Below are 139,094 nucleotides of genomic sequence, written 5' to 3'. Positions count from 1 at the left end.
AAGTAGGGGATAAAATATTTTAACCTTAAAGAAGTAATCAGAGTTACAATAAATTGTATACAAGGATGTTTATCATAGTGATACTTAGAATAGTGAAAAATTGGTAGCCATCTAATTGCCAGTGAGAATAAATGGATATGCTATGACAGCCATGTTTTAGAAGGCTACTTCAGCATGGTAGATGCCTGTGTTGCAAGTTAGAGAATGAAGCAGGGTATAGAAACTCATAATAGACGTAACGTATAAACTATGCAGATATTATCTGAGGTTCATTTTAAAAGAAATGATTTTTTACTTTTTTCTACTTTTATATGCTTTCCAGCCTTTCTAAAATAGATATCACTGTTTAAAAGTGGAAAAATATTATTTTACCTATTTATTTGTCTTTTTGGGGCCACAACCACGGCACATGGAGGCTCCCAGGCTAGTAGTCGAATTGGAGCTGTAGCCACTGTCCTACGCCACAGCCACAGCAATGCCAGATCCGAGCTGCATCTGTGACCTACACCATACCTCACGGCAACACTGGATCCTTAACCCACTGAGTGAGGCCAAGGATCGAACTTTGTCCTCATGGATACTAGTCAGATCTGTTTCCACTGAGCCACAATGGGAACTCCAGAAAAATGTTATTTTAAAAATAGCACCATTATCAAGACAGATTGGCAAGAATGGGGAAAAGAAGGCTTCATACCAGTTCTGCCAAAAAAAATCTTGAATTTTACTCCTTTCTTGAAATTTCCCATTTGTAATGAGAAGAAAGTGAAGATATTGTTTCTAATTTTGAAGTATCACCAACTACACTTTTAAAAATGGCAATACGGGAGTTCCCGTTGTGGCGCAGTGGTTAACGAATCCAACTAGGAACCATGAGGTTGCGGGTTTGATCCCTGGACTTGCTCAGTGGGTTAAGGACCTGGCATTGCTGTGAGCTGTGGTGAAGGTTGCAGACGCGGCTCAGATCCTGCATTGCTGTGGCTCTAGCGTAGGCTGGTGGCTACAGCTCCGATTCAACCCCTAGCCTGGGAACCTCCATATGCCGTGGGAGCGGCCCTAGAAGAGGCAAAAAGACCAAAAAAAAAAAAAGAAAAGAAAAGAAAATGGCAACACATACCAGATATTTGTGTTATATTTTTACAACTTCCAACACTGTTTAGCCTCCCAATAAACATTTTCCAAGACTCAGCCAATAGAAAGGAGAAAAGAGTTTATGAGTGGACATACAGATGGCCAGCAGGCACATGAAAAGATACTCAATATTGCTAATATTAGAGAAATGCAAATCAAAACTACAATGATGGGGTACCTCATACCAGTCAGAATGGCCATCATTAAAAAACCTACAAATAATTAATGCTGAAGAGGGTGTGGAGGAAAAGGAATCCTCCTACACTGTTGGTGGGAATGTAAATTGGTGCAGCCACTGTGCAGAACAGTAGGGAGTTCCTTAAAAAAAAACTAAAAATAGAGTTAGCATGTGATTCTGCAATCCCACTCCTGGGCATATATCTGGAGAAAACTAATTTGAAAAGATACATGCACCTCAGTTGTTCATACGATGTTTACAAATAGCCAAGACAAGGAAACAATCCAAATGTCCATCGACAGATTAAGATGTAGTACATACATGCAGTGGAATATTACTTAGCCATAAAAAATAAAATGCCATTTGCAGCAACATAGATGTACCTAGAGATAATCATATTAAGCGAAGTAAGTCAGAGAGAGAAAGACAAATATCAATGATACCATTAATATGTGGAATCTAAAAAAATGATACAAATGAATTTAGTCACAAAACAAAGGTAGACTCACATACATAGAAAACAAATACATGTTACTAAAGGGAGTAGTGGGGCATGGGGGAGACAAATTAGGAGTGTAGGATCAACACACTACTAATAAATAAAATAGGTAGACAACAAGGGCCTACTATGGCACAGGGAAGTATACTCAATGTTGTGTAATGACCTATAATGGAAAAGAATCTGAAAAAAATATATAAAATATATAAATATATATGTATCTGAATCACTTTGATGTAGGAAACTAACACAACATTGTAAATTAATTATACTTCAATTTTAAAATTGAAATCCAAGCTATGTATGTGTGGTGATGGATGTTAACTAGATTTATTGTCAGGATCATTTTGCAGTGTATACAAACATCTAATTATTATGTTGTATTCTCGAAATAATACAATGTATGCCAATTATTCCTCAATTAAAAAAAAATTCAAGGCCAAAAAAAAAAATCCCAAAAAGAGAGATTATGAATGGAAACGAAGAATCATTAGTGCACAAAGAATCATTGGTGCTCTTAGTAGGAATCTCTTTCAGTTACTTTACAAATAGTTTTGTTTTGTTTTGGCTTTTTGCCTTTTCTGGGGCTGGTCCCGCGGCATATGGACGTTCCAGGGGTTGAATTGGAGCCAGAGCCACAGCAACTTGGAATCCGAGCCGAATCTGCAACCTACACCACAGCTCACAGCAGCGCTGGATCCCCAACCCACTGAGCAAGGTCAGGGATCGAACCCGAAACCTCATGGTTCCTAGTCAGATTCGTTAACTACTGAGCCACGATGGGCACTCCTACAAATAGTTATCGAATACCCAGTATATGCAAATCTCTGTAAAGCACTGTGGGGAGATAACAAAGAAACAGGAATGTTTTTTGCCATCACTTTAATGGATGCATTAATTTAATAAATATGTTTTGAGTGTCTAGTTAAGATAGGCACCGTTTTAGGCACTGGGGATAAATCAGTGTGCCAACAGAAATACCTGCCCATCGAGAGTTTACTCTCTCTTGTTTTTATTGATTTATTTATTTGGTCTTTTTAGGGCTGCAATTGCGGCATGTGGAAGTTCCCAGGCTAGGGGATGAATTGCAGCTGTAGCTGCCAGCCTATGCCCCAGCCACAGCAATGAGGGATCTGAGGTGTGTCTGCGACCTACACCTTAGTTCATGAAGAGGCTGGATCCTTCCTTCACCCACGGAACAAGGCCAGGCATCAAACCCGAGTCCTCATGGAGCCTTGTCCGGTTCTGCTACCGCTGAGCCCTAATGGGAACTCCCAACTTTCTCTGGTTTTAAATGATAATATCTTATTTTCAGGGACTTCGCTGTACGTGGGAGTTAGATATAGGTTCTATTTCCTAGTAGTAAAGGAAAGTAATGGTAAATCCAAATGCCCAAGTTTATCATTTTCGTAGGAGTTATTTCCTGCCGTTTCCATGAGCCCAGAAACTCCCACATTTCCTAGTTCAGCAAATGTCTCTTCATTACCTTATTCAATGCATCTTTCAGCTCTTGGTTTCTCATGCTGTAGATCAAGGGATTCAAGACGGGGTGACAAAGGTGTAGACAACGGACACCACGCGGCCCATTTCTGGGTTGTAGCTGGAGCTGGGGCGTAAGTAGATGAGGCTACAGCAGCCATACTGGAGGAGAACCACAGTCAGGTGAGAGAGCAGGTGGAGAAGGCCTTGCGCCGTCCCTCCGCGGAGCGGATTTTCAGGATGGCGGCCACGATGAAGATGTACGAGATGGAGATCAGAGAGAAGGGGATGGTAAGGATGATGACGCTAACGATGAAGATCATGGCTTCTGGCGTTCGAGTATCTCCACACGCTAACCGCAAGATCGGGAGTACATCACAGTAGAAGTGAGGGATTCTGTTGTGGGCGCAAAACGGCAGATGGAAAATAAGAACGGTCAGTTGTAGGGCTAGAATGAAACCAAGGACTGGGGCTCCCACAGCCAGCTGGGCGCACAGCTGCCATCTCATGATGAGATTGTAGCGCAGGGGATCCCTGATAGCTACAAACCGATCATAAGCCATGATCCCCAGGAGGATACAGTCAGCACTGCCCAGAAAGACAAAGAAGAACATCTGTGTGCCACAGCCAGTGACAGAGATGGGTATTCTCCCCATGGTCAGGAGGTTGACCAAAGCCAGGGGGGCAACAGTGGAAGAGTAGAAGATCTCCAGAGCCGCCAAATTGGCCAGAAAGAAATACATGGGAGTGTGGAGCGAACGCTCAGCCCAGACAGTGAGAAAGATCGTGGCATTACCAATGAGACTTCCAACATACATGAGCAGGAAAGCCACAAAAATCAGCATTTGTATCTCCAGAATGGGTGAAAATGGGTGAAAGTAGAACTGGATCTCTTTGGTTCGGTTTTCGTTCCCCATAAAAGAGGCACATTGGCTTTTCTAGAACAAAAGAAAGAAACATACTAGGAAAGAAAGTGCTGCTTTAGGAGGAAGCTGATGATACTATTTTAGCATCTAATGAGTGCTGTTTAGCATTTAATGATTTTGAAGATGAGTTTATGTTGGGCAGGCCACTCTCTGTTCTTGCCTGTATTCATCAGCTCACATTTTCAGGACAGTTGGCTGAGGTTAACTCTAAAGTCTATCACTATAAGTAAGAAAAAGAAAGACATATGATACCACTTATATGTGGAATCTAAAGTATGGCACAAATGAACCTAAATACAGAACAGAAGTAGACTCATGGACAAGGAGAACAGACTTGTGGTTGCCAAGGGAGGGGAAGGTAGTGGAGGGACAGGGAGTTTGGAGTTGTTAGATGCAAACTATTACATTTAGATGGATAGGCAATGAGGTCCTACTGTACAGCACAGCGAACTATATACAATCTCTTGGGATAGAAATGATGGAAGGTAGTATGAGAAAATATATATTATGACTGGGTCACTATGCTGTACAGCAGAAATTGACATGACACTGTAAATCAACTATACTCTAATTTAAAAAAATAAAGTCTATCACAGAGTTCCCGTCATGGCACAGTGGTTAACGAATCTGACTAGGAACCATGAGGTTGAGGGCTTGATCCCTGCCTTGCTCAGTGGGTTAAGGATCCGGTGTTGCTGTGAGCTGTCCTGTAGGTTGTAGACGCGGCTTGGATCTACGTTGCTATGACTCTGGCGTAGGCCGTGGGAAGCGGCCCTAGAAAAGACAAAAAAAAAAAAAAAAAAGTCACTATGAATAAGAGCCAAGGTAATTTTAATTTGCCCGTGTAGCAATTGAGCTCAGGATTTTGACTTCATTTTTGTTTTGCAAGAACAAGCTGGACTAAAACCCCTGAGCCTCTAAATGTATACATTGCCTAGCATTAATATACTGGCTATCAAATATAAAGTCATAATGATCTTGATTCTAAGATCTATAATATACATCAGTGTCATAATGTCCCATATAAAGGGTGCTTCGTTTTTCTCTGGAGGATTATCTTCTTAGAAAAAGAGGTGCCAAGTCAATAGCACTGAACATGATGACTTCATTACTGGCTTATTGTTGCAGAGAAAGTGCTGAGCCGCCTAGTACGTGACCTTTAACTGTAGGCACAACACTCCTGTACCGTTTATGAGCTTTCTCTGTTTCTAACAAACAGTAAAGCAAAGTACAGAGGAGTTCTAGCTTTGGGGGGTTTATAGAAATTCTTCTCATCACTATTGGACAATGCCCACATTCTTATAATGATAAATACAATATCTTGAATATCTTTAAAACAAACTTACTTCATTTTTATGATAATTTGTTTGATATGTTTGATTTCTCATAGATAATAATCTCTTGCACCATAAGGACTGTATCTTATTCTTCCTCCTCTGATGCCTACTATGCTCACCAATAAATGTTTGTTGAGTGTGTAAATAACTAATGTCTTTTCACAACCTGGGTAGGTTTTCATTTAGGCAGAGCATGTGGTTTTGTAAAATGTGACTTAGGGCTCCTGTATGGAAAACACTCCTCTTATAAGCCCAATCCAGCTTAATTCCTTTGTGTTTAGAAAACCTGGTCACTAAAAAATGTGCCCATCTTTATAAGCAGTCATTAGTTCGACCTTAAATAATTCAGTGCTCAAATCTCCAACTATTTTCCTGTCTATGGAAAATACATCCCCTCTCTCCATCTCCCTGATTCTCTGCTTGAAGGAGATCAGGCTGATGCGCATTTCTAGTCTGGGTCTCACCACTAAAAGGAATTGAACATTGAATGTTAAACTTTCTCTAGACTATTGGGAGTAGCTTAGTCTAGGCTAAACTCTCAAAGGGAAACTAGAGAATTTAAAACAAGGCTCTTGTTTCAGATGCTTTGTAGCTGTTGTCACACCCATAAACATTCCTTCTGCCCAGCAATCACCACGTGACAAGTCACCCACACTCTCGATGTGTTTGGTTCATTACTGCTTAGACTTAGGTCAGGCTCATCCTTAAGGGAAGGACGTTCAGACATTTACCTAAAGGGTAGTCTTTGAAGAGTCTTGTGAAGACTCTCATTCATAAAATTATTTTTTTCCCCAATAAGAAAATGTAGCCAGCTAAAATGAAAATGTGAGCTAAGATGAAGGGGAGGTGAGTGTATGAATTAAGAGGGTCTGGTGTAATACCTTTTTATCTTTCAGTAGCATCTTACCTGATTTTACTTGCCAGAATCAGTTCAGCTTCTTTTTCAGGCCCTGGAAAGAGAGAACATTGTAGAGCACTGTGCCCTGGGGAGGAGGGAGTGCCGTAAACTGGAGACTTAAACTTGGAGAATGACTAGATATCTTCCAGCCACTCAGGGGCGATTTGTTAAAGGCCACTTTATACTTTTTCAATGTACCTTTGTTCCACTAGCTTATTAAATTTTGTCAAAATGTTCAGCAGGTAGGATAGCTATCAATCCATCTTGTGGCTAGGGCACAGAAAGCATTACCTTGACATTATCTTGCTGGAATTTAAAGGTGGAAGAGATCCCAGCATTTAGATCTCCTTGTATGTATCAACAATTACACAAATCTTGGCTTGATTCTTGTCACAGGACCCTGAACCATGTGTGATCTTGTCACTGAAAACTCCCAGGGAACACAGGACAAACTGGCAAATGGCTTTCCCCCAGGTCATGACCTTAGTGATACTAGAGGAAAAGATAGAGAATCCCACGCAGAATTTCTAGCTAATTCCCAGTGTCTATAAGGGGTCTATGGTTGGGGCTACTCTAAAAATACTACGGTTTCAAATAAAGATGACATAGCAAGAATTGGCTTAGCCTATAAGGGGTTCAGATCCAAAGCTGTGGTTACAGGCACTGAAAGCCACCAATCTCTGGTTCTTGAAAACATGATCATACTAACTGGTCTGCAGAATCGACCGGAAAGTCTAGCAGGGTGAAGACCTTGATTACTGGAGTCAAGCAGACCTGGGACCATCACCTGGCTCTGCTATTTTCCAGCTGTGTGAACTTGACAACTTTATCGCTGCACCTCAGTTTCTTCAAAGTACAAATAATTAACATCTATCCCATATAGTCGTCATAAAGAGTAAATGAAGTAATGGTTATGGAGTAATTTGTATAGTGTCTGGTGTTGTCATGACTGGCTAGCTCTTATCATAACTCATTTTTCAAAAGCTGTACTAGTGGCCCTTTGGGAGTCTGGCCGTAGACAACATGAGTGCTTTTTCTGGTGTAATAGTGTATAAAAACCCAATGTGGGAGTTCCCTTGTGGTGCAGCAGTTTAAGAATTGGTGGCATGGATTTGATCCCAGTCTACTCCTGACTTCCACATGCAAAAAAAAAAAAAAAAGAAGAAAACAACCCCAATGATTCCCACCCCCACACAGCCAGGCTTTCAATTCTCTATGTGCAATAATATATCTTCCTGCATCTGATTATCTGCACAGGACAAAGTATAAGTATGTTGGTGTGGCATTGTTATAACTCCAGTTTGAACAAGTACAATCTAGTCCCATGAAGGAATCCAGCAGCCGTAAACATATTCCTGACCCTGAAAGTTCCTTTGTGGCACACAGTGGGTTAAGAATCCAGCGTTGCTGCAGCTATGGCACAGGTTGCAACCGTGGTGTGAGTTCAGTCCCTGGCCCAGGAACTTCCACATGCCGCCAGTGCCAGGAAGAGGGGGGAGATATTCCTGACTCTGTCAAAAATTCCCAGTGTCTTTACCTTTTCAGATTTAATTCCTGACCTAGACTGTTTGGAAATTATATTTTCTCTTATTTCACATTCTCCAAGGAGGGGCTCACGGCTCTCATAATCTTATGCGTATCATTGTACACTTACCACTGAGTACCAGACTACGGGAGATGATGTAAGAATGAACACATGAATGAGTGAATAAATGAATGATTTCTTATTTCCATCTGCTAGGAAGAGAGAATATGTAGCATAGTCTGGGAGATTTTGAGGTTCTGGTAAGGACTAGTTCAAGTAGGGTCTTTATTTGTTTCTCCGTAAGAAACAAAAGATAGTAGGGAACTTCTGTAGACCATCCTGAATCTTGGAACCAGAGCCAAAAGCATTTTCACCCGGACCACACAGATTTGTGTTGAATAATGGGATCTTAAGGAGTTGGCTTGTTTACTCATGAAATGATCATTGCCATTCTTGTGACTAGATGCATAGCCTTTCAGCTCACTTTATTTTGAAATTATCAGATGTTTTTCTGCTCTGAACCCAAACTGAGGATTGTCCAATGTGCAGTTACACTTTTCTTTCCTTTTTCTTTTTCTTTTTTCTTTTCATCTTTTTGTCTTTTAGGGCCACACCTGCAGCATATGGCGTTTCCCAGGCTAGGGGGTGAATCGGAACTGTAGCCGCCAGCTTACACCACAGCTACAGCAACACAAGATCTGAGCGGCGTCTGTGACCTACACCACAGCTCAGACAATACTGGATCCTTAACCCACTGAGCGAGGCCAGGGATTGAACCTGGATCCTCATAGATGCTAGTTGAGTTCGCTAACCTCTGAGCCAGGATAGGAACTCCCAGTTACGCTTTTCTTTTCTTTTTTTCTGAGGCTGCACCTGCAGCATATAGAAGTTCCCAGGCTAAGGAGAATTGGACCTACAGCTGTTGGCCTACGCCACAGCAACAGCAACGCAGAATCCAAATCCACGCTGTGTCTTCGACCTACACTACAGCTCACAGCAACGCTGGATCCCTGATCCACTGAGCGAGGTGAGGGATCGAACCCAAATCCTCATGGATACTACTTGGGTTCATTTCTGCTGCGCCACAGTGGGAACTCCCATTACACTTTTCTGATCCTCTTTGTCTATCTTCAGATTGTGAGAACAAAGTCTCATGATAAATGGCAGGTCCATAGTTCACTGATTATCTGGATAGAAAGTAAAAACTTAGATCAAAACTCTGTGGTGCTGCTGGTCTTCCAGATTTTTGCAGATGTTACAAAAACTAAAGATTGGACATAATTTTTATTTTTCTAAGGGATAATTGGGATAATTTTGTTATTATGAAGAACTCTGAATGATAGAATCTGTGTCATTACTATTATCTCTGTTATCATAGTTGGTTCTTGAGCACAGAGGTAAGGAATCTGACACCTAAAAGGCAGCTAAGAGAGATGCTGGGTTTGGCTGAGAACTTACCTTCCTCTAGAAGAATGAACCCATCTTCTAATCCAAGTGTAATTTCTGAAGATTTCTTTTGGTCCTCAAGCCTTTACAACTCCTGCAGGGATCTTGGGGACTAATCTCTTGGGTGTCCCTAGATCCCTGCCAGGTTGTGGCATACACCTTATCACCACTGTTCCTTCTCAGAAGTCAGATTCGGCTTCAGGAATTTCTGCTAAGTCAAACACCTCTTCAGCAATTCTGCATCTTGCTCTGTTTTAGTTGGAATGAAGCATTCTCTTTTTGGAGCCTGGTCACTAGAAGTGTTTCCCAATCCACGTGCAAATTTACCTCTTCAACCTCAATTCATAGCCCTTAGGAATTCAAAGCAGGAAGAGCTAAGAGGAACTCATTAGCCACTGATTTGTAGCTTTTAATGAGTAGATGTCATTGGTACTCTGCCTTGGTGATGTCATCCCCGTTCTTAGAGTGTTATGTGGGTGTTAGAGTCTATAAGAGTGTCACTAAACCAGAAAATAACAACCAGAATAGCCTAAGTTCTAAAGTAAGAGCACTACTGTCTTTTGTTTGTTTGGCTATGGCTGGCATGCAGAAGTTCCTGGGCTAGGGATAGAATCCATGCCACAGCCGTAACCAGAGCCACAGCAGTGACAATGCCAGATCCTTAACCCCATGAGTCATGAGGGAACTCCACTAATACCATGTTTATAAATAAAAAAACATATTAAATAATATGACATCTAATTACCTAAAGAGTTGAGAAATTGGCTCAAACATCTGATTATTTTGATGCAAGCACCTTGAAATTTTATGTGACAAAGGCAAAATTTTGGATTAACAGAATTATCACTTTTCAGATGTTCTGAAGTTATGTGGACACAACTACAGGGTGTGTCTTTTAACTTCTGAAATCATTATTTTTTTCTATAAAAAGTTGGTTTGATATCACTACCACCATGGGGGATGCCACCATTATTTTCAAGGGACTTGAAATTTTCCTTTATTATAGAAGGGGTAAGTCAGAGGAAAAAATAATTAACAAATTCTTATGGATTAAAAAAAAAATGTTTGGAGTTCCCATTGTGGTTCAGTGGTTAACGAACCCAACTAGCATCCATGAAGACGCAGATTCCATCCCTGACCTCACTCAGTGAGTTAAGGATCCACTGTTGCCATGAGCTGTGGTGTAGGTTGCAGACGCGGCTGGGATCCCATGTTGCTGTGACTCTGGTGTAGGCCGGCAGCTACAGCTCCGACTGGACCCCCTAGCCTGGGAACTTCCCATAGGCCATGGGTGCGGCCCTAAAAAAAGACAAAAAAAAGACCAAAAAAAAAAAAAAAAAAGTTCATTTAGGACTACCCTGGTGGCTCATTGCATTAAGGATCAGGAATTGTCACTGCTGTGGCTCAGGTCACTGCTGTGGAGCAGGTTCGATCTGCATGGATGTGTGGACAAGACGAAAAAAATTCATTTAAAAATAATGTGGGAGTTCCCGTCATGGCAGAGCAGGAACAAATCTGACCAGGATCCATGAGTACCCAGGTCCCTTCCCTGGTATTGCTAGTGGGTTAAGGATCTGGTGTTACCGTGAGCTGTGGTGTAGGTTGCAGACTTGGCTCAGATCTGAGGTTGCTGTGCCTGTGGTGTAGGCTGGCAGCTACAGCTCCAGTTCGACCTCTAGCCTGGGAACCTCCATGTGGCCCTAAAAAGACAAAATAAATAAATAAATAAATAAATAAATAAAATAATGTAAAATATGTATATATCACAAAATTTTTCTAGGCGCTCTTACATTACTAACACTTTTATTCTAACACTATTCTGTGAAGTTCAGATTATCATTCTGTTTTACAGACGAATTAATAGAAGCCCACTCAGGCTACATAAGGTGCAGTACTTGAGACAGGACTGAAATCCAGATTTAATAACTTGAAGTCCTTTTTCTTTTATTATATTAAGCTGCCTGTAATTTGTATTATTATGGCTATAATGATTGTTCCTACTTGTTATTGATATTAAGTCCTATAGGTTTAATTTTATTAAAATTTCTTTCAAGTAACACTTCTTTTTATTACGTGTTTCTCTTGGTTATACAACCCCTAGAAAAGGATTATGTCCAAAGTCACTTGGATTATAAAGAATCTTTGAATTAGAAAAAGATGCTTCTGGCCAGAATGGCCATCATCCAAAAGTCTACAAACAGTAAGTGCTGGAGAGGGTGTGGAGAAAAAGAAACCCTAGTACACTGTTGGTGGGAATGTAAATTGGTGCAACCACTGTGGAAAACAGTATGGAGAGGCCTCAGAAAACTAAAAATAGAATTACCATTTGATCCAACAATTCCACTCCTGGGCATCTATCCAGAGAAAAGCATGACTCGCAAAGGCACATGTACTCCAATGTTCACTGCAGCACTATTTGCAATAGCCAAGACATGGAAACAACCTAAATGTCCATCGACAGAGGAGTGGATTAAGAAGATGTGGTATATATACACGATGGAATATGACTCAGCCATTAAAAGGAAAGAAATACCGGCATTTTTAGCAACATGGATGGACCTAGAAATTATCATGCTAAGTGAAGTTAGCCAGACAATGAGATACCGACATCAAGTGCTTTCACTGACATGTGAAATCTGAAAAAAGGACAGAATGATCTTTGCAGAACAGATACTGACTCACAGACTTTGAAAAACTTAGGTTTTCCAAAGGAGACCGTTTGGGAGGTGGGGGGATGCACTGGGGTTGTGGGACGGAAATGCTATAAAATTTGGTTGTGATGATCATTGTACAACCATAAATGTAATCAAATTCACTGAGTAATAAAAAAAGAAAAAAGATGCTTCTTCTTCAAGTTAAAAAATAAACCAGAAAATTCTTTGTTTTTCAATTCACTTAGAACAAATATAAATTCTTTCCATATACAGATCACAATTATTGAATGTAAATAATAGAAACATTGAATTTTTAATTACAATAAATATGTACTCAAAGTTAATAGGATATAATAATTTTCTGTAAAATATCTACACATCTTGCTTTCTTGGAAATGAAAATTTTATTTTTTCAATGCTTACTAGTTCTAATATCTCATTTTTTATAGATGTTGTTGCTAGATTTGACAGCCTTCTTCCTTATGCCATTGTAGACCTCAAGTTTTTAAACAAATATTAAATTTGAGAAGCCATGCTCTCCACTAGCAACTGACATTGGTAAAGTTAAACCTGAGTTAAAAAATCCTGAGAACTACATAGCATTTGAAAATGTATCTAGTAAATTATTACTGTAAACATATCATGCTATTAAAACAAAACTTTTTTTTCTCTTTATGGTTGAACCTGAGGCATATGGAAGCTCCCAGGCCAGGGGTCAAATCAGAGCTTCAGCTGCTGGCCACAGACACAGCCACAGCAATGTCCAGATCTGAGCTGCACCTGCAACCTACGTCTTAGCTTGTGATAATACTGATCCTTAACCCACTGAGCAAGGCCTGGGGTCAAACCGGAATCCTCATGGATACTAGTCATATTCTTTTTTGTCATTTTTTTTTTTTTTTAGGGTTGAATCAGAACTGCCAGCCTATGCCACAGTCACAGCAACACCGGATCCTTAACCCAATGAGTGAGGCCAGGGATTGAATCCGACCACCTCATGGTTCCTAGTTGGATTCGTTTCTGCTGCGCCATGATGGGAACTCCCAGATTCTTTTTTTTAAATTTCTCAATGAATTTTATTACATTTATAGTTGTACAACGATCATCGCAACCCAAACTAATCAGATTCTTAACCTGATGAGCCACAATGGGAACTCCCTAAAACAAAAATTTTATACTAGAGTTTAGAAAAGTATTTAAGGTTCTAATTCCTCATGTACTGAATTTACTTCAGCATCACGTTCTTTATTACTTTCATCACTTAATTTCAATCATGAATTTTTATTTATGTCTATAGTGGTTCACTCTTTTATGTAATTCTTTAACTTACACATGTCAGATAGGATTTTGAAAAGACCACAAAGTTCTCTTAGTAGTATAAACTTTTCTTTGAAAGATAATATTGCTGTATCTACTAGAGAAAAACAGTAAATTGATTTGAAACTATATTTTAGGCGTTCCCATCATGGTGCAGTAGAAACGAATCTGACCAGGACCCCTGAGGTTCCGGGTCTGATCCCTGGCCTCGCTCAGTTGGTTAAGGATCCGGTGTTGCCCTGAGCTGTGGTATAGGTTGCAGACGTGGCTTGGATCTGGCATTGCTGTGGCTGTGGTGTAGGCCAGCAGCTGTAGCTCCAACTAGATCCTTAGAAACTACATTTTTAGATAAGAGATGAACTGATTGTGGGAGTCACAGTTTACAGTTGAAATGAATTTGCTCCTTTTTTTTTTTTCTTTTACCTTTCTAGTATGGCAAAGTTGCCATAAGGTTCAGAGGCTCTGAGAAATTTAACATCGCTGGTTTGTTTTGAAAGAAGTTATTTGTTCTTGCTTTATGTATAATGCATTTTAATAGTGCCTGCCTCATCTCATATTGCCTAAAAGATTAATATACATGAAATATGCCAAATTATGTTGGAAAAGTGAATTTAAAAGACCATTTCTAAAGTATATCTTATCCAGCATTGCTGCAGCTGCAGCATAGGTGGCAGCTGAGGCTCAGATTTAGTCTCTGGCCTGGGAACTTCCATGTGCCATGGGTGCAGTCATTTAAAAAAAAAAAGTCTATTATTGGCTTGTGTTCTAGAAACTGTATTCTCTTGACATCGTCAATCATCTTCTAAAAGCATTGCTTATTGCCTTTTCTGTGTTTTTAGAGGTGCGGAAGCAAGATTACCTTTTCTATTACATATTTGACAGTAGTTCTGAATTTGCATTTGGTAAATGTGCCTTCAATATGTTCTAGGATTTTGTCGGAATTGAAAAATGTTTGTTTTGTCTCCTGGCTGATGTAAAAGTTCAGTGGTAAAAAAGAGAGTTTTACTACAATGTTCACTATAAAATGGTCTAGAATATTGTAGGGATCTTCTCTTTCAATCTATTATGTATTCCATTCAAATTTATACAATTGCCATAGATTGCATCCACTCAAATTACTTTTATCTGGAGTAAGCTCTTTTTAGCCGACAAAAAAAGAAAAAATAGCTTACTTATGCATCTAGTACGAATGTTTATTACATTGTATGCCATCAACAAATGGTATCTTCTACGATCCAATTGTAAAATCTCTCCATATTCTGACACATATATTAAATATTAATCGTTTACGTTATTTTTCTGCTTTGTGGCTCACTGTTATCCCTGTTGTTTAAAAACAAAAATCCCTACTTGCCATTCAAGACCCTTTGTAAATTCTTTTCTTGCTTCTTATATTCCATTTGATTTTGCGGTAGAATTCCAATTTTGTTCTGTATTCTAGTCAAGCGGTTTCTTAAATAGTCCTATTCTTTCCCATTTCCATGCCTTTGCTCATCTCATTCCATCCTACTAGAACATGTCCCCTGGGCACTTCCTGTCAAACTCCTATCCTAAAGTTCTTATTTAAAGAGGTACTTTCTCCAGAAAGTCTCTCCTAATAGCATAATTAGGAACAGGTTTTTCTTCAACTTCCATCAACCTTTCTTATTGGCATTCTATCTTATAGGTAATTACATACCTAAAAAATTTATTATACTACATAGCTGATTAAAGTCAAACACAATGTTGAGCTTTTTTTTTTTTTAATCTGCGTATGTGGTTAATAGATATTTGTTAACTTAAATCCATCTTCTTGGGCGTATAAATACCGAGACATCAAAGAGGGTCTGACAATATGGGAAGAGCTACTTTAGACTGGAAAGTCTTGATCATTCCTGAGAATCACAGTAGATTTTTGTTCAACAAATACTGGCTTTGAGTGTTTTCATTGTGCTAGATATTATGTTAGCATTAGAGTTTGCAACTGACCTGAAAAGTGGAGACAACAAACAGGAACCTAGAGGAACTGTCACTCAAAGGAGCAGAACTTTGAAAAAGAAAAAACTGGGGACTGCTTTTAGTGAGAGGAGAGATTTTAAAAGAAATAAACTTCATGGGAAAATGGCCTCAGTTAATGAGAGCATATGGAATGATAAGGAAAACCTGGGGAGATTAGGTAGAGGTGCTGCTGAAGAGCCAAAGATGAACACATCACATTACAGTTAAGAATTATGGAGTTCCCTGGTGGCTCTTCAGGTTAAAGATACAGCATTGTCACTGAAGAGGCTTGGGCCACTGCTGTGGCACAGGTTCTATCCCTGGCCTGGGGCCACTGCTGTGGCACAGGTTCTATCCCTGGCCTGGGAACTACCATATACCATGGGTGTGGCCAAAAAAATTATAATATGAATTAGATCAAAAACTATTAGTACACATGTTTCAGGCAAATTGAACAAATCAGAGTTCAGAATTGGATATCCAGGAGCTCAGAGCCACTGAAGCTTCCAGTAGGCATAAAAGTCAATATAAGGTCAATATAGAGTTGCCAAAAGCCATAAAGATTGCAAACTACCTTTTTCTCTAGGAGACCAGGAACCAGAAACTGGAACTGCTGCAGAACTTATGTGGAGAAAGACTGAGACCATGTTGGATGTTCTTGGGTTTCTTCTCTAAACCAAAGTAAGAAGCAGATTTTGGGGTATGGGGGGGACAATGATTATCTCCAGATATAGGGGTTCTGCCAATCCTGGTATTATCTCATGATGGAAAACAGATTTTGTGCGATGTCCACTTTTCAAATTCAAAGGAGAGCAACACAACTAAAGTTGGATACCCTACTAATTGTACCTACAACGTCAATCTGTGATTGGACTTCATTTACCATAAAATAAGAAATATAAGTTTTATAAAACTACGGCACTTTCAATTTAGCTTTGATAACAGGAAACTTGAAGATCCAGGGACTTTCAGGAGGAAGAATAATAATCATTGTGTGAGACCCCAGGATGTAAAACAAAAACTGAAAAGAAATTATGGATAGAGAGCTTTTCAGTAAAAGAGGAACATCTAGATTTGTTCTGGTTCTGGGTAAAATAAAGTAAGCATCATTTACCCTGTCCCTCCCATTGAATGTTGCAATCAACCCTGGACAAAAAGCAAGGACAGCCACCTGAGGACTCTGGAAAGCAAATAGCAGCAGGCAGTTTGGGGAAGAAGACCAGAATTAAGCACAACTGAACTGGTGGTGGGTTTACCCCATTTTGTTCCCTCTCCAGTATTCCTTGGCCTGGACCCAAGGCAGCTTGAAATCCAGAAGTGGGTGTCACCATGGAGAGACTGGGCTCCAAGAGAAACTAGCCCAGACCTGAGCAGTGAGACAGGAGCTGCGGGTGGTGGTGATGGCAGCGATGGGACCCACAGGCATCTAAACTCCAAGGGAGCGGATGTTCTTCAGTCGAAGGACTTGTCCCTAGAAGGTAGGGTGAACCCCTGTGGATTTTTTTCCCTTTGTCCCTGTGTTCCAGCTGCTTGGACTGAGAGGGTGCTGTCAAGGGAAATTCCCCTCCGTGTAGAGTAAATAAAGCCTGAGTCTTCGGACCAAATAGAAGAACATCAGGGACCTGGAAAGGACCAGGGAGATTTCAGAGAGGGAGGAGCTTGGGAAAATGAGCTGATAAGATTGTTTACGAACTCCTGGGCTTCCTTCCTGAGCCACTAATGAGTGGAAATGAATCCACACAGTGTACTAAAGACTTTGAGAACTGAACTCAGAGATAAATCACTTGTCAGACTGGTCACTGGGTAGAGCACATGTGGAATGATCTGAATCTCACATCAAAGGCTTTGAAAAGTTCCTGTGTGGCTCAGTGGGTTAAGTATCCGATGTTGTCACTACAGTGGCTCTGGTCACTGCTATTGTGAAGGTTCAATCCCTGACCCAGGAACTTCTGCATGCTGCAGGTGTGGTGAAAAAACAAAAAAGAGAGAGAGAATAAAAAGAGGGAGTTCCTGTTGTGGCTTAGTGGGTTAAGGACCTGATATTGTCTCTGTGAGGATTCGGGTTTGATCCCTGGCCTCACTCAGTGGGTTAAGTCTTTGGCGTTGCCGTGAGCTGTGGTGTAGGTTGCATATGTGGCTTGGATCCAGTGTTACCATGGCTGTGGCTTAGGCCGCAGCTTCAGCTCTGATTAGATCCCTAGCCTGGGAACTTCCATATGCCACGGGTGCAGCCCTAAAAAGAAAAAGAAAAAAAAAACAAAAAATAGAGAACCAAAGGCTTGAAAAGTGGAACTGACGTTAAACCATGACATAAAGGGGTGGTGGTAGTAAGAAAACTTTCTATCCTTTAAATCTAATGACAAGAGAAATTATTGAGACTTGTGATAGTAACCATGCCAGCTCCAATCTCCTGGAAGAGAGTGAGGATGGGAAACAGGTGGTAAAGAGCTGGGGAGAGTTGTGAAAGCTGATCACACCCCAGCTGGACCACTTTCTAGAGCAGTGGATCTTAAAACTTTATTGTGTTTCAGAATCACAAGGAAGGCTTGTTAAAACTCAGGTTGCTGGACCCCACCTTCTCCTGTCTCTGATTAAGTAGCTCTGGGGTTGTGGGGGGGTGGAGCTTGAGAATTTTCATTTGTAAAGGTTTCCAGGTCTGCTCCTGGCCTTGGGAATTGTACTTTGAGGATCACTGCTGTAATCTGCGGAGGAACCCACCTGGTTCTAGGTGCATATATATCACTAATTAGAATAAGTGAGAAGCCGGGCAGAAACCTCTATGAGGTACCATTTTTGTCTAGCAATTATGTGTTAGATAGTGTTGCCCACGCGTGCACACATGCACGCAGACACACACACACACACACACACACACACACACACACACACACACACACACACACACACACACACAGAGTTGGCCCCTAACCCTAACCCTAACCTCCAGGAACAGCTCCTTCAATTTTCCCTTCTTTTTCTTCATCTCCTCCTCCACCCTCTTATCCTCTCTCTTTGTTCTCTTTCTTCTACTTCTTCCCTAGCAAAGATTGTATTCAGTGTTGAAAGAATATGTATAATTTCCCTGACCTCCAGAAAAAACAACTCCACCTTCTCTCATTTCCCCTCCCTCTTCCTCTTTCCCTGCCCTGGTCTCCTTCCCCTCCTCTACGTCTTCCTTATTTTAGATACAATAACAAAACATAGCTGGAATTTTCATAAGAACAAGAAGAATTCTCACCAGAGTGATGACTCAGAGGAGGTCACAGAGTTTTTCTTCAAATAATTATTCACAAGTTGTTGCAACATTGGGCACTGGATTCTTTTGCCCATAGATCCCATAATACCTTTTGGCTCATTTAACAATTAGCCACACATTCCTGAATGTTCCAGATGAATAATGCATCTAGTTGGGATTCACCAATTCAGTTCCAGTTTTTATAAACTGAACATACAACACCCATCCATCAATCCATCAGTCTCTGGAAATCCCTGGTGGTTCAGTGGGTTAAGGATCTAGTATTGTCACTGCTGTGCCTCTGGTTACCCTGTCCAGGGTTTGATCCCTGGTCCTGGAACTTCCACATGCCTCAAGTGAGGCCAAAAAAAAAGGTGACTACCTGGAAAATCAAACTAGAGAGCCCTTTTGTTTGCCCACCCACCCTTGTATTGCTACAACTACACAGTCAGGCCTCTTTTGTTCTTGGGATTTGGAGAGGAAAGAGACAGAATTTGAGAAAAATAGCAGATGAGCTAGTTTTAGCAAGTTCCGTGAGAAACAGGAAAGAGTCTTTTCAAATGTCAAGAAAGAAAACAAAAAACTATATTTACAATCTTTTTCATTCTTTGCATAATTTTCCTGTTTAGAAAAATATCCAGGGATAGAACTTTCTTAACCTACCTATAAAAACAGCATCATCACATCGTATCTGAACTTAATGAGCAGAAATAGTAGAGAAGTTTTATGTACAAAAACATGTTCATTATTTGTATTACTAAAAAAATTGGAAATACCTAAAATATTTAGTTTGGAGAGAATGGTTGGACTCTGTATTAATCCACTATTGCTGCAAAGATGTTGTACAGCAAATTGACCCCAAACCTAGTGACTTATGAGCATGTTTTTATTTATTTACTTATTTTAAAACATTGTTTGTGCACGTGATTCTGTGCCAGCCTGGAGAGCTCTGCTTCAGGCTGCAGAATGGATAGACTTGGCTTCAGACTTCAGATTGTGTTCAGATCTGCAGCACATGTCTTGTTTTGGGACCAAACTGAAGAGTCATGCTTCCTGGAGCATAGTTTTCTCATTGTGATACAGAAAGGTAAGGGGCTTAGTCAAACTAAGCAAGCATGTCTGAACTCTGTGCTCCATAATGTCTGCTAACATTCCAGTGGTCAGAGAATCACATAACTAAGACCACTGTCAATGAATTGGGCCAGTTTAATCTGCCAGGTTCCCACTGAGGGAGAGAGTAAAGAATTGTGAACAGCAATCCAAATCTGGGACACACTTTTACAATCACATGATGAGATCTTTTTCTTTTCTTTCTTCTTCCGCTTCTTCTTCTTTCTCTTCTTCTTTTTCTTCTCCTTCTCCTCCTCCCCCTCCTCCCTCTCCTTCTCCTCTTCCTTCTCCTCCTTCTTCTTCTTCTGCCACACTCTCAGCATATGGCACTTCCCAGGCTAGGGACTGAATCTGACCATAGCTGTGACCTATGCCACAGCTGTAGCAACACTGGATCCTTAAGCCACTGCACGATGCCAGGGATTAAACCCATGCCTCGGCAGCGACCTGAGCCACTGCAGAGACTATGCAGGATCCTTAATGCTCTGTGCTACAGTGGGAACGCCTTAATGTTAAAATACCCAAATATCAAGAATTCAGTGAACCTCCAGGCGCCTATCACTCAGCTTCAACAAGCATCAAGTCTGGCTACCTTTCTTTTACCTATCTTTCCATTCACTCCCCTCGTTGGGTTATTTTAACCTCTAGATATTACACACTTTAGGATCTATCTCTAAGAAATATTTAAAACAGGAGTTCCCATTGTGGCTCAGCAGTTAACGCACCCGACTAGCATCCATGAGGATGCAGGTTTGATCCCTGGCCTTGCTCAGTGGGTTAAGGATCTGGCATTGCTGAGAGCTGTAGTGTAGGCCAGCGGCTACAGCTCCGATTCGACCCCTAGCCTGGAAACCTCCATATGCCGTGGGTATGGCCCTAAAAAAGACAAAAATAAAAACAAACACCAAAACTATGCCATCCACAGTTTTGTAATTACATAGCAAATGAATGTAACTCTGCGTTAAAAAAAAGGATATTATTACAAGGTTTTAACAAACATGCTATCCAAGAGAACAAATGGAAATTTAACAAAAGGTTAATAACATTTGTTCTTTAACAGTGGGAATAAGTGTGATTTTTAAGAACTTTTAATTTATATCATTTAAACACTCTAATAATTATGAATTACTTTTGTAATGAAACTAATGATGTCAAATTTAAATTTAAACAAAGACTTAAATTCTGCGGCAAGGCAGTTTACCTATTTGGATATGCAATCTTCCCTACTATTCCTAATGCTAGTTTACTGAAAAGTAAACATGAAAATTAGAAAGAGCAATATACTTGCCATCAGAGGACCTTGGGCAAATCACTCAAACTCACAGTGTACTCCTCATTTGAGAAATGAAGATAATATAATAGAAACTAGGAACATTTTGGTCTTGAGGGTCAAGTGCATAGGAAAACATTTTGTAAATGGAAACTTGCTATACAATAGCAAAATATTCCTAATATTTCTGGAACCACATTCCTAGCTGGAAGCTGAAGGTCGGTAGCCATGATAGCATGTTCTAGACAGCAGGCTGTGGGAAATTTTCTTGCTCTTTTGTTTCATGTGGTCAGTTGCAAAGGATAATGGGCTGATGACCAGGTGGACTTGGGTTTTAGGTCTGGTGTTGCCACTAACTAGCCTTGTAACCTTCTGAGAGTCCTTCTCGCTCTTTTTTTTTTTTTTTGGTAAAAATTTGAAGGTTGGGTTAGGTGATCTTCAAGGGTCCTCTATGTATGATGAACAGTTGATGGCAAAATGCCAGCATTTGCTTATAGTTTTTAGGTTGATTTGTTTCCTGGCTCCTGGGTTGAAATTCATGCAAACCTCTGCAAATCTATTGAGAGGAAATGGACCAGTTAAAATGTGGAATCCAAGTTTTCATAAAGCAGATGAGAGAGTAGGTCATGGAGCTTCATATTTAGAACCACATAACATTCCAAAGCGTCATTTGGGGAACTTGCTACCTTCAGTGTGCGGTGGACTTAGTCAGAACATTTAAGTAGAAGTTCTGCTCCTGTCCCTTACTAGCAGGGTGACCTTGGGCAAATCCCTTAAGTGTCTTGATGCTCCATTTCTCAATTTGAGGGATATGTATTTTTTTTTTTTTTTTTTGGCCAATGTGTTAAAACAATTTTAAAAATTGGAGTTCCCATCGTGGCACAGTGGAAACGAATCCAACTAGAAACCATGAGGTTGTGGGTTCAATCCTTGGCCCTGCTCAGTCGGTTAAGGATCCAGTGTTGCCCTGAGCTGTGGTGTAGGTTGCAGGTGTGGCTTGGATCTGGTGTTGCTGTGGCTGTGGCTGTGGCCAGCAGCTGTAGCTCTGATTAGACCCCTAGCCTGGGAACCTCCATATGCCACGGGTGCAGCCCCAAAAAGAAAAAAAAAAAATTGAAGTCTAGTTTATTTACAATGTGTTGGTTTCAGGTGTACAGAAAAGTGATCCAGTTATGTGCATATATACACATAAATACACATATGCATACGTATTTATATATATTCTTTTTCAGGTTCTTTTCCCTTTATAGATATTACAAAATGCTGAGTATAATTTCCTATGCTATACAGTGGGCCCTTGTTGGTTATCTATTTCATATATAGTAGTGTGTATCTGTTAATTCCAAACTTCTAATTTATCCCTCTCCCCTTTTCCCCTTTGGTAGCCATGCATTTGTTTTCTGTGTCTGTGGGTCTGTATTGTTTTGCATATAAATTCATTTGTATCCCCCTTTTTTTTTTTAAGATTCCACATATAAGCGATATCATGTGATACTTGTCAAATGTGTATTATAATGTCCATTTAATATAAGTTCTGTTAAAAGGGTAAAAATGATAGGAAGAGCTTTGCATATACAAAAGTCCTGTGTGCATACAAAGTCTCTACTTGGACGGTCAAAGAGGTGAGTCATCTGGAAGCTTTGCCTGTTTTTACTTATCCTCATGAGTGAAGCTGGTAAAGGGAATAACCAAAGGCCATGGGTAATTTTTTTTTTTTAAGTAAACAAAAGAAATAATTAGTTTCAAAACCTGGACAAGAACCAGAAACAAAGGCTGGAGGTTTGAAGGTTGACACTGGTGCGGGAGATTTGTCAGGAGACCAGGGCCTCAGCTCGGTAATTATTCACTCCCTGGATTCATTACCCTGAGCCTTAGTCAATGAAGTTAGAACCTTTAGGGACATATATGTGGGCATGTTTTAATAATTCTCAAATGACACTGTGTGACCTTCAGGCACAATCATCAGTCTCAAGAATAAAGCTGAATTTGTACTGAATTAACTCCAACAAAGAGACCTCAGACAGTAACTAGAAACAAAGATTCAGCACACATCTAAATAAGGGATGCCAGTTCTCAAATATGGGGGTTACTAGTTCAGAGATATTTTCTTTTTTTTTTTTTAGAGATATTTTCTTGTTTCTTGCATTGGCACAACTCATTTTTAAGACTGCACAACTTATATTCTTTTCCCTCTCTCTCCTGTCTTACAAAGCCCCAGTATCTTGGTTATTTTATTTCATATATATATATATATATTTTTTTTTTGTCTTTTCTAGGACCACACCCGTGGCATAGGGAGGTTCCCAGGCTAGGGGTCTAATCAGAGCTGTAGCCGCCAACCTACGCCAGAGCCACAGCAACTTGGGATCTGAGCCGCTTCTTCGACCTACACCTTCAAGCTCACAGCAACGCCGGATCCTTAACCCACTGAGCGAGGCCAGGGATCGAACCTGCAGTCTTATGGTTCCTAGTCAGATTCGTTAACCACTGAGCCATGATGGGAACTCCTATTTCTTATAATCTTGATGCCTGAGAAAATAAATATACTTTTCTCCCCTGTTTATGGTGAAATAAACAACTCTATTAATTCTTCACAGCATCCAAATGTCAATCTCTCTCTCTGGAGTGCTCCCGTCTCCAGTTCTTTTTCTGGGAAACACCACCTTGTCCTTCCTCAAATGCTTCTATGTCGCATCATCTGTGAAGGTTTGCTTGGCTACCCAGACTGAAATTCACCCCCACCATGCTTCTCACAGCATTTCATGCATATTTTAGTTTAGCTTTCCTTGCATCAAATCTTGGCAGTTTTTTTTTAATTAAAAAATTTTTTATTACAGTTGATTTACAGTGTTCTGTCAATTTCTGCTGTATAGCAAAGTAACCCAGTTTTATTTTATAGATATAAAATACATACACATTCCTTTTTTTCACATTATCCTCCATCATGTTCCATCACAAGTGATCAGGTACAGTTTCTTGGGCTATACACCAGCATCTCATTACATATCCATTCCATATGCAATAGTTTGCATCTACTAACCCCAAACTCCCAGTCCCTTCCAGGCCCTCCCCCTCCCTCTTGGCAACCATAAGTCTGTTCTCTATGTCTGTCAGTTTATTTCTTTTCTGTAGATAGGTTCATTTGTGCCGTATCTTAGATTCCAGATATAAGTGATATCATATGGTATTTGTCTTTCTCCTTATGACTTACTTCACTTAGTATGAGAGTCTCTAGTTCCATCCATGTTGCTTCAAATGGCATTATTCTTTTTAATGACTGAGTAGTATTCCATTGTGTATATGTACCACATCTTCTTAATCCATTCATCTGTCATTGGTCATTTACATTATTTCCATGTCTTGGCTATTGTGAATAGTGCTGCAATAAACATAGGGATTCATGTATCTTTTTCTTTTTTATGATTTTTATTTTTTTCATTATAGCTGGTTTACAGTGTTCTGTCAGTTTTCTACTGTACAGCATGGTAACCCAGTTACACATACAAGTGTACATTTTTTTTCTCACATTACCATGCTCCATCATAAATGACTAGACATAGTTCCCTGTGCTACACAGCAGGATCTCAGTGCCTGTCCATTCCAAAGGCAATAGTCTGCATCTATTAACTCCAAGTTCCTAATCCATTCCATTCCCTCCCCCTCCCTTTTGGCAAGAGAAAGACAAATACCATATGATATCACTTATATCTGGAATCTAATATATGGCACAAATAAACCTTTCCACAGAAAAGAAAATCATGGACTTGAAGAATAGACTTGTGGTTGCCAAATCTTGGTGGTTTGTTATTATATTTGTTATCCCCACCAGACTGTAAGCTCCTTAAAGAAAGGAGCAGGTCTTTTTCCATCCTTAGTGCTCAAGGTCTCATATAATAGCTGATGTTGGGTATGGGATGAAATCAGAAGAGAGATGGGAGGAACTCAGTGCCCGAAAACTTGGTTTAATTTTTGACCTGTATATCTTCTCTGAAATGGACGTATGGAGCCTAGAAAAGGAAGTCTCTTAATTATTATTCATCTCTTTTTTTTTTGCTTCCTACTGTTTCCCATTGTCCCATTCCTTTCTTTTATCTTCCCTTTCTTCTTACCTGTAATAAAAAAATATTCACGGTGTAAAGAAATAAACAGGGATTTCCCACTGTGGCGAAGTGGGTTAATGATCCAGCTTGTCTCTGTGATGGTGCCAGTTCAATCCCAGGCCAGTGTGGTGGGTTAAAGGATCCAGTGTTGCCACAGCTATGACACTGGTCTTAGCTTCAGTTCAGATCTCAGCTGCAGCTCAGATTCAACCCCTGCCCCAGGAACTTCCATATGTCTCAGGTGCAGCCATTAAAAAAGAAGGAAAGAAAGGAAGGAAGGAAGGAAGGAAAGAAAGAAGGAAGGATAGAAGGAAGGAAGGAAGGAAAAAAGAAAGGAAGGAGGAAAGAAAGAAAGAAAGAAAGAAAGAAAGAAAGAAAGAAAGAAAGAAATGGATTATGACCTAAAGGACAAAATAAATATTCATGGTTAGATGCTGTTATAAGCACAGTATTGAATAAAATTAAAGGAGGAAAACAGGAATTCTCCCATACAGTAGAATTCCATATAGCAGATACTTCCCCCGCAATCTTGGAGAGAATAGCTCCTTACTCCTTAAGTATAAACTGAATATGGCAACTTTCTTCCAAAGATACAGAATGGAAAGGGAAGAAAGAGAATGAAGTTTACACTGGCAAAACCTGACAAGCACCACCTCTGACAGGTGATCAAAACCAACATCAGTAGTGAAGTCATGTCACCAGTATGTTCGCTTGACATGATGTGTGGAAAATGATGCTTTACTTCCATCACCCCTTGTCTAAATGTCAGACAAATTCACTCTGAAGGACATTCTACAAAATACCTGACCAGGACATTCCCATTGTGGCTCAGTGTTACTGAACCCAACTAGTATCAGTGAAGATGCGCATTTGATCTTTGGCCTCGCTCAGTGGGTTAAGGATCCGGCATTACTATGGGTTATGGTATAGATCACAGATGTGGCTCAGATCCTGCATTGCGGTGGCTGTGGTGTAGGCTGGCAGCTCTAGCTCCAATTTGACCCCTAGTCTGGGAACTTCCATGTGCCTCAGGTGCTGCCCTAAAAAGCAAAAAACAAACAAACAAAAAAACCCAAAAAACCGAAAACCTGACCAGGACGTCTCAAAGCTGTCAAGGTTATCAAAAACAAGTCTAAGAATTTCACAGCCAAGAGGAACTTAAAGAGACATGACAACAAAATGTTATGTGGTATACTGGAGTAGATTCTTGAACAGAAAAATGATATTAGGTTAAAAATAATATGAATACAGTGTGAACTTTAGTTCATAATAATGTGTCAGTATTTGTTAATTAGTTCTGACAAATGTTAAGAACGGGGGAAACTGAGTGCCATTTATATACTATCCTATCTAAAGCAGATATTCCCTGGTCAATTACTTTCTATTGTATTACCATGTCGATTGCTTTTACAGAAATTATCAGTCTATAATCATCTCCTTTGTTTATGCTAGTCTCTCCCATTAGATTGTAAACTCCCTGAGGGCAAAGATCTTCTCTGTTCATTCACTGATGCATACCCAGTATTTTTTTTTAACATAAATGTTTTTTACTAAAAGTAACTATTTTTCAGGATGTGGCTCAGTGGAAACTACTCCCACTGGAATCCATGACAATGAGAGTTCGATCCCTGGCCTCGCTCAGTGGGTTAAGTTCCCATGAGCTGTGGTGTAGGTGGAAGATGCAGCTTGAATCCCCCGTTTCTGTTGTGGTGGTGGTATAGGCTGGCAGCTGTAGCTCTGATTTGACCCCTAGCCTGGAAACTTCCATATGCTTCGGATGTGGTCCTAAAAAGCAAAAAAAAAAAAAAAAAAAAAAAAGCTATTTTTCTTCAAAACAAAAAATTAGAAGAGTTTTACATTTTTGCCAATCTCTTTTGTATCTGACTTAATAGAAGAACCTGGATTCTTACCTCTGCTTCTTCAATACGTTGCTTTGGTGAAAGGACGTAAAGAAAAGCTGGCCTCACACAGTTGTGCAATTGGAAAAGGCACTTCATAAACTTTCTGAAAGGGTTTCCAATACCACCCCCCACCCCAGAAGTCCTCTTTGAGAACCACTTCAGTAAACTATACTGCCTCTCAGTTAAAGACAGCCATGGATCCATAAGGATGCAGGTTCCTCGCTCGGTGGATTAAGGATCCATCGTTGCCATGAGCTGTGGTGTAGGTCACAGATGTGGCTCGGATCTGGCGTTGCTGTGGCTGTGGTGTAGGCCAATGGCTACAGCTCTGATTTGACCCCTAGTCTCGGAACCTCCATATGCCGAGGGTGCAGCCCTAAACAGCATCTCCCCCCCCCACAAAAAAGCCATTGAATAAGTATTAGAACTGGCCATTCCTTCCATGGACAAGGCATTTTAAACAATTTGCAAAGGTTGATGCTGGGGAAGGAAACTTGAATTTTCCTGCTAACTCAATTTTAAAAGACATCGATTTCCAACTTGAGTTCATAGGTTACTCTTCTGCTAGCCAAGATTTCATGTTCGATTTTTTTCAAGCTTACTTTTCTAAACTAAGAAGAGAAAGCACCATGCCATCACATAGTTAACTTTGGGATAGTGTTCTTATAATTTACAAAGTCTCTTTATGTGCCCACATGACACCATTTAGTCCTTAGCAGCCACTTTATAGAGGAGGAATGCTCAGAAAAGGGGACTTGCCCAAGGTTGCCATCGGTAACCAGACTGGGGCCAGGCTTCCTTGCCCCCAAGTGACTATGCTCACAGGAGGACTTGCTCTGGCTCTAACAAACAGACACCTCACTTTTGAAAGCTGGCTTTCCAACCTAGAAGGAGGGGACTCTTTATTTACGTTCACTTTTTTCACACAAACACGAGACAGCATCTTTTCTCGAATCCAGGTGGATTTTATTTGACACAGAATACACTATGGCTATAGGAACAGCAAGCTGAAGAGACAAAGCAGCAAAGACATGATTCTAATTTATAGTTAAGTGACAGGACAGCAAGTCGTTAAATGAATAACAAAACACTTGTGCTTGTTGGAAGACTTCTCTTTTTCTAGGGCTCATATTTTTGGAATTCCTACTCTCTGTGGTCCAGTGGACACAGCCTGCCCTGTTGGGAGCCACTGGGAAGAACAGTGAGAGTGAAAATAGTGGCTGCAGACTCCCAGTGCAATGCTGCACTCTTCAGAAATAGCTGATGCCTGGTTAGCTTGACTTCCTTCCTTCCTCCTTCTCTCCCTCCCTTCCTTTTGTTGCGCCAAGGGCATGTGGAAGGTCCTGCCACAGCAGTGACAACACTGGATCCTTAACCTGCTGAGCCACCACGGAACTCCTTGGTTAGCTTGACAATCTATGCAAAGATCCATAAAGTGGTTTCTGAAGATGGCACATTATCAACCACAATATCCCAAGCCCAGAGGGCTACTACATTCCACTTTTTCACTTCAAAGCTCTTCTTTCTGGCCTTTGTTGCCCCTGGGAGTATCCATATCCATTGGTGCCATTATTTCAGAAACACATGGTCTGTTGTTTGGCTATTACTTCCAGTATATTCCAGGTTGCCACATGTAGTAGATGCTCAATAAATAACCATTGAATGAACATATGAAGGAATTACTGATGGTTGTAACAAGACTTATAGCATCATTGTAAGTGGAGCAGAAGTAACTCATTATATCACATTATACGCAGAATACGCTTTATGCCTCCTCTGAAGAGCAGGGCTAGAGAAAGTGTCTTCCACTCAGGCTCCATTTCATCTTCCCTCCCTCCCTCTCTCCCACTTTTCTTTCTCTCTTTCTTTTCTTTCCTTCCTTCCTCCCTCTCTCCCTTCCTTCCTTCCATCTTTCCCTCCTTCCCTCTTTCCTTCCTTTCAGTCTTTTTTTCTTTCTCTCTTTCAGTAATTAATAGTATTCCCTAAGCATCCTGTGAAGTGTGAATAACATGATATTGGAATTTCATCTTGGAAGATATGTAAATGGGGTGCCAGGAAATTTATTTCTAGGAGACTCAGACTTTGTTGAGAGCTGGTCACTGAAATCAAAAACTCCTTGCTACTAAGGATAAAGAAAGTCTCTGTGCACATCCATCCTGAGGTCACTGAAAGCAAGGATGACAGAGGCTGGGAATGCTGAAAGATAGTTACAAAAGAAGAGTTGAATGTTAGGCCTTGGGCACAGTGCATCTTCCTGAGTGGGTTTTTTTTTTTTTGTCTTTTTAGAGCTGCACCCATGGCATATGGAAGTCCCCAGGCTAGGGGTCGAAATGGAGCTACAGCTGCCAGCCTATGCCACAGCCACAGCAACTTGGGATCCGAGCTGCATCTGCAACCTACACCACAGCTCACGGCAACTCCAGATCCTTAACCTACTGAGTGAGGCCAGGGACTGAACCTGAATTCTCATAGATGGTAGCCGGGTTTGTTTCCACTGCACCATGAAGGGAACTCCCTGTTCTGTTTTTTTAATTAAAGTATAGTTGATTTACAATGTTGCGCCAATTTCTGCTATACAGCAAAGTGACTCAGTCATACATATACATGTAATTCTTTTTCTCATACTTTCTTTCATCATGTTCTACAGGTTACTCAGTTTTTTTTTTTTGTTTTTTTTGTTTTTTTTTTTGTCTTTTGTCTTTTGTTGTTGTTGCTGCTATTTCTTGGGCCGCTCCCGCGGCATATGGAGGTTCCCAGGCTAGGGGTCGAATCGGAGCTGTAGCCACCGGCCTATGCCAGAGCCACAGCAACGCGGGATCCGAGCCGTGTCTGCAACCTACACCACAGCTCACGGCAACGCCGGATCGTTAACCCACTGAGCAAGGGCAGGGACCGAACCCGCAACCTCATGGTTCCTAGTCGGATTCGTTAACCACTGTGCCATGACGGGAACTCCAGGTTACTCAGTTTTAATTCATATCTTGAGGGATTGCCTCTGATTGGTGGAAACTAAATAGCACCCCAAGTAGCTATGGAGTCTGGACATTTTTTGGTTTATTTACTTATTTATTTTTTTGGCTACGTGCAGAAGACCCCAGGCCATGGAGCAAACCCACGCCCAGCAGCAGTGACCCAAGCCACAGCAGTGAAGACACTAGATCCTTTAACTGCTAGGCCACCAGGGAACTCCACTTTTTTAGGTTCCGAAATGTTTGAAGACTCACCAGATTGTGGTTGGAACATATTATGTACAGCCCAAGTTGCCATCTCCTCTACAAATTGTACACTGGCCACAAAAGGCAAAGACCATCTAGTGCCATCCAGTACTAGAGGTAGGCTGTCTAACTGGACTGGCAAATTCCAGACTAGAAAATTGTCTCATACCAGTCAAACACATGGAGAATATTAATTTTGTAGTTTATAAGTAACACACACACACACACACAAACACACACACACACACACAAACGCACACACACACACCAGCTGGTTATCTGCTGTCCTTACTGCTATCCTGCTCATTTCTTTTAGTTTTAAAATTTTCTTAATTTTTTAATTGACATATAATTGACATATAACATTGTATTAGTTTCAGGTATAAACATAATAATTCGATATTTGTATATCTTGTAAAATGATCATCACAAATCTAATTAACATCTGTCACCTCGCATAGTTACAAATTTCTTTCTTCATGATAGGAACTTTTTAAAAAAATTTATTTTTATGGCTGCACCTGTGGCATATGGATGTTCCCAGACCAGAAGCAGCTGTGGCAAAGCTGGATCCTTTAACCACTGCCCTGGTCCAAGGATTGATCTTGTGCCTCTACATGGACTCGCCCTGCTGCAGTCAGGTTCTTAACCCACTGCACCAGAGCAGACACTCCGACTTATTTTTCTAAGCATAATATTCCCTAGGTCCATCTCTGTTGTTGCAAATGGCAAAATTTCATTCTTTTCGTGGCTGAGTAGTATTCCATTGTGTATATATATATATACCACATCTTCTTTATCCACTCAACTGTTCATGAACATTTAGGTTGTTTCCATATCTTGTCCAATGTAAATAGTGCTGCTATGAATATTGAGTGCATATATCTTTTCAAATTAGTGATTTTGTTGTCTTTGTTTGTATACCCAGGAGCACTCATTTCTTTTCATTAATGAAGAGTTGCACGACACTGTCTTGACTTTCACAGATCTCAGAATGAAACCACTTTAGGGTGGAGGTGTTTCCCAGGTCAGATGCCCACAGAACCCAGCACTTGGTCTTTCTGTCCTACTTAGGAGGAGAGAGGGGTGACTACTCTCCCATTTGTTCATGGCCATGCTGTTCTCTAGTTCATTGCTAATGAAGAGCCAGCTAAGAAACCATCACCATCAGAGTTGGAGAGCACCACAGAAGCCTGTGCAATGTGAGGAGAAATGACCAGAGCACTGAGAGAAGTAAGCAGAATGTGGGAGACTTAATGAATCAAAGTGCTTGAAGAGAGCTTATATATTAACAAGTTTAATCCTCTTGTTTTCCAGCTACTGGGACTGAGGTTTGAAGGATGAAAATGACTTTTCTAGTTTAGAGCCTTAGAAACCCTGAATCTCACGAGGTTCCTTCCAGAGAAGTGATGGTGGATGCTCTGATGTCCAGTCCACTCCCTGCTGCCTGTCACAATAACCCACAGCCCCTCCCATATTTTCACAGTCTCAGAGATTCCTCAAATATCCTGGTTTCCTTTGTCAGCCTTATCCCCGTATCCTGGCTGGATGTGTTTTTTTCTGGTGTCTCCTGACTCTCACCTTTTCTTCACAATCCCTTTTCCACTCTGGATAATAGAACACCTCTTCCTTCTTCTTCTAAATGCTGCAATACCATAAAAGGATGACAAGAAAACTGAGCGTCTGTTTAGGAGTTTTTTCTGGGTATAATTGTAGAGTATGCCTGTCCATTTACCTCTCTAGAAGTATTGGAATAAAGTGGAGCCACGTTGATAACATCAACTCTGAAGCAAGTGAAAGTCACAAATTCTCTAAATTCTCTATGGTGGAAGTTTGAAAATATCCTTACTAATACCACAAGACCAAGCAATTCCACTCCTAGGTATGTAGCTGAAAAAAAGTGAAAACACTAATTCAAAAAGATTCAGGCACCCCCAAATTCATAGCAGCACTATTCACGATAGCCAAGATATGGAAGCAGTCTAAGTGTCCATCAACGGAGAAATAAAGAAGTGTGTGTGTGTGTGTGTGTGTGTGTGTGTGTGTATGCACAGTGGACTACTACCATATTTATGAGATTAAAATGACCAAGATGAATTAATACAAATATAGTTCACAGGTAAAAGTAACAGTCCCTCAGAACAGAACATCCCAATGTATTGTGTTTATTTCCGAGTGAATATTTGTAGGATATGAAGATAGAGAAAATCTAGACAATGACTTGTATGATGAGAGGGTTTGAATATAATCTCCTGAAGGAAAATTTGATGGAGTACTTGCTCTAGAGAGAAGAGGACTAAAGACTTACAGAAGATAAATAATCTGTCCAAATACATGTGAAGAACTGTCATGGAGAAGAAAGCACTAGAGGGTAAATACAGGATCAGTGGGAGGAAGTTGTAGATAGCCTTTAGTTCAAGAGAATACAGTACTTCAATAACTGGAGTTGCCCAATGAGGAATGAAGCATCTTAAAGTTAGTGATCTCTCTTGGAAACGCAAGCAGAATCTGGAACTCTCTGTGATGCTATGGAAAAGATTCTTGAGAAGCCCAAATCCAAATTCAGTGATGCCCACTTTCTTCCTCTCCTGTTTTTTCACTTATTAGATGAAGTAACATTTTCCTCCATTATTACTTCCTTTTCACTACTGGGGTGTTCTTTAAACATTATGGACAGAATCATGAGTTTTCATTTTGGTTAATAAAGGAGAAAATGTAAAAAAAAAAAGCCTGCTTTCCTTTGGTTAATTGCAAAGCCTCTTTCCCCCCACCCCCATTCAGGATCTACTTGGCCAGTATTTAGAACATAATGTTATCACCTTGGAAGGGACATGTGGTGTCTTCTATTTTAGCTCCGATGCTTCAGAAATAAAGAAAGCGAAGCCTTGAGAGATAGACTCACATGAGATTTCATATACTCCTACTGGCAGAGAGAGCCTGGAACAAGGAGATCGGCATTGTGTGAAGACAGCTTAGTCTTTCAATTTCTGAATACTTACTTGGGTTCTCATCCCGGATATATCTTGTTAGCCACTTTAGTTTTCTTTTCTAAAAAATGAAGGCAACGATCCTTATTATGGGCTGAGATAACCCAGCTAAAGTACCTAGTACATAATAGATGTCCAAAAAATAAATGCCGGTGCTCTTCCATCCACACTCAGGACATCACGGTGACCTACATGTTAAAGCTTTATTTCATTAGTGCATTCACTTCATCTGGTGCTCCTAGAATAATGGCTCATGTCTCAGTTTGTTGGGGACACTCCTGGTTCATGCACATCATCCCAACATAATTATTAATAGCATCCCACTTCACTCTCACAAGTGTCCTGATTTACATAAGTCCTAAAACCATCCTACCTAGAACTTTCTCAGTGCATTTCCTTAGGGCATCTTTCAATTCCTTGTTCCTCATACTGTAGATCAAAGGGTTTAAAATGGGAGTGATAAAAGTGTAGACCACAGACACCACCCGACCCATCTCAGGGGAGTAGCTGGACCTGGGGGACAAGTATATAAAGCTGGTGCAGCCATACTGCAGGAGGACCACTAAGATGTGGGAAGAGCAGGTGGAGAAGGCTCGGCGGCGCCCTTCTGCTGACCGGATCTGTAAAAGAGCTGTCCCAATGAAGATGTAGGAGATGGAGATCAGTGAAAGGGGGATGCTTAAGACGATGAAACTGATGATGTACAGAGCGGTCCTGTGAACGTGCGTGTCTGCACAAGCCAAGTGCAGGACTGCAGGCATGTCACAGTAGAAGTGGTAGATTTCATTGTCTTTGCAGAATGGGAGATGGAAGATTAAAATAGTCAGTGGCAGCGCCAGCAGGAACCCCAGCACCAGGGACCCGACCATCAACTCCACACACAAGGGCCAGCTCATGATGACGCTGTACCGCAGAGGGTAACAGATTGCTATAAACCGGTCATAAGCCATGACAGCAAGCAGGACACAATCAGCCCCACCCAAGAAGACAAAGAAAAACATCTGGGTGCCGCAGCCAGTGAGAGAAACAGGAGTTTTGCCCATTGAAAGGAGGTTTGCCAAGGCCAGTGGAGCAATGGAAGATGTATAGAAGATCTCCAGAACTGCCAGGTTGGCCAGGAAAAAGTACATGGGGGTGTGGAGGGAGTGGTTGATCTGGACAATTGTGGCAATTACGGCATTTCCACTGAGACTGGTCAGGTACATCAGCAGAAAGGCCACAAAAATCACCACCTGTACCTTAGGGTCCTCTGAGAATGGACGAAAGAAGAATTGTATCTTTGTGGTTTTATTTATTTCTTCCATGGGTACCGCATTGGACCTATGAAAAGGAATCTCTCATTGGATATGATGCTTTTCCAACTCTTCCATTCACTGAGATACTCCGGCAATTATGTGAACACTTTCATCTTATTTGAAAAAATTAATTATTTTTTTAATGGCTGCGCCCATGGCATATGGAAGTTCCTGGGCCAGGGATTGAATCTGATCTGCGGCTGAACCTATGCCACAGCTGTGGCAACGCTGGATACGTAGCCCGCTGCGCCACAGCGGGAAGTTCCACAATTTATTTTAGAGCAGATAATTTATACAATTGCCACCCCTCACCTTTCCGTCTTTACCCCCAAGTATTGAAGACTGAGAAACCCCCAATGGTGGGGATTTTTAGGATCTTTGTTTCAATTCTAGTGCCTAGCACAGTGTCTGATAGAGAAAAAGTTTGTGGATGAATTAATGAATAATCAACCTAAAGTTCGAAGTTACAAAATGGATAAAATAGGGTATTAACTCATTATGTGAAACTTGAAATAAAAAATTTTAGGAATGTATAAGTAGATGTATGTCATAATTTGAAGAAAATTGTGTTAGAGTTACCTCGTGATGTTGCATTACAAGCTCTATAATTTAGTTCAAAGTCTGGAGACTATTGATTTATTTTGCTTCCACTCCTTTAGTTTGTCGCTAAATACGGACCTCATCCTTCAGAAATTTCTCGCATTGATTACTTTGTTCCCTTCCCACTGCCCCATCAGTTCTATCCATTGTTATCTTCTTTTTTAAATTATAGTTGATTATCTGTTGTTATTTTACACCGTGATTCTTGTCATAGTTTCCCATTTAATCTCCCAATTCCCTTCTTTTCTTCCTATAATTTTTCCTGTTCTCCATGATCATATTATTCATCTGCTTAAAAATTTTTAATGTCTTCCAAATTTTTTTTTTCCTTTTTAGGGCTGTACCCCCAGCATATGGAGGTTGCCAGGCTAGGGGTCCAATCGGAGCTACAGCTGCCGGCCTACATCACAGCCACAGCAACATCAGATCCGAGCTGCGTCTGTGACCTACACCCATAGCTCATGGCAACGCCAGATCCTTAACCCATTGAGCAAGGCCAGGGATCAAACCTGCAACCTCATGGTTCCTAGTTGGATTTATTTCTGCTGCACCACAATGGAAACTCCTCAACATCTTCCTATTTATTAAATGACAACTTTCACACTCCTCTGTTGGTTGTTCCAGTCTCTCTGACTTGTTTAGGCTAATCCCACTATGGCCTTCAGTTATCCCCGTTACATACCTAATGGTCTACTCCTTAGCCTGTGAGCCATCATTCCTCTTTCTGCTTCATATAATTCTATCCTCCTTCAAGCTAGAAATCTCACCTTCTCTCTTTGGCTTAATCCCAATCCTGCACATTAAAAAATTTTAGGTTCTGCTCTTTGGTGAAGTCTTTCTAGGCCACTCCAGTTTATTTTTATTTTTATTTTTTTAATAATGATTTTTATTTTTTCCCTTATATCTGGTTTATAGTGTTCTGTCAATTTTATACTGCGCAGCAAGGTGACCCAGTTACACATACATATACACATTTTTTTTTACATTTTCATGCTTCATCATAAGTGACCACATATAGTTCCCAGTGCTATACAGCAGGATCTCATTGCTTATCCATTCCAAAGTAGGCCACTCCAGTTTAAATCTCTGTCTCCTTCCTCTGAAATTCTGTAGCTCATAGTGCTATACAAACAAATAACTAGGTGTTTTACTTACTTCATTCTTTATGTGTATCTGGAGGGAAGTAGGGGTTATTTGGATCTACATGTGCTTCTTAAACGAGAATGTATATGTTCTAGGATCTAGAGGATGCAAAGCTGTGTCCGGGACAAAGTCCTTGTATCAGTGTGGCACAGCTTTTTAAAGTCAATTTTAACATGGACATTTTTGGACATTTAAAGAAAAGTAAACATGGAGATAGTATATATAGAAAAAAGATCTGCATGAATTTGGGGGGATAAAAACATAAGATTTCCAAGAAATTTCTTGGTGGCTGATCACCAAGTCCTTAGGAATGTAGACTGCCTCTCATTCTAATTGAGCACCTAAGTAGAAAATATTTAGAAGTATTAATTTCGACCTGAGATTGGTTGTTACTCAGTGGAAAATATAATTCCCTGAACTTCCCAAATATAAAACCTTGACTTGGATCAGCTCCTCCCTTATTATTCCAAAGGACAAAATATTTTCTATTTCATTTCATTTGATTTCATTTCATTTCAGTCTTTTTAGGGCTGCACTGTGGCATATGGAGGTTCCCAGGCTAGGGGTTGAATCAGAGCTGCATACGCCACAACAGCGGGATCCAAGCCCCGTCTGTGACCTACAGCACAGCTCACAGCAACTCCAGGTCCTTAATGCACTGAATAAGGCCAGGGATCGAACCCACATCCTCATGGATCCTAGGGGATTCTAATTTGATGAGCCACAATAGGAAGACCCAAATCTAAGCTTCTATCATTAAAATAAAGTGTACCTCACTGAGCAGTGTGCTGTATTTATAAGGCTGTAAAATAGGTGTCCTAGAGAGACAAAATCCCTTCATTCTAATTGCGCTCTCTCAACAAAGTATTTCACTGTAAGGTGAAGCGCCACAAGAAGGTCAGTGCTCAGGGCCCTAATTTGTAATCTCTCCTTCCTTTTTATTCTTCTTCCTCTTTCACCAATTACTCATTTAATCCATATTTATTTAATAAATCATTTTTGAAAACATTTATTGAGTACACAATACTTTTAATAAGTACTACGTAGTACTATTTACATACATATGTATATACATACATGTGTATCTATATATAAGTAATATATAAGTATTACATAAGTTACATATGTAATGCTATTTACATAGCGTTTTTTTTTTTTTTTTTTTGTAGGGCCGCACCCTTGGCATATGGAAGTTCCCAGGCTGGGGGTCGAATTGGAGCTGCAGCTGCCAGCCTACACCACAGCAACAGCCATGTCAGATCTGAGCCACATCCACAATTTACACCACAGCTCACAGCAACGCCAGATCCTTAACCCATGAGCAAGGCCAGGGATCGAACCTGCATCCTCATGGATACTAGTTGGGTTCGTTTCTGCTGAGCCACAATGGGAACTCTATAATACTCTTAATAAGTACTATATACTAATTGCTATGCAAGGCATAGCTTTAGTTTCTGGGAGAAGAGGGAAATGTGTAGAGAATGAAACAGCGTGTCAATATTGAAAAAGCTCAAAACGGAATGAGAAATATAGTAATAAAAACACTACAGTTTAGGGAGTTCCTGTTGTAGCCCAGTGAAAACAAATCTGACTAGTATCCAAGAGGTTGGGTGTTCAATCCATGGCCTTGCTCAGTGTTTTGGGGATCCGGCATTACCATGAGCTGTGGTGTAGGTTCCAGACACGGCTCAGATCCTGAGTTGCTGTGGCTGTGGCGGAGGCTGGCAGATGCAGCACTGATTCAACCCCTAGCCTATGAACTTCCATATGCCACAAGTGTGGCCCGAAAAAGCAAAAAAAAAAAAAAAAAAAAAAAGAATACAAGTCAAGTTCAACTAAGGGCTGTCATAGAAGGACATTGTGTTAGGAAAGCACAGGCTTATCTCTCTTCTTTCAATAATGTGTTCTGAAAAATTGCATGTAATTAGAATAATTTTTTGACGCATAAGTTGGATTCTCAATAAGAAGGAACTTTCTATCCGTTCCTTTTGTGGCAGAGGTAGACATTTTATAATTCTTCAGCTTCTATAAGTTTGGCATTTGAGAAGATGGGTATTTTTTTAAACTGGAGAAGCCTTGAAAGTACTGACGTGTCTGTATTTCAAGACTAGTTACTGTCAACTCATTTAGTCTGATCTAGAGCATAATTCCTTGACCATTTTGGACAGAACTTCCTTCCTGCCATTCACCCATTGAAGAGTATGGATTTCACAGTGTATATTCTTGAATTCCCCTTAAACTGTCTAGTGCAGACACTGGTTCTGGATCAAAACTGAACTTTTGACTCTTTCTGTGGAAACTCCAGACTTAGCTTCTGTTCCCTGGCCAATGTCCATCAAAAGGCTTGGTCTGATTACAAGCGAGGAATTTTCCTAATATTCTAAACTCTGGAATCTGGAAGGAGATTCTTACCTTTTGCTCTGCTCATGTGGACTGCCAGCCATTGCAGATTTGCTTGGATCCTTTGCTAAACGCCTAGCACCCCAGCGGTCTGTCCTCCGAGGGTCCCTGGGCTGGTGTGCTGATCACTTCTAGATTTGAGGATCTCGCTGATTCAGGGCACCAGGTCAAAGCCACTTCTCAAACTAGATCTGAGAACTATCTGATCAACTCTCAGACTGACAGTATTTTCTATCCTGCCTCTTTCTTCTTCGTATGAGGTAACATCTGACTTTACTTATATCTCTGTAGCCTGGAAGTAACCTTTGAAGTTCCTTGATATTTGGACTTGAAATTATCATCAAAAAATCACATTCATAACAACTAAGCTGGCTAAGGTAACACTCTTGGTCCCTCGAAATGACTTAGGAAGGTCTGCTTGGGAAGCACAAAGGACCAAGATTAAATACAGTGTCCCTAAGAGTTAAAATTGCATCAGGATTATTCCATTGGTACATCTTCCCCAAGGACTGTTTTTTAGTAACTTGTTGACGAACTCAGTGATGAGGTCAATTGGGGGAAAGAAAATTATTTTCATTTGATTTCCTTGAAATCATATTCAAAAAAAGAGAAAAGTTCTGTGCACAGTATTATTCATTATTCTTTTCCACATTGCACAATATCCCCTGCTGTCTGCTTCTGGAAAGGTAATTCCTCCTGACTTTCCTCACACATCTCTGATATTCCTTCTTGGTCTACTTTGCTGCCTTCTGCACTTTCCCTAACTCCCACTCAGGCTAGGTCTTGGTCCCAGGTCCTTTTTTTCTATTTACATTTTTTTGGGGGGGGGATAGTTAATCCAGTTTAGTTGTTTGGCTTTAAATACAAACAACAGGCTGGTAATTCTCAAATGTGTTATTTCCAGCCTCACTTCATCGCTGAACTCCAGGCTAGTATATCTGACATCCCTGTTTGGTCCCTAGCATGTATCTCACATTTTTTTTTTTTTTTCTTAGCGGCCCCACGACATATGGGATTCCGGGGCCAGGGATCAGATCTCAGCCGAAGTCTCCACCTAAGCAGAAGCTGCAGCAACATTGGATCTTTAACCCTCTGTGCCAGGGTGGGGATTGAACCTGCGTCCCAGCGCTCCCAAGACACCGCAGATCCCACTGCGCCACATTGAGAACTCCTGTATCTCACATTTAACATAGCAAACCCAAAACTGGTTTCACCCACGTCTACTTGAGTTTATGTGTTGAACCATTGAAATCCTGACAGTAGTCTCTCAATGCTATTTGCTGAAGTTGAGGAAACTAATGATTCATTCATGTAAAACATCTGAAGAGATGGTTTTCTTTCAGTGCCCCTTGGACAAATGAGGGACCATCTAGAGCTTTTTATTTTTTTAAAAGGTCATTCGTGAAATCATAGAATTAGAAAGGATTTTAGAGGTCATCCAGTGGTTATCATCTTGGCTCCCAGTATCTCACAGGGCCTTCAAGGTTATTAGTGGAGTTTTCAAAGTAATTTTCAAATTTCAAAAGCCCCAACATGTTCTATATTTTCTTTTTTTGGCCCCACCCATGGCATGGGGAAGTTCCCAGGCCAAGGATCGAACATGCACCACAGCAGTGACAACACCAGATCCTTAATCCTTTGAGCCCCAGGGAACTCCTGTTTTTTTTCCTGGAATAATTGCTTTCTTTCTTTTTTTTTTTTTTTTTGGTCTTTTTAGGGCCACATCTGCAGCATATGGAGGTTCCCACGCTAGGGGTCAAAGCGGAGCTGTAGCTGCCAGCCTACAACACAGCCACAGCCACAACCATGCCATATCCGAGCCAAGTCTGTGACCTACACCACAACTCATGGCAATGCCAGATCCTTAACCCAGTGAGCCAGCCCAGGGATAGAACTGCGTCCTCATGGATACTAGTCAGATTTGTTTCCACTGAGCCACGACGGGAACTCCCTCCTGGAATAATTTCATACATGTATTATTATCGTTATTGTTATTTCTACTAGTCTTTGGTTTGTTTAAAAGATAGAGTTAGGCAGATAACAATTTTCCAGACTTTGAGGTTGGAGGCAATATATAAGAATGGTTGAGAATTCCCGTCGTTCAGTGGTTAACGAATCTGACTAGGAACCATGAGGTTTTGGGTTCAATCCCCAGCTCTAGCCAGTGGGTTAAGGATTCGGTGTTGCCATGGGCTGTGGTGTGGGTCGCTACAGCTCCGATTAGACCCCTAGCCTGGGAACCTACATATGCTGCTGGTGCAGCCCTAGAAAAGACAAAAAGACAAAAAAAAAAAAAAAAAAAAAAAAAAAGAATGGTTGAAAGAGTAGGTCTAATTCAGACAGACTTGGAATCAAACCTTAGCTCAGCCTCTGACTGTGTGTGTACCCTTGAGTAAGTTTTCACCTCCTAAGCCTTGGTTACCTCATCTGTGAAGTGGCAGTGATGATACCGTTCCCCCCTCATAGAGTGGTTGTGGAGGTGGAATGAGAAAATACATATGCTGGGTTTATTACATTGCTTAACCCTTTACTAGCTTTAAAATGTTTATTGTGGGGTTTATGGAGAAAATACTGTAAAATTCATATGGTTCAGAGAATGTTGAGGGCTCCTGATTTTATTCAACCTTACTTCCAATATGGATATTCATTCTCAGTAATATATTCTCCAGCTTTGTTGAGGCATAACTGACAAATTAAAGTTGTGTGTATTTAAGGTGTACAATGGGATGTTTTGTTACGTATTGTGAAATTATGGCTACGATCACCTAATTAATGTATCCTTCACCTCATATAGCTGTGTTTTTTTCTGTGTGTTGTGAATACTTAATATCTGCTCACTTAGAAACTTTCAAGTATACAGTACATTGTTATTAACTAGTCACCATTTGTACGTTAGGTCTCTGAAACTTATCCATCTTAAAACTGAAAGCTTGTACCCTTTGGTCAGCATCTCCCTATTTCCCCCACTCCCTGACCCTTGGTAACCACCCTTCTATTTTCTGTTTCTATGAGGTCAACATTTTTTAGATTCCATGTATAAGTGATATCACCATTTGTTTTTTTTCTTTCTAGCTTATTTTACTTGGCATAATCTCCAGATTCATCCATGTTGTCACAAATAGCAGGACTTTTCTATCTATCTATCTATCTATCTATCTATCTATCTATCTATCTATCTATCTATCATCTATCTATCCAGCTTTGGCCGCACAGTGGCATATGGAGTTCCTGGGCTAGGGATCAAATCTGAGCTGCAGCTGCAACTACACCTCAGCTTGTGACAGCACTGGATCTTTAACCCAGTGAGCAAGGCCAGGGATCAAACCCGTATCCTCATGGACACTGGTTCTTTACCTGCTGAGCCACAACGGGAACTCCCAAGTATTTTTTAAATGGTGGAATAACTAAACCTTGTTCATTAAATATCAAGTTCTAGACAGGATGCCCACTATCACCATGGTCAGTCAGTCGTTTTGGGAACTTCTAAATAAAGCAGTAAGACAAGAAAATGAAATAATTGGTCCCAAATGATATGATTTTACACCTTAAAAATGTACAGAATTTTAACTTAAAACTACAATATTTATTTAGATAATTAGGAAGGCCTGGGTGGGGCCTGAGACTCTGTACTTGTACCAAGCTTCCAACTGATGTGAATTCTGCTGGTCCCCTTGTGATACTTAGAAGAGCTAGTGTATTTACTATGAATTCAGTGGTCAAGAATGTAGCTTTGAAGTCCTTCAATTTGAAGGGGCTATATTCCCAGGTTTTCCTCTTTTAATATGCCTAATTTTGGTCAAATTACTTAACTCTGGAAGCTCCACCTTCATCATTTGTTAAATGGAGATAATCATGGGTAATAATGCAAGTTCCGTGCTTAGCGGAAAATCAGCTCTGTTAATTGTCGGCTCTATTCATACTTCTCACAGGTCAAACTACCTTTGGATCTCCACTTGATAACCAGTGGAAATGCAGAGGGATGTGGGAAATATCCCAAACTACTTATCTTTTACAAAGCCAGTCAGATAAAGTAACCTGTTGGATGGGAGAATCACTTTTCCCCCCACATCCACCCAGGTGTCCATAAACTGAGCTTTGAGGGGGAGAAGCTGTTGTAGAAGGAGCCAGGCAAGTCTGAGTCTGGGACCACCAGTCTTCCCATGGCAGATCCAGCCTCCTGACTGCTCCCCTGTTTCTTCTCTTCCCTCTACAGTCTGATCTCTGTATCAGAGTTGAGTGACTTCGTTACAACACAAGAGCCATCCTATAACTCTCCTTCTTAAATCCTCAGTGGTTTCCCATCACACTTATAATGGAATCCAAACTTCCAACCATGCCCCTCAAGGTCCTGCATGATTTGCTGCTACCTTCCTCCCCTCTGACGTCCTCTCTCCCCATCGCTCACTCCTCTCCATCCCTCCATCCACATGGCTCTTCCTGTGATTCTGTGAACCTGCCGAGTAGTCTCTGCCTCAGGACTCTTGCATGTGCTGACTGCCCCCACCCCCTACCCATACTCTTTCCCTTCTCTCTCTCTCTTTTTTTCTTGCACATTCTGGCAGCCTGGTAAAATTATTTACCTTTTATTTTTTATTGTGGTAAGAACACTTTACATGAGATCTACCTTCTTTTTCAAAAAAATTTTATTTGAGTATAGTTGACTTACAGAGGTGTGTTACTTTCAGGTGTACAGCAAAGTCAATCAGTTATACATATACATAGATATATTCTTTTTCAGATTCTTTTCCCATATAGGTTATTACAGAGCATTGAGTAGAATTCCTTGAGCTACACAGTAGGTGCCTGCTACTCATCCATTTTACAAATAGTAGTGTGTATATGCTAATCCCAACCTCCTATTTTATCCCTCCCCCAGTGTTTCCCTTTGGGTAACCATAACTTTGGCTTCCAAATCTTTGAGTCGTTCCTGTTGTGTGAATAAGTTCCCTGGTATCATTTTAAAAAATTAGATTCCATGTATTAGTGCATCTACCTTCTTAAAAAATTGTAAGTGTAGTTAACTTTAGGTATGATGTGGTATAGCAGATTTCTATAATATAATCATCTTGCACCTGCATTTTTTTAAATTTACATTTTTATGGCATCTGTTCAAAAGTCATTTTTACAGGAAGCTCATTCTCTGCTCCCTTAACGAAGGTTGCCCACCCTACCCTATGTTACTCTGCTTTATTTTCCACATGACATGTATCATTACCTAAAATTATTTATGTTTTAATTTGTTGTTTGTTCTTTCTCACTAAGACGGAAGGTCTAGGACTTCCCTAGGTCTAGGACTTTTTCTGTTTTGTTTACTGCTGTGTCTCCTCTCCCTACATCAGTGTCAGGAACACAGAGTAGGTGCTCAATAAACAGATGTTAAATGCATTTGACGGTGATTCCTGGAAAGGAAAGAGATGACGTGTTTAACATCAGGCTCCAGGGATCCCTCAGAGAGGAGAAATTTCAGGAGACTCCAGCAGCTCCGCCTCTCCCATCCCCAAATAACATGCAATGTTTTCATGCTCCGAGGGAAATAAATGCTTAAAGATCCCATTGCTAATTTAGCCTCCTTATGATTTTCGACAAGACTGAGGTAAGTTTTGGTTTTTGTTTAGAGAAAGACTCTCTGATGAGGCGTTTCCTTCTTTTTTTCTATTTTTAAAATTTAGGCAACTAAACAAATGCCCAAGAATTTTACAGAAACAGTGCAAAGATACTCACTTCTCCTAACAATACATATTTATAACCATCTATGGTCCCTTACAGCTTTGGTCTAGTTCTAAAGGCGTTTCACACCACTGTGATTGTGGTGGGTAGAGAATTAGCCTTCTTTGCTTATTTTTAAGCTGATATTCCTCTATTTACACTTCCCATATTTCATCACTTCTTCTGGATTCTTTTCTTGGTGAAGACCTTTTAATGCATTGCATTTATACACCATATTATTTTTTTAGATACAACTATGTAAAAGTGGTTATATTACTTTTTATAAGAAGATTATCGGGTTAATCCGACTAGGAACCATGAGGTTGAAGGTTCGATCCCTGCCCTTGCTCAGTGGGTTAACAATCCAGCATTGCCGTGAGTTGTGGTGTAGGTCACAGACGCGGCTTGGATCCTGCGTTGCTCTGGCTCTGGTGTAGGCTGGCAGCTACAGCTCCGATTAGACCCCTAGCCTTGGAACCTCCATATGCTGCGGGAGCAGCCCAAGAAATGGCAAAAAGACAAAAAAAAAAAAAAAAAAAAAAGATATCAGAATATTCCAAGACGTTCAGAAAATACAGGAAGAGATCATTCATAATCTTACTCTCCCCATACAATTATTTCCTATATCTCTGTATTCCTTCCTCTTTCTTTGTGTCATAGAAAATGGTGAATTTATTAAAGATATCATTTGTACACATAAGTGAGACAATATTGAGGAATGAACTTCTGATTTAGCAATGCAACAGAGTTGTTTATTATGTTAGTTCTACAGACTTTTACATTTCTTGTAAATACAAACTTTACCTCTGTTTCAAAATCAGTTGCCTAGATGTTACATATTAGGTGTTCAAGTAAATAAATGAGGAAATGCATAAACAATTGAAACTAAAACCAAGTAAATGATAAATAATTTAGATTGCATTTCACAAATTGTTCTTACTTTAATTGCACTTCGTATATAATAATTTACCAAAACAAGTTGGTATTTGACTTTTTAAAAAATAAGAATTAGGAGTTTCTGTCATGGCTCAGTGGTTCATGAACCCAACTAGTATCTGTGAGGACATGAGTTCAATCCCTGGCCTTGCTCAGTGGGTTAAGCATGCAGTGTTGTTGTGAGCTGTGGTGTAGGTCACAGACACAGCTCAGATCTGTTGTTGCTGTGGTGTAGGCCGGTGGCTACAGCTCTGTTTCAGCCCCTAGCCTGGGAACCTCCATATGCTGTGAGTGCAGCCCTAAAAAGACAAAAAAAAAAAAAAAAAAAGAATTAGACATAAATCTATATGACGATCTATAGCATTCTCTACTGACAGAATTGCTTTCCAATTTCTCTTATGCTGTAGTGATTCTATTTTTCTTCCTGGCTGGTGCTTGAGTACAGGGATAATTGTCATACATCATGTTCATCATGTTATTTAATTATTCTCTAACAATTGACATCTTAATATCCTGTGGGTTATCTGATTTGCATCTTTCTTTTAGACATGAAGAAAATAACACCAGTAATAACTTTATATGCATACTTTTTTTTAGTTCTTTTGGCTCCTTCTTTATAATTAATTCCCAGCAGTAGGATTTTTTTTTTTTTTTTTTTTTTTGGCTTTTTAGGCCCGCACCTGTGGAATATGGAAGTTCCCAAGCTAGGGGTCAAATCAGAGCTACAGCTGCCAGCCTATGCCACAGCTACAGCAATGGGGGATCTGACACTCATCTGCAACCTACACCATAGCTCATGGCAGCCCCAGATCCCTGACTCATTGAGTGAGGCCAGGGATTGAACCCGCATCCTCATGGACACTAGTTGGATTCGTTTCTGCTGTGCCACAATGGAAACTCCAGCAGTAGGAATATTAAACGGCTAAAAATTTTTTTGGCCGCACCCATGGCACGTGGAATTTCCCAGGCCAGGGATCAAACCCACACCACAGCAGTGACACAAGCCACAGTAAGGTCAATGCTGGATCCTTAACCACTAAACCAGGGAACTCCTAAATTTTTTTTTTTTTTTGTCTTTTGTCTTTTTAGGGCCATACCCACAGGCATATGGAGATTCCCGGGCCAGGGGTCCAGTCAGAGCTGTAGCCACCAGCCTATGCCACAGCCACAGCAACACCAGATGCAAGCCATGGCTGCGACCCACATCACAGCTCACGGCAACACCAGATCCTTAACCCACTGAGCAAGGCCAGGAATTGAACCTGCAACTTCATGGTTCCCAGTCGGATTCATTTCCACTGCACCATGATGGGAACTCCCTAAGTATTTTTTTAGGTTCTCATCTAGTAGATGATGCACTTGTCTCCTATAGATGGAATATAGCAAATCCTTATTCCCTCCCAAGTTTATATGTATGAAGCTTAAACATGCACAGGAGACAAGTACGGAGACATATTCATGGCACATCAATGCAGAGTAGTGGTTTCGTGTGTGCAATCTGCAGTCTTTTGGCCAAGATTAAAGTCTGTAAAATAAGGACAATAATGGCTCCTACCTCATAAGTTTCTTATGTGGCGTAAACTAGTTCCTTGGCATAAAGCGCTTGGAATCGTACTTGACACCCAGTGGATGTCAGTTATTCTTTGTAGTACAATGGGGATCAACAGGTGCTCAGTACAGGTTAGCTAGTATTTCAGTTTTATTCTTTTTTCCACTTTTCCCTGCTGTGACTGAGGGTACTTGGCTTTGTCAAGCAGGCTTAATTATTTTTAAACACGACTTGCATTTACTATATGCAAATTGTGTGCGAGTATGTGTGTAAAGACAAAGGAAATATAGAAGCTGCCCTCGAAGATGCTAAAACTGTACCGTGGAGCCAGGGAGACAGACAGATACACAAATAACTGGAGTGAACAGTGTAGCATGAAAGGAATGTGTTGACTACGTACTGAGTGTGAAAGGGCCAGTTTCCAGCTTCCAAATCAGCACTTTCCTTTGGGGTGCAAGGTGCTTTTGGCTGTGATGGCTTTGGTTCAGATGCTGGCATAGAAGATCTTGTGCACAAGGCTTGGGCTGCAGTAGGTGTTCAGGGAAAGAAGGCTGCCTAGATAAACTAACTTCCTTCGAATCCATTCCAGGCAGGATTCATGACAAGCTACCTGGGTGAAGGACTAACTGTGCCTTCATGGAATGACACTGTTCTTACTGAAAATATAGTGATCAATTGTGATTAGACAAATATTTTTCTTAAGAAAGGATTCTGTACAACTGTTTACTTGGCTTAAAAATTTGTGAAATAATTTTAAACAATTACATAGTATTTTATCAGGTGAATCTAGCATTCTGTATTAGGTGGTTTTCGTTATTTCCTGTTAAAATTATGCTGTGATTTTTTTTACCTCATGTATAAAGGTTTTTGATGTTGTTGCAATTCTAATTTCAGATTAATTTCTAATTTTAGAATCCTGAAGTGCAATAACTGAAGTCAAATGCTGATTTTTTTTTTATTTGGAAAATTTCAATCCTACACAAATTAAGAGGATAGGGTAATGAATGCTTCTGATCAATTGTGATTGGGCAAACCTTCTTAAGAAAGGATTCTGTATAAACTGTTTATTTTGTTGGAGTTGCTATTGTGGCTCAGTGGTTAACAAACCTGACTAGTTACCATGAGAATGCAGGTTCAATCCCTGGCCTCACTGAGCAGGTTAAGGATCCGGCGTTGCTGTGAGCTGTGGTGTAGCTTGCAGACATGGCTCAGATCCAGTGTTGCTGTGGCTCTGGTGTAGGCCAGCAGCTATATCTGCGATTCGACCCCTAGCCTGAGAACCTCCATATGCCATGATGGAGCCATAAAAAAAGACAAAAAGACCAAAAAACCAAAAAACCAATCCCCCCAAACCCAAAAACCTGTTTATTTTGCTTAAAAAATTTGTGAAATAATTGAGCTCCTCAGTTTGAGGAGAACACTGCTTGTTTCTCCTTTTATCATGTTATAAGTTTGTAATTCAAATGATAGAGTATTGGGGGTTATTAAAGAGTATTAGAAAATACAGGAAGGTAAAAATCTTCAGGTTCATCACTCAAAGATCACATTCTTTTTTTTTTTTTTTTTTTTTTTTTTTTTATGGTCACACCTATGGCTTATGGAAGTTCCTGGGCCAGGGACTGAATCTGAGCAGCTGTGATGTAGGCTGCAGCTGCTGCAATGCCAGGCTGGGGATTGAACTGGTGCCTCCACAGTGATCCAAGCCACAGCATCTGGATTCTTATCCCACTGTGCTACAGTGGAAACTCCCAAAGACTGCAGTTTTTCTACAGTGTGCTGATCATAGTTTTTTAAAACTTATTTTCTGTTTAGTATTATATCACAAGTATTTTCATGTTATTATATTGTCTTTTTAAATATAATTTTAAGCAATTACATAGCATTTCATCAATTGAATTTAGGATTCTGTCTTTGCTGGTTTTTATTTCCTATTAAGATTATGCTGTGATTTTTTTTTACCTCATGTATAAAGGTTTTTTGAAGTTGTTGCCAGTCTATTTCAAATTAATTGCTAATTTTAGACTCCTGAAGTATAGTAACTAAAGTCAAATGCTGATTTTTTTTTTAATTTGGAAAATTTCAAACCTACACAAGTTAAGAGATGGGTAATGAATGCTTCTGTATGCATGACTCAGCTTGGAAACTGTCAGTATTTTGACAAACTATGAAGTATTATTATCTCCTAAAGTATTGAGCCTTTCACCACTCCACCACCAGCAAGCTTGGCAACTCTCATTTCTCCATGACTTTGCCAGCACTGAGGATTATTGCTAAAAACTAAACCAAAAGAGGAGTTCCCGTCGTGGCTCAGTGGTTAGTGAACCTGACTAGCATCCATGAGGATGCGGGTTTGATCCCTGGCCTTGCTCAGTGGGTTAAGGATCTGGCATTGCTGTGAGCTGTGGTGTTGGTCGCAGATTTGGCTCTGATCCTGTGTTGCTGTGGCTGTGGTGTAGGCTGGCAGCCATAGCTCTGATTTGACCTCTAGCCTGGGAACCTCCATATGCTGTGGGTATGGCCCTAAAAAGACAAAAAGACCAAAACAAACAAACAAACAACCCCACAAAAAACAAACAAAAAAACTAAACCAAAAGAAAACATAGTGTTAAAACTTGGTTCATCTGCTACACCAAAAAACCAATGGCAGTTGTTTTAATTTGTGTGTTTTGGGGCCCCACCCTTCTATTTTAGCAGGAAAATGTTTTTGGCTTGGCCTCTCTGAGGATCCCCCAGAAGATCAATGCATCGACCCCTCTGTAGGCTGCTACCTTTGGCCATTTTTCTTTTTCTTTTTTTTTTTTAGGGCTACACCCGAGGCATATGGAAGTTCCCAGGCTAGGGGTCAAATCAGAGCTGCAGCTACTGGCCTTCACCACGCCACAGCAACGTGGGATCTGAGCCGCATCCATGATCTACACCACAGCTTATGACAACACTGCATCCCTGACCCGATGATTAAGGCCAGGTGTTCAACCTGCACCCTTATGGATACTAGTCGGATTCGTTTCTGCTGTGCCACAACAGGAACTCTCCTTTGGCCATTTTTATTTTTTTTTTCTTTTTATGGCATATGGATGTTCCCAGGCTAGGGGTTGAATAGGAGCTGCAGCTGCCAGTCTCTGCCACAGCCACATTCACACTGGATCTGAGCTGCATCTGCTACCCATGCCTAAGCTTTCAGCAACGTGGGATCCTTAACCCACTGGGCGAGGCCAGGGATAAAACCTACATCCTCACGAAGACTATGTCAGGTCCTTAACCCACTGAGCCACAACAGGAACTCTCCTTTGAGCATTTAAATATCATTGAAAATGTAATCCGTAAAACAGGACAATATTTGGGTGCATGTTCAAGTTTATCTTGCAGTAAATTAAAACTCAACACAACTTAAAGGGTCTTGGGTACAAGGACTGAGTGACTCAGGACAAAGGTGGGGTGGGTGAGAGGGGACAATGGATTTTGGTCATTGAAGAATCCCCTGAAGTTATACCCTAGGTAAGTTGTGCTAATTTTACTTATAAAAATCTTTATGATAATTGTATGTGATACAAGAATTTGGGGTTCCTTTGTTCTTGTTTTTCGTCAGCTTTATTGGGCTATAATGGACAAAACTGAGATTGCTTTGCATTTTTTTTTTTTTTTTGGTCTTTTTTAGGGCCACACTTGTAGCATATGGACGTTCCCAGGCTAGGGGTCAAATTGGAGCCGCAGCTGCTGGCCTACACCACAGCCACAGCAAGGCCAGATCTGAGCCACATTTGCCACCTATGCTGCAGCCTGTGGCAACACCAGATGGTTAACCCACTGGTCAAGGCCAGGGACTAAACCTGCATCCTCATGATACTGGTTCGGTTCTTAACCTGCTGAGTCACAAGGGAAACTCCAAGATTCCTTTGCTTTTTAAGTGTAGGGTCGGAGTAGAGTAACATCATTTAAAAAGTGTTTAAGAGGGGTTAATCTAAAAGTATGGTAAGTTGGGTTGGTGGGGGGGTGAGCCACTTATAAGGGGGTGAAAGCCCTATTTAGGGTGGACATCATCATAATGCAAATGAAGGTGAATAGGAGCAAGAAGGTGAAACAAGAGTAGGGTTAGTATTTGGTAAAACAAAACAAAACCAAATTGGATTGTTGAAGGTTTAAGGGGAAAAAGGCCAAAATTGTGAGCTCAGAGAGTTGGGGGGATAGCAGTGTGAGCTGCTTAACTTATCCTGGCTTCTCGGTTTCTACCGTCATAAAACAGGTAAAGGCAACACCTGGGTTGCTGGCCTTTTAGGCTCGATATGAGAAGCATATGCTCTTTGTACAACCATGTACTTTTGAAATTTTTATATATTTTTGTCTTTTTTAGGGCCACACCGCTCATATGGAAGTTCCCAGGCTAGGGGTCTAATTGGAGCTGTAGCTGCTGGCCTACACCTCAGCTCACAGCAACGCTGGATCCTTAACCCACTGAGCGAGGCCAGAGATCGAACCCGTGTCCTCATGGATACTAGTTGGATTCGTTACTGCTGAGCCACAATGGGAACTCTGAACTATGTACATTTAAGTGGTTCTTGGGTGATTGGACAATCATAGTAATGAATAGCCATGAGAATGGTCAGGAAGATTTTCTTTTTTAAGAAAATAGGAGGAATGGAATTACCCTTGTGGGGCAGCGGAAACCAGTCCACTAGGAACCATGAGGTTGCGGTTGACCCCTGGCCTCGCTCAGTTGGTTAAGGATCCGAGATGCCATGAGCTGTGGTGTAGGTCACAGACGTGGCTTGGATCTGCTGTTGCTGTGGCCGTGGCATAGGCTGGTGGCAATAGCTCTGCTTCAACCCCTAGCCTGGGAACCTCCATATGCTGCGGGTGTGGCCCTCAAAAGACACACACACACACACAGAAAAGTAAAGAAAAAAGAGGAATGGAGATCAAAGAAAAAATGAAATTGGGAAGAAACCCATTTGAGAACCTATTGCACTGGCCAGCATGGAAGTTGATCCTTTCAGACGCCACCTCTCCGAGGTGGGTGTCACACCCTTCCCGTTTAAAAGGAGAAAGCTGATGTCCTTAACTTCTCCAGGGTCAGCAGCAGGAGAGGCAGGTTCATCTTAAGTGAATTCCAAAGGCAGCAATGAGGGTAAGGACTCAGTGATTGTGGACAGTGTTTCTAACACAGCTGGACCTGCGCCAGGTTCAGGGACACAGGAGGGTCATCTTGCCCATGACTTCCTTCCTCGTACCAGGGCTCATGGAAGAGCAAAACCAAACGGGAGCAGTACACTTCCACTTCCACCCCTTCTCAACCGACCCAGCAGTGGCTTCCCTCATCTTCGTGGCTTTCTTGCTGCTGTACCTGGGAAGTCTCATTGGAAATATCACCATTGGCCTCATAGTCTGGCAAGACCACTCCCTCCATTCCCCAATGTACTTCTTCCTTTTTGCGCTGGCCATACTGGAGCTTGGCTACTCCACCAATATAGCTCCCCTGACTCTGGCTGGCATCCTTTCCATGGGGAGGATGCTTATCTCTCTCCCTGGCTGTGGGGCCCAGATGTTCTTCTTCATCCTTCTTGGGGGATCGGACTGTGTCTTGCTTGCTGCCATGGCCTATGACAGGTATGTGGCCATCTGTCATCCATTGCATTACAACCTCATCATGAGTGGCAGCTCTGTGGGCATATGACTTTAGGTTCTTTAGGGTTGGGATTCCTGTGGCACTGCCCTTGACTGTTCTGATCTGCCACCTCCCATTCTGTGGCCACAATGAAATCTACCACTTCTTCTGTGATATGCCTGCTGTTATGCGCCTGGCCTGTGCGGACACCCGCGTGCAGAGGCAGCTCTCTATGCCATCAGTGTGGCGGCCGTGGCCATCCCCTTCCTCCTCATCTGCCTCTCCTATGGCTGCATCATGACCGCTATCTCGAGGATGGATTCAGCCCAGGGAAAGTGCCGGGCCTTCTCCACCTGTTCCTCCCACCTCATGGTGGTTCTCCTGCAGTATGGGTGTTGCACCCTTATCTACCTTCGCCCCAGCTCCAGCTACTCCCCAGAAGAGGGCCGGGCATTGTCTGTTGTCTATACCTTTTTCTCGCCAGTGCTGAACCCCTTGATCTATACCATCAGGAATCAAGAGGTGACTCATGCAGTGAGGAGACTTATTGCAAGAATGTGCTGGTTCAGGGAGCCAGAAACATTCCTTCTTAGAAAAAATATCCCCTCGATCAGAAGTAGGGACAGGAGCTGAAGGACAGGAAGCTCAGAAGGAAAAAGGAGGGAGTGGAGAGATGACTGACCCAGGACTGTCTTGCCTGTGAAATGCTAATCAGTTCTCATTCATCCATTATTTACTAGCTTCCAATGATGAAACTCTGCATAAGCAGCCTCCTCTCTCATCTTAGTGCTTAGAATAAGGACAGCACAGGAGTGTCAGTGAAGAAAGGAATGAATGAAGGGATGGATAAGATGATGACAGCAGTTGACATAGTAGATGCCATCCTGTTACCTGTTTTAAGGGCCTGTATCCCTAAGGGCACGCAGACCCAACGTAGTTACGTATGCAGATGGCCAGGTAACAACATTAAGAAGTACAGGGGCATACAGAATTTGGAATAGTGCTAGGCCGGAGATTCAATCAATATTTTATTGCTAACAATGGTATTTATTGAAATTAATGTTATATCTCTATTTTTAATTTATTCTATTCCCAATATCCTTCCACAAAAGATGTGAAGTTGCTTAAAAATACATTGAATACAAAAGTTAAAAACACAAAAGAGTCTCAAAGATTTTGAAATCAAGTTTATGGTTACCAAAGGAGAGAAGTGGGGGTGGCGAGGGATAAATTAGAGGGTTGGGGCTGATGTCTACACACTACTATATATAAAACAGAGAGGTAACAACGACCTACTCTGTAGCACAGGGAAATATACTCAATACTGTGAACAACCTATGTAGGAAAAGAATATGAAAAGGAACGGGTATATGTACAACTGATTTACTTTGTTGTACACCTGAAACTAACATAACTTTACAAGTCAACCATACGCTAATAAAATCCATCTTATTTTATTTTATGTATGTATTTATTTTTTCTGTCTTTCTGTCTTTTTAGGCCTGCACCCACAGCACATGGGGGTTCCCAGGCTAAGGGTCCAATTCGAGCTGTAGCCGCCGGCCTATGCCAGAGCCACGGCAACGCCAGATCCGAGCCGCGTCTGTGACCCACAGCAATGCCAGAACCTTAACCCACTGAGTGAGGCCAGGGATCGAACCCACAACCTCATGGGTCCTAGTCATGTTCACTAACCTCTGAGCCATGATGGGAACTCCTAAAATCTATTATAAAAAAGTTAAAAACATATAGTCCAGAAGCTTTAAGTAAAGGAAAAATTCAGGCAGGATTTTAAAAAATACAGTAGTAAGATTTCTAGGCGTTCCCGTCGTGATACAGGGGAAACAAACCCGACTAGGAATCATGAAGTTGCTGGTTCAATCCCTGGCCTCGCTCCATGGGTGAAGGATCCGGCATTGCTGTGAGCTGTGGTATAGGTCGAAGATGCGGCTTTGATCTGGCATTGCTGTGGCTGTGGCATAGGACGGCGGCTACAGCTCCGATTTGACCCTTAGCCTGGGAACCTCCATATGCCTCGGGTGCAGCCCTGGAAAAGACAAAAAGACAATAAATAAATAAATAAAGTAATACGATTTCTATGCAGAAATGCAAACTATCTGCTTCTTAGCAGTATACGTGGCGTTCACCTACACGTGTCTGAGCTTCCTAATAGCCAAAGTAAAGAATAAAATATAGGATTTCCCGTCGTGGCGCAGTGGTTAATGAATCTGACTAGGAACCATGAGGTTGCAGGTTCGATCCCTGGCCTTGCTCAGTGGGTTAAGGATCCGGCATTGCCATGAGCTGTGGTGTAGGTTGCAGACGCGGCATGGATCCCACACTGCTGTGGCTCTGGTGTAGGCCAGCAGCTACAGCTCCCATTGGACCCCCTAGCCTGGGAGCCTCCATATGCCGTGAGAGTGGCCCTAGAAAAGGCAAAAAGACAAAAACAAACACAATTAAATTTCACAGGTAATGTAGTAATTTATACATACATGGAGAAGTTTAACACATTTTGGGGGGTTAAATCTCAGGTGTAAAGTAATCTTTTCTTACCACTTTTCAAAAGAGAATACAGCATATTTAACAACACACCAACACTTATAATAATAACAGTAGCTATCACTTATTGAGCACTGAAGTATGTGCCAGGCATTGTTTTAGGTGCTTAGTACAGGTTAACTCACTTGAGTCCCACAAAATCTTATGAGATAGGTACCATTATGATCCCTATTTTACACACAAAGAACTGAAGCTCAGAGAGGTTAAGTCATCTTCCCAAGATCACACAGCTAGTAAGTGCTGGCACAGTTTCACTCCAGAGCCTGTGATCTGTATAATATACTATACTGTATAATATACTGTATAATATATTATACAGTATAATATACTATAAATTTGAAATGAATTTTCGAGGACTAATTCTCCGGCTGATGGTGTGAGACTGATGTTCAAGTCACTTAAAGCAGTTCTGGAAAGGATGATCCTCTCTTTGGTAATGTTCTCTACATTCTAACTTGATTTTAGGGAATAAACCTAAACTATTAGAGCCTGATTGGCAAGTATGGTTTTTCAGGAAGTGCTTCACAATCACTATTTTACTCAACCAGGGTCTTGATGAAATGAGTCTATTGTAACAGAAACCAGGCTGTGAGAAAGTAAAACACGTGAGCAAATTGAAAATGCAGGTTGTTAGATCCACACCTGCTTCGAATTACCAAACACAAATCCATATATGTATATATATATTCCACACCCATGGCATGTGGAAGTTTTTGGGCCAGGGGCCGAACCCACACCACTGCAATAATCAGAGCCACAACAGTGACAGTTCTGGATCCTTAACTATCTGAGCCACAAGAGCACTCCCTTTTTAGATTTTTTTTTTTTTTTTTTTTTGCCTTTTTTTTAGGGCCGCGCCTGTGACATATGGAGATTCCTAGGCTAGGGGTCCAATCAGAGCTACAGCTGCTGGCCTACCCCACAGCCACAGCAAAGCCAGATCCTTAACCATTGAGTAAGGCCAGAGATCAAACCCGCAACCTTATGTTTCCTAGTCGGATTTGTTTCTGCTTCACCACAAAGAGAACTCCTAGATCTATTATGGGATTTGATTCTTACCCAGAAAAGTTTGACCTGGGAACTGAAAAAAAAAAAAAAAAAAAATCAAGAATAAATAGTAGGAGTTTCCGTCGTGGTTCAGAGGTTAACAAATCCGACTAGAAACCACGAGGTTGCAGGTTTGATCCCTGGCCTCACTCAGTGGGTTAAGGATCCGGTGTCGCTGTGAGCTGCAGTGCAGGTTGCAGATGCGGCTCGGATCCCGAGTTGCTGTGGCTCTGGCATAGGTCGGCGGCTGCAGCTCTGATTCGACCCCTAGCCTGGGAACCTCCATGCACCACGGGAGTGGCCCAAGAAATGGCAATAAGACAAAAAAAAAAAAAAAAAGAAAGAAAAAAAGAAAAAGAAAAAATAGTAAAACCCAAATGATTCGATGACTTTTTGTAGTGACATTCAGATCTCGCCACTGTTGGTCTTTCCTCTTAGCAAGGAAAATGGAGATTTGCTGGTGTGTGTCTCTGCTTACTCTTCCTGGAGAGGTAAGATATAGGTCAAGGCCTCATCTATCAACAGCAAGATTTGCTGGTCCCTTCAGCCCACAGAGACACTGTGCACACCTGCCTATTATGTCCCCTGTGGCTTGCGATTGCATTTGGGCGAACCAGGTTGAATGCTGGGGTCAGCTGTATAACTGAGCAGGACCCTAGGGGGCCTTCCTGAGGCAGACCTCCCCACCAAATCTTCTGTTTAGCTCCTCTCTGAAGAACTTAGATAACAGTATCTAATGCGCGTTTCCTGAGTTGTTTTACAGATGCTAAAATCCCCACCAAATGGAAGAAATTAGCTACTGGATGACCACGAGCAGGTGGCCTCAAGGCTAGTGGATTGATAACATTTGACCCCAGTGACATCACTCTGTGTCCTCACCATCAACCAATCAGAGAATTTAGCATGAGCTCATCACATGCCCTGGGAATCCCCTCCCTCACCTTGTACTTAAAATGGCTTTGCTGAAGCCCATTGACCAGTTCTGGCTTTTTGAGACAAACACTGCACTTTCCTTCAGCACATCCCAGCATCAGTAGGTTGGCTTTACTGCACGTGGCAAATGGACACAAATTTTGGTTTGGTACAGGGGGAAGGACTCAGTGAATCAGTTGGGGATGTGCAGAGAGCATCCTGGAAGAAAATGATGCACTGGTCACAGACATAGATCTATGGCCTCATGGGGTACAGTCACTTTCTCTTCCAAACTCCCTGGAGCCTGGTTCTAGAAGGAGGATCAGAAGATGATTAAAAGCTGGTGTCACTTGCTAAGGAGCTGTTACCATACCAGGTTGTTTGCTTGATGTATGGGAAGCCAAAACCCTGAGATGCTGAGTTTGCAGCAAAGAAAAGATTTATTTGCAAGAGAGCCAAGCGAGGAGACAAGATGGGAAAACCAGTCGGGAACCAAGGTAGGGAAAGGGGATTGGTGGTAGGGAAAAGGTGAGGTAATTGGTATTCAGTGCAGGCCTAGCTGAGTTACATGCTTTTTCATGGGATGTGTGTTCAAAAAATGGTGGCGCTTAGCATGATCTGAGGTTTTGGCACTCTGATGCTGAAAGGTTATTCATCAGATTTCCCATTGTGGGTCAGCGGAAATGAATCTGACTAGTATCCATGAAGATGCAGGTTTGATCGCTGGCCTCTCTCAGTGGGTCGAGAATCTGGAGAGCTCAGGTGTAGGTCACAGACATGGCTCAGATCATGATAGGGATAGAGTAGGCCTGGGTGGTTGTAGAAGTCCCAGTAGGGAAAGAAGGAAACCTGGGGGATGTTGGGAGAAAGCCATCAGAACAAGGCTGGCTGGTTAGACGGGTGGAGGTTCGAGAATTGCCTCAGGTCCTCGGGTGGGGGAAAGCGCTGAGGCCTGCATTCAGATTCAGATCAAGAGCGAGAGTTTGAGGACCGCCCTTCAGCTGATTTGAATACACACCTTATCAGATACTAAGGAGGAGATACTCCTCCCAGAAAGGAAGAGGCGGGCCTTCCCAATCCTACTTTCCCTGGATGATAAAACTGTGGCCCACAGTATCCTCCAGGGTGAAGCTTGCTCACCTGCCCACTTGCATCTCTCACAAGCGTCCTATCCTAATAAATCTGTTTCTTGCCTATTACTTTGTCTCTCACTGAATTCCTTCTGCGTGGAGGCATAAAGAACTTGAACCTTAGTGAGTCCAGACACAAGGTGAGTAATTCTAGTTTAAAACCGTGGTTTTAGGTCCCAGTCTGGCTTTGGGTTGGGTTTGAGTCCCAGCATGTGCGTTCAAGTTCCAGTCTGGGTTTTGTCTAAGTTCAAGTCCTGGCATGTGGGTTCAAGTTCTAAACTGTGTTCTGGCCAGGTTCAGGCCATTAGGGCTGTCAGTTTCAATCCTACATTGCTGCGACTGTAGCTCCGATTTGACCTGGGAACTTCCATATGCGGCTGGTGTGGCCCTAAAAAGAAAAAAAAAAATTTCATTCATTGGACATCTGCACAGGCCCAGTTTTAGGGTCCCAGTCTTAGCCAGTTCGAACTAAAGCTACACATAGCTGACTCCAAGTTCCTGGAAAACAACTCTTGTAAACATCTTACTGTTTAGGCTGTGTGAAGCTTGGAGGGTATGCAATTTGCAATAATTACTGTGAACTTGCTCAGTTAAGGAAGGCTACAAGCAGAGGTTTTTGTTTTGTGTTTTTTTTTTTTTTTTTTTTTTTTTTTAAGCAAACTTTAAGATAAGCTAAAGACTATCTGTTTGTCACCAGTTTCCGTTAATACTATGGGGCATGGTTTCTAAGTCAGTAGACTTTTCTCCCTGGAGCTTTTAAGAAATGAATATTTTCTTAGTACCTGTAAGGTTTGGGCATGTTAAATGCAGCAAAAAGAAAATCATAGTTATGGGAATAGGGGGAAAAAAAAAGGAGAGAAAGAGAGAGAAATGGAATTGGGAGGGAAATGGAGAACTTAAAGAAGAAAGGTTAAAAATATTTTGTGTGGGAGTTCCCTGGTGGCCCAGTGGTTAAGGACTTTGTGTGCTCACTGCTGAGGGGTGGGTTTGATCCCTGGCTGAGGAACTTCCCTATCCTGCAAGCGTGGCCAAAAAATATTTTGTATGGCTGGAATTAAAAAGTATATTGCCACAAATGGCCTTCAGCGTCACTCTGAGATGACCGTGGCTCTGGCTGCAGTGGCAAGGGTGTAGACTCCAAAGAAATGGAGTTCTTGCTCAAGCATGGTAGCTGCTCTGCTGTGTTGTGTTTTGAAGCGTTGAGCAGGATAATAAAGAGCTGAGCACAACCCATCTGAAAGCCATCCACTGCTTGTTTGTGGTCTGTGGGTCAGCAGCTTGCAACCTCTGCTCTGGAATGAGAGTGTGGTTTTGTTTGCTCTTCTCTGAGTGGAACACTGATACTTTTCTGAAGTATGTTCCAGCTTAGTATATACACAATTAGACTATCAAGTGGCTGGTGATTGTTTCTTCTGGAATTGTTTTGCATTTTTCTTTCCAGATTGCTCTGAGAAATTCCTGCCAAGCTCGCTCTTGCTCTCTTGCTCACACACACACACACACACACACACACACACACACAGCCCTGCAGCCCTTCATTTCAGTAATATTTTCAGAGATACTAGTCCTTGAAATGAAAGTTTTAGGTGATACATCAGTAAGCATTTAAACAGTTTTTTTTTGTATTTATTTAAAATCTAGGGATGAAACATAAAAGCAGTACAGTGTTGCTGTTATGTTAAAAGAAAAAGGGAGTCAAATTTGTCAAGAAAAACTTTTAAGTAAATAATACTGATGACTTGGATCTGGAGTTGCTTTGGCTGTGGTGTAGGTTGGTAGCTACAGCTCTGATTCGATCCCTAGGCTGGGAACTTCCATATGCTGCAGGTGTGGCCCTAAAAAGAAAAAAAAAAAAGAAGGCATGCCCAGTGATATGATATTCTGCTTTCAATGAATACCAGACACCTCTAGGTGCTTAGCTTCCCAGGAGGTGGTGGGATTCAATTCAATTGAGTTGATTTAGTTGCTCCCCTTGAGGGCCTATCTTAGTAGAGGTGGAATAACCATTGTATTTAAACACAATACAGAGTGATAAGTGCTATGATCCGGGTGGGCACAGAGCAGGGAGAGGAAATGATTTTTTCCTTTTTGGAGGAGGGTGGGGAATAAGGCTTTGTTGAATAGGTAACACTTGGCTGAGTTTGGAAGGATCCTTAGAATTTGTCTAAGTGCACAAATTAACCTCTGTGGATAAATCAAAACTATGTATCTTCCCAAACCATCTCAAACTTGGAGAGTAAAAATGTAGGCAATAATTAAAATACAGCTAAGTCTAGCAGCAATTAAACCAGTTTAGAATGTCATATCCCTAAACAATTCCTATTTGTGCTCAAACATTGACCCACAGGGGATGGTCAAGTTGAAAGCTAAGTTAGCCTCTTGGGGCTTTGTTGAACCAAGGGAGGCAAACGGTTCTCCAGAAATGAGATAAGAAGGGATGAGAGAAAGAACCCAGAATTCTGTCTTTGCAAGTCCCAAAGTCCCACGCTCTTCCCTTGAGAAGAAGCTGCAGAGAAAGATTAACAGTGTCTAGTTGTGTGCTTCCCTCTGTGCTGGGTGGTTTCTCAGAGATTCTATCTCAGTGATTCCCAAGGTATTAAGAGGATTCCACCCTGGGCTTCACTCAGCCCAAGGGAAGGATGTGGCTGCCTGCCTCTCTCGGCAGGAGGTAAGGAGGGTAAGGGCAGACCAGGATGATTGGGTCTAGACCCTGGTGAATGGACCAATGAACCCTACTGACCTTGAGATTTCCTGCTCCTGTGAGGGACATCCTAGCGTAGAGTAACAAATGAGTCTGGACATTTTTTTTTTTTAACCTCCTGGGGCTAATGAGGTGATAGTACTTATGACAAATATACTAACAACGAACAAGTCTTCAAAAGACACTCGACTGCTGATGGTGAGAGAAGGAAAATCTGTCTCTCCCTAGAAATGTGACCCATTTCCTAGGTTGTATGAAAGGGGTGAGAGAGGGTTGTCTACCCTCCACTGTAGGAGGACTACACGCTTTGTTGGGACACCCAGAAAATATAATCTACCCAGTTTTCAAGGGACACACCCAATGCCTAGGTGATCAGTAGATGCTCAATAAATTCTTTTTTTGGTTGTTGTTGTCCTATGTTTTTTTCAGGATGCACCTACGGCAAATGGAAGTTCCCAGGCTAGGGGTCAAATTGGAGCCGCAGCTGCTGGCCTACGCCACAGCCACGTGGGATTCTTAACCCACTTAGCTGGGCCAGGGATTGAACCTGCATTCTCATGGATACTAGTCAAGTTTGTTACTGCCGAGCCACAGCAGGAACTCTGATGCTCAATAAATTCTTGTCAAACAAGTGAATGCATTAATTATATTCTGTTAGGGGAGAAGGTAGAGGAGGGTGCAGTGGTCTCTATGGAAAGTAAAGGGCTCTCTATGTGAAGAATATCAGGTCTCTGATGTCAGTGCTGGTGCCACAAAAGAAACTCATCAAAGAGGATGCAGCATTACTGAGGGTTTATATTTCCTGGGTAAGAAGAGATCTGGCATTTCCTGATCTAGCCTTCGAGTAGCAAGGAACTGTGCAGAAGCAAAGGCAGAATAAAGCAGACAATGCAAGAGAATGTTTATCTACAACCAAAGCTCACGTATTGTCATTTTTATCTCATCAAGATGACTCTGGAGGAGGAGCAAACTGCGGAGAGAAGAGTGGAGAGATTTCTCATTGGCTCATCCATGCCTTGGATGAAGACACAAAAGGCAAGAATAATTTTTTAATTTGAATGCTCCTAAAAAGAGAGTGCATTATAATACAACCCTAGCTATGTTGAGATCAAAATCAACTTGCCCAGTATAAAAGGCAAAAGGTAAATAGAAATGAAGACATTGGGGCTGAGAAATGCTGAGCAATCAAATATAAGACTTAATTTTGAGCTTCCTAGCAGCTAAGGCAAAAAGGGAAACATGAATTATGTTGCTGTCGTGGACAAGTAGGAGACATATATGTGTTCTTTAAGAGAGAAATGTACATGTCTGGGTGAGGGTGTGGAGCAAGCATTGAGAACTCGGGTGAGTCTTTGTCTAAGGTATGTTGAACAGCCATCATATAAACAACGGGATTGTTTATTGCACTGGAATTCACTGTAGAGTTTGTGTTCCAGATGTCTTCACCCTGAGAGCCTTGTATTTTTAAACTTATTTGAAAAGTTTGACTGAGATTCTGAAGGAAATTTTGAGGGATATTAAGGGCAGCGTGCTTGAGGGATGTGGTTTCCTTGAGTGATGGTCTAATGCACAATGATAACTTTGGGAAACATGTTTGTTAAATTTGTAGGTTTAACAATGGGGAGAAATTGATTATGGGTTGGAGTAAAAAACTGTAATTCTCCATAAGATCTCTGTGGGCTAGAATGATGAGTTAAATCTAAAAGGCTGACTTACTTTGGCTGCACCCAAGTCATATGGAAGTTCCTGGGCAGGGATCGAATCTGAGCTGCAGCTGCAACTGTAACCTATGCCAGGTCCTTAACCCACTGCACCAGGCCAGGGATTGAACCCAAGCCATTGCAGAGACAGTGTCAGATCATTAACCTGCTGTGCCACAGCGGGAACTCTCTCAAGTGACAGTTATTGATCAGAAGGAAATTATTGCTGTAATTGTGCAGATCTGGGTTTTGGTGTATGAAAAGATACCTTTAATGTTAAAATGACTTTGAGAAATTGCATTTATCTAGCCAAACGCTGTCTTGTTTAGTATTCTCTGTAATATTTAAATACTTAAGTTTTCAGAAGAAAACCATTAAGGAAAACTCTTCGTGTTTGCATAAGGTGGGGTGAGAAACCATTTACTTTTTGATGAAAGCCTCTGAACTGTGCAAAAAGTCATTGTAGGATATCTGAAATAAAAGATTTAATTGAGTAAAAAATATATATTTATCTCAAAAAAAAAGGCTGACTTAAAAGAGATGAGGGTAAAGAAAAAAGAGAAGGGAAGGACAGTAGGAAGAAAGGGAAGGAGAAAGAAGGAAGGAAAGAAAGGTATATACATATCAGCAAGCTGAGCCCCAGTCAAGAGTGTGGCATGTTTGGAAATGAACAAGAACATACATAAATATCTAGATTTAGCACAATCTTGGACCACATCATTGACCAGTATGCAGATTTTGTGGCCCTCTTTAGTTTTCTTTAAAATTTTATTTTTATTTTTAAACTTTTTATTATAGTTGATTTTCAGGATTGTGTCAGTTTCTGCTATACAGCAGCAACACATTCTTTTTCTCATGCTATCTTCAGTCATGGTCTATCCCAGGAGATTGGATGTAGTTCCCTATACTGTGCAGTAGGATCTCATCCATTCCAGATGCAATAGTCCCCCTCCCTCTTAGCATATTTAGATGTTAATCCTTGTTCTGACAATTATTGGTTGTATAACTAAGGAGGTGCTGTGTAACTTCAGTTTCCTTAAATTCCTCTCACATGGGAATTTAAAAAAACCAATAACATTTTTTAGAATTTAAAAATAAACACATATGCTTCATAAAAGCCTTGAAAAAGGGAGAAAAGCATTAGAAAATAGTAAGCTCCCAAATTTCTCTAAAACACCTTTGAGAATTTTTTTGCTTTTAGACTTGTAACACGACTGGTGTCGTGCTTTGCGTGCAGTATTGCCTCTTCATTTTCTTCATTTAATATTATTATGATAAGCACTCTCTCACTTTATTAAACCTTGTAGTTATAACAATTTTTTATTTATAACAATTTTAATAGCAATTTGAATATACCTCAAGTGACTGGAATGTCACTTTTTGTTAAGAATTTGTTTTACTTCCCTATAAAAATTGTTATCAGGGGTTCTTTTTGTGGCATAATGGGTTAAGGATCCCACATTGTCAGAGTTCCCTTCATGGCTCAGTGATTAATGAATCCGACTAGGAACCATGAGGTTATGGGTTCAATCCCTGGCCTTGCTCAGTGGATTAAGGATCGGGCGTTGCCGTGAACTGTGGTGTAGGTTGCAGATGCAGCTTGGATCCCGAGTTGCTGTGGCTCTGGCGTAGGCCGGTGGCTACAGCTCTGATTAGACCCCTAGCCTGGGAACCTCCATATGCTGCGGGAGCAGCCCAAGAAATGGCAAAAAGACAAAAAAAAAAAAAAAAAAAAAAAAGGATCCCACATTGTCACCGCAGTGGCTTGGGTTTGATTCCTGGCCCAGGAACTTCCCCAGATCGTGGGCTTGGCTAAAATAAATATTATCAAAGCATACTGCACATATCTTTATGTATCTGGCTCTAAACTCAAGATTATTCCCTCAGGACAGACCCTTCAATGTGAGAGTAGTGATTCAATGCATGTAACATTTTGAAACTTTCTTAAAAATTGCTGATTTTCTTTCTAGAAAGGATGCACTCTTTGAGCATTAGAAGTATTAAATGGAAGATTATTATTTCTACTTCAAAAGTACTGGGTAACAATTTTTGGCATTGATAGAACCTCAATAGCTCTCCAGTGTTCATGTCAACACAGAGTTACAGCGTACCTGGTATGAACTAGGTCCCGGGCATTAGTAAAGAATGGAACTGTATCAGTCCCTGCCCTCATGGAGCCTGAAGTCCGTGGAGGGGACAGAGATATACAAGGGAACTCAGAGGCAAACACTCATTAAAGGAGTCCTGAGATCCCTGGTTATAGATAATCGTTCTCTTTTTTGTGTCTGACTTGTCCCCTTGGTGTTTAATTCACGAAGGTTAAATATTTGGGGTGGAGGGTGTGTTGAGCATCTTTACTTACTCTGAGCAGGGAGAGAGGCAGGTGTGGGCGCCAGTGCTGCTTCCAGATGAGGAATTATACAATACTCTTAGAAACTTCCAGATGGAAAATTTCCAACTGTGATTCTACTCATTTTCCAACCCTCACTCCACACAAAGCTGTGTCCAACAGAAGGCCACACAGAGGCAGAAGCATTTAGAAAAGGAAAGAAAAACTTGAGGCACAGCATGCTGGGAGCCAGACTTTAAAAGGGCTGGCTTGCTAGAATCAAAACGACAATAATATCCAAAGGAAAACAATGGCAAATCAGCAAGAATACTAAGGGTGCATTATCCTGCTCATGGTGGAAAACAACAATGTCCTCACATGATTTCGTATTCATAAAAGTCATGATATAGCTTCAGACATCAGCACAGTACAAATACATTCTTTTGGAGGGAATGAAATGAGGTGATCCTGTTAGTTTTGGTTTAACTCAGGGTGCCCGTCGTCCCCACTCCCCACTGATCTGACCCTTACCGTGGCATGTGACACACCGAATCCTTGGCAGCAAGGCCAAGTGTCCATTTTTGTTTCTACAGTAGATGTGATATGATGTGTGTATGTGGGGGAGTGGGGGTTGGGGAGTGTTGTTTAGGATACCATATAAACTTGCCCTGAAATTCTTTCCTATGATGATGGGCAGCAAAAAGGAAATTGGATAGAGAGATTCTAAAATAAGTATAAAATACAGGATTCTTTTCCTTTATGCATCTAACAATCATCTATTAAAACCATCTCCATGCTAGTCCTTGTGGACAGGACCTGGCATTTCATGTTGGGGCCATTTACAGAAGTGAGGGCAGAATTAAGGGCACCTTTATAAGAGAGGGTGGGACACTTAAGGGCTAGCAATGGTGGGGCATTGTTTACAGCCTTGGGCCTGAAGTGACAGGTGAGTGGAGCCCAGCAAAAACTGGAGCCATGGAAGATGGGCTCCCCACCAGAGCTGTGGTCATGGAACCACGACGGTGGGAGGAGAGGATAAATACCTTACATCCCTTTATGCTGCTCTTGATTCTCCTGCAAGTACCTTTCACTGGCCAAATCCAACCAGAAGCCACAGGGTAAGTGAGCCTGCGTGATCCAGTCTTCAGTGATCACCTCCCACGGAGCAGAGCAGGGTGGAGAATGAATGCTGGAGGAGGAACCTAGAATAACCAACAAAACCTTCCCTTTGCAAATCACTAAGAGGAAGAGCAGTCTTCAAAAGGGATGGAAACCCAATGTCCAGAAAACAGGAGGAGCATTTGGGTAGAAGAGCATCACAGAGGCCTTGGGTGAGGAAGGTCACAGAAAGGGGAGTACCTAACCACCTCAAATGCAACACAGATCAAGTAAAAAAAAAAAAAAAAAGGCAGCTATTAGATTCAGCAATTTGGAAGCCGTTGGTGACCTTCCTTAGAGGGGTCTCTGGGCATAAGATGGAAACCAGATTGTGCTAAAGAAAGAATAGGAAATGGTTAAAATAGAAGGGAGACAGGGAGGCTTTAGAGGATGGTAAAAGATGGAGGGAAGTTGCCTTTTACTACAGGAGGTAAAGTTGCTGGAGATGGGGGAGCAGAGTCAGATACTGGAGGTGGAATTACTTCCAGGAGAATATAATACTCACTGCACTATGGAAACAAGAAATGACTTGTACATCAAGATCCCAGGCCTTGACATAGTATCCATGAGGATGCAGGTTCAATCTCTGGCCTCAATCAGTGGGTTAAGGATCTGGCATTGCTGCAAGCTGTGGCGTGGCTCACAGATGTGGCTCGAATCTGAAGTTGCTATGGCTGTGGCGTAGGCTGAAGCTGCAGCTCCAATTTGACCCCTGCCCAGGAACTTACATACGTCACAGGTGTGGCCATAAAAAGAAAAAAAAAAGATTTCAGGAGTTCCTTGGGGGCTCAGTGGGTTAAGGATCTGACATTGTCACTGCTATGGTTTGGGTCATTGCTGTGGCACAGGTTCCAACCCTGGATCGGGGAACTTCCACCTGCTGTATGTGTGGCCAAAAAGAAAAATAATGTTCAGTGGGGAGTTACCACTGGGTGATTGCAACAAAGCTGTTGTAGAATCGAGTTGCTGAATTGGATTGGAAGTCATGATGGTTGGAGTTGAGGAAGGAAGGGAGAGGGCAGGAGTTAAGTGGGTCATCCAGCAGGAGCGCTGCATCCTGACGTTTATCTATCTTCAGGGTGAGCAGCGCCGATGCCATTAGCAGGTCTGATTCACCGAATAATGGAGGAGGCGAATCAGACTGAGATGATCCACTTCCACTTCCGCCCCTTCTCCAAACTCCCCGAGGTGCAGATGCTGATTTTCGTGACCTTCCTGATTATGTACCTGGTCAGCATCAGCGGCAACAGCTCCATTGCTCTCATCATCTGGATCTACCGTTCCCTCCACACCCCCATGTACTTCTTCCTGGCCAGCCTGGCCGTCCTGGAGATCTGCTACTCTTCTACCATTGCCCCTCTGACTCTGGCCAGCATCCTGTCCATGGAGAAAACCCTCATCTCCCTGCCTGGCTGTGGTGCCCAGATGTTCTTCTTCATATTCCTGGGCAGTGCGGACTGCGTGCTGCTGGCCATCATGGCCTATGACAGGTTTGTGGCCATCTGCCACCCTTTGCATTACACCCTCATGATGAGCTGGCGGTTGTGTGCCCGACTGGCCCTGGGCTCCCTGGCACTGGGCTTCATCTTGGCCATGCAGCTGACTGTGCTCATCTTCCGACTCCCCTTCTGCAGCAGCAAGGAAGTCGGCATGTTCTATTGTGATGTCCTTCCCGTCATGAGGTTGGCCTGTGCAGATACCCGGGTCCACGAGGCCACTTTGTTTGTGGTTGGTGTCACTGTCCTCACCATACCCTTCCTGCTCATCGCCCTCTCCTATGTCTTCATCGTGGCCGCCATCCTCAAGATCCGCTCTGCAGAGGGGAGGCACAAGGCCTTCTCCACCTGCTCCTCCCACCTGACCGTGGTCCTGCTCCAGTACGGAGGTGGGAGCCTCATCTACCTGTGCCCCAGCTCCAGCTACTCTCCAGAGAGGGGCCAGGTCGTGTCTGTGGTTTACACGTTCATCACCCCCATGCTGAACCCCTTGATCTACAGTCTGAGGAACAGAGAGCTTAAGGATGCTCTGAAAAGAGCAACGATGAGGTTCCTGCCGTCCTAAACACAGCAAATGCCCTGGATGTTCCTCTGCAACATTGCCGGCTGGAGACAAGTAGAGAGATATGCTCTCTGAAAGATGGGGAGAAAATGGGGCTAAAAGGTGATTTTTTTTTTTTTTAAATGGGCCGTACCTGTGGCATATGGAGGTTCCCAGGCTAGGGGTTGAATCGGAGCTTCAGCTACTTGCCTACACCACAGCTACTGCAACATAGGATCCACATCACATCTGCCACCTATACCACAGCTCCCGGCAACACTGGATCCTTAACCCACTGAGCAGGGCCAGGGATCGAACCCCACGTCCTCATGGATACTAGTCGGTTTCGTTACTGCTGAGCCATGATGGGAACTCCAAGAGGTCATTGGTTCTACACTTTACTGCTTCCTAGTTATGCTACTTTTAAGTCATTTTCCTTTTCTCAGTCTCAGATTCCTCATCTCTGAAATGGAGATTATGGAAGTTCCTGTGTGGTGCAGCAGGTTAAGAGGCACAAACTCAGCATAAATTATGGAAGTTCCTGTGGTGCAGCAGTTCTGCTGCCACAGCTGTGGCACAGATCGTTACTGTGGTTTGGATTTGGTCCTTGGCCTGGGAATTTCCACAGGCTGCAGGCCAAGGATCGAACCAAAAATAAATAAATAAATAAAATGGGGATTAAAAGGCCCACTAAATAGGAGTTCCCTGATAACCTAGTGGTTAAGGACACAGCGCTGTCACTGCTATAGCTTGGGTTACTGATGTGGCTTAGGTGTGATTCCTGGCCTGGGAACTTTCACGTGCTGTGGGTGTGGCCAAAAAAAAAAAAATGCCCATAAGACCTAAATTCTGGGATACTTATGAGGATCAAAAGATACATTGAGTGAAAATACTTTGTGACTTTCAAAAGGAGATAGCGCAGTGCATGTCCCTATTACTATCCTCAGTATAACATGGACGTTCCCAGGCCGGGATTGGACCCGAGCCACCACAGTGATAATGCTGGATCCTTAACCTGCTCTGCCACCAGGGAACTCCCTCAGGTTCTTGGCAGACCCAGGCATTGCCCAAGAATAAGATAGAAACTGAACCAGGACCATCCCAACCATTCTCTCCTGGTTCCCATCACGTAAATGCTGAGTTTGTGTCTCTTTGAATTATTTATCTTTCATCCTAAATTCTCTTGTGGGGAAAAGTGATGGGAAAAGCACTAGAGTTTTAAAGGTTTGGTAGTTTCTCTTACCTTTATACCTGGAGCTAACCTGTCTCCATCTCAAGCTCTGACTCCATATTAATCTGCTTCCAAATCACTATCCCCTTATCTCCATTTTCTATCTTTTCTTCTCTCATTTCCTCTCTCTTGTACACGCATGTGCGCATGTGCACACACACACACACACATGCATGCACATTCATTTATAGTCTCCCTTCCTGTATAGCCCTGGTTGATATGACCTGAATATTAGCTTTCCTTCCAAAATCATATGTTGAAATACTAATGCTCCATGTGATTGTATGAAAAGATGGGGTCTTTGGGAGTCGTTTAGGTCATGAGTGTAGAGTCCTCAGGTATGGGATTAGCGCTCTTATAAAAGAGACCCCATAGAACCCCCCAGCCCCTCCCGCCACGTGAGGGCACAACAAGAAGTTTGTGACCTGGAATAGGGCTTATACCCAACCATGCTGGTACCCTGGTCTCCGACTTCCAACACCCAGAATTAAGGGAAATAAATTTCTGCTGTTTCTAAGCCACCCAATCTGTGGTATTGTGTTACAGCCGGCACTGTACTCACTTAGACTAAAACTCAACTAAGCATACGTATTATGGAAAAATTGCTTTGTCAGTTAAGACTCTTGCTATAGAAAAGAGGCAGTATGGGTTTAAATCTGGGCTCAGGTAAAGCAAAGGTAATTTTGTGAAGATGAACACTGACTGGATACAGTGAGGAGGGGAGAGGGCTCAGGCATACGGCTCTGAGCAGTCCAAGAAGGATGATCATTCTTAGATGATAGGGTGTCTCAAGGCAACGGTGGCAGAACATAGATGCCTTCCTATCTTTTGTGGGGTAGAGGAGGCTCATTCATTCTTATGCCCATTGATTATTGAGGGATGTTTAAAAAACATTTTTTAGCCACACCCACAGCATATGGAGGTTCCCAGGCTAGGGGTTGAATCAGAGCTGCAGTTGCCAGCCTGCACCACAGCCACAGCAACACAGGATCCTTAACCCATTAAGCAAGGCCAGGGATCAAACCTGCATCCTCGTGGATACCGGATGGGTTGGTTACTGCTGAGCCATGATGAAAACTCCTCTCTTTTCTTTCTTTCTGACATCAATCACAGGCCTAAAGGGCAGAAACCATAACCAGAATGCATGTTACATGAAACTGAAATGTCACCTTATTCTTTTGAAAGACAAGAATCCAAAAGGATGTTCTTTGGTTCACTTACAGAGGCTTGCTGCCTGAGACACAGGGAGACTAAGTAGCTTGTTCAAGGTCACACAGCCAGTAAACACAAAACTGAGATTTGACCTGGGCACAAAACCACTCTGTCTTCCAGCATGCTATCCCTGTCCTATAAAAGCTTGGGAAAATCACTTCATTTTTCTGTACTTAATTCAATTTCATAATAAAATGGAGACAATAACATCTACTCTGTCTCCTCGAGCTAGTGTGAGATCTCCAAGGGAAAAAAAAAAACCCACAAAACAAACTGTAAAAGGACATAAAAGATTCAGTACAGTCATTCAAGCATCCACACGGAGAAACACATTTGATGGCTTATTCTGGGGGGGGGGGAATGGGGGCACCTGTGGCATGCAGAAGTTCCTAGGTCAGGGATCGAACCTACACCACAGCAGTGACAACCCTAGATCCTTAACCTGTTTAGCCACCAGGGAACTCCTATGTCTATTTATTGTCTTTTTAGGGCCGCACCTGCAGCATATGGAGGATCCCAGGCTAGGGGTTGAATCAGAGCTACAGCTGCCGACCTATGCCACAGCCACAGCAATGCAGGATCTGAGCCGTGACTGTGACCTACACCACAGTTCATGGCAACACTGGATCCTCAACCCACTGAGCAAGGCCAGGGATTGAACATGTGGCCTCATGGATGCTAGTCAGATTCATTTCCTCTGAGCCATGCCAGAAATTCCAATGGCTTGTTTTTTTAATTGTAAAGAGTTTAAGGACATAAGTATGCAGTGGCCTTTCACCTAAGGTTTGCCTCTGTTGGTCCTGTTCCTCTTCACAGGTGTTAGAGGAAATAAGCAAGTCTTGTGCAGCTTGGGGGTAACAGCAGCCTTCCCACCATGAGGCTTCCACACTGAGTCTTCCCTATCCAGGCTCTTTAGAGGAGAACTACACGCTCAAGGGTTCCAGGGATTGAGGAGTTTGTATCAACATAAAAACAAATTAAGGGAGTTCCTGTCATGGCTCAGTGGAAATGAATCTGACTAGTATCCATGAGGGTGCAGGTTCAATCCCCGGCCTTGCTCAGTGGGTTAAGGATCCGGTGTTGCTGTGAGCTGCAGTGTAGGTGGCAGACACAGCTCAGATCCTGCATGCCTGTGGCTGTGGTGTAGGCTAGCAGCTATAGCTCCAATTTGACCTCTAGCCTGGAAACTTCCATATGCCATGGGTGTGGACCTAAAAAGCAGAAAAGAAATTAATACAGTGCAAATTGTTTATATTGTTAAACCATTGTCATAGATATGTGGTATAGGGAGATGCATGTTAGGAAAACATCTGAACAATATGATATAGCACATCTTTATAAATATAACACATTATTATTATTATCATTATTATATTATTTTGCTTTTTAGGGGCCCACTGAGTGAGGCCAGGTATGGAACCTACTTTCTCATGGATACTAGTTGGATTCATTTCTGCTGTGCTACAACAGGAACTCCTAAACACCTTATTTTCAAAAAATTTATTTTATTGAGGTATAGTTGACTTACAATCCTGTGTTAATTTCTGCTGTACAGCAAAGCGATTCATTTATACATATATAGATTCTTTTTCATATTCTTTTCTATTATAGTTTATCACAGGATATTGAATAGGGCTTCCTGTACTATACCTTGTTGGACCTTGTTGTTACCCATTCTATATATACTAGTTTGCATCTGCTAACGTCAAACTCCCATGCCACGCCCCCCACCCTGCCCTTTGGTAACCACAAGTCTGTTCTCTATGTCTGCAAAACACATTATTTTATTTTATTTTTGGCTGTGTCTATGGCATGCAGAAGTCCTGGGCCAGGGATCAAACCTGAGCCACTGCAGTGACAATGCTGAATCCTTAACCACTAGGCCACCAGGGAACTCCTATAACACATTGTTTTGAATAGAGTTCAGTGATACAGACTTCATCTTTCAAGACACATGGAGTTGCAATTGTATTTAGTTTTACAGTCCAGGAGGCATCTTCTTTCTTCCTTCAGGAGAGGAGAGGAAAATCCTTAGGGAGTGTGAGTGTTGTCAACTATTCTTTGATTTATTCAAATGTTTGCAGTGCCCAACCTCATGGCAGCCCTGGAGGGTAAATAATGTAATACCTTGCTGTTCTCGTAGGCAACAGGGTGTAAGACAACAGAGGGTTTGCTTTTAAAATAGATCTGAACAAACCCAGTTGGGGGTGGGTGGGCAGAGGACCAAGAAGAGCACCTGTGGCATCTGGAGGTTCCCAGACTAGGGGTCCAATCAGAGTGAAGCCGCTGGTTTATGCCAGAGCCACAGCAACGCAGGATCCAAGCTGAGTCTGCAACCTACATCATAGCTCGTGGAAATGCTGGATCCTTAACCCATGGAGCGAGCCCAGGGATTAAACTGGCCACCTCATGGTTCCTAGTCAGATTGGTTAACCGCTGAGCCATAATGGGAATGCCAAGGCCTCGCTCTTAAAGACAGAGTAGGGGTTTTCCAGATAGGAAATGGAAAAAAGGCAGATTGGGCAGAGCGAGGTGGGAAATCCTGGGCACATTAGGTTCAGAGAAGAGGTAGGTGTTTGGTGAGGCCGCTGGTGGGACTGTGTGTTTTAGGGACTAACAGTATTTGGGGCTGGGGTCAGACTGGGCAAGGGCTTCAACGCTGTTCTAGGAAGAGTCTGGACACCCTACTCTGGTAATGAGAAGCCACTAATGAGTTTTAATCAGAAGGGAGACGTGACGGAACCGTATTACAAGAAGATTCATTTTATACATTTGGTGAACACTACGTGAGTGCCTAGTATGTTTTTGGCCTGATGCTTGGGTCTGGATTCACATCATTTGAAGGGGGAGATGAGGTTGCTGATCTCCCAGAGCTCATGGAAGGTGCCAGAGGTAATTATATGGGGTGATACAGGCCACAACTAAGGGCAGGGTGTCAGGGGAGCAGTTTGAGGGATGCTCAACTCAAGCCTGGGATGGATCAGGGTTGTCCAGATCAGATATGGGGAGAAGAGGGCTTTAAGAAGGTGACATAGCATAATGCTGGCATTGATTTGGGATCTGAACTGTGTTCCGGGCAGCTACAGAGACGGCTCCCAGTCTTCGTTCCCTGGTGCAATCCCCTTGCCTCAAGTGTGGGCTGAACCTAGTGTTTCATCTTTTATCAACAGGACGTGGCAAAAGTGAAGTCACAGCTGAGATCAGGGTACAAAAACACATTGACTTTTCTCTCACTCTTTCTTTCTCCATCCCTTTCACCCACTTGGTCTGATGGAATTCAGCTGCCATGCTGTGAGCGGCCCTGGGAAGATGCCCCCTGGGTGAGGATCTGAGCAAGGCCTCTGGCCAACAGCCCTTGAAGTGAATCCTGCTGGTCACCAGGTGAGTGACTTTGGAAGCAGATCCTTCCCCAGTCAAGCCATGAGATGAGAGGTAGCCCCCAGCCAACACCTTAATTGCAGTCTCAAGGTAGATGCACCCAGCTGAGCTGCACCTGGATTCCTGAGTCACAGAAACCGTAGGATAACATTGTTTCAAGCTGTTAGGTTTTAGGGCAATTTGTTATGCAGCCATAGATAACCAATACAAACTAAGTCGGGAAGTTTATTCTCCATCCTGGTTAGCCTCCATCCTCCCTGTAGTGGGGAAGAATTGCGTGGGGGAACAGAAAGGATATTTTCCTTCAATAGTCTAGCTCCCCTTATCTTTTACTACTGATCACCATACCTGGAGACACTGCCTCCAGGTACAAGAGCCAGAAAGTGGTCTCACCTGTTCCACAGCAGGCCATGAGGGTCAAGATGGGGTAAGACTCAGTCCTTTTCTCCAGTGGGAAAGAAACAGGCTTAGAGGAAAGAGAGAGCAAGAGGAGTGGAGTCCCCAGGATCCCAGGATCCTCTCTTTGGTTGGTTAGTAAAGTTGAAATTAAGTGTTGGCCACTTTATCTAGAGTCAAAAGGCCAACACTTGAATTTTTCTTGCTGTATTTGGATAATGGGGAAACAGCTGTGCTAGACTCATTGGAGAACAAGTATCACACTGGAGCAGAAACATGAAAATACATCAGAGAGGGAGTTCCCATCATGGCTCAGCGAAAATAAATCCGACTAGGGTCCACGAGGATGCGGGTTCGATCCTTAACGAAGTGGGTTAAGGATCCGGTGTTGCTGTGAGCTGTGGTGTAGGTTGCAGTTTGAGCTCGGATCTCACGTTGCTGTGGCTGTGGTTTAGGTTGGCAGACGCAGCTCCGGTTTGACCCCTAGCCTTGGAACTTCCATATGCCGAGGGTGTGGATCTAATAAGCAAAAAGAAAAAAAAAAAATCAGAGAGAAGGGGCACTCCTAAGCCTGGAATCTTAAGTCACTGTCCTGCTACATGGAGACCCTAGAGTCTATGTGGGCTCAATGTCAGCATCTTCCTCACCAGTCCGTGGACTCCCCTGGCCCAGGTCCTTTGTCCCTCAGTAACTTGACTTTCTTCAAGTTCTTGTATGCAACTAGCTGTTGGAATTCAGTCTTCTGACTGTCATGGAAGAGTACATATTAATACAAAAGGAAAAATTAGGATTCATATTTAATAGGAATCTTATTTATTTCTTTTTTTTGCCACACCTGTGGCAAGTGGAAATTCCCAGGCTAGAGATCAAACCCAGGTCACAGCAGCGATTGAGCCATTGCAGTGACAATACTGGTGGATCTTTACACCACTGTGCCTAATAAGAGTTTTAAAAAAGGCTTGAAAGAGTTCCCACTGTGGCTCAGCAGGTTAAGGACCCGGTGTTGTCTCTTTGGGGATGTGGGTTTGATCCCTAGCCTGGCTCAGTGGGTTAAGGATCTGGCGTTGCTATAAGCCTCAGAAGGGGCTTTGATCTGGTGTTGCCATGGCTGTGGTACAGGCTGCAGCTCGGATTTGACCCCTGAGACCCCTGGCCCTGGAACTTCCATATGCTGCAGGTGTGGCTGTAAAAAGAACAACAACAACAACAAAAAAGCTTGACGTCTGTGATCACTACCTTCAAATACAATGTCATAAGAAAACAATTCTGCTAATGCTTCCCTTCCTGGGCTCCTAGACTCCAGCTGCAGATAAGAGGGATCCTGTTTTCAATGTGTAAATAGTTTAACAGAAATCAAATGGTCATTTCTATTATGGCCATATAGGCTAACCAAAAGGTCATTTTTTTTTCTTCATGGAAACGTCCTCTCATGGGGAACCAAATTTCTTTTTTGTTTCCTTAGTTTTATTGAAATATAATTGACATATAACATTGCATTAGTTTAAGGTGTGCAGCATAATGATTGATACATGTATATTTTTGCAAAACGATTACCACAATATATTCATCACCTCACATAGTTACAGTTTTTTTTGTTATGAGAACATTTAAGATCTAGTCTCCTAGCAACTCCAATATTACTAACTACAGTCACCATTACACCTTCAGAACTTGTTATTTTTAAACTGGAGGTTTGTACCTTTTGACCCCCCTCACCCATGTTTCTCCATCTCTCTACCTCAGGGCAATCATCTGTTCTCTGTATCTATGAGTTTGAGGAAACCAAATTTCTTTCTTTTTTTTTTTTTCTTTCTTTTTTTTTTTTTTTTTGGTCTTTTTGCCGTTTCTAGGGCCGCTCCCTTGGCATATGGAGGTTCCCAGGCTAGGGGTCAAATCGGAGCTGTAGCCACCGGCCTGCGCCAGAGCCACAGCAACGCAGGATCCAAGCCTCGTCTGCAACCTACACCACAGCTCACGGCAACGCCGGATCCTTAACCCACTGAGCAAGGCCAGGGATCAAACCCGCAACCTCATGGTTCCTAGTCGGATTCGTTAATCACTGCGCCACGACGGGAACTCCCAACAAATAACTTTTAAACAACAGTTGGAACTGTTCAACCAGAGAAAATTCTTCCTCGAGTGTCTGAAAAACACCATGAAAAAATTAAACTGGGTTCCGGCAGAGGCTGAATGGCCATCCTTGATAATTCCCTCTGGTCCCTTCTGGAATTATAAGGTAGAGTTGTTCACATATGTCTCCTCAGAAGACTCTCTCTTCCTGAAGAGCGGGAACTTAGCTGTTCCCACTGACAAAAATTTGATCAAGGAGGCAGGATGAGATTTCTGACTTGCCTGCCTTTTCCACGTGTGACCACCAGGGGGCGCAGAGGCCTTCCCCTTAGCAGGACGGTACATTCACCTAGCGAAAGCCTGGGGTAGAAGGTAGTGTACCGACTAGAGGGAGGATTAAGGCTGAGACTGGCAGGGTTCGTACAGTCCAACCGCTTACAGACCGTATCTTTATGGGAGGGGATGAAGTCAGCACGAGGCACCCACTAAGATCGCAGAAGAGGGCAAAGTTCTGTTAGAATTACGGAACCATTTACAGCCCTTTCATCTGGATGCATGGCGCCGACTCTCTCCCTGATTTGAGAACCGAATGTTCGGACTGTCAGTCCCATTTACTGAGCTCCACTCAAAATCTACTGGACATGTCATTGTTCCCGAGAAGGAAGACAAATTGGGAAGAGGGAAGAGACAGTGGAGGTGTGGGGGAGGGGAGGAGATAAAGAGGGAGGGGCAGTGCGAAGAACCCGCCCACTTTTCCGGAAGGTACTACCCACCTGGGGGGATCTCTACCAGGTAGGAGATAATGCTTAAGCTTTCCAATACAAACATTTTACAACTCTGCTCCATAGGTGACGGCCCAGCCATTGCTCCTTTGTTACACTGGCCTCACAGCAAACTGAAGTGGATAATATCTGATTCACAGATAGAGAAACAGAGTCCCACAGAAAATAACTTTCCGGAGGTATACACATTGTTAGTGGCAGGTGTTCTGACTTCATCACTGAACTGCTTCCATTTCTCTGAGGGGTCGTCTTTACCAAGATGTTAAGAATCCATAGTCTTCGTCCCAGCCTGTCCCATCCCACCTTAGCTCCAGTTATTTCCACTAAGAACACCCTCTTTCAACTCCAACACCAGCCCCCCGGACCGTGCACACTCCTTTACTTGATATGCTCTTCCTCCAGACAGAATTAGTGGCTCTCTCTTCCACCTACTATAGCACGAATCACATTGCCTTAGAATTCTCCAGGTTTATGGGATGTTGTCGCGGCCTAGCAATGAATGAGCCTGTTGAGGGCTGGATCCTAGCACGGAGCCTGTAGGGAATGGCTGTCGAATGGAAAGGCTGGACCTGAGGTCAGACAGACACACTCGCAGCGAGATCTCCCCGTGCTGGTCCCTCCGAGGACCTGGAGCCATGGGAAGTGGAGTGAGGGTCGCGGAGGGTGGCCTGGCGGCGGGGCACGGGCCCTTTAAGGAGGAGCGCGGGGCGCGGCCCAGGTAAGGGGCGGGTCCGCCCGGCGGATCAGCGCTGCGCGCCGGCGCCGGCCCGGGAGCCGGATTTGGAGTTCGCGGCGCCGGCGGGGCCGAACGGGGCGGCGCGGCGGAGCTTCCCGTGGCCTCGGACGCTCATTTTTTTTCCGCGGCCACCGCTCCCCTCCGCCTGCGCCCCTGCCCCTTTGCCCCGGCCGGGGCCCGGCCGCCACTTCCGGCCGCTCACCTGGGGACGCGCTCACCTGCCTCCCGGCGCCTGGGCACCAGGATGAAGGACCGGCTGGAGCAGCTGAAGGCAGTGAGTCCCGTCGCACCCAGGAACCAGGCGGGGCGGGGGCTGCCGGGGTGGAGCTGCGCGGGTGGGCTTCCCGCGCTCCCCCAAATCGAGGTTGGGGTGGGGGGCGGGCGCCAGGCCTACCCTCCCCAAGCTGTAGCGGCAATCTGCGCGGGTTCCGCACCCACCCCTCCTCTCTGGGGTCATGTGCCTGGTGATTCATCGCTAGTCTGCGCTGTCCTTGGTTACCTCCAGCTCCCTCCGCCGCCCCCCTCCCAAGCAGGATAGCATCGGTCTAGAGCTGGGATCCGCGGGGGGTGGGAGGTGATTGGGTCCAGCGGGGGGGGCAGAGGGGGTTCCCTGTGAGGCCAAAGGTCACTCACCACCTGCCTGATGCTGCCTGGCACTGTGCCCAGGACCTGCCTCCTCCCGTGCTCCTTCCAGATTCTCCCGTGGGGGCGCTGAACCGGCTGCCCTAGCCCCCAGTGAGCAGCTCTGAGGTCCTGGGTGATCTCCCAAGCTGTGATATCGTCACGTGCCGGATGGGTCCATCGCCAAGCCCTCCAGCTGTCTATAATTATTAATTTCCCTCGCATCCTCGAGACAGTTGAGGTCAGGGCATAGGCTCTGAAGGTAGACCGACCGTTTCCAGCTCTGCTGCACAAAAGCGGTAAACCTTAAGCTATTCACTCTTGAGGCTGTATCCTTATCTGTCAAAGGGAGATTGATCATACCTTAAGAGACTTGTTACGAGATTAAATGACATGGGGCTTAGAGACGTGTTAAAGCATGGGTTTTTAAGTCCAATAATCATTGACTCTTTGAACACATAATTATGGAGGGTATTCTGTGAGGGCAGGCCCAGTGCTAAACCCTGGGGATTGCCGTGACTCAGGCTCGGTCTTAATGGAATTTAAAATCTAGCCCTTGATACAAAGTAGTCCATCTACTTGGGAGCTTGTCAGAAGTGCAGAAGCTTAGGCCTCAGTCTGGACCTAGGGACTCAGAAGCTGATTATGCATAAATCTCCCCAGGGGACTCACAAACACATTGAAGTTTGGGGAGCAGGGGACCAGGTAGAACTGGGGTTGCCTCCTAGCTCCACTGCTTACTAGCTGTCCCTTAACGGGTGAGCTGAAGTTTTGACATCTGTAAAACGGTAGCAGTGAGGACTAAACCTAGGAGAGTGTGCTGAGCCCTTTGTGTGGTTCATGGCACTCATAGGACTGATAAGTGGTAAATCTTACGCTAGTACCTGTAAAAGCTCTTCCGAAGAAGAAAGCCATGTAGTGGGTTGAGGGACTGCTGGGCTGATGTAACAGTTGTTGTCCTTTCTCCTTCCTTGTCTTGGGTGAGACCTTTCTGACTTTCACCTGCTCTGGGTAGTAGGGCTTCAGAGGAGGCAGGGCCATAGGGAAGTGAGAGAGCCAGAGGGAGAGTCACTGCCTTCTTGCTCTTTGTCATCAGAGCCTCAAGACCTCTCCTTTACTGACAGGGCAGAAGTCACTGCCCCCAGTTTTTAAAGAGGTGGGAACTAGAGCTTAGCCTTGGAGGAAGTGAGGCCCCAGGTCCTAGAGCTGGTGAGGGCACAGCCTGGGGAGGAACCCTGGCTCCTGATTCCTCCACGGAGCCCTTTTCCTGGAACATGTCAGCCAGGGCGGCAGAAAGGAACGAAGAGCATGGGTTTGAAGATCTTCCTGTACAGCCCGGCCAGCAATCACGAAACAATGCAAAACTGGCGCCGGCCTATGTTAGGAAGTCCGTTTCCAGAGGAAGACACCCCACGGCCCTTTCAAGAAGAGCTGTTGTCAACAGCAGAGAGATGGAACAGAGCTTTGAGTTCCAGGTCTAAATTCAGCTCACCAGGGGACCCAAGCAAGTCCTCTCACTTCTCCGAGCCTCACTGTTACTCTCTGTAGAATGGAACTGGTGCTAAATGTTTCTCCCTTACCTTCTGGGGATGTGGTGAAACTGCGATTATAGACAGTGCCATGTGATGAGAGTACTGTTCTGAGGTCCCAGGTGCTGGTCTAGCCTTGTGGTGCTGGGAGGTGGGTGGTGACACTGTGCCAGGAGGACCGGGGCTTCAGGTTCAAAGGGTTCTTCTTGTGGCTCTGCCATTTATGAGCCAAGTTCCTCAGTGTCTCTTTACCTCCCTGCTCCTTTAATCCCCTTTGTAAAACAGGAGTTGATCTCAGAAGCCCCTTCTGGCGTATTGACATTTTCCTTAGGGCTTGTTAGGGCTTAGATGGATTTGGGTTTCTAGCCCACCTTTCCTGACCAGCCCCTCCTTTCCCTGGGAGAGCAACCGACAACCCCCCCCCCGGCTCCGCCCCCAGCAGCAAGATGGCCATCTTCTTGCTCCCATTCCTGTTGTCAATGTTTGCTAACCTGCACAAAACCAATTTCACCCTCAGCTGCCTGTGCACTCTCTGTGGGGATCTTTCTAAACCTTGGGGGAGGCGAGATGATAACTGCCACCAGATAACCAGGGCTGGGGGCTGTGTGTGTGTTGGGGGGGGGATTAGCTTTGCCCCACATAGAGGGAAGGAGGAGATGGGAAGATATGAAGCAGAGAGGTAGGCAGAGACCTCCCGAGGAAGCCTTTTTGATAGTCAGCTGTCCGAGGATGAGCCAGCTTGGCGGGACTGCTTGTGAGCCCTCCAGCAGGGGAGGGAGGCAGGAAGCTGCTTGGGGCCTTGAATGTTGTAGGAATCTGACCGTTTCTTGAGGGAGGGGAAGCAAATGAGATTTAAGGCCTCCATCCACCCTGAGGACGTGTGTTTCTGAAAATGTTTCATTATGGGGTTCCCCCTGTGGCTCTGCGGGTTAAGAGCCCGACATAGTGTCCTTGAGAATGCGGGTTTGATCTCTGGCCTTGCTTGGTGGGTTAAGGGTATGACATTGCCTTGAGCTGCAGTGTAGGTCACAGACTCAGCTTGGATCTGGCGTTGCTGTGGCTGTGGTGCAGGTGGGCAGCTGCACCTCTGATTCAGTCTCTAGCCTGGGAACTTTCATATGCCATGAGTGTGGCCCTAAAAAGAAAAAAACAAAAAACAAAACAGAAAGAAAAAGGCTTCGTTGTGAACCCAAGCCTGTCCCAGGCCCTGGGAAGCTCTGGAGTCTCTAGGACTGTGGTCTCAGAGTCGCACCTGTAAAGTGGATCCTCACAGGGTGGTGAGGGTGAAAGGAGATAATCCATGATAATCACTCCACGTAGTAAATGCTGGCCACCCAAACCAGTCGGGAACAGCATCCACAATGAAGGGGATACCTTCCTGAGGCCACCGTCATAATAGCTAACTCACCTGATCTCTTGCCCTGCACTTCCTGGCTGACCGTCCCAGCAGCCTGCCCCTCCGGAGACGTGGGCCCGGCTGGCCAGGAACCTGCAGTGCCCATCCCCAGCGGATCTCATGGGGCAGTTCCTGCTGATGTCTCACCAGCTGAGCTTTGGATCCCCTGAATCCAGACAATGCCTGTCCAGGAACGTCTTGCCTGGTCTTCTTTTCATTCAGCAGTTTACTGAGCACCTCCTGCATCCTAGGCCCTCTGATAGGGCCTTGTGGGTAATGCTGATGAACACTTATTCCTGGGCCTTGAGGAAGGGGGGGGGGCCTCAGTCAGGGAGACACACAAGAAACAGATGACGTCATCCTTGGGACAGAAGTAACTGCAAGAAGACCCTGTTGGCTGGCCCCTGGTGATGGAGCATTAGGGCCTGGGGGCTTGTCCCAGAAAAAGTGGGTTTGAGGTCCCTCTTCAAGTCCTTGCTAATGTGCAGATCCAGTCTCTTCAGAGCCATGGGGGGGGGGGTCTCCTAAGAAGAAAGGCAAAGGTTCTGCATTTTCTCACCCACCCTCCCATTGGTGAGGGCTTCGTGTGGGCACTGGGATTGGTGCTTTTTGACCTCTGTGTGCCTGGCATCCCACTGGGTATCACCGTAGGCAGAATTATTATACAAAGTCCTGGTCAGATAGGGAAAACAAAGGGATCTATTCCATAAAAAGAGAACCCCCAGAATCCAAGGTGGATAATGCTGTTAGAGAAGCAGTGACGCATGGGATGGAGGAAGTGAAGGTCAAGGACTTTGGACCCCCGTGGAGGTTGATCTACAGAGTTTACTGGCCTCTCCACAGCCGGCGCCAATAGGGACGTGCTAACGAAATCCACCACCTGAGGCGCCAAAGACCAGAATGACTTTTCACTCTGTTCTGTGTCATGCTGCATCCTACACGACTTGTCCTTGGCCTCCTTCCCCATTTGAAGTTCCCCTATTTGAGCTCTTCAGGAGCACAGTTGTAGAATAACCGTCAGAAACATGGAACTACCCTTCACCTTTAAGGCTTAATTCATTCACTGAATATGCTGTCCTTCCCTTTAAGGCTTACTTCCTTCAATGAATGTTTAATGAGCCCTGCTGGTGCTTTGGATCCTCACCAGATCTTAACACCCTGCCCTTGAAACTCTCTTCACCGAGATTCCATCTTTTGGTGATAAGATTTCTAACTGGTCCCTGGTTTCTTCCCCACCTCCTTTGTCTCCCTGGCTGGAGTCATTCCTGGGAGAGCTGTTTTGCTGCGAGCAGACCAGAGGCTGAGGGGCCTAGCAGAGATGCGAGTGACAGGGATTGAGTAGGGATTACACACCCATCAGCCAGAGAGAAAATGCTCGGCTGAGAGAAGGGGATTAGTTTTATTTTTATTCCTGTGGGTGTGGGGAGGGCCAGGGGCCTGGCAGGAGCCAGGGGAGAAAAGCTTGTTCCTGTTCAAGTCGTCCTCTCTCACCTTCAGGGCTTCTTTCCCCTTTTGTCAAAATTCCTGCTCAGTCTCCAAAACCCACTCTTTACAGATAACACTGCCTAAATGCAGCCTAGAATATGCCCCCCTCTGTCTCAGCCCTCTTCGTGGACTGCATGTTGCTTTGCATGAGATACTTTTCTTCTATTACGTCAGTATTTTTTTCTCTACCGTGGAGTGCCCTTGCAACCACCTTCCAACTATTTTTTTATGAGTTGGACTCCTCTGTCTCCTAGGTCTTTTAGATCAATGGTTCTGTTACTTGTCACCATGTCAACTACAGTAACACTGATCCATTACTGAGCAGCTCCTTACTGTTGGAAAGGATTTGAGTTCAGTGCCTTACATACCTGTCACCTGGTGGTCTGTATTATTTCCATTTTAGAGGTAAGGGAATTGAGGCTCAGATTGGATTGAGATCCCCTGCTGGAAAGTGGTGGGCTCAAGAATTGAACAAGTCTGTCTGTTGTTGTTTTTTGTTTTTTTTTTTTTTCTTTTTAGGGCCACCCTTGTGACAAATGGAAGTTCCTAGGATAGGGCTGAATTGGAGTTGCAGCTGCCGGCCTATGCCACAGGCACAGCAACACCAGATTCGAGCAGTGTCTGTGACCTACACTGAGTCTCATAGCAACACCAGATCCTTAACCCACATGAGCGGGATCAGGGATTGAACCTTCATCCTCATGGATACTAGTCGGGGTCCTAACCTGATGAGCCACAACGGGAACTCCTGTCTTGCTTGTTTGTATCATCCTACACTGTATTTGTTCATTTCCCCAACTGCACTGTATGTCCCTTGGTGTAGTGGCAGCTAGGAGGTTCTCCTGAGGCCCCGGGCCCTGACACTCTGCATGGTGGTTCTCTAGTCAACACTTGTCCATTGACCAATCAACAACACCTTGGCCCTTACACATCCCTATTCATCATTTGGTCTTACTCTTCTTGTTCCATCCCTTCCGGGTTGGTGAAACTTTACCTACTCAAAGTGTAGCACTTAGGGAACCCTGAAACTTGCTAATGATGCCAGAGACTATGGGTTCCATCCTTGAGGACAAGGATGGCTAAGTTCCAAGGCCCCACCTGTACCTAAATCCCTGGCCCAGCACCTCATGGAAGGCTGCCACCTTTCAGAAAGACCATGAAGGAGAAGTTGTGGATACCATGGGGACAGTCCAGCTCCCTGGAAAATCTTCTACAACCCCAGGTTCAGCTCCAGTGTCATGGCTGCAGGGAAGCTTCTAGATCTGAACTGACAGCACTTACCAGGCCTTCCCTAGGCTTCCACAGACAGGTTTTTTTGTTTTTTTGTTTTTTGTCTTTTTAGGGCTTCACTGGAGGCATATGGAGGTTCCCAGGCTGGGGGTGGAATCAGAGCTACAGTTGCTGGCCTACGCCACAGCCATAGCAATGTCAGATCTGAGTCATGTCTGTGACCTACACCACAGCTCATGGCAACGCTGGACCCTTAACCCACTGAACGAGGCCAGGGATCGAACCTGCAACCTCATGGTTCCTATCTAGTCGGATTTGTTTCTGCTGCACCATGACGGGAACTGCCTCCACAGACTCTTTACGTTTGTTGATATATAAAGGCAGTCACGTAGCGTGATTTCAGAAACTGCCTGCCTGTTACGCCCTGCTCTCTGAGAAAGGAGAGACCACAGAGGCCTCATTCCTCCTGTATTTTCACTTGCCAGCCCACAGCCCAGAAAGCGGTAAACCATACTGTCCAGCAGATGAATGAGGATATTCAGCAAATGAACCTGCCAGGGCATTCTGGGGTCCCCTGGAGGCTTGCCTCCAGCCTTTTGTATTACGCCCCTTTGCAACTTCCTCCCCCCACCAGGGAGAAGGAAGTTGCAAAGGGGTCAGCTTCTTTTCTGGCTTTGCGCCCTTTCCAAGATAGGAGACTCGAGTGAGGTCCAGCCCCCACCTAAAGAGGTTAGTGGAGCCTATACTGTCTGGGTATGTTTAGCTGCCTGGGGTAGGGCAGTGAGGTATGGCAGCAGGATTGCTTTTTTTAGAAATCAACTTTTTATTCTAGACTAATTTTAGATTTACAGAAAGGTTGCAAAGACAGTACAGAGAGTTCCTGTCTACTCAGTTTCCTTCATTTTTTAACATCTTGCCACTATGATGGTACATTTGTCAAAACAGAAACAGACACTGGGATGCTGCTATTCACTAAGCTCCAGACTTTATTTATTTGTCTTTTTGCCTTTTCTAGGGCCGCTCCCTCGGCATATGGAGGTTCCCAGGCTAGGGGTCTAATCGGAGCTGTAGCTGCCGGCCTACACCAGAGACATAGCAATGCGGGATCCAAGCCGCGTCTGCAACCCACACCACAGTTCACAGGGCAACGCCGGATCCTTAACCCACTGAGCGAGGCCAGGGATCGAACCTGCAACCTCAAGGTTCCTAGTCGGATTCGTCAACCACTGACCATGACGGGAACTCCTCCAGACTTTATTTAGATGCCACTCGTTTTCCTCCGGATGCCCCTCTTTCTAACCTAGGATCCTACCCAGGGTATTACCTTGTGTTTAGTCATCATGCTTCCTTAGCGTCCTCTGAGCCATGATGATTTCTTAGTCTTTCTTTGTTTTATGTGAACTTTCTGGTGCAGCATCTGTGTTAATGCTTTGGACGTGCTTTTCTGCGGCCCAATTCTGCATGCTACAGCGGGGGTGGCCGTTGCTGTTCAGAGGCATAGCTCCTTGGTGGTTGAGAACAAGGGTCTGCAGCCAGCTGCCCGGCTCTCCTCCCGGCTCTGGCACTCCCTGTCTGCATGGTCTTGGGGAGGTTGCTTGGCATCTTTAGGCTTTAGTTTTCTCAGCTGTGAGGTGGGGAACCTCCAGAAGATCCTTGTTGAGGTTAAATGCCTCCGTACCTATAAAGCACATGTCTTAGGAGACTCCGCAGCGCAGGTGGGCTGCTCAGCAAACCTTAGGCATTGTAACTATTAGTGACATGTTCTAGGAGATGGGGAGAGGGAGGGGCTTGTGGGTCAGAGGAGACCTCTGAGGATGGAACAGAGAAGACACTATGCGTTCCTTCCTCCTCTCTCTGTATCCTTGGGAACTGGGTGCTGTGGGGAGTTGAGGGGTGGTGGGGTTGGGGGAGGAGGAAGTCAGGAAGGAGTGAGGAGGAAGCAGCAGAAAGTGATCTTTGAATTTCCTTGAATGTTCCTGGGGCGAGAAGGAGAGCAGGAAAAAGTCCTGGTCTTCTCACCCCAAGTGGCCTTCCTGTAGGTATCCTTGGGGTGAGTCCATGCAGCTTGGACATTTCCCCAAGGAGTCTCCTCTGCATCCATTCTCTAATAGGCTGCCCTCTTCCCCACGCTCCTCCTTGAATAGGTGAAGTTGGGTGCCCCTTCTCCTCCTGGGAGTACAAGTCCTTGTACCAAGCTGTCATCACTCACCACATGGTGTTATTATAACCCATGTGTCTCTCTGCCCCCCCCGCCCCTCGAGACTGAGAGGCCCAGGGAGCCGAGGATGCTGAGTTTGGTCTGTGGTCTGTGTTTCTCCAGCATGTGTTTCTCCACGTGGGCTGTTTAGTATGTTTAAGATGAGTGAGTGGACGAATGGATCTGTTACTCTGGATGGGACCTTGTCGAGAGGAGAATGTTGTGGGTGAGGTGGTTGATTATGAGGCCCCAAGATCCTTCTTTCAGTTAATTCACTGTGAGCAATGGGCTGGACCAAGGAGGATTCCAGCCCTGGTTTTGTTCCTTATTAGCCATGTGATTGCTGGGGAGATTAACCTCCCTAACCACAGAGTACTCATCAGTGTAGATAACATCTACCCGCAGAGCCGTTTTGTTTTCTTTTTCTTCCTTCCTTTCTTTAGCTGAATTTCCAAAAAAAAAAAAAAAGTAATAGAGTAGTTCCCAACGTGGCAGTAGTTAACGAATCCGATTGGGAACCTTGAGGTTTCGGGTTCGATCCCTGACCTCACTCAGTGGGTTAAGGATCTGGCGTTGCTGTAAGCTGTGGTGTAGGTCGCAGATGTGGCTCGGATCCCGCGTGGCTGTGGCTGTGGCTGTGGCTGTGGCTGTGGCTGGAGGCTATGGCTCTGATTAGACCCCTAGCCTGGGAACCTCCATATGCCCCGCGGGAGTGGCCCTAGAAAAGGCAAAAAGACAGGAAAAAAAAAAAAAAAAAAAAAAGATGAGTTTCCATCCTTTTTCACTGCTCTGTCCCTAGACCTAGCTTAAGTCCTGAGAAGCAAAAGTGGATAGAAATTAACATGGCCTGTGGGGATGAAACTTATGACTTTTGTTTTCCAGCAAATGGAATGCACGATCTTTTCAAGAACACACAAAAGATTAAAAAAAAAAAATCAGCTGTGTATTAAGATCTGAAGAGGTCAAATTCTGCAAAATATTAAGTCTACGTGGGGCCCTGTTCCGGGAATGATGTAATACAGTAAGAAATTAACCATAGCCCTCCCCAGGTTTACTTGTTTTAAAACCACCTTTGTAAATAATTCTTGGGTTCAAAAGAAACCAAAATGGAAATGACACAGTATTTGGAAATAAATGAAAATGGGAGTAGTACATGTCAGAAGTTTTGAGAATGTAGCAGAAGAAAAATTCAGAGGGAGCTGTATTTCATTAAATGCGTATTTGGTGGAGAAATGACTTCATTCAAATAAATGAACTACATTTCAGTTCATTTTAAGGGACCTGCTGTTACCTTTTGAAAACTGGCATTGGAGTTGCATCTTTAGCAGAAACTCGTTTTGGAGAAAACCGATTGTGTCTGCATGGCACGGTCTTGGTGATGCCGGAAAGATGAGACCAGAACCCGGGTTCTTGTTCACGGCAGTCGAAGAATGAACTCCGAGGACACACAGGCAGCAAGCAAGCAAAGTTTTTATTAAAGGAAAGCAGACAGCTCCCAGGGAGAGGGGAGAGAAGCGGGGTGAGAGGGGAGGGGGGAGAAGAGTCCCCCTTTCTCTATTGTCCCCTTAAAGGTGGGGAGAGGCACCAAAGTGGGATCCAGAAAGATGTGGTTTTCTCTCATTGGCCTTATTCAATTACCTATATCAGTCCTTGTCCAATAGGGCTTTTGGGGTTGGAAATGTCCTGAAAGTTCTATGTTTTTTTTTTTTTGGTCCTTTTATTTTACCATTCCTCTCATTCCTTTTTTATCAGTTGAGGAGTGGGCTAGAGATTCGCACTTTCTATAGTAAACAAAGTCTGTGGGGAATGCACATTTCTTATAATAAAACAAGGCCTGTGGAGATGTTACTCCCTGGAGCCCTTTAGCCACAAATGTTAATCAATGGCCACGTCAAAGACTGCATCGAAGCCCATTCCCCTCCACTGACTCCCTGCGTTAATATTCTGCCTCACTGGAACTTTAGTATGTACCCAGCATTGCTCTAAACACCTCACATGCATTCACTCATTTAATCCTCACAAGAGTTCTGAGAGCAGATCATTCATGCTACGAATAAGGAAACAGCCTCAGAGAGGTTAAGTCACTTGTTTAAGGTCACGCAGCAACTTGAGCAGCAGAACTGGGCTTCACCTCGGGCTGTCAGATGTACCTGTGCATACATGCACATTCATAGGACTGTATGTACCAGTATCTTTTCCATTCACACGTATAGATTAGTCCATTTAGCTTTCCTGACACTGCAGCATCCCCTGAAATGAGGGTGTGTTTTTGAGCCAGTGCAGAAAGGGCATCTTAAAGTACAGTGTAGGGGTTAAGCACTGTACACTGTGGGAGCCCGGGGCTCCCACAGACCTGCTTTTGTGTCCTAATGCTGCCACTTACTAGCCTTATCACCTGAGCCACGTTATTTAACCTCATTAAGCAGTTGTCTCAACTGTCAATGGGGAAAGTCTTATTTGTTCCTCCTAGGGTTGCCATGAGAATTAAATAATATACTTAAAACAGCAAGAGTGCCTGCAACAAAATAACACCTATCATCTGGTGGCATCATTGTTACAGCGGAACACATGGAGTGGGGTCAACAGGGACTCTGGCTCTTGTCCAGTTGCCCACTGACTCATTGGCCTTGGGCTAATCTGGTCATGAGTTTATTCCTCATTGTCTTCATTTCTAAATGGGGCCAGTTCTTGCTTCAAACTGTTCAGCCAGCACAGTGTCTTGAAAGTAAAAATGTGAGGCTTACCCAGGGGATAGTAATCGGTTGATTTCCTCTTTTTTTTTTTTTTTTTTGTCTTTTTGGGCCTGATTTCCTCTTGATTCATCTGGCAAGCGTGTTGGGGAAGAAGCAGTTCAGTGGAAAGGGGAACTGTTCCCTCTGGGAGGGTTTCACTGGGAGAGACGAAGGCATAGGAGGGAGAAGGGGCATCAGAGAAGGTCCCTCTGACTCTGTAAATGAGGACCAGAGAGCGCTTAGTGCCTATTGAGAGCTGACACTCAGAATTTCTGGCCCTTTTAATTGGAGAAGAGAGACTGGAAAAACCAGATGTTGGAGTGTGCACGGCACGTGTATTTTTGTGTTTGGAATCCTTGAAAGTGATGGTATTTGTCCTTGGGAACCCACAGCCCTCATCCTGGAAGGAGGCTGGTGGGGGAAGTGGGCAGAAGGTACCGCACAAAGTCACATGTGCCTGTCTCTTTGAATTGAATTTATTGGGGGGAAGATCTGGATTTATAAGGAAGAGAGTCTCCCAAGCAAAGAGATGTTTAAATACGGTGAGGAGGAGGGGAGGCAGGGCAGGAATCTGCTGGGATCCCCCCCACCCCACCCCCACCCCCCGCATCTCTGTGAGAAAGAAAGACCAGAAGCTCCTTCATAGTGCAGACTGCTGGTTCCTTCCTTTCTGTTATTTCCCTCGCCCCAAAACTTTCCCAAGGGTTCCTGGGTGTCCTCTCTTTTCCTGGGACCCTCTCATCTTCCTGGTGTCTGATAGCTGTGGCAGGGAAGGCATCAGAGAGCCAGTAAATGGTCACCTTTTCATTTGAGATGGCTCACTCTTCCTTCTTTCCTTCCTTTGTTTGTCCTTTCTTTTTGCCTTGCTGCTTGGATTTGTAATGATCCTTAAGGAATTGCTGATGATTAAAACGTACAGTGTAGCTGGTGTTGTAACATGGAAAGGAGCAGGGGACTCCTTCTTTCTCTCTCTCTCTCTCTTTTTTCTTTTTTGGCTGCCCCTTGGCACATGGAGTTTTCCGGCCAGGGACCAGATCTGAGCTGCAGTTGTGACCTCTGCTGCAGCTGTGGCAACACCAGATCCTTAACCCACTGTGCCAGGCAGGGGATCCAACCTGCGTTCCAGCGCTCCAGAGATGCCCCAGTTCCACTGCACCACAGCACCACAGCAGGAACTCCTTTCTCTTTTCTTTAGAAGGCATCCATTCACTTACTTTGGTGGTTTTCCAGCGAGCTAGCTAAGCTCTCTTGCTTTCTCCTCCCTCCCTCCCTCTCTCTCTCTCCCTTCCTTCCTTTTCCCTCTCCACAAGATGCCTTATCCTGAAAATGGCAGTCTTCAGTCTCGGTGTAGAGCAGATAGAAGTAAAGCTGTGCAGGTTGAAGAGGGGGTACAGACCCCACCCTATTGGACTTCCCTCTCCCCAAGTTCTCTGGGCAGTCTCTGAGGCACCTCTGAGGTCTCCTTGGGTTCCACAAAGCCATACTGGGAAGCTAAGCTCCTTACTTGGTGAGAAAACCAAGGCTTAGTGCAGACGATGCTGGCTGGTCCCAAGGCCGGCAGCGCCTCTCAGCCAGGGCTAGAGCAGGGTGCGCTGTGATTAGGGTGCAGTGGAATAAACAAGGGTTTGGGACAGACAACCTGAGTTTGGGCCCCAATTGCAAACCAGTAGCCATGAGACCTTGAATAATTTAGAACTTCTCTGCCCTGTAGGTTCTCAGCAGCACAATTTGGAAGGGGTTCGTTGACATGGAGTATGTGAAACAGGGTGTTGCAACCACCTAGCACCTGCTGGGGGCTTTGTGGATGGCAAATATTTTTATTACAGGAGCTGAGGAAGAGGGATCCGCCATCAAACAGACTGAGGATGAATGGATGAGGCAGTCGAGAGGCAGGCAGTGAGGTTGAGTGAGTTGAACTTCAGGTTGAGTTGAACCCTGGGCTCCTAAACTCTTTCCACTCTGTCCGGAGAGGGAGTCCTAGCCCTGGCTGTCTTCACCGAGTGTTGGGGCGCATGTGAGCAGTAGGGGTGGGAATAGAGCCCAGGTTTGAGCTCAGTGCTGCCGAAGTCATTGGTGATATCTCCCAGTTCCTGGCAGGAGACGCAGCAGGAGGTCAGGGGGAGAGGAAGTGGGTGGCGGGGCTCGTGGTTTTCATGCACTTTTTTTTTTTTTTTTAACTGCAGCTGATATTGCAGCTACTGTAACGTTCCTATTACCACATGCCTTGATGCTTTGATAACGAGGCTGAAGTTCTCTTCTTGGCTGTGCTCAGTCACGTGGGCTGAAGATTAAAGTGCACTGTGTGCTTTCTTGCCCTCGGGGTCCCTGAGGCCTCTTGGTCTCTAAGCGCACGGGTGTGTCAGAGGGGAAGCCCCCCTCCAGTCCCCCCTCCCCTCCTGCTTCCGGCCCTGGGATCTGGTAGATTCCCTTCTGGTGAAGCCTGGGAGTAGGTCCAGTGTCACATGACTCAAAAAACCTGGGATGATGGCCTCTTTCTTGAATTTTCTGATCTGGACTAAACTTTGTTGCTGCTTTTGATGTTATTCTATATTCTTGGAAGCAGCATGCTACAGGGGGAAAATGGGAAGATGGAAATCAGGACATCTGATTTCCATCTTACCTGGCTGTTCCGGTAACTCATTATTCAGTCTTGGACTTTGGCTGACTCATCTCTTAAGTGACAGAATTTGATGAGGGTTGCATTCAGCTCTGAAAGTCCTATATCTTTTTTTTTTTGTTTGTTTCTTTCCTGTGTAGAGGTACTTCGATCCAGATTAAAGCTGTAGAGGGGACGACATGGCTAGATCTTATATACGGTTGTTTTATTGAGATGTTGCCATGTGCTATTCCTTGTGTTAAGGAACTTAAAACTGTTACCTTGTTTAATCCTCACAAAAGCCCTGGTGGACACTGTTGTTCCTGTTTTGTAGATAAGGAAATGTTGAACTTCGTGTTTAAAGCTCTGTGTCCAGCAGGAGACAGAGCCTGGTGGTCCTGATGCTGCAGAACTGATCTTCTTGACTCAGCCTTTGTGTGAGCACTTCCTGTGGAGGGGACCTCACACTTTCAGACATCACATCTTTATGACTAGGTGATGGGGAAACTGACACTTATCAGGCCCAGTTTTGTGCCTTGTGCTGTGCTGGAAGCTTTCTGTGTGTGAGCTTTTCCAGTCCTTGTGCAAGTCATAGGGTATGTGGTGTTACTACAGGTAAAAACTCAGAGCGGTGCGGGACTTGATGGAGGTCTCGCAGCCAGTAATTCGTAATAACAGGTTTTGGACTTTGGTTGTAGGTGACCCAAGACTTCTTTTTTCTTAGTTCACATGTCCTCTCTCTCACTGGAGGTGGACCTGGCTGCCCTGCTAGAGTCTGCTCAGAGTCAAGAGGCGGCCGTCTTGGATGGGAGGAATCCCTATACAAATTGCAGGGGTCTCAAAGAGTATGTCGTGCGGGGAGGTCCTGCTCTATAGCACAGGGAACTATATCCAATCACTTGTGAAGGAACATGTGAGAAAAAGAATGTATATGTATGTATGTATAACTGGGTCACTTTGCTGTACAGCAGAAATTGACAGAACATCGTAAATCAACTATAATAAAAAATTTTAAGAAAAAAAAAAAAAGTGTATGTCTTGATGGAGGGCTAGGTCCTTGCCCCCAATGTCCAGGAGACAGATGTTCCCAGCTTCCCGAAACCTCTCTCAGTCCATCCCACAATGGCAGGCATATCCCACTTCCTTAGCACGTGTGCCTTTTGAAGAAAGCTGAGTAGACACACACGTGTGTGTGTGAGTTATATGTGTACACACACATCTGGGGGTGTCTCAGTGGGGGTCTCTACAAGACCTCCAAAGAGAGGAAGCTCACCACATGCCTGTTAGCTCACCTTCCTGCAGGAAGACTGGGTTCCTGTTTTCTAGCGAGAGATCTCAGAGATCCTTTGTGGGAGATGGAGCTCTCTGGTCCTGCCTAGAGGCCCAAGTTTTGATAATAGTTGATGAAAGGAGCACTTGGGGAGTTCCCATGTGGCTTAGCTGTTAAGTAGCCAGCATTGTCACTTCTGTGTCTTGGGTTGCTGCTGTGGATTGGGTTCGATCCCTGGCCCAGGAAGTTCTGCATACTGTGGTTGCGGCCAAAAAAAGAAAGAAGCATTTTGTCTCAAACTTTAGAAGCTGCTGGGTGGATTCAGGCTGCTTGCAGGAGCTAGTTATTTATTCAACTAAAATTGGTTTACTTTATACCATACACATAGTGTATGGTAAGTGCTCAGTATACAGGCAGAATAAGTTGATTAATGACAAGTACAAGTAATTTAAATAACAAGTGACAAAAGCTGATTTTGCCTAAATGAATAAAACTCTTAGACAAATACTGTTGGGCTCGTGGAAAGAGTACCAGGGGGAGGTCTGTAGAAGTTGCTCTAAGCCAAGTGGGGGCCAGGGAGGATAGGAACAAGGGAGGTAGCCCTGGGAACCTAGCGGTATCTGTTGGGTGCTGCTATAGGTTGACTGGGCTCTGTTCATTTCACAATTTAGAGTCCTCAGGGAGGGCGTTCCCATTGTTGCTCAGCAGTAATGAACCCCGCTAGTATCCATGAGGATGCAGTTTCAATCCCTGGCCTTGCTCCATGGGTAAAGGATCTGGCATTGTTGTGAGCTCTGATATAGGTCACAGATGTGACTCAGATCCCGTGTGGCTGTGGCTGGGAGCTACAGCTCTGATTAGATCCCTAGCCTGGGAACTTCTGTATGCCCCAGGTGCAGCCCTTAAAAAGACAAAAAAAAAAAAAAAAAAAAAAAAAAAAAAAAAAAAAAAAAAAGAATCCTTGGGGAGGCTGAGGCGTGGTTGACAAGCTTCCCAGAATCATGTGGGGAAGTTGAGGGGTATCTCTCCAAAGGAAGGTGTTCTGGGCAGCACGCCAAGCATCACCTGCAGTAGTTAAAGCAATCTTGACCTCCAGGAGTTTATGGTTGGTTGGGAAGGATAGGGAGGTGAAGGGATAATTAATAGTAGGCTGGGATGGATGCTATAGAAAGTTCACACAAAACACATTGGGAGCTTAGGGAGGCTTTAAATTTTGCTTGGTGGTTGGTGAGCATCAAGTCAGGTAGATGGAGAAGTGTGTTAGTGAGTTTTAAAGGCTCAGTAAAAAGTTGCTAGCTGGACAAATGCATTTTAGGAAGAAGTCCTTGCATGGTGTGTCTAGGAAGCACAAGGAGTTCCAAGTTCCTGATCCATGTTTTTCGCATCCTGGAGGGAAACACATGGGTGGGGCTGGATCTTAAAGGGCCCCATGTGCTCTGTTAGGCATTGGGACTTTTAATCCTGGGAGGTGAACTGTCATTGAATGACTTGAAGTAACAAAAGGACAGGATCAGTCCTAAGCTGTAGGAAGATGATTGTGGGGGCTGCAGCAGGGTCCTCAAATTCAACTCCTTTGAATGTGGCTATTAAGCTTGGGTCGATGATGGTTGGTTCCAGGTGAGCCAGGGAATGAGATGATGGGGGCACCAGTCAAAAGAGGCTCCGCAGTGGAGTTCCTGCTGTGGTGTCTCTGCAGCACCAGGATACAGGTTTGATCCCCAGCCTGGCATAGTGGGTTAAAGAATCCAGCATTGCCGCAGCTGCGACTCAGATCTGATCCCTGGCCTGGGAGCTCCATGTGCCATGGGTGGCCAAAAAAGAAAAAAAGAGAGAGACTTTGCATATAATGGGAGAGTCCCAAATTTCAATGAGAATTCCCAGTAACTCCATCTTCTAGTAGGGAAAGGAAAGAGGCCCCTGGTGCCTGTGGAGGTCCTGTTTTGAGAGTGACATGTCTTGCTTGGCTTAGAAGGTTGTCAGGCACTGAAGGGTGTGAAGGAGAGCTGTCCTGGGTGTAACCCACCCCCACCCCACCCCCAACGACCAGCACTCCCTCTGTGCTTAGAAAGATGGGCCGTGTGCAGTGCAGCAGTCCTCTGGAAGCCCTTTCTTTTGTTTTTGTTTTGCTTTTTTACGGCTGCACCCATGGCATATGGAAGTGCCCAGGCTAGGGGTTGAATCAGAGCTATAGCTGCTGGCCTATGTCACAGCCACAGCAATGCAAGATCCAAGCCACGTCTGCAACATACACCACAGCTCAAACAGCTCATGGTAACACTGGATCCTTAACCCACTGAGGGAGGCCAGGGATCGAACCCACAACCTCGTGGTTCCTAGTCAGATTCGTTTCCTCTGCATCAGGATGGGAACTCCGAAAGCCCTTTCTCTAAATGGCCATTTTGTGGTTTGCAGAGGTAGTTGAATGCGATTAAGAAAGCTGGGGTCCCCAGGGGTTGCTGGGGGTGGGGGGAAGAGCTTCCTTTTCCCTAGAAACATGAGCTCTGACAGCACACAGTCCTGTTTCCTTTGCGATAGGTGGTTTCTATAAACAGGAAAATGTTTGCTCCTACTGTGAGGATTTGAAGCTAGTGCTTTGGGGCTAGGATTGATTTGGATATGGATCCCTGGTAGGGTGGGTCATGCATCTGAACATTGTGGAGAAGGGCTTAGGAACTTGGGGTCCAAATCCAGAGGATGAGCTAGAATCTGCTGTGTGACTTTGGTCAAGTTACTTAACCTCTCTGTCTTAGGTTCTCCAACAGGAATGAGTTATAGTAACGTCACCAATACCACCAACCACCAAAACATAACATTTATTGAGTACTTACTGTATGCCAGGCACTGTGCAAACATATTTTATATTCATTATCTCATTTATTTCATAAACCAACCTATGACGTAAGTAGTGTTATTATTAGCACTATGCAGATAAGAAAATTTAGGCACAGCGAGGTTAGTGACTGTGCCCTTTGCTCCCTTTCTCTCCACCCTCCCCCATCCCCTGGCAAAATATTAGTAAGTGTGGAGCTAGAATTTGAATGCAGACAGTGTGACATCAGAGTTTGATGTATCACAGAGCTGCTCTGAGTTTTAAAGGAGAGTATGTATGTAAAACACTTACCATAGATACAGCTCCTGGTCCTGAGTGAGCACTCAGCATTGTTATCTCTGGTGTTTTTGGTCTCACCCTTCTCTGTTTTGTCTCTCACAGAAGCAGCTGACACAGGATGATGATGCTGATGAGGTCGAGATTGCTGTTGACAACACAGCTTTCATGGATGAGTTCTTTTCTGAGGTAGGTGCCCTTCTGGTGGTTTCTTCTGAATATATGTACGGAAACACAACTTCCTTAGCCAAGAATAAAAACCCACAGATTGTTCAGGGGTAGCAGAGGGAAATCAGTCTCTTGCTTGGGTGGGTTGACCAGACCAGGAGGTTATAAGGAGAGTCTCTTCAGTGCTGGGGAGGGTTTGGATTTTTCAATCATGCTGAGAAAGTCAGCAGAAGGTAAATGACATATAATTAAAGAGATGCTCTTAAAGTGTTATACTACATGAAACATTTTAATGATAGCCTTTCTTGCCGAAATTAACATAATTCAAATATAGAACCAGCCCTTGGGGGACCACAGCCACAAATGTAAAAAAAAAAAAACAAACCAAAAAACCCCGGCGTTCGCATTTTAGCTCTGTGGTTTAAGAACCTGACATAGTGTCTGTGAGGATGTGGGTTCGATATCCCTGGCTTCACGCAGTCGATTAAGGATCGGAATAAGTCGCAGATGTGGCTCAGATCTAGTGTTGCTGTGGAGTAGGCCTCAGCTGCAACTTCGATTTGACCCCTAGCCCGGGAACTTCCATATCCTGCAGGTGGGGCTGTAAAAAGAAAGACAAAACCCCAAACACTGTGTTTTTTAGGCCTGTGATTCAAATCAGATTTTTTTTTTCCCTTTAAATATCCAGTCCCTTTGACTTGGTTCTGGTGATAACTGAGAAACCAAAAACCCACCAGATTGTTTTTTATTTTTTGTTTGAAATTTAACCGAGGCAAAAAATGGGTGGCTCATGTCTACAGATTCACAGGCTTTGAATAGAGAGTGCTGTTGGGAAGGGGCTGTGGTCAACAGTGGATGCTGGAAAGCTTGGGTGGGGGGCGGGAGTTGTGTATCACCAACAGAAACACGGGCTTTGGAGCCAGGTAAATGCAGGTTCCAGTTTCAGCCCTGCTTCTGACAGCTGTTGATCTTGTGAATGTTCCTGAACAGGCTTGGTTTCCTTGTCTGTATACTGGGATTGACACTATTAATTCCCCACGGGGCTCTTGTGAGGGTTAAGTTGGGTGATGTTCCTAAAACATTCTGTGGGGCCTCTGACATGTCTGTGCTCAGTGAATGATGCTTCAGCCAAACTAAACCGAACCTCAGAGTCCAGGCACTGGAGTTCCTGCCACCATCCTCTGATTTCTTTAGTGAAGCTTTTATTGTGTATTCAAAGGTGTCATATTCCTTTTGCGGGCAGGTGTGGGTACATCCTCTAGAGTGTGGACGTGGAAAAGCCGCCCTCCAGTTCCTCTCTAAGTGGAGTGGAGCAGGATCTGATGGCGCTGTGAGAGTCATAAGCAGGTGCAAGAGCGAGCTTGAGTGCAGCTGGCCTGCCTGAGAAGTTGGCCGTCAGTGCAGCACAGATCCGTGCCCTCTCCGTGGGTGGGTCCGTCCCTTTGGTCAAGGAGTCATAATGAGATCAAACAATGCTTGTGTTTTGTGAGTCCAGCGTTATTCTAGGTGTGGACTGTGGAAGGGAAAGGTCTTCCTTTTCAGTGCTGGGGGTGGACTTGAGATGGGGAATGTTGCCGTAGCTCATCCCTCTGATCTTGCCTTGGAGAAGCAGATACATGAGTTTCTCTCCTAAGCTAAGGATTCTTGGAGTTCCCATTGTGGTGCCGTGGAAATGAATCCGACCAGTGTCCATGAAGATGCGGGCTCGATCCTTGGCCTCACTCAGGGGGTTAAGGATCCAGTGTTGCCATGAGTTATGGTGTAGGTCCCAGATGTGGCTGTGTCTGGCAGCTGCAGCTCCAATTTGACCCCTCACCTGGGAACTTCCATATGCCGTGGTATGGCCCTAAAAAGACCAAAAAAAAAAGATTCTTCTCCAGTAACAATATCCTGCCCCCTCCTCTTAACCCAGAAAGAGGGGCCCTGAGAGGCAATATTCCTGGTGAGGTGGGAAGGTGGGTGGTGGGCGGTGGCCTGGGAGACGTGGTCCGAGTCTCTTCTCAGGCCCGGAATAGCAGGTGACCAGGGGCAGGTTACTTACTGCAGCTGGGTTTTGAATCCTGCTCTGGAGATGAGGAATGGCAGCCCTCACCTTTCAAGGCCATGGTGAGGATCACGTGCGATCCCAGGAGGGCTGTACATCTGGAAAGCGTTATCTGACCACAACAGCGCCAGATGGATGGTAGTTATTTTGGGGACCTAACAAGGACTTGAGGGCTGCTGCTTTCCTTACTGCTTTCTCTTCATTAAATGCTTTTCTATCATTTAAAAGAAAAAAAAAAAGCCTACCACATTTGGGGAGAGAAGAGGACAGCATGGTGGGTGGAAAAAGCATGATTTTTGGACTTAATTCCTTATCTGCCACTAACTGTGTGATCTTGGGCATGTGCCTTAATTTCTCTAGGTCTCTGTGGGTTTATCTATGAGATAGGGAGAAAAATATTCACCTCGCAGTTTGGTTGGGGATTAAAGGAGCCAACACTCAGTGCTTAGAGGGGGCTTAGGAAGTGTTACTTTCCTTTTTTCTCATCTGAAAGAGCAGAGGGAGGATTAGTATGGAGGAGACAGAGGCCAGAGGGAGCGGGTCATGGAAAGGGAGCCTGTAGGTGCTGGCTGCCCATGGATCCTGGTCTCAGTCTCAGCTCTGCCCTTTACTAGTGGTTTAAAAGCTCCAAGCAAATGGTATAACCAGTTGTTTAACTGCCCTAAACCCCAATTTCCTCTAAAGTGGAAAGAGCAGTACCTGCTGGTTATTAGAAAGTATACAGATGTACCCAGCGTGGTGCCTGACACATGGCAAGTATATCTCCAGTGATAAACTATAGTTCTCTTCACCAGTCTCTTCCCTAGTCTATTTGTGAATAAGTGGTTTTGTTCATAAACAGACTGCACAGTTTAATTTTCGAGAATGTGGTCTGGCAGTGTCCTTGCAAGTGGGTTAAAGTGTATCATTTCAGATGATGGGGATTTGGGGAAGTGAGACGGTGTCCCCTTCTAGGTGTTGGAGGCACACACCCTGCCCATCCTGCGGGAGAGAGCTGAGTAGATTTCTTGGGAATGCACTCTCTTGTTTAAAAAAAAAAAAAAAAGCAAAAGACTCAGTGCCTTTTGGACTGCTTCCAGCAAGTCGGTCAGCCCTGGTTGTTTGCCGAGGGCCGATGGTGTGAATCACAGCTTGGTCAGAGAGGCGTTTGCGAGGTGCAGGTGAAGTCACAAGACCAGGATGTTTTCAGAATGCGCTTTGCCCTGTAAAACTTAAGCGGTTTCTCCAGCTTCCCAGTTGTTGCAGAAAAGAATTGGCCCATGGGTGTTCAGTCCTCCTTGTCTGATTAAGCCAGGGTCTAGTCAATGATAAACCCCAGGTTATTGTCTAATTTGCAGTTAATCTGTTTTCCTTGATCTCTTTGTTCAGTTGGCAGAGAGAACAAAGTTGAAGAGGAGAAGTTCCTCTTGTAGCTCATCGGTTAACGAACCCAGCTAGTATCCATGAAGACGTGGGTTCGATCCCTGGCTTCGCTCAGTGGGTTAAGGATCCTGCATTGTCATGAGTTGTTGCAGTCTTGACTCAGATTGCGTGTGGCTATGGCTGTGGCTGTGGCTGGCAGCCACAGTTCCTTTTTGACCCCTAGCCTGGGAACTTCCATATGCCACGGGTACGGCCCCAGAAAGCCAACAAACTAACAAACACACAAAAAACATCCCAAAAAACAAACAAAAAAAGCAAAGTTGAAGAGGAAATAGGACCTACCTGAGAAGGCAGGGTTGAGAGATGGAGCCTGTTCTGGTTGTGTGGTTGTCTGTTGCTATAGCAAGTCACCCTAACAGTTAGTGGTGTAAGATCACCCCTTGGTAATCCTTGTGGATCCTGTGGGTTAGGGATTCAGACACGGCCCAGTGGAGGTGGGTTGTTTTGGCTCTACAATTTCTGGGGCCTTCGCTGGGAAGACTTGGACAGCCAGAGTCTGGAATCTCAGAGACTTCTTTATTCAAACGTCTGTGCCTGGGACTAGGGTGACTCAAAGGAGGGTTTGTACCTGACTTCTTTCTGTGGCTTGGGCTTCTAGCGTGACTGACTCAGGGACATGGGGTTTGCTAGAGGAGGCTCAGGGCTCCAGGGCAAGTGTCGCAGCTACAGAAGTCATACAGTACATCCCTAACATCCCTTATGCCACGCTCTGTTGTTGAAGCTGTCATAAGCCGGCCAGGTTCCAGAGGACAGTATGTAAACACCACCTCTCATTGAGGAGCATCAGGAGTTTGTGCCATGTTTTGAAACAACCCTAAGACATTACCCTGCACCAGCATCCCAGGCAGTGAGATAGGCGGCAGTTTAGAAAAGTTCAAAAATCCTTTTATCAGGGAGGAAAACTACCCCAGTCCTCCACGCTGACCTCCCTTGTGGTCCATTGGCTGGCAGTGGATCACATGGTCATGGCCCTTCTTGCTGGCAGGGAGACCAGGGAAGCGAGAACTTAGCAAAGGGACAGGATGGTCAGGATTGCATTTGGACTGATCTTGATTCATCCTCTGGGTCTGGCAACATGGCAAATTCATAAGAAAGGGCAGGGGCAGGCACGGATGGCCATTTGGATGGTGGTGTATGAGATGCAAAAAGGCTTCTGTGATCAGGTATGTTTGAGAAAGCCTCGATACTCTTGTCCTCCCATGGAGATTGAACCATGAACTTACTAAAGATCCCAGAAGTCCTATGATAAAGAAACCTGGTTAACCTGCCTCTCTCAACATTTATTTTTTCATAGAACCCTTTCTGACATAGAACTTCCATTAACAGAATGAATGAATACATTTCGGAGAAGGCTTTTATACAGTTTTCTTTCTTGGCTGGGCTTAAAAAAATGTCTGAGACCCAATCTCGCAGTGGTGTGGGAAGCAAGCTTGTCTCTTGAGTTACTTGGATTCATTTATCTATTCATTAAGGAAACTTGTGCCGAGGGACCCCACGTGCTTGGCCCAGTGATGGGATCCAGGTGGCTGCGGGGGACGAGGTGGGCAGAGCAATGGCTGGTTAGAGGAACTGGGAGGTGAGCAGCCTTGTGGTTTCTGTTAAGAAGGAAGAGCCTCAGAGTGGATGTAACTTGGACATCTAGGCGTTAGGTCGAAGCTAGCCGGTTAAATACTCTCCAGCTCTTTCTTGAAGGAGCATCTTCGGATGACTAGGTGAGCTGGTAGGTCCTGCTGTTCTGGGCTCTTTTCGATCACCAGGCATGAAGCCTTTGCTGGTCATTTGCCTGTTTTTTGCTCTCAGGTCCATTCCCCACCCTTCCTGTGCTCTGCTCTGTATTGCGAGGAACTCATTGCCCAAGTTCCCTTGCCAACTGGCTTTTGGTGTGTTTGACCCAGGGGAGGCGGGGGAGATGAGGCCACAGCCTCCCTCCCTAGATGTATCTCTTCCGTGGCTTCAACTTGCACTCCACAGACCCCGCCTCCATGGTTCCTATCCTGCCAGTCAGTTCCAACACGGCCTGGCTCCCACGAGAGGAGCACTGGTGACACCGCTTTCCTTCTTTGACCCTCCAGCCTGCTGCTGCAAATTTCGAGTGCCTCACCATCCTCTGGCTTTTCAATTCTTGCATCTCTGTAAAGAGTCCCCTCTATTTTATTACTTTGATTAAAATAACTAGGTAGGTTTTTATTTTCCTGACTATATTCTGAGTGATGCAAAGCCCAAATACACTTCATCGATTGGAGATTATTGTCTAAGAATACTAGTTTTCATGGGTCAATATAATGCTGAGATTCTTTCTGTCTGTCTTGCTTGCTGTCTTCCTTCCTTCCTTTTTAGGGCCGCACCCATGGCATACTGAAGTTCCCAGGCTGGGGCTCCAATCAGAGCTGCAGCTGCCAGCCTACGCCACAGCAACCCCAGATCCAAGCTGTGTCTGTGCCCTACACCACAGCTCATGGCAGTGCTGGATCCTTAACCCACTGAGCAAGGCCAGGGATTGAACCCTCCTCCTCATGGATACTAGTCAGGTTCGTTACCTCTGGGCCACGATGGAAACTCTGAACTTGAATTTTTAGATTCGGCACCTGCCAATTTCCAACCAGTCCTGCCCCTCAGTCTTTGGTTATCTGGCGAATGCACAAAAGGAAATTAGTTTGCATGTACCTACTGCCATGAAATACCCAGAAAGTCACTTTTGAGAAAAACTAATATTTCCAAGAAAAAACAGAGACACAAAGTTCAAGGAAAAAAAAAAAAAAAAAGCTCTGTGATTGGCCAGTTGCCCATCCTGAAGTCCTGAAGGAGTTTGATGAACTGACTAAATTACTCAGTTACTAAATCAGAGTCCCTGAGATACTCGCAAATGAGGAGGTTGATGAGGACAGAGGGAAAAGGGCAGCGGCAGTGGGGGAGGGGGGGTGGAGGTTGGGGGGAGGGGAGACCTCTGACGTGGAAGGTCCTGCAGGTGGGTTGAGGACGGTGCCTGGGCCCAGTTCTGCCTGTCTAGCTCTGTGAGCCATTTACTGTCGGGTCTCCAAGTGTCTGGAGTGACTCTGAGCTTGGGGTCCAACAGCTTCATGCCACCAACTTCCTACCTCGTCTTATTATCACTGATCAAACTTGGGGTCCGCAGGTTCTTTATGAAATAATGTTTCGGGATGTGTCTTCCAAAACATCCTGTCCATTGAACATACAAAACCTCAGGCCTCCAGCTTTGCCCAAAGATGGCAATTAGTACAGTTGTTAAACTCATTTTAAAATGGTGAGTACAGAGAGTTCCCGTCGTGGCGCAGCGGAAATGAATCCGACTAGGAACCATGAGGTTTCAGGTTCGATCCCTGGCCTCGCTCAGTGGGTTAAGGATCTGGTGTTGCCCTGAGCTGTGGTGTAGTTTGCAGATGCAGCTCGGATTTGGCGTTGCTATGGCTCTGGTGTAGGCCGGCGGCTACAGCTCTGATTAGACCCCTATCCTGGGAACCTCCATGTGCTGTGGGTGCGGCCCTCAAAAGACCAAAGACGAAAATAAATAAATAAAAAATAAGATGGTGAGAACATTTTATTCTAGAAAGCCTTTTTTCTTGTTTCTGTTTTGTACATTGTATTTGCTCTGGCAAGATAGTCATGTGATGGAAGTGAAAACATGGGGCGATGCAGTGACATTTTATGAGCTATAAGAGGAACCAGTGTTTGATGTGAGAGATAAAGAGAGAGGGAAGGGTAAGGTGGCCATTTCTGGGTCCCCCGAGGGCCTCATTATGAGGTGGTTATAGCCCAAAGCCACTGGCATTCACAGGTGATAACATAGGCGTTATTTATTTATTTATTTATTTTTACTGGTCAGGTGGGCTTGGGATGCTGCTAAAAGTGAGCGTATGGGGAAGCCAAAAACATTATCTTAACTCTAATGGAAAAATGGTCCCAGTTGGACCCTGGAGGGCACTGTTTGAGTGCTGTTCCTTCCACCACCTCTGTGACCTTTTTAACCCTTCATTTCCTTATTGGAAAAATGGTCCCAATGCAGTGTTGTGATTTGTTTGGCCAGCATTTAAAATGCTTCACAAATGTCTGGGTAGGTCCTTGTATTTGTCCTTACACTCTGCTGATATGATTGCATTGAGATGTTATTCCATATCTTCAAGCAAGCGATTCTCTTGTCAAACTATGGTGCGTTCAAGCCAATTTATTTGTAGAAGGCGGAGTCCATGTCCCAGTGGCAAAAATACTTATTGGAGGGGTAGAGAACTCAAGTTTTACTTCTCGACTTTCTTTGCAATTGGGAGAGCCATGACTAGGTTTTTGAAAACAAGTGAATTATTCACTGGAAGAAAGAGCATCTTGAGTTGTATTTTCATTGCATCTTGGGTGTTAAGATCTTACTGTTTGGCGTTTTACCAGATTTCTGTTGTTGACTGTGGCAGCGCTGATGTGCTCCTCATTGTGGAAGTGTGGCAGGTGATATGGGGGGCGGTTCTGAGGTCCCTGGCATGGGCTGCCTCCTGCACTTGTGCCGTGACCACCTCAGCAGGGGCCGTGGGGCAGGGGCGCCCAGTGCCTTTTGAGAGGGAGCTGAGGCTGCACTTAACGCTCAGCAGAGTCCTGGATGGTGTGCTATCTGGGAGTGAGGTGCGGCTGGAAGTCCTTTCTGATGCACACTGTACAGTCAGGAACCTCAGGAATGGCAGAAATGGTCCATGGCTCCAGCCCCCTGGGTCCTGATCATCTGAGGCCGTCAGCCAGTGAGAGGTATTTGCCCAGAACTGGAGCTGGCCCGTCTCCCCAGATGGTCACTGCTTCCTCTCTCTTTCTCTTCCTCTGTTTTTCTCTTCCTCTTCCTCTCATTCTTCTTTCTCTGTTTCTCACCCTCTAGGTCTGTTCTCTCCCTTTCTTTTCTTTCCCTCTTTCCTTTTTACCTCTCTCCCATCCTCACTCTCTGACGTTCCCAGTTTTAGAGGAGCTGAGCATCAGCCTGAGAAGGTTTCATGACCCTTCCCTCTGGTTCCTCATGAGTCTTTCTGGCCGGAATCCTCTCAGTCAAGGTGAGCAGGTGTATTCCTCTCAGGGAGCGATGAGGACAGATCTTCAGTGACTGCTCTGACTACGGAGAGGGTCGTCACTGGGCTCACGGGTCCTCAGAAGACCTTTCTCGCCACCGTCTTCTTCCACAAACCCAGAAGGCGGGCAGAAAGTTCTGCTACCTTTCATTCCGGACATGATCATAGCTGTATTCTCCCTCTTGTCTTTCTAATTTTAGATTGAGGAAACTCGACTCAACATTGACAAGATCTCAGAGCATGTGGAGGAAGCTAAGAAACTCTACAGCATCATTCTCTCTGCGCCCATTCCAGAGCCAAGTGGGTGTTGACTCAGGGCTGAATCACCCGACCATGACCCTTGGCCACTGGGGCTGGGCCTCGGCCAGCAGGGGAGGGGATGTGTTACCTCACACTGATGTCTGGATCACGTCATCACCCACCCCCCCTCACCCACTTCTGACTCACACTGCCCTGACCGCCATCAGCGCTTCTCTTCATGGTTCCCCTCAACCTGTTTTGCCAAACCTCTGCTTCCCAACCCTCTGTCTCATGACTGGCAATGACTCTGCTGCTCAAATACCTCATCTCTGCCCCACCGCTGCTCTTGTGCCATTTCCTCCACCTGAAATGCCCCCCCACCCCCCCCCATTTTTCCATGAACTGTTTTTATTCTGTAAGTCTGAGTAGGGTGCCTGGAAAAAAAATGCCTGTTAAAAATAAGCCCTCTGTGATCCTAAGGAGGATGCCTGGGGAGCCCACCGGGATGTGCGCTGCTCTGGGTGGAGAGCGCTGAAAAAGCACCCCATCTCTTCCATTGATTGTTGTAGCTGACTAAGCAATCAGTCTTTTCTACCTGCCTGATTCCACCTGCCTTTTTTTTTTATCCAGAAACCAAGGATGACCTGGAGCAGCTCACGACTGAGATCAAGAAAAGGGCCAACAACGTCCGGAACAAACTGAAGAGTAAGAAGGCAGCAGGGGGTTCAGGCAGCTCCCCCCTCCCACCCCCATCCATCTCACGGCCTCTGGGTCCAACTCTTCTGGACCGAGACTCTTCCCGATGGGAGTGACACTCTTTGTGCCATCTTTGTTCGTGGTCTGGGCACTGTCCCTGGAATAGACCTATTCTAGTCCCAGAAATTCTGTCTGCTCTTGGGTCATGACTGTGGCTGGAGGAGTCCGGAGTGGAAGTTTGGAGGCGGGAATGAAAGTGTGCTTTCAGCTGCTGAATATTTGTGTGACTTGGTCCTTAAACTTAGTCCGTCAACTTTTTTCCTCCTGGTCCCGATTCTTCGGCACCTGCAGACACATGAATAGTGGTGTTGGTTATCTCTGGATGCCGGAGAGGTTGTTCAGTCTACAGATATTTCTTGGGGACCAGGTGTCTCACCCTCCATTTCCACCACCCCCACCCCTTGGCTTAGGGCATTCCTCGGTGAAGCCACTCTCATAGAGTTGGTTCCCCTGGGGCCCAGAAGTCATAAGTCATTTGCATTCTTGCCTCATTGTATTTGGTGACGAGTGCTTGCTGTTGGTCAGAGTATGAAAGTGGCATTGCTCAGCCTAAGTAATCAGTTCTCAGCCAAAGCAGACGGCGCTACCTGTTTTCACGGGGGTGGAGGTGGAGGTTGCTAGTGGCAGCTTCCATCTGTAGCACCGATCATGTGCCAAGCCCTCAGTGGGCATCCTTCTTTCATTTCCACATCAGAATCGCCAGAGAGGGGCACTGCTCTTTATTCCATCTTACAGATGAGAGAATGGGAACACAGGTTAAGTGGCTTTTCCAGAGGTAGACGGCTAGTAGGTGGCGGGGCAAGGATTTGAGCCCATGTCTCTTGATGACAGAGACAGAGTGGCTGACCCCTGAGCTGAGATGTAGCTGAGGAAGGCCTGTGCCTGGGAAAGGCGTGGAGTGTGCGTCCTGTGGCTCACGAGGGAGCTGGCCTTCCGAGACGGGGCCTGCCTGCTGTCACGTCTCCTGGCCCAGGTGTGAGAATGAGAGTCAGGGTTGCATTGTGCAGCGTGTGTCCTGGCAGAGAGCAGCAGATGCCTTGCTAGAACGTCCTTCTCTCCCACCCAGGCATGGAGAGGCATATCGAAGAAGACGAGGTCCGGTCGTCAGCAGACCTTCGGATTCGGAAATCCCAGGTGAGAGTTTCCCTGGTCTAACGATCATCTAGTCCGATCTTTTTTTTATTTATTTTTTTCCTAGCTTTTTAATCTATTTATTTTTATTTATAAAACTTTTTATTGAGGAGTTTCCGTTGTGGCGCAGTGGAAACGCATCTGACTAGTATCTATGAGGACGTAGGTTTGATCCCTGGCCTCGCTCAGTGGGTTAAGGATCCAGTGTTGCCAGGAGTTTTGGTGTAGGTTGCAGATGTGGCGCAGATCTCGCGTTGCTGTGGCTGTGGTGTAGGCCGGCAGCTGTAGCTCCATTTCAACTCCTAATCTAGGAACCTCCATATGCCACAAGTGTAGCCCTAAAAAGCAAAAAAAAAAAAAAAAAAAAAAAAAAAAATTTTTATTGAAGTATGGTTGATTTACAATATTGTGTTAGTTTCTGGTGCGTAGTAGCAAAGCGATTCAGTTTGTATATATGAATTAAGGAGGCTCTTCAGGGGAGTTCCTGTCGTGGCTCAGTGGTTAATGAATCCAACTAGGAACCATGAGGTTGCAGGTTCGATCCCTGGCCAGTGGGTTAAGGATTCCGTGTTGCCGTGAGCTGTGGTGTAGGTTGCAGATGCCGCTCGAATCGCGCGTAGCTGTGGCTCTGGTGTAGGCTGGCGGCTACAGCTCCGATTTGACCCCTAACCTTGAACCTCCATATGCCTCGGGAGTAGCCCAAGAATGGCAAAAAAGACCAAAAAAAAAAAAAAAAAAAAAAAAAAAAAGAAAGAGGCTTTTCAGACTTAATGGGGGGGGGGGCAGTTGAGTGTTTTATTTATTTATTTATTTTTTTGTCTTTTTGTCTTTTGTTGTTGTTGTTGTTGCTATTTCTTGGGCTGCCCCCGCGGCATATGGAGGTTCCCAGGCTAGGGGTTGAATCGGAGCTGTAGCCACCGGCCTACGCCAGAGCCACAGCAACGCAGGATCCGAGCCGCGTCTGCAACCTACACCACAGCTCACGGCAACGCCAGATCGTTAACCCACTGAGCAAGGGCAGGGACCGAACCCGCAACCTCATGGTTCCTAGTCGGATTCGTTAACCATTGCGCCACGACGGGAACTCCGAGTGTTTTAAATTAGTGGGGTAGGAGTTCTCATCATGGCTCAGAGAAACAGTATCCACAAGGACGCAGGTTTGATCCCTGGCCTCGCTCAGTGGGTTAAAGATCCAGCACTGCCATGAGCTGTGGTGTAGGTTGAAGACATGGCTTGGGTCTGGCCTTGCTGTGGTTGTGCTATAGGCTGGCAGCTATAGCTCCAATTCAGCCGCTAGCCTGGGAACCTCCATATGCTGCAAGTGTGACCCTAAAAATACCAAAAAAAAAAAAAGTAGTAAGGTGTGGTTAGTTGGGGTGAGTATCCTGGGAGATATGTATATATTTCTTTCTCAGATTCTTTTTCATTATGGGTTATTATAAGATATTGGATATAGTTCCCCTGCTGTACAGTAAATCCTTGTTGTTTATTTCATATACAGCAGTGTGTATCTGTTAATCCCAGACTCTTAATTTATTCCCCCCCCTTTCCCTTTGGTAATTATAAGTTTGTTTTCTATGTCTGTGAATCTGTTCATTTGTATTATTTTTTAGAATCCAACTATAAGTGATATCATATAATATTTGTCTTTGTCTGACTTACTTAGTATGATAATCTCTAGTTCCATCCTTGTTGTTGCAAATGGTATTATTTCATTTTCATTCCTTTTCATGGCTGAGTAGTGTTTCATGGTATGTATACGTACCACTTCTTCACCTGTTCATCTGTTATTTCCCTGTCTTGGTTATTATAAATAGCATTGCTCTGAACATAGGGATGCATGTATCCTTTTGAATTAGTTTTGTCCAGATAGATGCCCACGAATGAGATGGCTGGGTCATATGGTAGTTGTATATTTAGTTTTTAAAGGAACCTCCATACTGTTTTCCGTAGTGGCTGCATGAATTTACATTCCCACCATCATGTAGGGGGGTTCTCTTTTCTAGCAGTGGAGTCTTAAAAAAAAACAAAAAAACAAAACAGCTCTTGTTTGGAATTCAGTTTGAAGAGCTGGTAGAGGAGAGCTGCCCAGGTTGAAGTAGGGGACGGGGTCGAGTCTGGCCCTGGTGGCCCCTCTCACACTCTCCTCTAGGGAGGCCTCTGAGGCTCCCAGAGGCAGCTTAGGGTTGAGCGTGCCTCCCTGGTTTACAGCTGAGGAAACTAAAGTGTTCCTTCCGAAGATTGTTGGTCATCATTTGTCCTGTTTGGTGGTCATCAGACACATGATCCTTGTCCTTGAAGAAATGGCACGATGTTCAAGTGGCACAAGGAAACTTGACACAAGACCCCCAGGAAAGCCGTGTAGAAAGACATGCTGAAACGCACATGCCCTCAGCCTCAGATGAGCTCGGGGAGATCTGGGGTGCCCAGAGGCGGCTGGGCCATGGATGGGCAAGAGTGCCACTGTGGGAGTTCCCCTTGTGGCTCAGTGGGTTAAGAACCCAACATAGTGTGCATGAGGTTGTGGGTTTGATCTTTGGCCACAACAAAAAAGTAAAAAGAGTGCCACCATGTACAGGCCCAGGAAGAGATTCTCCTTAGAGGCATGGGGGCAAAAGTGGTGTGTGTGTGGGTGTGTGTGTGTGTATGTGTGTGTGTGTGTGTGTGTGTGTGTGTTGGAAGTGGTAGGGGTGGGGGGCAGACATGAAGAGAACAGTCTGACTAGAGTAAAAAGTTTGTCTTGGAATAGTGAATATTGAGTTTCAGTAGAGAACACAGCGCCATATTCCAAAGGCCTGTGACTACCGTCTAGGGCGTTGCATTTGACTGAGTAGCCTGCATGTAACTTCAGGTTGCAGTCTATTAGGAAGATAATCTGGTATCCATATGAAAGCGGATTGGCATGGGGAAGAGGCAAGAGGTGGGTGGGTCTCTAGTTGGGTTTTTGCAGTGGTTTTGGTCTGAATTTGCACGGTGATCATGGGATTGAAAGCACTGTAGATATGGATGATTTTTGCAAAGGAAAAACGAGTAGGGCTTGATGCTGAGAGGTGGGCAATGAATCAAAATGATAAAGATAGGAGTTTAGGCCCCAGGGCCGTTGAGTGAATGCCTTGAGTTGGATGCAAGAAAAGTTGGGGAGATGAGTCTGCGTATGAGCCCAAGGACCTTTGGATGTAGGAGGTGAGTCCGCAGCTTTAGAGAGCAGGGCCTCTGAGATTCACAAAGAGGTCTCCTTTGGTCTCACAGTTACTTCACGAGTTCATCAAGGCAGGTAAACAAATACTGAAAGCATGCTTTGGAAGGGTCAGCCGGCTCTCCCAGTGGTGTAAGGTTAGAAAACCAAAAAGTTGAGTCTCACAGTTCCCATCATGACCCAGCAGGTTAAGAACCCGTGAGGATGCAGGTTTGATCCGTGGCCGCGCTCAGTGAGTTAAGGATCTGGCTTTTGCCACAAGCTGTGGTGTCGGTCCCAGATGCAGCTTGGATCCCCTGTGGCTGTGGCTGTGCCATAGGCTGGCAGCTCCTGTTTCACTCAGAGCTGGGGAACTTCCGTATGCTGAGGGTGCAGCTGTGACAAGAAAAAAAAAAATAGTTGAGTCTTTTTTCCAAGCCCGGTGCTACCATAGAGGAGGCTGTGTGGGGCTGGGGTTCTGTAAGTCGTGGACCTTCCGTCTCCCTCTCCCCCCGGGGGCTCACGGCCTTTGACCTTGTCCCCACAGCACTCCGTCCTCTCCCGCAAGTTTGTGGAGGTGATGACCAAATACAACGAGGCGCAGGTGGACTTCCGTGAACGCAGCAAAGGGCGGATCCAGCGGCAGCTGGAGATCAGTGCGTGTTTGAAGTTTGGCCTGTGCCCCTTCCCCTTTCCTGCCACGCACTTGTCAGTCCCAGATTGTGAGGCCAGAGGAGAGGGAGCAGCCCCGTGGGTGGCCTCTGCCTTCTGTTTTGTGCCCAAGCCGAGGAGAGGCCTTACAGCACTGGCGCATCCTGGACGTGGTGTCTCAGGCTGGAGGGTGGCTCCAGGTCATCAGGCACCAGTGTTCGGTTGCCATGGGAACCGGCGTTTCCTCCTACATGGAGGGAAACATCTGCTACCCAGCTGCCCTCTTCTGAGCTTACGACATCTCTTGCTGCCTGTTGACAGCAAAGAAGGATGCTAGTTGCCGTGAGGAATCAAGAAATCAATAAAGCCGGCCCTTTAGGAATCAGCTGTGTGGAGGGCAGGGCGGGATGTGGTTTGGGTGCAGGAATTGTATAAACAAAGGTGCAGCCAGGACAGAGCACATGTGGTCAGGAGGGGCGGCTGTCCCGGGCCTGGGGACGGGGCGCATTTGGGCAGCAGGGTGAGGTCAGGACAGATGGGGGGGTGGTCACCCAGGCAGCATGGGCTCCTCCTCCTGAGGACCTTGTTCTCTGTGGCATAGTCAAGGGGCCAGTAAGCATTCTGAGCTGGAGGGAATGTGATCAGACTTGTGCTTCAGGAAGGGAATTGCTGATCCTGTTAGGGATGGACTGGGCTAGGGGAGAACTCAGGAGAAAGGCGAGTCGGGAGGCCCTTGGAGTGTTGCAAAGGCCTTGGTCTTTATGATGAGGTTGGTGTGATTCCCACTTGGGGGGAACTTTTGAAATGGTGTGCTCTGCTTCTTTTGTTATAAAGCTGGCAAGAAGACAACGGATGAGGAGCTGGAGGAGATGCTGGAGAGTGGGAACCCTGCCATCTTCACCTCGGGGGTGAGTGATGCAGGGCAGGGGGCAGGGAGGAGGGAGCCCTGCTGGGGTGGGGGCTGAAGGTCTCTGTGTGGACCGTCGTAGATCATCGACTCTCAGATTTCCAAGCAAGCCCTCAGCGAGATCGAGGGGCGGCACAAGGACATTGTGAGGCTGGAGAGCAGCATCAAGGAGCTTCACGACATGTTCATGGACATTGCCATGCTGGTGGAGAACCAGGTAATGCCCGGGGTACCAGCATAGGCAGGGAGGGCGGAAGCCCTGGGTCTCCTGCAAAGCCTGAGGAGGGGCCTCCTGGAAAACCGGGTGGGGCTGGAGAATCATTAGGAATTTGCAGTGGAATCAGAGAATTCCAGTGTGGCCGGGAAAGGAATGAACTTGGGTGCTGACACTTCCAACAATCACAACTTTGTCCTTCGAGCCTGTTACTTTGGCTCGGAAATCACTTCTACTTAATATGGGGTTTGCTGTGCTCTGCCAAGTACCTGGTTTCCTCCAGCCTCAGGATTGCTGTTTTTTTTTTTTTTTTTTTTTTTTTTTAAAGTTAGAAATACAGGTTCTTAATGATGCCTTAAAACAACCTCCTGATAGGAACTATTTCACTGGTGACATGGATACATAGGGTCTTTTCCCAGGTTCACAATGAGAAGTTAGGTTTAACAGGTTTTTATGCTTTGCTTTTTTTTTTTTGTCTTTTTGCCTTTTCTAGGGCCACTCCCGTGGCATATGGGGGTTCCCAGGCTAGAGGTCTAATCGGAGCTGTTGCCGCTGGCCTACGCCAGAGCCACAGCAACACGGGATCCGAGCTGCATCTGCGAGCTACACCACAGCTCACGGCAACACCAGATCCTTAACCCACTGAGCAAGGCCAGGGATCGAACCTGCAACCTCATGGTTCCTAGTCGGATTTGTTAACCACTGTGCCACAACTGGAACTCCCTGTTTTGCCATTTTTGTTTCTTCTCCTGTATGTGTTTTTCCAAAATTTTGGATGCTTTTTGCTAAGGAACAAGAGCAGACCACACGGTAAATGAAGAAAGAGCAAAAGAATATTTGCAGGAAAACTGGAAACACTTCCAGTGCTTAGGTTGCTGGCCTGTTTGGTTCTGGTTCAGGGATGGAAGGCTCTGTCCCCTGCATGGTGGTGTCAGTCGCATGGCTCCTGGTTCTTATGATGCAGTTAAATACGCCACGGTGCTGTGGTTTGGTGGCACTATTTCCAGGCTCTGCCACCTGGAAAGGCTGGAAAGCTGTTTTCTTTGTAGAAGGAAACCCAACTGAAGCCTGAGCACTACCTGGCTGGTTTTGACATCAATTCCCTGGTCTGGGCTCTGGGGCCTTTCCTCCACTCCCTCTGGCCTCAGAGACCACTTCTCCATCCCTCCATTCCCACTCTTCTTTTTTCTCCCCACACTGCCTTGCCGAGGGACTGGTTTGAGATTCGAGTGGTGGTAAGTGCCTTTCCCTGTTTAAAGACTCCCATAAAGCCATGGGTTGGGTTCGGAAGGTCTGGGTCAGTGAAGGGAATTCCCAGCCTAAGATGCGAAGAAAATCAGTTGGAGAAACCAACTCTCCGGTCAGGAAGTAATAGCTGAGAAATGGTTGGGAATCTTATTAAGAGACCTCTGTCTCTTAACCAGATAACTGGTAAAAACCAATGTTTGTCAGTTGTGGGGCCTGGAATTATCTTAGAGAAACCACAGCTGTTCCCACCTCAGTTATTTATTGAGCATCTGCTGTGTGCTGGGCACTATTCTCTAGAAGTGAACACACTCAGTTCAGGCTGAATGAACTTGGTTCAGGTCTGAATCACCAGGAAGAGGTCAGCATCTTGGTAATGCCCTAAGAACATGAGATATACTTTTCTTGGCTTCTTTCCTTACATAGTTCATGTTAAAAAAAAGAACATACCAAGCCTCTAGACAATGTGCCCCAGCTGCCCGGGGCTGTGCTGTCTCGGAGAAGTAATTGAGTGAATGTTTCTGGGACAACTCCCACGGCCTGGGCATCACAGGTAGTCAAGGGTCATGGGGAAGATGTGATAGTTGGTCCTGTGGAAGGCTGCACAGTGAAGTTTCCAGATGCTCCTCTTGGCGCTGAAAAGAAGGAGAACTGCTTTCTCACCTGAGTAGGACCATCCTCAGGTGGGTTTCCCAGGTGTGACGAGTGTCTGTTCTTTGCAGGGTGAGATGTTAGATAACATAGAGTTGAATGTCATGCACACAGTGGACCACGTGGAGAAGGCTCGGGAGGAAACGAAAAGAGCCGTGAAGTACCAGGGTCAGGCCCGCAAGGTGAGACTCTGGCACTGCCTTTGGAGAAGAGGATCCATTGTGTGTGCTGTCTCTTGCTCTCTCTCTCTCTCTCTCTCCTCCCCACCCTGCTCCTCTCTCTCCCCATCTCTCTTCCTGCTTCTGCCACCTCTCGTATCCGGGGGAAGGGAGCCATGATTGACCGTATTGAGAACAACATGGACCAGTCAGTGGGCTTCGTGGAGCGGGCCGTGGCGGATACCAAAAAGGCTGTCAAGTATCAGAGTGAAGCTCGGAGGGTGAGCCCTTGGTCTCGGCTGGACCAACAGCTTGTCCTCTCTCTGGTCGTTCCCTACCAGTGTCCCTGAGTCCACACCTTCCCTCTGTCCTGGCCTCATCCAAAAGCCCCCGTCAGCCTTCCCTAGAGAATAGCTGCCCTTCCTTCCCGGGTGTGCCTCGTATGGATCTGGCTCTCAGGCGCCCTACCCAGGACCCCACACTGGAAGGCAGCGCTATGGGGTGGAGGCGTCACTGGCCCGTGTTGCTGCTCAGCCCCGGCACAGAGCTGGTGATCCTTTCACATGTTACACTTGACTCCTCTGCTCTTCAGCAACCTCTTCATTGCCTTCCACTCCAGTGCCCAAGCCCTGCCCATCTGTCTCTTTCTCTACTGTGAACCCAGGGGGTGCCATTGCTATGTAAACATTATCTCATGTCTTAGGAGCACCTGTCATTTCTATTTTATAGATAAAACAGTTGGGCATCAGAGGTTAAGTAATAGGCTTCAGGCCACCTAGTAAGCATAGGAACCGGGATTCAGATGCAGATTCCAATCCAGCTTTTTCCGTCACACCATCCTGTCTCTGCAGCCCCCTCCCACCTCTAGTTCTGGTGCCCCCGTGTCTTGAGGACTTCTCAGCTCCTCTACCCAGTGACTGTGGGAGCCAGCTCTGGTGGTGATTGCCTTTTGAGTCTGATCTCTTTTGCCTGTTTCTCTTGGGCTCTGATATTTTTGTGCTTCTGTCTTTCTTTGTCTTCTGACTTGACCTGTGGTTGGGGCAGGTATCTAGGGAGCTGGGAGGTTATTTTACGCGATGAATGCAGGCTGGTTCACAACAGGACTGCGGTCATGCATTCTGATCTCCTGTCAGTCCTTGTGTACTTTGGAGGAGAGATGGATAGAAGTTTGAAATTAGGACTTTCTCAAAAATGTCTTTACATTCCTTGAAAAGGAAAAACTGGTCACTGTATATCTGGACCTGTTGCAGCTCGGCAACCCCGTGATCATTGCTCTTACATCTGTCCACAAAAGCAAGGCAGCAGTGTGAGCCGAGAGTGATGGAAACTCCATTTTTTCACCTGCTGGCATTGCTAATCTAGACATAATTGAAGGAACATAAACTGTCCGAATGGACTGTTTTTATGTAGAGATACTGGCTTTTTACTTGGATGGCTAAATTGCCTCCTAGGAAGAGGCGAGAGAACCTGGGTTTGGGATGACTTATTATGGCTTTTCGGTTGTTTGCAATAATGACTTGTTTTTTGTTTCTTTTATCCCTCTCTCCAGAAATTGATAATTATCATTGTGGTAGTGGTTGTGTTGCTGGGCATTTTAGCATTGATTATCGGACTTTCTGTGGGGCTGAAGTGAGGGCGGCCTGCGAGGCTGCTGCACTGAAATGTAAGTAAGTAGAAGGTTCCTGGGGACTCTGGATTCGCTCCCTCCTGAGAAGGCAGCCTGGGGTCTCACAGGCGGCTTCTTTCCCCCGTGGTCACCCTTGGGCACACTGCGCTCACTAAAGCTTTCAGCACTCGTGCGTTTTTCAGCTCCGTAACATCTATTCTCGGGTCCTGGCTGCGGCGTGTGGGCGGAGTCTCGGTGGTTCCTCTCCCGTGGGTTCTGTCCTCACTCTGTCTTGTAATGGGCTTCATCATTGGTCCTCGTTCTCTGAGCACCTCACTTCCACTCCTCTTCCCCAGCAAGCCTGCTCCTAAGTTGGGTACACTCTATGCCTGGGATCTGGGCTTTGTCTTCTGAGTGCTTGCTGGCTTTGGGGGATGCTGAGCTTTGCCTTCCTTTTCTGATCAGTGTAAATGAAGCTCTGATGGGGGTGGGTAGGGTTTTGTTTGTGGATGACGGGTTGGATCTTGAACCACCAGAGTAGCTAACATTTTAGAGGCTTGAGCTGTACATACATCATTGAATCCTCACAACACCTTAGAGACAGGCCCTATTATCATCCCCATTTTACAGATGAAAATGCTCAGGCTTGCAGAGAAGTAACAGGGTCAGGTTTGAACACACAGCTAATAGTGGATCTAGGGATGTTCTTTCTACATCTTAGCTTCTCTTTGTAAAACAAGATAGCCATTTATCTTGTCTCCAAAGTCTAGAGAGGCTTAGAGAATAATGACTTTAAAATTTAGGTTATGGGAGTTCCCTGGTGGCTCAGTAGGTTAAAGATCTGGCATTTTCACTGCTGTAGCTCTGGTTACAGCTGTGACACGGGTTCGATCCCTTGCCCAGAGACTTCACAGGCCATGGACATGGCCAAAAAAATTTTTAAGATATGAATTTCTTTAAAAAAGAATAGAGCTGACCACTGCATCAGGATTTCATGTATGCAGCAGTAGCATGGTGGGAACCGTCTAGTTATTGGGACTGTGAAGTCTCCTGTGACTTCTTAAGTATTATTCTTCTGAATAAAACATAGTATGTATTGTTAAAAAAAAAAAAGACCTGTAAAATACAGAAAAGGTGAACAGAATGAACTTTTAATATTATTGCTGATAACCTTCTGGCATGTGCACACACTCAGACTGGGTTAACGTCATTCAGACGATGTTACCTGTGTTTGGTTCCCAGTTACAAAATCATAAGCATCATTCCACCTCACTAACATCTCTCTGTAAATCTCACTTTTCAACACACAAAATTGGGAATATACTCTCAATTATTTAACGTGTCCCCAGTGTTGGAGGGTGGTTATTTTGCTATGACTAACAGCGTGACCAACTTATATTTTCTGATTTCTGTTTTCTCTTTATTACAATTTCATAGAAGTTGGGTCACTGAGGTAATAGGTATAAAGACTTGAAGCCATAACTCTACCTTCACTTTATTTTTGCCTTTTCTGCTTCCTCCTCCCCCTGTCGCCTAGAGGGTCTGAAAGTCAAGATTATTATCACCCTACACATTTTAACTTCTTCTTGAGACGTAAGTGGCAGTAAGGTGATTGATTTCTCATAGGTAATTAATTGGTAGGTTCTTTTTTTCCCCCTGGCATTTAATTGATGGTCTCTCCCCACCCCCTGGCATTTGGGCTCTAGTCCTTGATTTTTTTTTTTTTTTCCTCCTTGTAGAGTTTTATTCTGACTCTTAATTATCCCATTGGAAAAAATGTTAACATTAAGAAAAGGTCTAAGAGGAGTTCCCCGGTGGTGCTGTCACTGCTGTGGCTTGGGTTGCTGCTGTGGCGTGGGTTTGATCCCTGGCCTGGGAACTTATGTATGCTCTGGGCAAACCAGAAAAAAAAAAAAAAGAAAAGGTCTAATAGTCAATATCTATCCATATCCTTGGATAAAAGATATCTTCAGTCATGGTGTAGTGCCTCTCACCATTTCTAATTCCAGGAATTCAGGATGTGGATGAATCATTCTTTAAAATAAAGAGGCTGGTTAATTCATTGTTTTTAGTTGACTGACCTGGTCTTTAAGATGCTAAGTCATCAAGCCCATGTTGGCACTTCCACAGTGTCTTTCTTATTCCCTAAAGGGGTCCAGCCTGACTGATACCTAGGTCTGGACTCAGCTCTCCCACCAAGTGACCTGAGGGAGAGACGTTTCCGCACAGGGTGGGGGAAGGAAGACATCCTGGTTTATGCTCCCTGGTGGTGCACCAGCTACTGCTCCAGGATGCCCTGCAGCATCCCCATCTTCAATGGGGAAGCTCTGCGAAGCTCGGCAAGGTTAGAAACTTGCCCAAAGTCTGTGCAGCTCACAAGGCAGAGCAGCCGTAACAAGACCCCTGAACTTTTTCGTATCCTTTTGCTGTGCCTTTCTGCCTTCTGAGACAAGTGGTGGATAGGGGAGTAAGGAGGAGATGATTCAGGTACCAGAAAGCTCCTGACACTTGTATTCGAGAGGTGCGGATGGGGGGGGTCCCACAGGGAGAACAGGTGTTTTCCATCAGCGATTGTGCCTCCTCACTGCCGAGTCCTCCCATGGGAACATGACAGCCCACAGGAGGGGCTGTGACAGGTCCGGAGATTGTCCTCTTTCCCCCCTCTTGTAACAGGGCATTCTGTTTCTGGAGCAGTGGGGGTACCTACTTCCAGGTCCTGTCACGGGTATGCCTGTTGGATTTCTCAGGGTCCCTGCTGACTTTTCCATTGTTCTCTTTTTGCAGTTATTTCTGAGCTTTCCTCTCCACCTTCTAGCCGTGTGGCTGAGTCTTCCTGCTCTTCACCATCACCCTGGGCACTGACAGCTCCTCCTCCCCCGCCTCTTTTAGAGCCTGATTTCACTCCAGCCTTGTGGGGCCACCCTTGTTGTCTTCAGTTGGGAACGGAGTGTGCATGGCTTTCCTGAGAGAGAGAGTGGGACCCGTTCCTTTGTTTCCTTGTAACCATCCTCGACCCAGCAGACCATCTAGCCCTGGAGGAATCTGAGCTACCGATACAACCCTTCTCCTGCCCCACTGGCTCTGAAGCACCCTCTCCTGGACTATATGGACCAACCCAGCTTCTCTTTCTTCCCTCTGATGTGTCAAATCATGCCTTGCACCTTGGAGAGCCTATCTGGGACCTCCCCCAGGTGCTGAATTTTCTACCTCATGGAGTATTCTTCTCCCCAGAATTGCAATTTTTTTTTTTTTTTTTTAAAGAGGATATCTTTAACAAAGCAAAAGGCTTCTTCCAAGTTGGGCACCAGTCAGGCTTGGTCCTGAGTCTTCTACCTGACAGGACCCCAGTCTTCACGACTTGTTGACCCTGTCCTGAAAATAGGAGGGGCTGGCAGATGTCGTTTTAGTCTTAGAAGCTTACTTGTTTGTAATTAAGCTCTTACTGTGTTCAGCTAGATGGCCAACTTCCATCTCCACGTTGTATGGCCGAATGTTTACTCAAAGGGGCGCCACCGTCATGAAGTCATCTGACTTTACTGCTTAAAGGGCTGGGAATATTGTTTCCATGTGTCCATCTTGGGAACTGGCTGTTGACTGTTAGAATGATGCTTCGTGAAGGCATCGCCTTGAGGCCCCAAATAACCAGGCATTTAACATGAGTCCAGAGACAAGGTGCTTGAGTCTCAGGCTCTGGAAATGTTTCTGACTGGTGCAAGTAATTCAGTCAGTTCACGTGCTCCAAATGGTACATTTATAATTGTGTGTGTGAGACATGTACACATATGCATGTGTCTCTCAGGAAGTAGGAAACTGGCAATAGAAGGTATTATAACCTAAACAAACTAATTTGAGCTGAAAAATAGGGAAGAGACATTCACTTACCTGCCAATGAATGAGTAGAAGTATGATCTTCCCGCGTCACGGAGAAACCCACTGTTTTCTGCACGAGCTCTAGGAGAGTCATAGGGGGCTGAGGTGATCCCCTTTAGGTTTTTCTGCTTAGCAGACAGAAGGTGTGACAATCTTGGCGGCTCTCCCCACGTGCTGCCTGGGTTTGGCTTGTCCTGAGAACATCCCGCAGCAATTTGCTGTCATTCCTGTGACCTTTGGGATGTCCTATCTCCAGAACTGAGTCACCTGGGGGAGGCCCAGGACTACCCAGCAGCTCTACCAGGTTGAAGAGCTTGGCAGATTCTTTGTTGCCACCCCTTCCCCACCTGCCCCCCCATCACAGAGCAAACAACAGCCAGGAAACTTTCAAGTGTAGAGACTGCGCTCAGCTGGTGGTGAGCCCCTTAGATTCCCAGCTGGTCTTGGCTAACCTCCCTGGTTTATATTTCCTAGGACAGGGCGAGCACCCCCGTCCAGGCCCGGCCCCTGGGCTTCCTTTACAGAGGCTCCTCACTCCCATTCATTGTCCAGCGTTCAGACAGAGCCAAGGGGACCCCCTCTGGCCCATGGCTATGATGTCTGACCAGGGCCTGGCTCCAGGAAAGAGGGCAGACAAGCTCTACTCATAGCCCTTTGCTCTCCGGAGATCGAGGCCTGGGGCTTACAGTTTGGAATACAACAAGTGAAGGGTTTTTTGTCATTTGTATTTTTTTTTTAATGTAAACTTGATTATTTTATTGCTAATTTAAAAATAAATGACTTTATATTGATTGTGAAACAGCTCTGGCTCCATTTCCGGGTAAAACACTTAGTGACTGACTGCCACCCTATGGTGGTATTTGTTTAGGTTTCGGAATTTTTTTTTTTTTTTTTTTAAACCATAGGCTAACTCAGATGGATTAAACTTGTAAGTTTTGAAAATGGTTTAAGAATACAGAGTAGCAGTATTTGAATCTTAGGTTTCTAGTGCCCCCCTGCCGCTCCCCCAGCTCGGGTTTGCTCTCTTGAGAGTTTCTGGCCCCAGAGGGAACTCAGCCTGCTGTGATGGTATCTGGAGGGCAGAAGGACACACCAAGCACCTCTGAGATCGCTGTTGATCTGATTTCCGAGTCTCTCACGGAGAAGTAACGTTTCCATCAGCATTCCGGGTTCCAGAAGCCAGATCCATCTCCCTTTCCCTCCACATCCACTTCCACGCCCAGGCCCACCCCTGCCTCCCTTCCTGTGGAACGCTCTCTGCAGTGATGTTGCTTCTCACGGGCTTTTTCTTTCCTTGTCTGGGTGAGCAGAAGAAGATCATGATCATGATCTGCTGCGTGATCCTTGCGATCATCTTAGCTTCCACCATTGGGGGCATATTTGCCTGAAAATAGAAGGTGAGCCGTCTGCGGGAGGGAGGGTCAGGCCTGTTTTCACTTCCTTGACTCCTCTGTCGCCAGGTGCCCTAATCTGGGTGGGACTGGGTGTGGAAGTAGATAAAGGTTCACAGAGAGAAAAATGTGGTGAGTGAGTTGGTACTAGGTAGATGGGGAGACAGAAGCCAGCAGTCTGTCCACAACTAGGTCTAAGAGCAGAAGGTTTAGCCCTGGATGCTTGGTATAAGGATGTTGATTTCCTGCGGTGACACCTGGGCCTTGGCACATGGAGGAGAAAGAATCCCTTATTGCATTAGGATCACCCTGAGCTCTTTGAAGGAGGGCCACACAGTGAACCCAAAGTCAATAAACTTCCCTTACAGGTTAGGCCAGCTGTTTCCAGCCTCATGAGTGGTCCCTAACCCCTGTAGAAGGAGGGCTTTGTGCTCCTGGCCTGGCACATGCTGCTGTATAATCTATGACTTTTCCCCTCCGTTTCTGTTATCCCTTCAGCCCTCACAGATGGATCCTCACCTGGCATTTTTAACCCTTCTTCCACCTCTGTGGTGCCATCATTTCTCCACTGCAGATTCCTCACCGGCTCTTCCTCTTTCCATTAAGAAACCTCTTATGACACAGAACCTCCACCATCTACTGGCTAAAAGTTGTGCAAAGGGAGATTCATGAAACTGTGGAACGGGGGCAGGCAGGGGTGCAGGAACAGCACTGTGTGGCTGGTTAGGGAGATGTTGGAGGACAAAGCATAATAGGTACTGTTTAGAGAATAAGCTCAGAGCCCGCACTGCCCTCACGGCTGTGAGGCAGGTACTGAAGCGCACACACCCGTTCATCAGCAGCATCCGGGCACTAGTTCCTTCTGCTCATCTAGGTCTCACCTTAGACCAACCCCCCATCTCCTTTCTTCTTCAGTGTCTGTTAGGCTCTAAGGCAGAGTGTCCAGTGAGGCCCCCTGCCCCGTGCTTAGCACAGTGCCTGCCACTTCCAGCTGCTCAAGGATCTGTCAACTCACTTACCTGTAATTAAGCTCTGCTTTCTATGGATGAGTCATTGGATTTGACTCTGAAACCCTTTAAGGCATCAACAGAAAAGGATCTGTTAGTAGGAGGTGGCATAAAAAGGCCTGGGGAGGGGTTGATCCATCTATGCAAAAAGACACAGGCCCCCCCATTACTACTGCATCCACTTGAAGTCCTTTTTCTACGGGAGGCGGGAGAGAGTTCTGTCTCCAGCCTCTTGCTCTGCAGAGATGGGCTGCCCCAGGACTGTGGTTCAGTAACTAAATGTGGACCCCAAACAAAACTGGCTTATGCTGTGGCTGAACACACCCAACAGTCATCAGTACCAAGCTGTAAGGACCCCAACCAGAAGAGGTGATGACATTCGGTTAGAAGGTGAAATAATGCAGTCACTTGCTTCACTTTTGGTTTTTGCTATCAGCTGAAACTGACTTTGTTGACCAGTAACATGTACAAGAAACTGTTGCAAACACTGTCCCCATTTCAAGGTCAGATGTGTTCTAATGCAATTTAGTGATTAGTTTTATTACAAGAGGTTCACTAAGATACATTAAAAATCACAGTGTACAGTTCTTGAGGACCACACAGTGGCATAAACTTGGTCCTTTTGGTAAATTACTTTGCCAGAGATCTTACTTTTTAAGAAAGTGGGATAGGACACCCTGACATTTTAGTCAGTGCCCTGTTTTCTACCCACTTTCAAAGCAAATCATGTACTATTTCTGTCTGTAGTTCCTTTAGTTTGAATACAGGATAGAAGCCACTGCTGGCGAGCACTGAAAAGCAGCTTGCTTTTGAAAAAAGCCAACAGGGAGCAGGACCCATGGGGCTTGACTCACACGGGGCCCTTGTTCATTTGGCAGTAAGGGCCTGAGTGCGCGTGGCGCCTGTGCTGTGCTAAGACCTTCAGGGACAAAGACAGAGCCAAACACTCCCCGCCCTCAGGATGTCAGGCCTAGGAAAGACCACACAATTCTGCTGTTGTTTTTATCAGTTCCTTTTGCTAAAAGGGAATGGTGTGTTCCTTGCCATACTGTCCAACAACCCCCCCTTCCAAGACTGGGAGAAGATGGGTCACTGGGCATAAATAAATATGTGGAATTAACTCATGTACTGTTGCTTTCTTTGCTTTCCTAGAAATATTAAGTTTGTAACTAGCAAAATGTCATAGAAACTAGCTTCTGAAGTGTGCATATATAAAAGGCATACAGATATCCAGTCCGACTTGCATCAGAGATGGGAGATGCAAACGTTTGCTTCAGCCTTGAAGACATACATCTTCTAGCTGGGGAGAACCAGGGCTTCTCAAAGTCCATCAGGCCTGGTCCTTAATCATTTAAGGGACTGAGTGACCAATGAGAGGTATATCTTTTTTGTCAAATTATTTATTTTTAGGGCCACACCCACGGCATATGGAGGTTCCCAGGCTAGGGGTCTAATTGGAACTACAGCTGCTGGCGTATGCCACAGCATCGCCAGATCTGAGCTGCATCTGTGACCTACATCACAACTTATGGCAACACCGGATCCTTAACCCACTGAGCAAGGCCAGGGACTGAACCCACAACTTCATGGTTCCTAGTTGGATTCATTTCTGCTGCACCACGACGGGAACTCCGAGAGGTATATCTTGAGGTGATACTCAAACTTTAACATAAATATAATGTACTTTAATAATAAAAACGACAGATAATGTACAGTTTTTCAGAAAACATCTATCATATGCTGCTCCTTGGTTATGACATCAGAGCTACCCAGAGACTTTAAGGACTGGCTGAGAGGAATAAAGAGGTAGATTCCCTCTCTTAGCCTGTGTATCTGTCCTCGTCATGTCCTCACTACACACGCTCAGGCGTGTAGAACTTGCCCCAGTACCGCCCCTTGTAGGTCAGGTCGTAGGGGCTCAGCACCTTCCGTATCCCCAGCATGTTGGCAGTGGCGATGCGCTCAAAGGTCCAGGGGTTTTGGTTGTTCCGTTCTCGTTCCTCTTGATCTTTCCGCATCTTTTCTAGAGTCTCACGGCTCACAGCCTTCGCGGGGAAGGGCAACTTGTGGGCAACTAGGTCGAGGAAACCTTGTACCTCTTTGAATTCACAACGCCCGCCCATCTCTACGATGAGGCGGCCGGCCTTCACAGGAGTCACGTAGTGATCGATGGCACCTTTGCCGCCCCCCATCCGCTGTCCCATGCCCTTGCGGGTGATGGGCTTGAAAGGGGCTGGTACTCGCCACAAGGCAAACATGTTCTTGGGGTCCATAGAGCGGTTGATTGTCAGGCGCATCATTTCAAAATGCCCCCAGTGGAGGTAACCGCCACCCAGCGCCTAAAGGTAAATGGAAGAAACAGAAACACACGGGATTGAGGCTGCCTTCGTGGCCTCTACTCTCGTGTCTCTCATGGTATCTGTGCCGTCACTGATACACATGAAAGTAAAACTGACCTAAGTTTCATAAGTGCCATGGAGGAAAAGCCTCAGTGGTAGATGGGAACAAGAGTGGACTTGCTTCATTGGACAGCCAGAGAAGACTCCTTTGAGGAGGTGACATTTATAGCTGAGGCCAGAATGGCACGAACCAGCCAAAGGAAAACAGATCTGAGTGTTTCAGGCACAGGTGAAGGTTTTGGTGCAGCAACTGGCTTGGTGAGTCTGCGCAGAAGCCGGTGAGGCTGGAGTAGAGGGAATGGAACGGACTGATATTGTGAGAGGATGGCAGGCTCTTGTGCAGGCTGCGGGAGGGGACTTTAAAACACCACTCTGGCTGCCTGATGGAAGATAAATCCTGGTCCACAGCCGTATGTGTAGCTACTGACATCAAGCCTTCACAGAAACTACCTGATGAGTAAGGAAACATACTACATACTGTCCCACATACTGAATCATGGGCAGTTTTATTTTGCCCAGAGGCTTAGATCTCACGGTCTGCTTATGGGGTATTATTATTATTATTATGATCATTAGGTGGCCTCTTCCTTCCCCTGTTTTTACATTATTTTCATTATTACATTATGTTATATATCATATAAAACAGAAACCATTTATAACTCAAACGTTTGTTGGGTACTGCATATCAGTTCAAAGAGCAACTGGTGGCAGTTCTAATAAAACCTGTGGAGGAAGAGACTAAGATGAACTCAATGAGTCTTTTTTTAATCCCTGGTTTCAATCCTGTAGCCGCCTGACCCTGAACTCACCAAGATTGCAAAGCGGCCTTCTGTGAACTCAGTGGCTTCAGTGGAAGGTCCCCGTATGTCACTCAGGTTTTTACGTTCTCTTCTCACTTTCGGCACAAGTGGTACCCTTTCAACAAATCTAAGCTTCGGCTTTTCAGGAATGGCAACATCTAAAAGGAGAATAGACCAAGAATAAGTCAAACTACACATCTCGCGGGATTCATTTTCTTCCTAGAAGATGGATGACAATCAGGTCAAAGTCTTAAAGTTACCATTCAGCAATTCCAAAAATGTGTCAGATTATCTTGTGGACTCTTTCACTGACACTGGAATCTTTTGGCTATGACAGTGGTAGATGCAAACATTTTTGAGCCTTGTAAGATAGCAAAGTTTTAATCTTCAAACAAAAACTCTTTTATTAAATGCCTCCTCTGTGCCTGATGCTAAAAAAAGGAAGGAATAGAGATATGAGACTCACAAAATAACATTAGGTAACTTTTTTTTTTTTTTTGGTGACTGTACAAAGTGCTGGAATGAGCTGCTTTATGTGCATTATCTCATCTAATCTTTAAAACAACTTTAGAACCTTGGTACTATTTTAGGACTTCCTTTTTAATTAAAAAAATTGTTAATTATCACAAAATGACCACCGTTAAACACACCCACATAATTTAGCCAGATCAAGAAACATTAGGCAGGTAGTATTTTTTTTTTAAATGGCTGCACCCATGGTATATGGAAGTTCCGGGCCAGGGACTGAATCTGAGCTGCAGCTGTGGCAATGCCAGATCTTTTGACCCACTGTGCTGGGCCAGGGATGGAACCCACACTTCCATAGTGATCCAAGCCACTGCAGTTGGATTCTTAACCCACCATGCCACAGTGGGAACTCCAGGCAGATAGTATTTTTATTTTTATTTTATTTATTTGCTTTTTAGGGCCGCACCCATGGCACATGGAGTTTCCTAGGCTAGGGGTTGAATTGGAGCTACAGCTGCTGGCCTACACCACAGCCACAGGAATGAGAGATGTGAGCTGCATCTGTCACCTATACCACAGCTCATAGCAATGCCAGATTCTTAACCCACTGAGCAAGGCCAGGGATTCCCTGTGTCCTCATGGATGCTAGTAAGATTCGGTTCCGTGAATCACGATGGGAACTCTTGGCAGGTAGTATTTTTAATCTCCATCTTATAAAAGTGGAACTTCAGGCTGAGAGAAGTTTAGTAATTTGGTCTGGGCCATCCAGTTAAAACAGCAGGGCCAGACAGTACAAGACTTAAGAAAAAAAACTATCACACTGCCTCTTTGAATATCATGGAGGTAGAGGAAAGAACACTCCTACTGTACATGAAAATAATCTAAGTTCTCCAGTTCTGCCACATTCTTACCAGGAATGTCCAACCTAGTACTCAATCAGTGCTTTTTCCCTTATATATTCAGAGGCTTTTCATGTTGAGACCTGCACGATATGCAGCAGCTGGGTAAAGGCAGGTGGGCTGAAAGGTAGGCCAGACATGCTCTGTCTTTATCATGTCTGGCAATTTGACAATACGGAAAAAAAAAGGTAACTTGTAAGTCATTTAAAGCATTGCTATAGTAAACAATCATGGCTCTTTGATGGAGTCAAGTATAAAACAAGAGACCTTAAAGCTACAGAAACTGCACCTGTTACTTCTATATGAGAGCTACAGAGAACTTAGTAATGCTTTCCCCTGCCTCCAAGCTCATATGTACTCCAGTGCTTGTAGTAGTTTCACAATTATATGTAGAAGATAAGGCCCTCAGAGAACCAGGCTCCTTTCATTTTCTTGAGATTTCCTATATTTAAAAAAACAAAAACAAAAACAAAAAAACCTAAACCCCCCAGAGTTTCCACAGTGGCAATGGTGGGTTAAAGATCCACTCTGTGGCAGTGCAGGTTTGCTCCCAGCACAGTGGGCTAAGGATTAACTGCAGCTCAGATTCAGTCTTTTGCCAGGGGAACCTCTATATGCCATGGGTGCAGCCGAGAGAGAAAAAGAGGAAAGAAAAGAAAGAGAAAGAGTCAGATTTACCAAATGGGGGCTTACCTTAACTGTTATATTAACAATTGCCTTTTTTTTTTTTTTAAACAAATGCTTTTCTTTTAATGCTGTTAATGAATGCATATATGTAACCTCATTTGGAAAAAAAACGTAAGTCTAAATTTGAAGCCAATTAGCTCTAGCTGAGAGGTAGGCTGTGGGCCACTCACCAGTAAAATACTATTGGGGAGAAATTCCATTAAACATTTGCTCCTTAAAAGCAGGGGCCTTTGCGGGGTGGGGGTGGGGGGTCTCTTTTGTTCTAGAAGCGTTTAGAACACTCCTGGAATGTAGCAGGCTCTTAATACATATTTACTGAATTGGTGACTGGGAGAAGGGGCACAAGAACACTATTTTTTTTTTTTTTTTGGCCACACCCACAGTATGTGGAAATTCGTGGGCCAGAGATCGAACCTGTGCCACAGCTGTAACCAGAGCCACAGCAGTGACAATGCCGGATCCTTAACCCGCTGAACCACGAGAGAACTCTGAACACTCCCTTTCTTCACCTACCCTCAGCTGGGTTCCATCACTAAAAAGGCTTACGAACTTGAAAACAGATAAGCTCTCACCTTCAAAAGTTGGCACCGGGAGCAGCGTCTTGAAGCCAGCAGTGGCGGACGGGGCTGCCCAAGAATCTACAACGACAGATCAAGTTAAATGACCAAGGCCACAAAGCCAGGGCCCGGTACACTCTGGGTCAAAGATGCTTCGGACTGGGGTGTCTCGTGGGTTTGGGACGCGGATTCCATTAAAGTGGCTCACAGGCTCTGGTCCCCCAAAAGAGAACAACTGGGGACGCTGGGCGCCAACTCCAGGTTGCGCGAAGGCTGGGACCATTTTGCAAGAATCTTAGGCGAGAGAGGCGGCAGTGCCCTCCCGGTGCTCCAGTGCGTGAAAAGTCTTTGTACGAGAATACACGAATGGGGCGGAGGGTGCGGGCGGGAGGCAAGGCCTAGAGGGACCACGGGACTTCTGACCTGACAAAGGCGCTCGCAAGAGGGGCGCGCAGGCGCGAGCCAGCAGCCGCCACATGATAACACGCGTGCGACCACGCCAAGCTCCCCACGGCGACCGCGGCGCTCACTTCGACCCAGGGAACCAGAGCGGCGTTCTGCAACCGCGCCGGAAACGGCTCTGGCCGGAAGTTGCGTTCGCACCGGTCCACCCAGCAGAGAGTCCCGGGTGGAAACGGACGAAGATAGAGACTCTGGCCTTGGGTTCCGGCCTGGTGACTGGGGTCACGCCCGGGCTATCTCGGCTCTCCATCCAGTCAGGGGTCTCTCCCCAGATGGAGGCGGCAGGGTGGCGAGTTTCCTCCGCGGGGTATTAGCTGAGAAAGCAGGAGTTCAAATGGCAGACTGAACAGTTCACTACCTTCCGCCACTTCTCTACCCGCAACCGTAACCTAGAAAATACCGTCATCATTGCCTTCACATTTACTGGGCGCTTGCAGTGTTTACGGCACCGACTACCTCATTCTTGCTTTCAGGCCTCCCAACAAATCCGTGCGCTAAGTCATTACATCCACTTGGCAGATTCCATCCCGAGGGTCAAAGAATTTAACTTTCTCAGGGTCACACAGCAGGAAAACCGTACAATCAGAATTTGAGCACAGGCTTGTGACTCTAGAGACCCCAGTGAATGGACAATGTTACAACTCGATATCGAGTGGAAATGTAAAAAGGTATGATTATTCTGGGAGAATGTTGGGGAAATCATTTTTATGGGCCTGAAGCTTTTTAACATTTAGAATAAAAGAGGCTCTTTCCCCAAGCGTTTAGGACACAAATGGGATTACCAACTGAGGCTGAGGTCTCTTGTAGTTAAATCAAGCTAAATCTGTGCGTGGTCTTTGTCCAGGGATTAATTTCATAAATGGCAGCAAATAAAGCCTGTCATCTTGCAAAGCTACTGGGAGAACTCTCCCTGTCTAGTTTTTTGCGCTTCTTGATTATTTACACACTGAATCTGTATCAGAAGAGTAACTGGATTTTATTATAGCCAATTATTTTCTATACCAGAAGCAGTTCTCTAAGGGTTAAACTGCCTCTTCTTCCTCAGCCTGTGTCAGATTCTGGGTAGCTCTTCTGTGTTCCTCCTCCCTTCCACCAAAGGTGGGAGATTCAGATGTGCTCAGCTATTTAAAAATCTCAAAGTGAATACTGTATAATAGTGTTTGGGATGGGGAGTAAAACTGTAGTATAATTAATTTTTGGTCTCTAATTCTTTTGGTGCCCTAAAATTTCTCCCTCATTGTTTATTTTAAAAGAACTAAAAATTAACTCTGAGTTCTACATTTAAATAGTAACTATAATTTCTATTTTTTTTCCTTATAAGAGTTAAGTACAGTGGAGGATACAAATCTGAAAAACCAGTGATCCTGTTCTTTATGAATTCATGTAGATATGGTATGTTGAGTTACAAATATCTACTGTTGAGATATGAGAAATATAAATAAAGGATTGTGAGAAATTGAAGGAGGGACCTGAGGTCTTCCCTGATCATGGAAAAAGGGGTTTCCCTCCTGTGATTTCTTACAGAGCTTTATTTACACTTCTCTTCTGATAGTTCAGTGTTAGTTATTTGTGGAAAGCTGAAGTTGAGGGATTAAATGATTTGCTATAGAGCTGGTATGATGCAAAGTAGGGATAAGAACCTTGATGAAATTAACTTTTATCAGAATGAGTTTGCTAACACCTCCCAAAATATAGTCTTCAGACTTTTCTGAGGACTTTGTGAAAAATATCTGGTATTTGTCTTTCTGTTTCTTATGTCACTTAGTATGAGAATCTCTAGTTGCACCCATGTTGCTGCAAATGGCATGATTTTATACTTTTTTATGGCTGTGTAGTATTCCATTGTATATATGTTCCATATCCATTCATCTCTCTTTTTTTTTTTAATTTTTATTTATTTTTTTTTGTCTTTTTGCCTTTTCTAGGGCCTCACCCGAGGCATATGGAGGTTCCCAGGCTAGGGGTCTAAGCGGAGCTGTAGCTGCTGGCCTCCACCAGAGCCACAGCAACACCAGATCCAAGCCGTGTTTGCAACCTACACCACAGCTCAGGGCAACGCCAGATCCTTAGCCCACTGAGCAAGGCCAGGGATCGAACCCGCAACCTCATGGTTCCTAGTCAGATTCGTTAACCACTGAGCCACGACGGGAACTCCCCCATTCATCTCTTGATGGACATTTAGGTTGTTTCCATGTCTTGGCTATTGTGAATAGTCCTGCAATGAACATAAGGTGCATGTATCTTTTGAATTAGAGTTTTGTCTGGATATATGCCCAGGAGTGGGATTGCTGGATTATATGGTAGTTCTATATTTAGTTTTCAGAGGCACCTCCATACTGATTTCCATAGCAGTTGTACCAATTTGCACTCTCACCAACAGTGTAGGAGGGTTCCCTTCTCTACACACCCAGTCCAGCATTTCTTATTTGTAGACTTATCAATGATGGCCATTTTGACTTGTGTAAGAAAAGAATGTATATATATATACATGCATACATACATACATACATATGTATGATTGGGTCACTTTGTTGTGCAACAGAAATTGTCATAACATTATAAATCAACTATAACAAAAAGGTAAATATCTTGTTCCTATTTTAGAAGAAACTCTAAAGGTGGGGTTCAGGAATTCCTCTTGTGAACTAGCCCCATGGGTGATGCTAATGCCTAATCAAGTTTGGCAATCGGTTCTCTGTGAGTAATTTGAAAATTTAAAAGTAGGGTATAGTTACAAGGCATTGTCTCTGAATTATCCAGGCCTATATCCATTGGGACTTATTTTTTTCCATCCATTTAAAAGTTATCTCGCATCTCAGTTTTTAATCTTCTCATTTTAAAATCAAGAGATAGCAGAAACCTGTAGCCAAGTCCCAGATATGATTGTTGACTTAAATGGCACACACACACACGTATGTATATGTGTGTATGCACTCTCATTTTAATAAAAAGATTGTGTTTTTTATCAGATTCTAATCACAATATCATAATGTAATAAATGACCATTCAATCTCCTCACTTCAGGAAGCACACAGGACCTTCTCACAGGGCTAGTTAACATTAACTTTTAAAAAAAAATCAACCTAGCTTCCATATAGTGTAGAGCATTTTTTTTTTTGTCTTTTTAGGGCCACACCTGTGGCATATGGGAGTTCCCAGGCTAGGGGTTGAATTGGAGCTATAGCTGCTGGCCTACATCATAGCCACAGCAACGCCAGATCCAAGCTGCATCTGTGACCTACACCACAGCTGATGGCAATGCCGGATCCTTAACCCACTGAGCAAGGCCAGGAATTGAACCTGCAACCTCATGGTTCCTAGTCGGGTTTGCTTCCACTGCGCCACAACAGGAACTCCATAAAGGGCAATGGTACCATAGTTTTTTTCCATAACGGAAAATGGTGTACTCTAATACAATAATAATGATGAACACATTGAAGTGAAAATCCCTGCTACTTAGAAAGGGCTTTCAAATACCCATGACTATCCTTTTAGAATACTTTATTATTTTTTTAGCTGCACCATAGCATTTGACATTCCTGGGCCAGCAGCAGACTTGTGCCGCAGCACCTACCAGAGCCACATCAGTGACAATGCCAGATCCTTAACCTGCTGTGTCAGGAGGGAGCTCCTAGAATCCTTTTTTTTTTAAATTTAAGTTTTTTTTTTTTCCATTATAGCTGGTTTACGGTGTTCTGTCAGTTTTCTACTGTATAGCAAGGTGACCCGGTCACACATACATATATGTTCTGTTTCTCACATCATGCTCCATCGTAAGTGACTAGATATAGTTCCCTGTGCTATACAGCAGGATCTCATTGTGAATCCATTCCAAAGGCAATAGTTTGCAATATTACCCTAAAATTCCCAGTCCATCCCACTCCCTCCCCCTCCCCCTTTTCAACCACAAGTCTGTTCCCGTGTCCAGGATTTTCTTTTCTGTGGAAAGGTTCATTTGTGCCATATATCAGATTCCAGATATAAGTGAAATCATATGGTATTTGTCTTTCTCTTTCTGACTTACTTCACTCAGGATGAGAGTCTCTAGTTCTATCCATGTTGCTGCAAATGGCATTATTTCATTCTTTTTTAATGGCTGAGTAGTATTCCATTGTATATACATACCACAGCTTCCTAATCCAATTGGCTGTCGATGGACATTTGGGTCGTTTCCATGTCTTGGCTATTGTGAATAGTGCTGCAATGAACATATGGGTGCATGTGTCTTTTTCAAGGAAAGCTTTGTCCAGATATATGCCCAAGAGTGGGATTGTGGGGATATATGGTAGTTCTATGTATAGATTTCTAAGGTACCTCCATACTATTCTCCACAGTGGTTGTACCAGCTTACATTCCCACCAACAGTGCAGGAGGGTTCCCTTTTCTCCACACCCTCTCCAGCATTTGTTATTTGTGGATTTACTAATGATGGCCATTCTGACTGGTGTGAGGTGGTATCGTGGTAGTTTTGATTTGCATTTCTCTAATAATCAGTGATGTTGAGCAATTTTTCACGTGCTTGTTCGCCATCTAGAATCCTTTTTGTAATGGATGATTATGGTGGAAATGAGGCATTGGGAGATCTTCATTCAATTCACAAGTATCTATTGAGTGTCTACCTACTGTCATTAGAAAAATTAATGTGTCTACCCATATTCCAGAGCGTTAATGCTAGAGTTAATCCCAACTTGTGGGGTTACTAAGGTTTTGCAAGAGAACTATTTTTTGTATTTCTCTTGGAGTAAGTCAACAGGCACAAAGAATGGATCAACTCCTAGTTATTTGACCAAGAAGAAGGAACAATGCCAACTCTTGCTTCTGCTTTTGTGTTGGCATTCACAGACAAGAACCACGGTATTCCTGGGAACAGTTTCACCATAAAAAATGATTCCCTGTGTGGCTTAGTCAAGTTATTTTATTTTATTTTGTCTTTTCAGGGCCGCACTCGAAGCATATGGAGGTTCCCAGGCTAGGGGTCCAATCGGAGCTACAGCCGCTGGCCTATGCCAGAGCTGCAGCAATGCCAGATCCGAGCCGTGTCTGCGACCTACACCACAGCTCACAGCAATGCTGGATCCTTAACCCACTGAGCGAGGCCAGGGATCGAACCCGAAACCTCATGGTTCCTAGTCGGATTCATTAACCGCTGGGCCACGATGGGAACTCCTCAGTCAAGTTATTTACACATCTGTTATTATAGACCATGCTGTGATCCACATCCTCATACATGCTGTTTTGGTAGTGTTTTGGTATTTCTTTTGGGGAAATTCCGAAGGAAGATGATTGGATCAAAGGGATGTTCATTTAAAACCATTTTGCTTCATACAGACAGTTATGTCCAAATTGGCCTTTATCAACAATGAGGAGTTCCCATCACAGCGAGTTAAGAACTCGACATAGTGTGTGAGGATACGGGTTTGATCTCTGGCCTTGCTCAGTGGGTTAAGGATTCCATGTTGCCACAAACTGTGGTGTAGTTCACAGATGCGGTTCAGATCTGACATTGCTGTGGCTGTGGTGTAGGCCAGCAGCTGCAGTTTCTATTCCACCCATAGCTGGGAACTCCCATATGCTGTAGGTGTGGCTGTAAAAAAAAAAAAAAAAAAGAAAAGAAAAAAAAAAAACCCGAACAAAAAAGCCCCACAGTGTATCAGAGTGCCAATTTATCTACATCCTTTCTGAGGAAAAATATTAAACTTCTTTTAAGAGCTTTGCCAATAGAAAGGTGAAAAACCCATATCTGATGTTATGTTTATAACAGGATTTGAAAGTAGGGTTGCTTCTGCCTAAGTTTTGCTGAGGCCCCAAGGGGTGTGGTAATCCCCATATCCCAATGTGAGGTGCTGGACCTCTTAGACTGGACCTATAAAAGAGCTGGTAGGAACTGGCATTGCTGTTCTTAGCTATCCACTCTCCTCCAGACTGTAAAATACACTGAAAAAAATGAAGGAAAGAGGGAGTTCCTGTTGTGGCTCACCAGTAATGAACTGGACTAGTATCCATGAGGATGCGGGTTCGAGCCCTGGTCTTACTTGTGGGTTAAGGATCTGGTGTTGCCGAGAGCTGTGGTGTAGGCTCGGATCCTGAGTTGCTGTGGCTGTGGTGTAGTTGGCATCTGCACCTCCGATTCAACCCCTAGCTTGGGAATTTACATATGCTGCAGGTGTGGCCCTAAAAATAAATAAATGAATAAAAAATTAAGAAGGGACATGGAGACTGGTGATGACAATAAAGATTTCTTTCTTTTTTTTTTTTTTTGGTCTTTTTGCTATTTCTTTGGGCCGCTCCTGCAGCATATGGAGGTTCCCAGGCTAGGGGTCGAATCGGAGCTGTAGCCACTGGCCTACACCAGAGCCACAGCAACGCAGGGATCCGAGCCGCGTCTGCAACCTACACCACAACTCACAGCAACGCCGGATCGTTAACCCACTGAGCAAGGGCAGGGACCGAACCCGCAACCTCATGGTTCCTAGTCGGATTCGTTAACCACTGCGCCATGATGGGAACTCCACAATAAAGATTTCTTTGGACAGAGATGATAGATTGTGAGTCGTCCCCTCCCACCCCAGTGGCTAGGGGTTGGGGGCTCCATCAAGCTTAATGAGGGACATTTCAAGATCACTCAGAGAGCTTGATATGGGCCCTCTGTGGTTTGGAGGGGGTTGGTCTCCACGCAGACTCAGGAAACTCTGTATTTGAAGGCTGATCAAAGCAGCCTGTGGGGTCAGAGGGAAGTTACCAAGTATCCATTGATGACATGGACCCCAGTGTAGTGTGTGGGCTTAGGGTTTTTTTAAGTCCTGTCCAATAGGACCCCCCCAGAGAAGCCAGAAGAAAGAAGCTGGAAGAGCTGAAATGATGGATGGCCAGAGCCTGTACATAGAAGGAGAGTTTTATGCAACAGCCAACCATTTAGCAGAGATGAATTTGTCTGCATCAAGGGGACCGAAATGTCCTCTGCAATTAATGTGTGTGTGTGTGTTTGTGTATGTGTATATAAGTGTATGTGTATATTTTTGTGGGTATGATGTTTGTGGGTGTGTATATGTGTGTGTTCTCTGAAGACTCCATACAGAAGCCATGAGAGAAAGAGTATTTAAATTATACCTGGACCAAGTCAGCACCCAGGTATTGGGTGCTTTAACAGAGTACTCCAGACAGGGAGACTAAGCAGTAGAAATTTATTGCCTCACGGTTCTGGAGGCTTGAGGGTGAAATTGAGGTGTCAGCAGGGTTGGTTTCTTCTGAGGGCCATGAGGAAGGACCTGTCCCAAGCCCCTCTGCTTGGCTGGTGGACGGCCGTCTTCTCCTGTGTCTCTTCATGTTATTCTTCCTTTATGCTTGTCTGTGTCCAGACATCCCCCTTGTGTAAAGACACTAGTCATCCTGGACTAGGGCCACCTTAATCACCTCATTTTAACTTGATTTCCCCTGTAGAGGTCCTTTCTCCAAGAATGGCCACATTTCGAGGTGCTGGGGGTTAAGCCTCCAACTTACCTTTTTTCAGGGGAGAGGAGGACACCCATAAAGGGTGCCATGGCAGTCAGCCATCCCGATGGGGTCAGAGGTCAGAAAGTGACTAAGTGACGGTAAATGTGCAAAAGTGAGGAAACAGAGGTCCCCCCTCCCTGCCTCCATTTTGTTTTCACTTCTCTCCTGTGTCTGGAGCATAGTTGAGCAGGCAGAGGGGAGCGGCTTTACTTTTGAATGGAATTTTTGTTGTTGTTAGTTTTGGACATTTTAGTTACCAAGATGAATATGATTTCTGTGACTAGAAGTGGCAACAATTTTTTTTTTAAATCAGAGATTAATGAGAAAATGCAAAAAATCAATTTTACAGAGTGGGTATGGTTAAGCAATATCAGGGTAAACTACAGCTGATTTTTGGCCGTTCCCATCATGGCTTAGTGGTAAAGAAGCCGACTAGTATGCAGGAGGACATAGGTTCGATCCTTGGCCTCAAAGGATCCATCATTGCGGTGAGCTGTGGTGTAGGTTGCAGACGCGGCTCGGATCCCGCGTTGCTGTGGCTGTGGTGTAGGCCGGTAGCTACAGCTCCGATTCGACCCCTGGTCTAGGAACCTCCATATGCCTCGAGAGTGGCCCAAGAAATGGCAAAAAAGAAAAGAAAAAAAGAAACCGTTGTGGTATGTTTTTGCATGTTGGGTCTTCAAGATAAAATTTAAAACTGTTAAGTTCCATTTTTTATTTTCTTGGCTATAACGCTTGTTTTGTTTGTTTCTTTTCCACTTTAGCCTCAGAATCATTTGCACTTCTGAGCAAGACTGAAGGCTCTTGCTCTTTCAAAGAACTACAGGCTGTCAGCGGAAAGGAACAAGAGGAGACAAGAATTTAGTTCACCTCTTTATCAGTGTGCTGTTTTCAGTCATGAAGCTGTTATTGGTCAGTCGTATGGCTGGTTAAAGGCAAGTACAATTGCATACTGCTTTGTTTTATTTTTTATTAAAAAGTATTTTGATTGAAATATATAGCGACATACGGTGCTGTGTTAGTTTCAGGTGTACCGTATAATGACCGGATGTTTGCTTACGTGATGAGGTGACTACCACCGTAAGCCTAGTAATCATCTGGTCCTATACACAGTTATTACAATACTATTGACCACATTCCTTCTGCAGTGTATCGTATCCCCATGACTTATTTATCATATAACTGGAAGTTTGTATATATATTTTTTTAATTAAAGAAAATTTTTTCTTGTCTTTTTAGGGCTGCACCCACGGCATAGGGAGGTTCCCAGGCCGGGATCTAATTGGAGCTATAGCCGCCAGCCTACACCACAGCCACAGCAACACCAGATCTGAGCCAATCTGGGACCTACACCACAGTTCACGGCAATACCGGTGCCTTAACCCACTGAGTGAGGCCACGGATCGAACCTGCAACCTCATGGTTCCTAGTTGGATTTGTTTTCCCGGCGCCACGATAGGAACTCTGGAAGTTTGAATCTCTTAATCCCCGACCTGTTTCACCCCTCTCCTTCTGGAAACCACCTGTTTGTTTCTCATCTATCATCTTTTAAATCAGGTCTGTGTTCCTGTTGTTTCGTTTCGTTTTTTTAGAGTTCACGCATAAGTGAGATCAGATGATATTTGTCTCTGTCTGACGTCTTTCACTTAGCATAATGCCCTCTAGATCCATTTAGGTTGTCACAAATGGCAAGATTTCATTTTTTTATGGCTGGCAATATTCCATTGTGTGTGTATACCACATCTTTATCCATTTGTCTGTTGATGGGTACCTAGATTGCTTCCATATCTTGGCTGTTGTAAATAATGCTGCAATGAACATTGGAGTGCATATATTTCTTTTTCTAAAATTTAAAAAAATTTTTTATTTTTAAAATTTTTCATCTTTTTGCCTTTTCTAGGGCCACTCCCATGGCTTATGGAGGTTCCCTGGCTAGGGGTCTAATTAGAGCTGTAGCAGCTGGCCTACACCAGAGCCACAGCAATGCAGGATCTGAGCTGCGTCTGCAACCTACACCACAGCTCACGGCAACGCTGGATCCTTAACCCAATGAGCAAGGCCAGGGATCAAATCCGCAACCTCATGGTTCCTAGTCAGACTCGTTAACCACTGTGCCACGTCGGGAACTCCTCCATGGAGTGCATATATCTTTCTGAATTAGTGTTTTTGTTTTCTTTGGATAAATACTCAAAAGTGAAATTGCTGGATCATATAGCAGTTCTATTTTTAATTGTTAAAGGAACTTTCATACTGTTTCTATAGTGGCTGCACCAATGTATAATCCCACCGACAGTACACAAGGGTTCTTTTTTTCCTACGTCTTTGTCAACATTTGTTATATGTTATCCTTTCTATTAGCCATTCTGCCAGGTGTGAGGTGGTGTCTCTCTGTTTTTGTTTTTTTGTTTTTTTTTTTTTTTCGTTTTTCGGACATACCTGAGGCTAATGGAAGTTCTTGGGCTGGTGATGGAATCCAAGCTGCAGCTGTAAGCTACACTGCAGCTGCAGCAATGCCAGTTCCTAACCCACTGTGCCACAGTGGGAACTCCTCTCACTGTGGTTTTGATTTGCATTTCCCTGATGATTAGTGATGTTGAACATCTTTTCATGTACCCGTTGTCTCCTGTATGTTTGCTCTGGAAAAAGTGTCTATCCAGGTCCTCCACTCATTTTTAAATCAGGTTGTTCTTTTTTTGATGTTGAGCGATGAGTTCTTTGTATGTTTTGGATATTAACTCCTTATCAGATATATCATTTGCAAATATCTTCTCCCATTTAATAGGCTACCTTTTCATTTAGTTAATAGTTTTCTTTGCTGTGCAAAAGCTTTTTAGTTTGCTATTGTCCCATTTGTTCATTTTTGCTTTTGTTTCCCTTGCCTAAGGAGACATACCCCCCCAAAATACTGCTAAGGTTGATGTCAGAAAATGAACTGTGTATATTTCCTTCTAGGAGTTTTATGGTTTCAGGTCTTACATTTAAGTCTTTAATCCATTTTGAAGTTATTTTTGTCTATGTTGTGATAAAGTAGTCCATTTTGATTCTTCTGCATATAGCTTAGATGGTTTAGTTTTCCCAGCACCATTTATTGAAAGGGATGTCTTTTCCCAATTTATATTCTTGTCTCCATTGTAGATTACTTGACCATATAAATGTGGTTTTCTTCTTTCTTTCTTTCTTTTTTTTTTTTTTTCATCTTTTGTCTCTTTAGGGCCACACCCGCAGCATATGGAGGTTCCTAGGCTAGGGGTCTAATTGGAGCTGTAGCCGCTGGCCTATGCCAGAGCCACAGCAACACAAGATCCAAGCCACATCTGCAACCTACACCACGGCTCATGGCAATGCCGGATCCTTAACCCACTGAGTGAGGTCAGGGATTGAACCTGCAACTTCATGGTTCCTAGTTGGATTCCTTTCCACTGTGCCACGATGGGAACTCCAAGAGTGGTTTATTTCTGACTCATGCTTCTGTTCCTGTATTTTTGACTCATGTGTGTGCCACTACCATGCTTTTTTTGGTTACTGTAGTCTTTGTAGTATAGTTGGTTTGTTCATTGGGGTGCATTTATTTTTTTTCGAATTATAGTTTTCTCTGGATATATGCCCAGGGGTGGGATTGCTGGATCATATGGTGGTTCTATATTTAGTTATTTAAGACACCTCCATACTGTTCTCCATAGTGGTTGCACCA

At 44.5% G+C, this 139,094-nt stretch overlaps 4 protein-coding genes and 3 pseudogenes across 14 annotated transcripts; 3 read left to right on the top strand and 4 right to left on the bottom strand.

Annotated features, from left to right (window-relative positions):
- Window positions 2,478-4,554, bottom strand: LOC100623507 (annotated as a pseudogene).
- LOC100738986 lies at window positions 28,100-33,206 on the bottom strand (annotated as a pseudogene).
- On the bottom strand, window positions 33,530-34,486 carry LOC100521428 (olfactory receptor 10V1). The gene has a single exon (XM_021084600.1). It carries the CDS (start codon window positions 34,484-34,486, stop codon window positions 33,530-33,532), a length of 957 nt encoding a protein of 318 aa, XP_020940259.1.
- Window positions 51,725-53,311, top strand: LOC100521245 (annotated as a pseudogene).
- LOC100521066 (olfactory receptor 10V1-like) lies at window positions 66,797-68,201 on the top strand. Its single transcript, XM_003122719.3, has one exon. The coding sequence runs from the start codon at window positions 67,042-67,044 to the stop codon at window positions 68,008-68,010; it is 969 nt and encodes a 322-aa protein (XP_003122767.2). The 5' UTR covers window positions 66,797-67,041; the 3' UTR covers window positions 68,011-68,201.
- Window positions 77,694-122,764, top strand: STX3 (syntaxin 3). Of its 11 annotated transcripts, XR_002341479.1 has the most exons (12): window positions 77,704-78,065; window positions 96,059-96,142; window positions 104,839-104,938; window positions 105,509-105,583; window positions 106,701-106,768; window positions 110,488-110,596; window positions 111,426-111,499; window positions 111,581-111,715; window positions 113,680-113,790; window positions 115,316-115,429; window positions 116,910-116,965; window positions 118,157-118,404. XR_002341479.1 is itself a non-coding variant. In XM_021082987.1 (11 exons), the coding sequence occupies exons 1-10, from the start codon at window positions 78,036-78,038 to the stop codon at window positions 120,628-120,630; spliced, it is 864 nt and encodes a 287-aa protein (XP_020938646.1). In that variant the 5' UTR covers window positions 77,694-78,035; the 3' UTR covers window positions 120,631-120,639; window positions 121,132-122,764. The 11 variants fall into 11 exon arrangements, 10 of the variants coding, with proteins under 10 accessions (XP_020938646.1, XP_020938645.1, XP_020938647.1 ...); XM_021082987.1 differs by lacking the exons at window positions 113,680-113,790; window positions 115,316-115,429; window positions 116,910-116,965; window positions 118,157-118,404 and adding exons at window positions 113,937-114,047; window positions 120,553-120,639; window positions 121,132-122,764 and having other exon boundaries at window positions 77,694-78,065; XM_021082983.1 differs by lacking the exon at window positions 116,910-116,965 and having other exon boundaries at window positions 115,316-115,433.
- Window positions 123,304-128,041, bottom strand: MRPL16 (mitochondrial ribosomal protein L16). Its single transcript, NM_001244967.1, is given in 4 exon segments — window positions 123,304-123,979; window positions 124,849-124,997; window positions 127,466-127,531; window positions 127,874-128,041. Coding segments are annotated over 4 exon segments (756 nt in total). The 5' UTR covers window positions 127,929-128,041; the 3' UTR covers window positions 123,304-123,493.

This window comes from Sus scrofa, chromosome 2, assembly GCF_000003025.6.
Source record: "Sus scrofa isolate TJ Tabasco breed Duroc chromosome 2, Sscrofa11.1, whole genome shotgun sequence".
Taxonomy (NCBI): domain Eukaryota; kingdom Metazoa; phylum Chordata; class Mammalia; order Artiodactyla; family Suidae; genus Sus; species Sus scrofa.
This window is presented reverse-complemented; position numbering and strand designations above follow the sequence as displayed.

What these genes read in the sequence shown, in the direction of transcription:
- LOC100521428 (XM_021084600.1), bottom strand. Translation starts at nt 34,486, where the DNA reads ATGGAAGAAATAAATAAAACCACAAAGATACAATTCTTCTTTCGTCCA.
- LOC100521066 (XM_003122719.3), top strand. Translation starts at nt 67,042, where the DNA reads ATGCCATTAGCAGGTCTGATTCACCGAATAATGGAGGAGGCGAATCAG.
- STX3 (XM_021082979.1), top strand. Translation starts at nt 78,036, where the DNA reads ATGAAGGACCGGCTGGAGCAGCTGAAGGCA. An exon ending in TGGATGAGTTCTTTTCTGAG is followed by an intron (nt 96,143 to 104,838) that starts GTAGGTGCCCTT and finishes TTCTAATTTTAG; the next exon opens with ATTGAGGAAACTCGACTCAA. An exon ending in CGTCCGGAACAAACTGAAGA is followed by an intron (nt 105,584 to 106,700) that starts GTAAGAAGGCAG and finishes TCTCCCACCCAG; the next exon opens with GCATGGAGAGGCATATCGAA.